Source organism: Gymnoscopelus microlampas, assembly GCF_963454915.1.
Source record: "Gymnoscopelus microlampas genome assembly, chromosome: 6".
Lineage (NCBI taxonomy): Eukaryota > Metazoa > Chordata > Actinopteri > Myctophiformes > Myctophidae > Gymnoscopelus > Gymnoscopelus microlampas.
The window spans coordinates 49,022,915-49,147,890 of NC_139943.1; the positions used below are offsets into that span (position 1 = coordinate 49,022,915).

Genomic DNA, 124,976 nt, shown 5'->3' on the forward strand with positions numbered 1-124,976 from the left:
TGGCTGCGCTGTGGAGCCAGCCAGCTGCTATTTCCCCATCTGCATCAGACAAGACGAGTCTCTACTTTAACCCATTAAGACCGGGAAGGCATACCGTGTCATTTTCCATTTTTAGCTGTAACAACTTTAGCTATTCAAAAATAGCAGATCTACAAGCTCGTAGCGTGGCACCGAGTGCCGCGCTACGAGCTTGTAGATCTGCTATTTTTATTTTTTTAATCTTGAACATTTTCAACTCAAATCTTTGCTTCTGGAGGTCCCTGGAACAAAACATTTTACAAATGTTCGCTTTGAAAAATATATATATTCAAAGATTTGCACACATTTACACGATTTTTCAAAAATAGCAGATCTACAAGCTCATAGCGCGGCACTCGGTGCAGCGCTATGAGCTTGTTTTTGTATATCCAAAGACATGAGCCATGAGGTTGTATTTTTGAATAGCCAAAGACATCTAAAATGACCCAGATACTTTCCCGGTCTATAGGGGTTAATTAAGCTCTCATCAAGAGAAATCAATCCGCTGCCAGAAGGCCCTCAGTGTGTGTGTGTGTGTGTGTGTGTGTGTGTGTGTGTGTGTGTGTGTGTGTGTGTGTGTGTGTGTGTGTGTGTGTGTGTGTGGGGGGGCCTCTAATGGAAGCAGGCTCTTTCATATTGATAATAATGGGATTCTCTAATTAGTGCTTTAGTCTTGTCTTCTAGGGACGAGGAGAGAAAGACCTCTGTTTAATTCCAATACAAGAATTCTCGCCCCAAAACACGCTCACCCCGGTTCAACATTCCGGCGACATCGGGACAGTCGCCACCAGGTATTCAGAAACGTAACCTCAGTAAAACTATGCATAAACCTGACCTTATTCCTAAACGTAACCTCAGTAAAACTATGCATAAACCTGACCATATTCCTAAACATAATCTCAGTAAAACTATGCATAAACCTGACCATATTCCTAAACGTAATCTCAGTAAAACTATGCATAAACCTGACCTTATTCCTAAACGTAATCTCAGTAAAACTATGCATAAACCTGACCTTATTCCTAAACATAATCTCAGTAAAACTATGCATAAACCTGACCTTATTCCTAAACGTAACCTCAGAAAAACACAGGGGACAGGGTTGTCACAATCATGAAATTTTAGTTGACGATTTAATTGAACATTGGGACATGGGAAATATGAATAAAAAATGTAAGAAAAAAAAATAATTGGAGAAGGAGTTCTCCAACTCCTTCTAACGCTATGGACCAGAGCTAATGGACCCCAAAGATGCATCGGCTAATTTCAAATAGCCGCTGGTCATATAAGTCACATAGTCGCTTTGCAGAGACCTGTTTTCATAGACCTGGTTACTTATTTCTCTCACAAAAGCTGGCAACACTGATCATACACTTCAGGGTCTACATCAGCCTGTGCTGTTTAACTGAATGGCTGCGGCAGGAATGTAGCCTGTTAAGTCACCTGAGGACACACCAGCGTTCCACACTGGAGGAAAACCTTTCCACTGTAAACTATGTGACAAGAGTTTCAGTGTGTTATATAATCTTAGGGCGCGCTCCCACCGCACTTGTATTTTTCACCTGTCGCGCAGACCTTGTGTTTATCCGCTCTATACGACTTGTCCATTTGAAGCATATAGCTGCTGGAGGCAGGAGCTGCTTTTCCCCCTCTGTCCAAACGGGTGAGACGAAGGCAGACCGTCCCAAGACTCAGGAAGCAACATGGTGCTCAAGGCAGAAGTCGGTGCGGGCTACGGGGAGGGTCCTGAAAGTGAGTGACAGGGGGGTCACTTCCGTTTTTTAGAATCCGCTGGCTGCAAAAAAACTGTGGCCGCGAACAACCTGCGCTTAACAGCAGCCAACCATGTTTTATTATAATGGGGTTATAATAAATGGTCTAAAGGTGAACGTTTTTTAGACTTGATTAGCTGTTTTTTAAGTGTCTATAGCCCGAAAAATGCTCAGTGGGCACTCAGTCGATTCATCAGAGAATAACCAGCACTCCTGGTACTTTTTAATAAATAAGCACGGGCATACACGACACGATTTGGCGTTCCTCAGCGTGTATCAGAAAAAGAAAGCGGTTAGTGGTGTTGTTTGTACCAGGGTGGTACTGATAGACAGACATGAAGAAGACAAGGACTTTAGCTGCTGTTCATGGTTGTAAATAGCCACCGTGACTCAGCAACACTGTCAATCTCAAAGACACCTGACTTAATTTATTGTTATTATTTCTTTCATACATTTTTATCCCACAATTTTTGTAACCCATTTTTTCACCTAGTGCTACTGCCTAAGATATAATCCTGGGTCATAATCACCCGTCGCTGAGATTCGAGAGACGTTTGTACCGTATCGTGTTGTACCGCCAACTTAACTTAAACTGACATTTACTTAAAGCTATACTAGGTAACTTTTACAAAAAAGATAAAGTTAAATTGTATATCTTTTGTGAGTGGCATATGTTTCACAACACCCACTCCATGAATTTCACCCCCGAAAGCCTTTTATGAACATATTTTCTATTGAAACGGTGGTGGGGCTCCCTTCCCGCGAAAATGACGTCATCCGGCAGGAAAGGGAAATGCACCGGTTTCCTGTTTGGCCAGGAACTAGCACGCTATTAACAAAAAGGAATCTCATGCTGTTTTTATGGTATTATAGGATTTGAAGATGGATAAACAGCAGCAAAAGAAAGCAAAGCTCACAGTAACTAAAGCTCCACTGGCTAAGAGAAACAAATGGAATTCTGGGTAATGCAAGACTCAGCAATGGACCTGCAATGACGGTAGTGACCAGCAGAGGCTACTAAAAATCATTTTTTTTGGACCTGCCTCGTACTGCTTTAACTAATTAGTAAATGGTAAACACATGAAAATGAAAAAGACATGGCGTGGCTTCCATGTGGATCTCTGCCGTCATGGTGAGGTTATATTGATGACATCACTCTTTCCCAAATATGGAGGGGGCGGCAGCCTGCACACATTGGTGTTGCTAGGCGTGCATGGCAACCAATTATGTTGTGAGTGAGGTCAGACCAAAGCTCTGCTCAGCATATATGACGTGTGAAGTTTCTTTAGACTTCCACTTAATTCCGATGAGACCAGAAGATAGTTTGTCCACAAACAGTGTTGTGAGGGAAAGGGATGCTGAACTTTGGTAGACAAAGAATACAGGGATATAGAAGAGAGAAGACACATTTTCCAGCCTCAACAGAACCTACGACTCCGTCCCCTGCTGCCATGTATAAGACCAGCTTTGAACATAAACCGCCACTCCTGGAAGGAGTGTGGTCCCTCCAATCCTCCCAGACTAAGCTCTCCTGTTCTGAGTGTACCTTCACGTCTCATCCGAGCCACGACGACGTCAACTGCCAAACTCTGAGGAATGGAAAAATCTGCTCAGAGGCCTGTCAGCAATTAGTCAGCTCTGTAACCAGCCGGAGACAAGCAGACACAGACCCACCAAAAGCTCAAAGTCATCAACGGCTTACCAAGATTTTAACTCAACCGGGACATGTAAAGAAAAATCTGATGAATTACACTGGAAAGAAAACTCACATCTGTAAACGGTGTGCCAAAAGTTTCAGTAAGTTAATTCACCTGAAGACACATGAGCGTATCCACAGTGGAGAAGAGCCTTTCCAATGTAAACAGTGTGACAAGACTTTCAATGCGTCAGGTAATCTGAACAAACACCAGCGTGTCCACACCGGAGAAAAGCCTTTCCACTGTCAACAATGTGACAAGAGTTTCAGTCAGATAAGTACCCTGAATACACACCAGCGTATCCACACCGGAGAAAAACCTTTCCAATGTAAACAGTGTGACAAGAGTTTCAGTCATAGAAGTACCCTGAATACACACCAGCGTATCCACACCGGAGAGAAACCTTTCCAATGTAAACAGTGTGATAAGACTTTCAGTGTGTCAGCTAGTCTGAACAAACACCAGCGTATCCACACTGGGGAAAAACCTTTCCGTTGTACATGGTGTGACAAGAGTTTCAGTGTCTTAGATAGTCTTAAGAAACACCTGCGTATCCACACTGGAGAAAAACCTTTCTACTGTAAACAGTGTGACAAGAGTTTCAGTATCTTAGATAGTCTTAAGAAACACCAGCGTATTCACACTGGGGAAAAACCTTTCCTTTGTAAATGGTGTGACAAGAGCTTCAATGACTCAAGTAATCTGAAGACACACCAGCGTGTCCACACTGGAGAAAAACCTTTCCACTGTCAACATTGTGCCAAGAGTTTCAGTCAGTTAACTAATCTGAGGACACACCAGTGTATCCACACTGGGGAAAAACCTTTCCAATGTAAATGGTGTGACAACACTTTCAGTGAGTCAGGTAGTCTAAACAAACACCAGCGTATCCACACTGGGGAAAAACCTTTCCACTGTAAACAGTGTGACAAGAGTTTCAGTCATTTAACTAATCTGAAGAGACACCAGCGTTTCCACACTGGAGAAAAACCTTCTACGTTTAACAGTGTGACAAGAGTTTCAGTAGGTTAGATAGTCTTACTCATTCACTGCCAGACTTATTGCTGGCCGCGTTTGCCCACTGCCAGAGATTTTTCATTGAAAAAAAAAAAGTACTCAGGAGCTGAGATATAGATTTTTTAAGCTTTAAGTTAACAAGGAAGTGGATGGGAGTCTTTTCCTTCGAAAAATCATATCTCCTTGGTCTTTGGGTCAAAAAAAAAAAAAGGAAAAAAAAAATATATATATATATATATATATATATTTTTTTTTAAATGTAATAATTACGTTTTTTACGTCTGTGGCAGGGTTGGTAAACGGGAATAATTACGTTTATTACGTCAGTGGCAGTGAATGAGTTAAGACACACCAGCATTTGTGAAACGTGTATGATCCATAATGATCTCGCAGAGCTTTCCAAACCACGCTGTAGGCTACTATCACCAAATCAGGCTGCTACTGCATGCTTACAGGGAGTGAGGAGCAATGATCCGGTGGGAGGTAACCATAATGCTTCATTTTATGCACGTGCCACATGCTGAAAACAGATATACAAGCCCACAACACTTGTGGATGCAATGCATTCTGAGCTTGTAGAGAACTTGTAGATCTATTTCCGGTACCACCATACACTGAAGTATATACATGGAGCTCAATGGTACTGATCGGACTCTCGGTTTGATCGATTCTCTGATTTTCCTATCAGACCCTCAGCCTGATCTGGCAGGTTGCCATAGCAACCAGATACAGGAAGTCTGACCTCATTATCACATAAACGAGGGTGGGAGGTTGGGAGGATGTGACTAGAGGTTAGGGTCGCAAAGCAAAGCGGGGAGCCGAGGGGAGACGGTCTTCGCATGACGTGTATGCAGAGCTATAATTAGCCGCAAAGCGGCCCTGACATCTACTTATTATTATTTCTATCATACAGTTTCATCCCAAAATGTTTGTAACCCATTTTTTCACCCAGTGCCAACTGCCTAAGCTGTAATCCTGGGTCATAATCACCCGTCACTGCGCTTCGAGAGACGTTTGTACTGCATCGTGTTGTACCACCAAGTTAACTTAAACTGACATTTACTTAAATAATAAGTAAATGATAAACACATGAAAATGAAAAAGACATGGGGTGGCTTCCATGTGGATCACTGCCGTCATGGTGATGATGTCATTTCGATGACGTCACTCTTGCCCAAATATGGAGGGGGCCTGCGTACATCGGTGTTGCTAGGCGTGCATGGCAACCGATTGTGTTGTGAGTGAGGTCAGACCAAAGCTCTGCTCAGCATATATGAGGTGTGAAGTTACTTTAGACTTCCACTGAGACCGCAAGGTAGTGTGTACAAAAATCGAGTTGTGAGAAAAAGGGATATAGAACTTTGGTCGACGAAGAATACAGGGAAATAGAAAGAAGACACATTTTCCAGCCTCAACTGAACCTACGGCTCCCTCCCCATCACAGTCCATGTACAGCAGCGGCTCCGACCATGAACTCCTGGGAGGAGTGTGGTCCCTCCAATCCTCCCAGACTAAGCTCTCCTGTTCTGAGTGTACCTTCAAGTCTCATCCGAGCCACGACGACCTCAACTGCCAAACGCTGAGGAATGGACAAATCTGCTCAGAGGCCTGTCAGCAATTAGTCAGCTCTGTAACCAGCCAGAAACAAGCAGACACAGACCCACCAAAAGCTCAAAGTCATCAACGGTTTACCAAGATTTTAACTCAACCAGGAGATGTAAAGAAAAATCTGACGATTTACACAGGAAAGAAAACTTACATCTGTAAACGGTGTGACAAACATTTTGGTAAGTTAAGTCACCTGAAGACACATGAGCGTGTCCACACTGGAGAAAAGCCTTTCCACTGTAAACAGTGTAACAAGACTTTCAGTGAGTCAGGTAATCTGAACAAACACCAGCGTATCCACACCGGAGAAAAGCCTTTCCAATGTAAATGGTGTGACAAGACTTTCAATGAGTCAGGTAGTCTGGACATACACCAGCGTATCCACACTGGGGAAAAACCTTTCCAATGTAAATGGTGTGACAAGACTTTCAGTGAGTCAGGTAGTCTGAACAAACACCAGCGTATCCACACTGGGGAAAAGCCTTTCCACTGTCAACATTGTAACAAGACTTTCAGTGAGTCAGGTAATCTGAACAAACACCAGCGTATCCACACTGGGGAAAAACCTTTCCAATGTAAATGGTGTGACAAGACCTTCAATGAGTCAGGTAGTCTGAACAAACACCAGCGTATCCACACTGGGGAAAAACCTTTCCAATGTAAATGGTGTGACAAGACTTTCAGTGAGACAGGTAGTCTGAACAAACACCAGCGTATCCACACTGGGGAAAAACCTTTCCATTGTAAATGGTGTGACAAGAGTTTCAACGACTTAAGTCATCTTAAGACACACCAGCGTATCCACACTGGAGAAAAACCGTTCTACTGTAAACAGTGTAACAAGAGTTTCAGTCAGTTAACTAATCTGAAGAGACACCAGCGTGTCCACACTGGAGAGAAACCTTCCACTTTTAACAGTGTGACAAGAGTTTCAGTAGGTTAGATAGTTTTAAGACACACCATTATCTGTGAAACTTGTATGATCCATAATGATCTCGCAGAGCTTTCCAATCCACGCTGTAGGCTACTATCACCAAATCAGGCTGCTACTGCATGCTTACAGGGAGTGAGGAGCAATGATCCGGTGGGAGGTAACCATAATTCTTCATTTTATGCACGTGCCGCATGATGAAAACAGATATACAAGCCCACAACACTCGTGGATGCAATGCACTGTGAGCTTGTAGAGAGCTTGTAGATCTATTTTCGGTACCACCATACACTGAAGTATATACATGGAGCTCAATGGTACTGTAGGTGTGGCAGTCAATATACATCAATGGGAACGCCTGAGAGTTTTTTTTATTAATTAATGACAGAATTTATCCAAAATAATCTCGCGGACCACACTGACTTCATTCGCCAGAAAAAGAAAGCCGTAAAAACAAAAACGAGAACACTCAGTCCATTCATCAGAGAATAGCCAGCACTCCGAAGTCCTTCTGGTACTTTTTCATTAATAAGGCACGGCCATTAACAGACACGTTTTGGCCTCAGCGTGTATCAGAAACAGAAAGCGGTCGCCGGTCAGTGGTGTTGTTTGTACCAGGGGGGTACTGTAAGACAGACAGACATGAAGAAGACAAGGACTTCGGCTGCTGTTCATGGTTGTAAATAGCCACCGTGACTTGCAATACTGTCAATCTCAAAGATATCAGACTTAATGTATTATTATTATAATTTCTTTCATACATTTTTATTCCACAATTTTTGTCACCCATTTTTTCACCCAGTGCCAATTGCCTAAGCTGTAATCCTGGGTCATAATCACCCATCGTTGAGCTTCAAGAGACGTTTGTACCGCATCGTGTTGTACCACAAACTTAACTTAAACTGACATTTACTTAATAACTAATAAGTCAACTAGAACCAGGAGACCTGGTACTGCCAGAGCCCTAGTGGTTGAAATCTGAATGGCCGGACTTCGCATGACGTGTGTGCAGAGGAAAAGAGGGACAGAAAAGAGGGACAGAGGGACAGACAAAGCCTCATGTAGGCCGACACCCTGGGTCTGGCAATGATAAACACATGAAAATGAAAAAGACATGGCGTGGCTTCCATGTGGATCTCTGCCGTCATGGTGATGATGTTATATCAATGACATCACTCTTGCCCAAATATGGAGGGGGCGGAAGCCTGCCCACATCGGTGTTGCTAGGCGTGCATGGCAACCGATTGTGTTGTGAGTGAGGTCAGACAATAGCTCTGCTCAGCATATATGAGGTGTGAAGTTACTTTAGACTTCCACTTCATTCAACTGAGATCAGAAGATAGTGTGTCCATAAATAGTGTTGTGAGAGGAAGGGATACAGAACTTTGGTAGACAAAGAATACAGGGATATAGAGAGAAGACACGTTTTCCAGCCTCAACAGAACCTACGACTCCATCCCCTGCTGCCATGTATAAGACCAGCTTTGAACATGAACCGCCACTCCTGGAAGGAGCGTGGTCCCTCCAATTCTCCCAGACTAAGCTCTCCTGTTCTGAGTGTACCTTCACGTCTCATCCGAGCCACGACGACGTCAACTGCCAAACGCTGAGGAATGGACAAATCTGCTCAGAGGCCTGTCAGCAATTAGTCAGCTCTGTAACCAGCCAAAAACAAGCAGACACAGACCCACCAAAAGCTCAAAGTCATCAACGGTTTACCAAGATTTTAACTCAACCAGGAGATGTAAAGAAACATCTGACAATTTACACAGGAAAGAAAACTTACATCTGTAAACGGTGTGACAAACATTTTGGTAAGTTAAGTCACCTGAAGACACATGAGCGTATCCACACTGGAGAAAAGCCTTTCCACTGTAAACAGTGTAACAAGACATTCAGTGAGTCAGGTAATCTGAACAAACACCAGCGTATCCACACCGGAGAAAAGCCTTTCCACTGTCAACATTGTGACAAGAGTTTCACTACATTAGATCAACTGAATACACATCAGCGTGTCCAGACTGGAAAAAAACCTTTCCACTGTCAACATTGTGACAAGAGTTTCAGTCAGTTAACTACTCTGAACAAGCACCAGCGTATCCACACCGGAGAAAAACCTTTCCACTGTAAACAGTGTGACAAGAGTTTCAGTCAGTTAACTAATCTGAGGACACACCAGCGTATCCACACTGGGGAAAAACCTTTCCAATGTAAATGGTGTGACAAAACTTTCTATGAGTCAGGTAGTCTGAACAAACACCAGTGTATCCACACTGGGGAAAAACCATTCCACTGTAAACAGTGTGACAAGACTTTCACTCAGATAAGTTCCCTAAATACACACCAGCGTGTCCACACTGGAGAAAAGCCTTTCCACTGTCAACATTGTGCCAAGGGTTTCAGTCAATTAACTCATCTGAGGACCCACCAGCGTATCCACACTGGGGAAAAACCTTTCCAATGTAAATGGTGTGACAAGACTTTCAATGAGTCAGGTAGTCTGAACAAACACCAGCGTATACACACTGGGGAAAAACCTTTCCAATGTAAATGGTGTGACAAGACTTTCAGTGAGTCAGGTAGTCTGAACAAACACCAGCGTATCCACACTGGGGAAAAACCATTCCACTGTAAACAGTGTGACAAGACTTTCACTCAGATAAGTTCCCTGAAGACACACCAGCGTATCCACACTGGAGAAAAGCCTTTCCACTGTCAACATTGTGCCAAGGGTTTCAGTCAATTAACTAATCTGAGGACCCACCAGCGTATCCACACTGGGGAAAAACCTTTCCAATGTAAATGGTGTGACAAGAGTTTCAATGACTTAAGTCAACTTAAGACACACCAGCGTATCCACACAGGAGAAAAACCGTTCTACTGTAAACAGTGTGGCAAGAGTTTCAGTCAGTTAACTAATCTGAAGAGACACCAGCGTGTCCACACTGGAGAGAAACCTTCTACTTTTAACAGTGTGACAAGAGTTTCAGTAGGTTAGATAGTCTTAAGACACACCAGCATTTGTGAAACGTGTATGATCCATAATGATGTCGCAGAGCTTTCCAAACCACGCTGTAGGCTACTATCACCAAATCAGGCTGCTACTGCATGCTTACAGGGAGTGAGGAGCAATGATCCGGTGGGTGGTAACCATAATGCTTCATTTATGCACGTGCCACATGCTGAAAACAGATATACAAGCCCACAACACTTGTGGATGCAATGCATTCTGAGCTTGTAAAGAACTTGTAGATCTATTTTCGGTACCACCATACACTGAAGTATACATGGAGCTCAATGGTACTGTAGGTGTGGCAGTCAATAAACATCAATGGGAACGCCTGAGAGTTTTTTTTTATTAATTAATAATAATGACATAATTTATCCAAAATAATCTCGCGGGCGACTGGTTGGGCAGTGGTCATCATAGATTTATAAGGAGATAGAGATAGGCGCAGAATCTGACCCACACTGACTTCATTCGCCAGAAAAAGAAAGCCGTAAAAACAAAAACGAGAACACTCAGTCCATTCATCAGAGAATAGCCAGCACTCCGAAGTCCTTCTGGTACTTTTTCATTAAGGCACGGCCATACACAGACACGTTTTGGCCTCAGCGTGTATCAGAAACAGAAAGCGGTCGCCGGTCAGTGGTGTTGTTTGTACCAGGGGGGTACTGAAAGACAGACAGACATGAAGAAGACAAGGACTTCGGCTGCTGTTCATGGTTGTAAATAGCCACCGTGACTTGCAATACTGTCAATCTCAAAGATATCAGACTTAATGTATTATTGTCTCCGCCAGGAGACTTCGTTTTCACTTTCCGTCCCCCCCCCTCGGCCAAGCTAACATTGGTCAAGCCTCACGTGACACGTGACAATACGGTGAAATAGTGTGATCTGATTGGCTAGTGACGTATAACGGCCTATAAATACATGTGTCACTTTGAAAGAGTCTTAGTCTCTTTCAAAGTGAGGTAAGACAGGAATAATCACGAAATGGCTGAGAAATGGCGGAGCAATACATTATGTAGACACACTGGTGTCATCACAATATGTAATATAAATAGCTTAGACAGGATTAATCAAGAACAGTACATTCCAGTACAAACTGAGATCACAGTTAATGACACAGTGTAACTAACTCTTATTATGCAAACTGAAGAAGCTATAAGAATTAGAACATTCCCAACACAAGTCTGCTGGTGGAGACTTGTGCTCCGAGGAGCACTTTTTCTAGTTATTATTATTATTTCTTTCATACATTTTTATTCCACAATTTTTGTAACACATTTTTTCACCCAGTGCCAATTGCTTAAGCTGTAATACTGGGTCATAATCACCCGTCGCTGAGCTTCAAGAGACGTTTGTACCACATCGTGTTGTTAATTAATAAGTCAACTAGAACCAGGAGACCTGGTACTGCCAAACCCCTAGTGGTTGAAATCTGAATGGCCGGACTTCGCATGACGTGTGTGCAGAGGAAAAGAGGGACAGAAAAGAGGGAAAGAGGGACAGACAAAGCCTCATGTAGGCCGACCCCCTGGGTCTGGCAATGATAAACACATGAAAATGAAAAAGACATGGCGTGGCTTCCATGTGGATCTCTGCCGTCATGGTGATGATGTTATATCAATGACATCACTCTTGCCCAAATATGGAGGGGGCGGAAGCCTGCGCTGGCTGTGCACATCGGTGTTGCAACTTGCATGGCAACCGATTGTGTTGAGAGTGAGGTCATACCAAAGCTCTGCTCAGCATATATGAGGTGTGAAGTGACTTTAGACTTCCAATTCGTTCAACTGAGGGTCCACAAATAGTGTTGTGAGAGAAAGGGATACAGAACTTTGGTAGACATAGAATACAGGGAAATAGAGAGAAGACACGTTTTCCAGCCTCAACAGAACCTACGACTCCGTCCCCTGCTGCCATGTATAAGACCAGCTTTGAACATGAACAGCCACTCCTGGAAGGAGAGTGGTCCTCCAATCCTCCCAGACTAAGCTCTCCTGTTCTGAGTGTACCGTCACGTCTCATCCGAGCCACGACGACCTCAACTGCCAAACGCTGAGGAATGGACGAATCTGCTCAGAGGCCTCTCAGCAATTAGTCAGCTCTGTAACCAGCCGGAAACAAGCAGACACAGAACCACCAAAATCTCAAAGTCATCAACAGTTTACAGAGACTTTAACTCAACCAGGAGATGTAAAGAAAAATCAGACGATTTACACAGGAAAGAAAACTCACATCTGTAAACGGTGTGACAAACATTTTGGTAAGTTAAGTCACCTGAAGACACATGAGCGTATCCACACTGGAGAAAAGCCTTTCCACTGTAAACAGTGTAACAAGACTTTCAGTGAGTCAGGTAATCTGAACAAACACCAGCGTATCCACACCGGAGAAAAGCCTTTTCACTGTCAACATTGTGACAAGAGTTTCACTACATTAGATCAACTGAATACACATCAGCGTGTCCACACTGGAGAAAAACCTTTCCACTGTCAACATTGTGACAAGAGTTTCAGTAAGTTAACTAATCTGAGGACACACCAGCGTATCCACACTGGGGAAAAACCTTTCCACTGTAAACAGTGTGGAAAGAGTTTCAATCAGATAAGTTCCCTAAATACACATCAGCGCGTCCACACTGGGGAAAAACCTTTCCACTGTCAACATTGTGCCAAGAGTTTCAGTGAGTTAACTAATCTGAGGACACACCAGCGTATCCACACTGGGGAAAAACCTTACCAATGTAAATGGTATGAAAAGACTTTCAGTGAGTCAGGTAGTCTGATCAAACACCAGCGTATCCACACAGGGGAAAAACCTTAACAATGTAAATGGTGTGACAAGACTTTCAGTGAGTCAGGTAGTCTGATCAAACACCAGCGTATCCACACTGGGGAAAAACCTTTCCAATGTAAATGGTGTGACAAGAGTTTCAATGACTTAAGTCATCTTAAGACACACCAGCGTATCCACACTGGAGAAAAAAATGTTCTACTGTAAACAGTGTGACAAGAGTTTCAGTCAGTCACTACTCTGAAGAGACACCAGCGTGTCCACACTGGAGAAAAACCTTCTACTTTTAACAGTGTGACAAGAGTTTCAGTAGGTTAGATAGTCTTAAGACACACCAGCATTTGTGAAACGTGTATGATCCATAATGATCTCGCAGAGCTTTCCAAACCACGCTGTAGGCCACTATCACCAAATCAGGCTGCTACTGCATGCTTACAGGGAGTGAGGAGCAATGATCCGATGGGAGGTAACCATAATGCTTCATTTATGCACGTGTCACATGCTGAAAACAGATATACAAGCCCACAACACTTGTGGATGCAATGCACTGTGAGCTTGTAGAGAACTTGTAGATCTATTTTCAGTACCACCATACACTGAAGTATACATGGAGCTCAATGGTACTGTAGGTGTGGCAGTCAATAACCATCAATGGGAATGCCTCAAATTAATGAAATAATGTATCCGAAATAATCTCGCGGTCCACTGGCAATCAGCCCGCGGGCGACTGGTTGGGCTGTGGTCATCATAGATTTATAAGGAGATAATGCTAGGCGCAGAATCTGACCCAAACAGACTTCATTTGGGAGAAAAGGAAAGAAGAAGAAACAAAAACGAGCACACTCAGTCCATTCATCAGAGAATAGCCAGCACTCCAAAGTCCTTCTGGTACTTTTTAATAGATAAGGCACGGGCATACACGGACGCGTTTTGGCGTCAAGCCTTCCTCAGCGTATATCAGAAAAAGAAAGCGGTCAGTGGTGTTGTTTGTACCAGGGTGGTACTGAGAGACAGACAGACATGAAGAAGACAAGGACTTCAGCTTCTGTTCATGGTTGTAAATAGCCACCGTGACTTGCAATACTGTCAATCTCAAACATCGGTGTTGCTAGGCTTGCATGGCAACCGATTGTGTTGAGAGTGAGGTCAGACCAAAGCTCTGCTCAGCATATATGAGGTGTGAAGTGACTTTAGACTTCCACTTCGTTCAACTGAGACCAGATGATGGTGGGTCCACAAATAGTGTTGTGAGAGAAAGGGATACAAAACTTTGGTAGACAAAGAATACAGGGAAATAGAGAGAAGACACGTTTTCCAGCCTCAACAGAACCTACGACTCCGTCCCCTGCTGCCATGTATAAGACCAGCTTTGAACATGAACCTCCACTCCTGGAAGGAGTGTGGTCCCTCCAATCCTCCCAGACTAAGCTCTCCTGTTCTGAGTGTACCTTCACGTCTCATCCGAGCCACGACGACCTCAACTGCCAACCGCTGAGGAATGGACGAATCTGCTCAGAGGCCTGTCAGCAATTAGTCAGCTCCGTAACCAGCCAAAAACAAGCAGACACAGACCCACCAAAATCTCAAAGTCATCAACGGTTTACAGAGACTTTAACTCAACCAGGAGATGTAAAGAAAAATCAGACGATTTACACCGGAAAGAAAACTTACATCTGTAAATGGTGTGACAAACATTTTGGTAAGTTAGGTCACCTGAAGACACATGAGCGTGTCCACACCGGAGAAAAACCTTTCCACTGTCAACATTGTGACAAGAGTTTCAGTCAGTTAACTAATCTGAACAAACACCAGCGTATCCACACTGGCGAAAAACCTTTCCACTGTAAACAGTGTTGCAAGAGTTTCAATCAGATAAATTCCCTGAATACACACCAGCGTATCCACACTGGGGAAAAACCTTTCCTTTGTAAATGGTGTGACAAGAGTTTCAATGACTCAGGTAACCTGAAGAGACATCTGCGTATCCACACAAGAGAAAAAGCTTTCTACTGTAAATAGTGTGACAAGACTTTCACTCCACGGTTCTCAAAGTGGAGTCCGCGAAATAATTCACAGATTATCTTTTTTTTTTAATATATTTTTTATTGGGGGGCTAGTGAAAGTTACAGGAGTTCTTACTGTATGGTGTGTGTGATATGAAATGTGAGTTTACCATAATCACAGTAATCCTTAATCATCGATATATAAGGGATTTTTATTTTAGGGACATTTTCGTTAATTTTCCTTATTATGGGATCAATACTTGACGAATGTCCTCGGCCAGTGGTTACAATGGTGGGGCCAGTGATCTTGAAAAGCCGGAGGGCCAGTGGCAAATTTCCCTTAATGTCTACCCCTGCACAGATGCGTTCCCGTATTGAATAGGTTAATTGTAACTTCCAAGATTATTATTTTTTACAAAAAAGCGTTAAAAAAATAAGCGTACATAGCCAATCTACAAGCTAGATATTGAATTGATACGTAAAGTCCAAAACTGTTACTTTTCAGGATTCAAATTCAAAAGTGCCAAAAGTAGCATATCTTAGAGAAGTTAAAATATGGAGATAAGAGGTTTTCCGCCTGACAGCAACGATATAACACAGCTTGTAGAAGATATAGTCGCTGTACATTGACATTTTGGTGGTACATGCTAGATAACATACAGCACTACGGGTTGTAATATTGATGACATACAGTAAAGGCCAAGACCTACGTGTCATCCACTGAACTCACAAAAGGTCAGACATGCCATAATGCATAGAGAAGAGCATGAACTATATGTATTCTCAAAGGGCAGCCCGCCCTCCCTTGCTCATCCCCTCTGCTGGAATACACAGCCAGTGGTGGAAAAACTACTCCCATATTTCTGCAATTGCTACAAATTACTACAAAAACCTGTGGATAGCCAGTCATTATGGGCATAAACAAGGAGTTGAAGGATACGTTTTAGGTCTGATAATGATGTATCATCGTTGCTCTCAGGGCAGAAACCTCTTATCTCTTTTTTTTGTGTTTTTTCGTAGATTAACAATTTATTACTTGATCATACTACAGTGTCACACAAAAGCATCAAAAGTAGCAGATCTAGAAGCTTGAAACGCGGCGCAAAGCGACGCGTTTCGAGCTTGTAGATCTGCTACTTTTGCTACATTTGAATTTGAACCCTGAAATGTAACGGTTTTGGACATATGAGGTTTCCACCCGACAGAGACGTCATGCATGTTCTAACCATGAATACATCACATTATTAAAACAGCCAATTTAACATTGAGGTGCCCCACAATGTTTCTATCTATTATTTCACTTTCAAATAATACAAAGCAATTAAATAAAGCCTTCGTGATGAGACCATCAACCACAATGGGGCTCCTTGAAATAAATAAATAAAAGTTTGAGAACCACGTCTCCTGCATATACTCTTAGAAAAACAACACTTGCCCACGGTCATGACATTATGACTGGATTACAGTTATAGCCCTAGAATGGCTGTGATATGACATACATTTAATGTATTCCATATACACGGCCATAGATCACTCCTCCTGGGTAGCCGTGGCAGCATTCAAAGTATAGTGCTCTAATAGTACTCACCCTAAAAGGCTATAAAGTACAGAAGTCCTGACGTCACTCGTTCATCCCCTGGGTTGTGGAAGTAATTTCTCTATGGAGAATAACATTGGGTCATCTTAGAATCGTCTCATATAAGAATTGTGGTACAAAAATAAACAAACTGTCTTGCCGATATTGTCAGGGAGGAGGTTCTGTATCGTTTATGATAGTCAGTCACTCATATTTGATGCAGTCTGTTTCTGGCGAAAATTTAACTAATTCGGCGTAGGTAACATTATCGTTTTCTCACCGTCAGTTGATGCTTCATATCCATAAGAGTCAAACCGCCGGGGTCAATTGTTTATTTTTGTTACAAAGTTCTTATTTGACGCGATATTAAATAATTCAGAATTCAGAATGGGGGGGGGGAAACGCGACCCAGGTAGGATGCGTAAATTACGCCAGACTTCGGTGCTCTATTGCCATCTAGTTTTATATCCATATGAAAGTTACCGTATGTTAGAAAACGTGTTTAGCAGACCTGTCACAATGATTACACAATAGCAATTATTTGAGATAATCGCAATTATTTAGCATAAGCGTCATAATCGTTTGCACGTTGAAAAAATGTCACACATTTTCAAACATTTTCCAAAAATAGCAGAAATAGCAGATCTACAAGCTTACAACACATCACTGCTATTTATAGTACAAAATTGAAAGTATAAAATGATTAAATACAGTATATCAGTCATTTCTTTATATTTAAGTTATTTGTTATATCATTTTTGATTAAGACAAAGCCTAAAAGGCAAACAGGAGATACATTTCCATTATGTTCCGATGTTCAATGCCAAAAAACACAATTTTGCAATCGTGACACAGCCCTATTGTTTTAGTGAAATAGCTCCACTTTCCCATGAGTGTCACACAGACCACACTGCTCCAGTGAACAGATATGTTATGGAGCAGTGGAGACTGGAAAGTGGCAATAGGCTCTATTCACAGCAGCCATATTATGAAGACATTCACAGGTGTTACCAATGATACTAATGAAGGCTCTGTTCCATTCTGGACAAACACAGTCAGGGTGCTGATATTGAGCATGTTGGCTCACTGGAAACACTCTGTTACACCAGTGGGTCTACAGTTGGGGTCCAGGGACCCTCATGGGCTTCCAAATGGCCCCTTACAGGTGTGTAACTCTGAGAGTGTACAAATGGAACCAAATGGACCCGTAAGGGTCCATTTGGTTCCATTTGTACACTCTCAGAGTTATGGGGGTCGTGGAAACCACTGTGCTAGACTAAATGGAACAGAGCCTTCATTAGTACCATTGGTAACACCTGTGAAGGAAGTGATAATATGGCTGCTGTGCATAGAGCCTATACCACAATATAAAAATACTCTGTTACAAGTAAAAGGCCTGTGTTCAAAATGTTATTTGAGTAAAAGTACAAAAGTATTGGCATCAAAATATACTTTAAGTACTAAAATGAAAATAGCAGAACGCGTTGTGAGCTTGTAGATCTGCTATTTTCAAATAGCCTATGTATAGAATAGGGCTGAGGTGGTTAATGTATGTTTTATAATATAATAAATAATTGACATCTGCAAAGTAGCTAGTAAGTAACTAAAGTTTTCAAATAATTGTAGTGGAGTAAAAAGGATAATATTTGCCTCTGAGATGTAGTGGAGTAGAAGTAAAAGTACTGAGTATTGGAAATACTCCAGTAAAGTAAAAGATACCTCAAAATTGTACTTAAGTACAGTACTTGAGTAAATGTACTTAGTTACTCTCAACCAATGGGTGTTGTAACAGTAACAGTACAGTATGTGACCCAACACAAGCTAACCTTAGCCACTGAGGCTAACCCAGCCAGTTATAACTTAACATTTACCACGCACAGTCAATGCTTCTCACACACACCAAGGCAACGGTAACAACAATAAGAGCGTTTATTGTCGGTGTGTGTGAGTGTGTGCGTGTGTGTGTGAGTGAACACTCTGTCGTTAAAACAACATACACATGTGTGTGTAGTAGTAGTAGTGTACGTTCACCTACCACAATGTCACTTCCTTCTTCCTCGCCGGGTGCTGCTTGGTGATGCCAGATTCTGCGAGAGAAACAAGCACCCATGACAGGTCTATGAAAACAAGCTCAAAAGAAGCAACTTAAGGGCACTAGGCCGTTATGAGCACTTTGCTGTATACATTGAAAATAGCAGATCTACAAGCTCACTTGTAGATCTGCTATTTTCAAAAAAAAGTCTTGAAATAAAATGTGTAATATTTGGAAGATTTTTGAAACATTAATACAAATCTGGTTGTGGGGCTCCCTGGCACAAAATATTTTCAGATGGGGGTTAGGGACAAAAACATATTAATTTGGGGGTGGGACATGAAAATATTTGAGAACCACATGTTAAAATAATTTTAAAAAATTGTGAAACAAGCCCAATCAAGCAACTACACGTAAGGGGATAGTTCACCCCAAAAAAAAACAGTTTTCTTCTATCATTAGTCACCCCATGGAGACTAGAATTCATGGATATTTTGTGTTTGTCGCATTCCTAAGCCAATCATTTGATTACCGGCAGTCTCTCCAGTAGGAGACACAAAGAGTCTAAGTTGTCTCCTGTCTCCTACCGGACACATAAGGATCTTTATTACTATAATCAAATTATTGGCGTAGGAATGCGACAAAAACAAAAAGAATCTTCATTAATTCAATGCTCCATGGGGTGTGTAATTGATAGGAAATACGTATTTTTTGGGGTGAACTACTCCTTTAAGAAACAAGCCCAAAAAAACGCAACCCTCAACTACCAACATTTACAAGCAACTTCACAGAAAAATAAGCCCAAAGTCACTTATAATAAAAGGACATGGCAACGCTACCCCTGTCACTCTCTGCACAGTCTGCATCCCTCCCCCCCGGGTCCTAAAGAGCAACAGGTTTGTGGCGATGAATTGTGTTTCTGTCGCTGTCCATGGTGCTGGATGGATGTTGTCAATGTAAGGTCCGGGGACCCCCAGGGGTCCGTGGGGTGGTTCCAGCTAGGCCAGGGGGTCCTCAGGAAAATTAGTTAATATAGCATAAAAATCTGTTTTGACCACTTGAACCCTATTCTATACTTTGGCTATTTAAAAATAGCAGATTTACAAGCTCACAACTTTCAACCTCGTCTCCCTATTTTGGGCATGTTTTTAAAAAAAGATGTTATTTTCTTATTTTACATAAAAATAAATTAAAAAATAGCAAAAAAATGGCACAGCTGCAGGCTCACAATCCACCTCATTGCAATGCATTAACTTGTGAGCTTGTTCTTCTGCTATTTTAGCTATTTGTTGTACACGGTAAGAATATCATTGCTGTCGATCTCCATAACCTTTTTCATAAATGAATGTCTTACTTGATCATACTACAGCGTCACACAAAAGCATAAAAAATTGCAGATCTACAAGCTCGAAACATGGCGCGAAGTGACACGTTTCGAGTTTGTAGATCTGCTACCTTTGATATTTTGGAATTTGAACTCTGAAAAGTAAGACAATATAGGGCTTAAGTGGATAAAGAAAACACAGCATATCCAGAACATAATCTGTAAACACATCTAATCTACTCTCACTGCACTTGATTTGAAAGTGAAATGAATGAGCAGGTTTTGCTATATACAAACAGTTAGAAAATTAGGTTGTTTTGTTCTGTGTTTGTGTGGATTTTACTGTTCCCTGTTAGCCTGGTAAACCTAGCCTGGTATCGTAAACCACCCCGGTTGCATGAATTCATTATCATGTGTCTCCTGCAGACCGGTCTGGCCCCAAGCGCTGGGTGGGCGTTTTGCTGGAACCAAAAAGTGGAAGAGACTATCAGCGTCTGCACTCAGGGCCCCAAGGAATGGTTTACCAGGCTAGTTCCCTGTTGGCTTGAATTTAAATACAGTCTATGATCATGAAATCAGTCAGAAAGGGTCAACGCTCAGCGGTGGCCTAAACTTAAGGTTAGAGGAGTGCACTTCTTGCCGGAAGGTTCCCGGTTCGATTCCTCCTCCAACACCGCTGAAGTACCCTTGAGCAAGGCAATGAACCCCTAACTGCTCCACTTGAACCCCCAACTCCCAACACTCCCAGTGTGTGTGTGTGTGTGTGTGTGTGTGTGTGTGTGTGTGTGTGTGTGTGTGTGTGTGTGTGTGTGTGTGTGTGTGTGTGTGTGTGTGTGTGTGTGTGTGTGTGTGCGTGCGTGCGTGCGTGCGTGCGTGCGTGCGTGCGTGCGTGCGTGCGTGCGTGCGTGCGTGCGTGCGTGCGTGCGTGCGTGCGTGCAGAGCGTTGCTGAAAATTAGCACTTGTGCTCAGCCACTATACCTTAAAGGACGACTTCACCACTTTTCAACATATCTTCATATAATAGGTCCTCGCTAATGCTCATGATAAAATGATACCATTTTTTTTCTACTTGGTCTGTGTCTCATAGGAGGGCTGTGGACAGTCCAGAAACTCGTCTACCAGTGACCTCATCGTTAGGCAGGATTTTTTTTTCCAAAAAGATTACAATTTTTTTATTCAGATTTTTATTAAGGCGAGAACAATGGGATCTATTATTGCATTGCAACTTTCCAGGAATACAAAGCCTGCAGTTTCTATTAGCTTGGATTCCCCATCGATGATGTCACTGGTAGACGGGTTTCTGAACTGTCTACAGCCCTCCTCTGAGACACAGACTGATTAGAAAAAAATTGTACCATTTTATCATGAGCATTAGTGAGGACCTATTATATGAAGATATGTTGAAAAGTGGTGAAGTCGTCCTTTAAAGAATACAAATATTAAATGCTTGAATTTAAAGCAATTACACATGAGGGTTTAATATAACAGATTGTGCAAAACAGACCCCTGATACCTTTGCATATCTCATATTCCAACCAGTTTTATTTTATTCCAGTTCACAGTCTTATGAATACTTATGAGCCATAAAGACACTTTTACTCAAGTAAAAGAAATAAGAAATGGGAGTGCTAATTCCACCATATCTCCTCATTCAGTTGCTCAAAAGGCCAACATATGACTCACAGAGCACTCTCACTGTGATGCCACTAACATTAAGAAGAGGAATGGAGCCTCAAAGCCAGGGTATAGGAGACCCCTGTCAAAGAAGTGAGTGGAAATGGCCATTAAATGAGGCAAATGCCAAATAATAAATGTGTAAATTAATGGCTGGAGCAGGTAACCGTTCTCTTGCCCATGGACCAGTTATGTATCATGCAAAGTGTAAGAAATCAGTGAAGCATGGTTTACAATGTTCTAGAGATTGAAGGGGCTATATAGCGGCAAAGGGGGTCAGAAATATATTGTGGTGCCAATCCATTAAGAGATTTTAGGCAGGAGAAGAATTATTCAAGATATTATTCCACAATAGGTATGTAGGCAGTGTTGCCAAGTCTGCTTATTATAATTTCCCCCAAGATTGTATTTGAAAATAGCAGATCTACAAGCTCACAACGCGTCGCATCGCGACGCGTTGTGAGCTTGTAGGTCTGCTATTTTCACATTTGGGCTTGTTTTTTGGGCTTGTTTTCCTAGACCTGGTACCGTATGTAGGGAGTCCTCAGCCCTGACAGGGAATAACCCATACAGTACAGTTATGCCCCGTTGCGAGTGGCAGTCCAGCCCTGCACGGCACCTTTTGGCCTCGCAAAGCCTTGCATGGCCCAGCACCGACAATATCTCCGATTGCCATATCACAAAAGTATACCCCCTCTCAAATCCACAGGTATGCAGCGTAGCAGACTACGGTTATTGAGATCATTGCTTCTTTTCCTAACAATGTAATGTAGACAAGTGGCCAATAGTCCTACGTACACTAGTCTGGGAGACTTCGGCTCAGAGCCTGGACAGCAGGGGCGCGGCCACTGCGTTCTGATTCAAATCAATAGCCAATGAAGAGAAGGGGGCGGGATCCACATGCAGTGGGTGTTGCATGTAAATAGGAGCGACGGGAAGCCATTTCTCCTTGAGAAATGGCGGCCGCCATTGTTGTGTACTGCTGTTTGCCTCTCGTCGGACTGTTTAGACGAGTTGCACAGCTCTCAGACCGGTAAGAGGCGTGTCCGCTCAGATTCTGAGCGTAAGTTACATCCCGCCCACAAATACAGGGGTTTTGGCCCAGAAGTTCCTCGCCACTTTTTGAAATTATACGTACAAATGCAAATCACATGTGCAGGAGTACTCCAGCTATCGGTAAGAACCACTTGTACAGGTCAGTGAACTCAGAGTGTAAAAATGGAACAGTTGTTGTTAATAAAAACTATTTATAAACAACAAATGTAAACAAATCACAGCAAAACCTGTGCAAATCACAACTAATTTTGTGCAAATCCAGTGCAAAATATATATATTGATTTTTTTTTTGCTACCAGTACATGTTCTGAAGTCCTGGGGGAGAGCAAATACAATGCTCAGTTTAGTCTACCGAAACATCATGACCACAGCCAATCAGTGGCAAGCAGCATTACACATCACCCGTTTGGCCCCATTTGGCCTGCCTCAGACCACTCTGAAGTGGGGCCAAAATTGGCACCCTTTCCGGCCCTCTTCTGCCCCACTTTGACCCAGGTCCTTGTACAATGGAAAGTAGATGTGATGTGGTGCAGTGCGGGGACTTGCCAGTGGAAACCCAGCATATACTATAACAAGACTAAATACTAGACTGGCAACTACAGTACAGCAAGCTGGAGCTAGTTTGAAACTGGCTAAGTGTCACCGATAGTTTTCCCATTAGGCCCACTGCTACAAATGGACTGTAACTAAGCATCACATTCTAGATAGATGCTCAAGCAGTAACAAGCATATAGGGGAGCAAGATATATACTCTGTGTGTGCGTGTGCGTGTGCGTGTGCCTGTGCGTGCGTGTGCGTGTGCGTGTGTGTGTGGTGTTCGAGAGGGGGAGATAAAGGGAAAGGGAGAGATGACAGACAGACAGACAGACAGACAGACAGACAGACAGACAGACAGACATATATATATAGACTGACTGACTAATAGATTCTTTCAAACTTTTCTCGCGTCGTGAATAGAATAGATTCAGTATCATTTTGGAAAGCTGCAGCAATGTGTTTCTAAAGGAATAGATTATGCTGTCTGGAAAGACAAAGGGTGAGAGCAACATGAGGGTTGGGACTACTACCCCTCCTCTCCCCAAACACATTACATTAAAATGAACAATGGAAATTTACTGATGATCGACAGGAGAAATCGATCAAAAAGATTAATAAAAGATGTTTTTTTTGGTCTTTGAATATAAAAGGAGCTATACGGTGGGAGATGAGATGAAAGGGGCCACGGGGAGGCGAGCACATCGCACACTCAGGTCCATTGATGATAAAGAGGCGGGATTCTCCTGCAGGGCTTAATTAAAACTGGAATATAGAAGCCATTATCAGGCGACAAGCCTATAGCCCTTAAAGACACCATTTCCACCCTGTCTGTCTATCTGCAGCTATTGCAGCTACAGTAGCTATTATGCTATTTGCTGAGTAACCTACATGCCAGCACTGAATGGCTCTGATAGATCAGCACTCTACACCAGTGGTTCTCAAACTTCGTCATTTCAAGGACCCCCAAATTGATATGTATTTGGCCGCGGACCCCCGTCTGAAAAGGTTTTGTGCCAGGGACTACCAGAAGAGACGATTTGTGTAAAAAATAAACTTTATTTAAAATGTTCAGAAATAAGCTCGGCACAAATCTTTGAATAGGCAACATATAAAATATGGATAAAGTGGTTAAAATGATTGTGATGCTGTAGTAATACATTTAACTGAGGACCCCCTGGAACCCACTCAAGGACCCCTGGGGGACCCCACTTTGAGAACCACTGCTGTGCACCAGAGTGATTTGATTATTGATTCCTGCTGCATGTGAAAGACTGCCTCAGTACTTTACACACAAATCCTGTGTTTATTATTGATGTCAGTATAATCACCATTAAAAAGAGCTCAACACCTCTCTGGAGTGTAATTTGTGTTCCACAGCTTCAGTCTAAATAACAGTGGGGGAAAGTGGACCTGCTTTTTACACCAAATCTCTCAGCTTGTAGATCTGCATTTGTTTTTTTAAATATTAAATTTTGAAAACTGCATAATGAGTTATTTAACTTTTCAAGGTTCATTTATTTGTCATTTACATGCTTGCACATGAAACGAAAATCATACTCAGGACCAGCAGTGTACAATAAAATGTATCAAAGCAAGATTGATTGATTGATTGATGCACTTTATTTAGTAAGACATGAGAACAACAGTACATGGAAGTACAAGTCACAATACAAGGTCTACTAAACTGGAAGACTCATTAAGCACTGAGCTTGTTTAAAATGAGATCCCCATGCACACAAATCATGATGACATATAAGAGACAGACAGATATACACATTACTATACAGAACGTCATATAATCAGTTTACAGGTTACTGGTATGAAGAGTGAAAAATATGTACAAGAGAAGAAAATAATGGGGAGGGGGGTAGGTTAAGACTTAGACAGGGGCCATTTTCAAATTGCAATTTCAAATTGAAGGTGTATCTTTAGGGCAGTTTTGAAAGTGAGTAGGGGTTTACACTCCTTTACTCCTTTTGGTAGGGCATTCCACATTTTTGTTGAATAGCATGAGAACGAGTTCATTCCCTTTGTTGAGCCAAATCTGGGTTGAACATGATTTGTGGAGCTGCCTCTGGTGTTATGATCGTGGACTTCATTAACGTTTTGGAAGTATTTTGACAAATACAGGTGGATAACATGGCAGCATGACATAACAGCACAGCAAGGCAGAACAGTGAACAGTGCATTTATTGGGGTGTAGAGGTTCAAGGTTCAAGGGTGTACTTCATAAGAGTAAAACTAATTTTGGTGTGGCTTCCTTATGCTGCTGCTACAGATGGCTGCTGCTGATATGCTGGTGCAGACAATGCACCAGCATATCAGTAGCAGCCATCAGTCTAACAGCCCCTTGGTAGAAGCTACATTTAAGCCTAACAGTTTTTGGTACTCTAAGAATATTTTGATGGCAATACTTTTGTACTTTTACTCATGTGACATTTTGAATAGAGGAATTGTTATAGCAAAGTACTGTATTTCTATAACGTGGTATTGGTAGGCCTAGTTTTACTGAAGTAAAACCGAAGTAAAACAATTCAATACTTCTTCCACCTCTTCTGAATAATCCAACACCTGTGCAAAGACACCCCACACACACACGCGCGCACACACACACACACACACACACACACACACACACACACACACACACACACACACACACACACACACACACACACACACACACACACACACACACACACACACACACACACACACACACACACACACACACACACACACACACACACACAGATAACTGCAAAGCGATGGAGGAGGGATTGATGGATGGAGGAGAGAGGGTTTTCTATAGGATTGCACAGTGGTTTCCACGAGCCCCATAACTCTGAGAGTGTACAAATGGATTTGGTTCCATTTGTACACTCTCAGAGTTGTACACCTGTAAGGGGCCATTTGGAAGCCCATGAGGGTCCCTGGACCCCAACTGTAGACCCACTGGTGTAACAGTGTTTCCAGTGAGCCAACATGCACAATATCAGCACCCTGACTCTGTTTGACCAAAATGTGAATGGGGGGTCCGCGGGCTATTAAGTGTCAATTTGGGGGTCCTTGACATGAAAAAGTTTGAGAACCACTGGAATGCCATATACACAGTGTTTTTTTTACCTAAGTAACAGTATCAATACTGCAATAAAGACATACTCTTAAGTACAAGTCCGGAATTCTAAATGTACATGTATTGGCATCAAAATGTACTTGAAGTACCAGAAGTAGAAAGTGCTCATTATGCAGAATGTCCCATTTCACACGTTTTCAAATGTATAAAATGTATGCAAAATATTTTGAAAATATTGCCAAAGTTTAAATAGGGTTAATGTATGTTTTGTAATGATAATCCAAATCTACAAAGTAACTAGTCATCTACTTGTAAACTAGTCCAAACCATCTCAACCTTGCCTCTTATTTTTTATCCCCAACCTTCTAACATGGGTTGGTAATACTCAAGTAGAGTAGAATTAGTGCCTGAATATTTACTGTCAGTACAGTACTAAACTAAATATACTCAGTTACTTTCCCCCACCGCATAAGTGCACCTACAAAATGACGACAAAGGTAAAAGAGTGTAGTGTTATAGCATCATCTAGTGGACATTACCTGTAATGTGATGAGGTTCATTTATGTGGGGAGCCTCTGATTGGTCAATGGTCACTGGTCAGCTGTTTGGCAGTGTTGCCATGTCCGCTGAAAATAGAAATAACAGTCAGTCAATTTTCCGCCCACGTTGAGACTGTTGATTGGTTAGAGCGCAGTTTCGCGATATTTGAAAAGATTCCAAATCAAGAGTAAACTAAACAACGTTAAGTTGTTCTCAAACATTTTCATGTGAAGGACCCCCAAATAAATATGTATTTTTCCGCAGACCCCCCCATCTGAAAATATGTTGTGCCAGGGACCCCCATACAAGATTTGTGTTGTTAAAATATTATTTTTTTCCTGAAAATAACAGATCTACAAGCTCTGAGCTTGTAGATCTGCTATTTTCAATTTCAACTAGCCGTAACCTATTCACTTCTTTTGGGCTTGTCTTCGTAGACCTGGTTGCTTATTTCTCTCGCAGAATCTGCCAACACTGCTGTTTTGACCACGTGACTTTAAATGGCTGCCTGCATGGCCAGTAGAAGTGGTATGTGGCATATGTTGTCTTTTAATACTTATTTATTTACTAAGGTTACTAACTTCACCTTTGTGTTATTAATGCACGGTTGCGCTCAGGGTGTTTTGTTTTCGTATAAAACGCTATGGTAGTCAGTGTCGTTGCCAACGGCAACCTGAGCTGCTCAGCTGCCTGATAAAAACCTCTTCATCCCTGTTAGCTCCATGCTAGCACTTAGCTATGGCTGTGAGACAGACATACACTGTATTCCATATATCATTGGTTCTCAAAGTGGGGTCCGGGGACCCCCAGGGGTCCTTGAGGGGGTTCCAGGGGGTCCCCAGCTAAATGATAGATTAGGCACCAAATGGACCCCTTATGGGTCTAACTCTGAGAGTGTACAAATGGAACCAAATGCACCATAACGGGTCCATTTGGTTCCATTTGTACACTCTCAGAGTTACATTGACATAGATGTTACAATATAAATAGGCTCTATGCACAGCAGCCATATTATCACTTCCTTCCCAGGTGTTACCAATGATACTAATGAAGGCTGTTCCATTTAGTGTAGCACAGTGGTTTCCACTAACCTGACGCTCCCAGATCCAAGAAGCTTGCTCCACACATTGTTTCTTTGTCTTGAGGAACCTGGTTATTCATACCGCCCCCATCTGGCAGGGTCAGGTTAGGTTTCCACGAGTACACACTCAGAGTTACACACCCGTAAGGGGCCATTTGGAAGCCCATGAGGGTCCCTGGACCCCAACTGTAGACCCACTGGTGTAACAGTGTTTCCAGTGAGCCAACATGCACAATATCAGCACCCTGACTCTGTTAGACCGAAATCGAACAGAGCCTTCATTAGTATCATTGGTGACACCTGTGAATGTCTTCATAATATGGCTGCTGTGAATAGAAATGCCATTAAATGGGGGTCTGTAGCCCTAATGCATGTCCAACTGGGGGTCCTTGAAATTAAAATGGTTGAGAATCACTGCTAGAGCCGTCAAAAAAAATCTTCTCTTATGGGGGTCCCTGGCATATCTTTTGAAATGGGGGTCCGTGGGCTATTAAGTGTCAATTTGGGGGTCCTTGACATGAAAAAGTTTGAGAACCACTGCCATATACACAGTGTTTAGGTTTTTTTTACCTAAGTAATAGTATCAATACTGCAATAAAGACATACTCTTAAGTACAAGTCTGGAATTCTAAATGTACATGTATTGGCATCAAAATGTACTTGAAGTACTAGAAGTAGAAAGTGCTCATTATGCAGAATGTCCCATTTCACACGTTTTCAAATGTATAAAATGTATGCAAAATATTTCGAAAATATTGCCAAAGTTTAAATAGGGTTAATGTATGTTTTGTAATGATAATCCAAATCTACAAAGTAACTAGTCATCTACTTGTAAACTAGTCCAAACCATCTCAACCTTGCCTCTTATTTTTATCCCCAACCTTCTAACATGGGCTGATCCTCTAATGCAGGGGTCTTCAACGTTTTTCAGGCCAAGGACCCCTTGGCTGAGAGAGACAGATGTCGCCTAAGGACCCCCCACTACATATTGTATAAAATTGTGTTGCAGATGAAACACTTCATAGATTTCACAGATAGCTTCATAGACTTGTTTGACAGCACTGTCATTGTGTAGCGTTGTGTTGGATTCATGTTAATGTGTATTTTCAGACAGTTAATCACTTAAACCAGCAATACTTAGAAAACTTGTACTTAGTCTATTCAAAAATAGCAGATATACAAGCTCACAGCGTGGCACCGAGTGCTGTGCTACGAGCTTGTATATCTGCTATTTTTGAAAAATCTTGAGAACGTGTGCAAATCTTTAAATCTAAAAGGCGAACCTTTTTAACACAAATCTTTGCTTCTGGGGGTCCCTGGCACAACATATATTCAGGTGGTGGTCCATGGCCAAATACATACATCAATTTGGGGGTCCTTGGCACAAAAACGTTTGAGAACCACTGCTCTAATGTAGTCATTTCTGATCTAAGGGTTCAAGTGGTTAATGATGAATAACTAGTACAGTGACTGTGTTGCTGTCTCCACAGATGGACAGGACAGCATTCTGGAGCCCCTGTGTTTCCCAGATGAAACAGCCATCAGTAGCAGCAGCAGCTGCAGCGGTCTGGAGGAAGTGGTGGTGTGTGTCCTCTGCCCTGAATCTGCTCCGCTGTCCGACAAGGACCGCCTCCTCAAACATCTGGTCCTGGAGCACAAGCTGGTCATCTCTGACGTCAAGCTCATAGCCGACTTCCCAAAGTAAACACACGTGGCTGTCCTCTCCGTCTCTCCGTCACACACACATTATGTTCGATGTAGACGTGGTTCTCATGTCAACCCCCCATATTGATTATGCATCTGGCCGCAGAGCCCCATCTGAGAATATTTTGTGCTAGGGAGGGACCCCCATAAGACAAGATTTGTGTTCTGGAAATGATTCCAAAGGCCAAAATAGCCAAAGTATAAAATAGTCGTTAAAAATTATGCTATATTAACTAATTTTGCTGTGGACCCCCCGGGCAGGCCTGTCACAATTATTACATAATCTTCTAATCGCAATTCTTTTGAGATAATCGCAATTATTTTTGCATAATCGTCATAATCGTTTCCATGTTATTAAAAATAACAGAAATACCTGATCTGTTGTAAGCTTGTAGATCAGCTATTTCTGCATTATGTATAACGTTATTAAATGTTTTTAAGTTATTTGTCATATCTGCTCTTTGCAATTTCTTTTTTTTTCCCCTTTATTTTTTATATGTTCCAATGTTCAATGCCAAACACACAATTAAATCGTTAATCGCAAGTATTTGTGTGACAATTAATCGTCAACTTAAATTTGTAATCGTGACAGCTCTACCCCTGGGAACCTCCTGAAGGGGTAGGACCCCACTTTGAGAACAACTGGTGTAGAAGACTGATCTTTGTAGACAGTTATTTTACAGAAATGTTCAGATATTTGTCATATTCAGTATATTTTAGTGCACTTATATACATTTTTTCTGCTCAATCAGGTACATGCTTTACTGGAAGGGCAGATTCTTAGAACAACCCTTAACAGATTTCTGCAGCGTGATAAAGACCAACTCTGAAGGCCCTGTTGGTGAGTAAGGCTCATGGATTCAAGTTCTCCGTCGCCACGACTGATTTCAGTTATTAGGGAGCGCACCGAAAGTAGCCGATCTACAAGCTCACAACACGTCGCTCTGCAACGTCTTGTGAGCTTGTAGATCTGCTATTTTCCGTTATTTCATTATTTTAAGATGAAAGACGTGAAGTGGTCAAACTAACAATAGAATACGTGTTCAGAAACATCTTCCATAAAACCAAATGGTCTCGAATATTTCATAGAAGCAAAGGTTAAAGCCTCAATCTGTGATTTCTTCAACTGGTTGGCTGTTATGTATGATAATACCTAATAATACCTAAACATAATGTTTACATGTTCACAAATCACAGATTAGGACGTGGCCTGACAAAATGTTTCAGTCAAGAGACTTTATTTTGCTTTATATTCCATGAATGCTTCATTAATGTATGCTCCGTCACACACTGGCGCACGAACACCAGAAATGGCTGATCTACAATGTGACGATTGTAGATCTTCTATTTTCGGCACGTGAAAAGTGTATGTGTGGGTGTACCAACCAGTGATTGGTTGTCTTTGCAGACAAACAGGAACATTACTTCCTGCTCTGCGACGTGCTGCCTGAAGACAGAGGCCTGAGAGAGCAGCTCCAACAGAAGAGACTGGTGAGCATTGTTATTATTATTCATGGATTAAAAGTTCTCTCATTTGGATTCCATAGAAGCCATCATGACCTCTATGGAAGCATGTCGTTCACCGGAAATAGCCGTTCTACAAGCTCACAACACGTCGCAGCGCGACGTGTTGTGAGCTTGTAGATCGGCTATTTTCCCTTATTAGTTATTTTAAGATCAAAGCGTATTTGAAGTGGTCGAACTAGCAATAGACATCTTCCATGAACATGAATGGTCTCGGATATAAAAAAAAAAAAGAACATTTCAGTCCTAAGATCTCATTTTTGCTTTATTTCATGCATTACTATCATGGTCTAATATATAAAGCAATAAGCCACAAGAGGCTGTGGTTCACCATGTCTCTCTCACTCTGTGCCCACAGGTGGAGGTTCTAGAGCAACAGCAGAGAGAGAGAGATGACGCCACGTTTCAGCGCGTCTGCATGTTCTGCAGCGAGGAGTTCAGTGGAAACAGGTCTGGTGGGACAGATGGTCTACAAGCAGATCTACAAGCTCACAACACGTAGTATTGCTACGTGTTGCGAGCCTATAGATCTGCTATTTAAAGGACATCTTGAAATGTTTGGAATCATTTTTTCTCTTATGGAGGTCCTTGGCAGAATTGTTTTTCAGATGGGGGGGGGGTCCGCGGCCGAATACAAATACATTTTGGGCTGTATTTACAAACTTTACTGAGGCACTACACTGTCTCTCTGCATTTGATGTATGCGTTTACCTTGCTTATTGTAAGTCACTCTGGTAAAAAGTGTCTGCTAAATGCCTAAATAGTAAATTTAGGCAAGTCGTTGACTTGAAAATGTTTGAAAAACACAGGCTTACTGTGTGTGTGTGTGTGTGTGTGTGTGTGTGTGTGTGTGTGTGTGTGTGTGTGTGTGTGTGTGTGTGTGTGTGTGTGTGTGTGTGTGTGTGTGTGTGTGTGTGTGTGTGTGTGTGTGTGTGTGTGTGTGTTCACTTTGACTCGTTGCAGATCCACATTGCTCAACCACATGGCCAGGGAGCACTCCTTCAGCATCGGGCTGCCAGACAACATCGTGTACTGCACAGAGTTCCTGAACACTCTACAGAGCAAACTAGACAAGTAAGAATAATCAGGGGTTTGCAATACTGCAATCAAAGTGGGGTCTGGTGGAAAATGTAACAACACAAATCTTGTAGTGGTGCCTGGCACAACATGGGTCTGCGGCCAAATACACATTATTTCCTTGACATGAAAAAAGCTTAATTTTTTTGCCCTAGGAGACTGAAATATGTGTGCATGTGAGGGTGTGCGTGTTCATGCTAATTGCCTAAAAGCAAGGCGTTACGTAAATGTTTCAAGGTGGGGAGCGAGGAGATTGATGGAACAAAATAATACAACGGAAATGGACACCGGCTACTTTTTCCCCACATGATGCCAATATGGAACATTAGCAGTGGATTAATGGCTTTAAGTGCGAGCTGGAAAGGTGCTTAACATAAATGAGTCTGATTTAATGGCTTCTTGGTTACTGCTCATGCACACAGGCTGGGTGCGTGCACACTGCATCGGGTGTCATGTTGTGGAGTCAACCACGGTATTGTTCATTCCTAGAGTGATACATTTGAATAGCTCCAAATGGAGCTATTGAAGCACAAAGCTGCAAATCACTCCCCATATCACTCAATTTCCTCGCCTCTTCAGATTATTATTACACCTAACTAGGGCTGCCTGTCACGATTACAAATGTTTTTGGTTTTCTGTTTGGTTTGCAGGTTTCATAATCACAAATTGCACAGGGCAGATATGACAAATAACTGAAATGTACAAAGAAATTACTGACACTAGATAATTGTATCCTTATTTTTTCTTTTGAAACAGCAGAAATAGCTGATAGCTGAGATTAGCTATTTTTGGAAAATGTTTGAAAATGTATGAACATTTTTCAACATGGAAACGCTTCTGACGAGTATGCAAAATCATTTCGATTATCTCAATGTCATTTAGATAGCATGTTGTTTAGACACATGCCTAGGTTCATTATTGACCTGGTATCCTATATAGTTTATTTGACGTACTACATTGTATCTCTACACTCTACTTATATGTGGTTATTGACCTTATTGTTTACTGGGTAAAACTGACTGAGACTTTGTTGTCCTCATTGTGTATGTGGTTCTCAGTCTACAGTGCCTGTACTGTGAGAAGACATTCAGAGACAAAACCACTCTGAAGGATCACATGAGGAAGAAAGCACATCGCCGCATCAACGCCAACAACCCCCAGTACGACCGCTTCTATGTCATCAACTACCTGGTAGGCCTGCCTGGCACTATTATTAGAGGCAATTATTGGAGATAATCGCAATAACTGTTAAATAATCTTTAGCATTTTTTAGACCCTCCAGAAAAATGCGTTTATGCGATCGCAGAATTTACTGCATAATCAGCAAAATGGCGCATAATTATGCGGGGGTAACGTTTTTTCAAAAAGGCCGTATCGCATAATATGCGATTCGCATAGAATATTTCTGCATATTTCGCAACTTTTCGCATACCGCATATTTCACAACTTTCCGCATATTTCGCAACTTCCCGCAATTTCACCGCATAAAATTGCAAAAAAAACGCATTTCGTCGCATAATCAAGGATTTTTGCCCACGTTTTTCTGGAGGGTCTAATTTTTCCCATTCATCTGTATAAAAATAGCTGGATTTATGCGGTGCGCCGCACTGTGAGCTTGTAGATATATGGCCTGAGTTCTAGTGTTCAATGCCAAAAACACATTAAATCACTAATCATCATTTGAGAGTACCCGTTTATCAGCTGCAATTTTATAGTGTTCCAGTTCCAAATGTATCTGCTCACTTCTTTGTGTCATCACTTCCAATTTCACTTTTTTATCCTGTATCATGTATGAGTTCTCTCTCCTGATTGGATAAAATGAGTGTTCCGACCTGAAAAGTATTGAGACCCCTGTCACTGAACAAACACTGTATACTGTAGCAATGGTTACTATCACAATATAGTAGCCGTTTACACTTATTTTAACAAACAAATAAACCTTACACCACTTCCAATGGACTCCCATCATTTCCATGTTTCTATCAGGAACTTGGAAAGACATGGGAGGAAGTCCAGTCTGAGGACGACCGTGAGATGGCTGATGACGAAGACGAGTAAGTTCTAGAACTGTTAAGGACCACCAGAGTCGACATGCATTCACAGCAGTCACTTCTGTACTACATTATAAATGTCTTTGATCTCCTCAGTGATTGGTCAGATTGGCAGGCTCATCCAGTGTGTGCAGTGTGTTTGTTCTGTGAACAACAGTCTGAAACCATGGACAAGATCTACGCACACATGCAGGTACAACACACAATACAACACTCCACGGTACTGTATGTAGTGTGCTTTAAGAGCAAAATGGCCGCTGTGTGAATATGATCAATAATAGTTTTCTTCCTTGTCTTTTTAGAAGGTTCATGGTTTCGACCTCCACGGGTTGAGAACAGAGCTCAGTGAGTAATGCTCTGTTATTTCATTAGTAGTTACTATTAGGCATGTTCAAGATTGCTCTAACATTGTTCTAACTTACAGTTTGCTGTACCTTCTCAGAAAATACAGCCAGCTATGCTTTATTGAGCTGTTTAATGTTTATGACAACCCTTGTGCTAACCAGGGAACTAGTTGCCATTCTTTTTGCTTCTTTATAGGGGTGCAACAGTTAACTCATTCACTGCCTGAATTATTTCTGGCCGCGTTTGCCCACTGCCAAGATTTTTCATTGAAAAAAAGAAAGTACTCAGGAGCCGAGATACAGAATTTTTAAGTTTTAAGTTAACAAGGAAGTGGATGGGAGTCTAGATCTTCGAAAAATCATATCTCCTTGGTCTTTGGGTCAAAAATGTTTTTAAATGTAAAAGTCGTTCTAGGCAGTGAATGAGTTAATCAAAAGAATCGATAATTTAATTTACGAAAAAAACACAACATTTTTGAATATGGAGATAAGAGGTCTCTGCCCGACAGCAACGATATACAGTACATGCTCTTCAAGAATAATAATATGCGGTCATTCATTTCCTGTGTTCAACCTCTAGATCTCAAGTTCTACCAGCAAGTCAAACTGGTGAACTACATCCGACGGGAGATCCACCAGTGTCGCTGCTATGGCTGCCAGGAGAGGTTTGTCTCCAAAGCCGAGGCCCTGCGTCACATCATGGACTCTGGTCATGTCATGAAGCTGCCACAGATATCTGCATGGGACCAGCCTCAGTAAGTCCAGTACATCTTATTAACCCATTAAGACCCGAGGCGATTCTTTAAAATGTTTTCTAAATCCAAACAGTTTAAAAAAAAAAAAAAAATCAAAAAATATTTTTTTCAAGATTTTTCAAAAATAGCAGATATACAAGCTCATAGCGCGGCACTCGGTGCCGCGCTATGAGCTTGTATATCTGCTATTTTTGAATAGCCAAAGAAATATAAAGTGACACAGATGCGTTCCAGGTCTTAATGGGTTCAAATAAACCTTTAGACTGTAGATGGAGCAAGGGTCTTCAACTGGGGGTCCGGGACCCCTAGGGGGTCCTCAGAGTTACTACAGGGAGGCCTCAAAATCTTTGTGTGATTAGAACTTTTTTTATTTACATTAACCACATGAACCCTAGAATCCCTATTATGAGGGGAACATTCGCCAAAAATTGCAGATCTACAAGCACACAACGCCTCACCTGCGAGGTGTTGTGAGCTTGTAGATCTGCTATTTTCGACAAAGAGGTTTGGTGTAGAGGGAAAAGGAAGGAGCACGGTAAATTCCATGGCAATCCTGCCTATAGTTTTCAAGATATCACTGTTGTCGGGCAGAAACCTCTCACTTCTTTGTGTTTTTTCGTAAATTAATGCCCTACTTGATCATACTACAGCGTCACGAAAGCATCAAAAGTAGCTGATCTACAAGCTGGAAACGCTGCGCTTTTGAATCGTGAAAAGTAACAAAGGTTTTGGACATATGAGGTTTCCACCCGACAAAGACGATATGTTGTTAGGGACCAAAGTGGTGGACAGACAGACAGACAGAGCCGTCCTTAGAGCCCTACCCCTAGCTGGACTACATAAACGACTGCTGAAATGTTTGCTGCTGCTTTTAACCAAACTTTTCTCACTCCGTAGCACTTTTACACACTGATCATGGGATTAATCCATCAGCATTGATCTCACGGCGTGGACTTGCTTGTTCAGGCTGTATTTAGTAGTGCTCCAGTATTGATTCTTCAGCTTTGCTCTGACCTACGCGCCAAACTCTTAACTGCACTCCTTTAGGCTCAGTGTCCCATTGCTACTGCTACTGTTTCACTGCTCAATATGTTTTCTGCTGCATCAACACAAGTCTAATTCCTGCTCTTGTCTAATAGACTGTTTCTGAACGTCACGTGTTGTGAGCTTGTAGCTTGGCTTTTCTTTTTGTTTATAGGGCTTGCAGTGTGTGGTTAAAGTAGTAGTTCACTCAAAAAATTACTTATTTTCTATCAATTACACACACACCACGAAGCCATGGAGATACAGTATATGGCCTGTTGTCGCATTCCTGGGCCAATAATTTGATGACCAGGTGGCCGGAGACTCTGCCGGTCATCAAATTATTGGCTCAGAAATGCGAGGGGAAAAAAAAATCTTCATGAATTCAAGGCTTCATGGGGTGTGTAATTACATGAGATAGCTAGAAAATAAGATAGTTTTAGGGTGAACTACTCATTTAAATAAAAGGAAGTTCAGTTCATGTTCTTTTCGTATATTGACGTTTTCTTAATTAAAAAACATTTATTTGATCGCTTATAAGTTAAATGTATCGTTCAAAACATGGGTAATCGATGGTCTAGGATGGTCTAATCAGGATTGGACCCAAAAATCTGGCAGCGGTCAGACTCTAATCTAAACATCCTCTGTCCTCAGATACTATTACTAAGTATAAAATAGAGCTGAAGTGGTTAATGTATGATTTGTAATAATATAAATCTACAAAGTAAGAATAAAGTAAAAAGTGCAACCTTTTCCTCTGAGATGTACTGTGGTGCAGTAGAAGTGTAAAGTACGGGAAAATTGTCATAAACAAGTAAAGTAAACGCACCTCAAAATTGTACCTAAGTACAGTGCTTGAGTAAATATACTTTGTTATTTTTCCACCACTGGTAGTAAATGTGTAAAACCTCCTCTCTCCGTCTCTCCTCAGATACTTCTTCCCCACCTATGAGAACGATGCATTGCTGTGTGGCCTGTCGGACAGTGACAGTGACAGTGAGGGCACAGCGCCCCGCGGTGGGGACGTGCCTGTCATTGCAGAGGACATGGCCAACCTGAGGGTGCTAAAGCAGACCAGCGTTCTCAACCAACTCCTAAAGAACAGAGGCCCATACAACTAGACCCATTGGTTCCCCAACCTTTTTCCCTTGGAGCCCCCCCCCTCCCTTCCTTCCTACATCTGACAAACGCACACATGCAGACACTTCATTTCTACATAGTTCTCGTACAATGAATAGCGGAAATAGCCGATCTATCGTTGTGAGCTTGTAGATCGGTTGTTTTCACTATTTTTGAAAGCTTTTGAAAAAAAGCTTGCGTTATGGACTACTTCCGAACTGACAAGGCCTCGCCAAATCATGAATTTACAAAACTGTTGCACAACTGGCCTAAATAAAATAAAAAGAAACTTTGTATTTTGGGCATGTCATTATGTATCTTTTTTTGCGCGACAAAGTATAAAAACATGAAATCTGCCCGACAGGTCCATTTGGTTCCATTTGTAGACTCTCGGAGTTATGGGGTCCGTGGCCTAATACATAGCAAACAGTTGTCCTTGAAATGTAAAAAAATATGATAACCACTGCTGTAGTGAACATGTTCCTTTTGCTTGCCAGTTGCCACTACTGGTTTAGCTTGCAAACAGTAAACAACTCAAACGTGAGTTAGATCACTTTTTCAAGGCAAGGACCCTCAAATTGATATTTATTTGGCAGCAGACCCCATCTGAAAATGTTTTGTGCCAGGGACCCTGGCACAAAACATACATGTATATATATTTTTTTAAATAGCAGATGTACAAGCTCGCAGTGCGGCACGAAGTGACACGCTGTGAGCTTGTAGATCTGCCATTTTTGAATAGACAAAATAAAAATGGATAAAGTGGTTAAAATGATTGTGATGCTATGTAACTACTTTTGATGAGGACCCCCTGGAACCCCAGTTTGAGAACCAATGAGTTAGAGTGCATTTCATTTGGTTGCAACTGCAAAAATATGATTTTGCTTGTTTCTCAGTATTCACAAGTTTACAAATTGGAACGTATATAATAATGTATGTAAGTGTATCAAAACATTATGAAATGTGAAATATGCAGAACATTGTCAAATATATATTTTAATAAATGCTTGTTGATCATATCCATTAATATGTCCTACTGTAGTTGTTGGTACGGTGTACACATTAACTAATGTCCCAGATACATTTATTTTTTACCTTTCCCAGCTATTTTTCTGTCTTTGTGCTCTTTGCTTGCGTCACACTGTCGGTTTTTGTGCTCTTTACTGGAGTCACATTGTCAGTCTTTGTGCTCTTTGCCGGCGTCACATTGTCAGTCTTTGTGCTCTTGGCTGGGGTTACGTTTTGGGAGGCCTTCCCCAGGACCACCTGTCTGATGGTGGAACCAAACTGCAGCGTGCTCAGAGTCTCTGCCACGTTGTTCTCATCTGGACTGACGTTCACAAACACACAGCACTGCAGAGAGTAAAACCACATCATACAACATTAAGGCTGGGCAATTAATTGAAACTATATTGAAACCGATATTTAGAACTAATAACCAACGTAATATTGCTCATGTAGGTTTATATCGAGAAGCAGGTTTTAATAAATAGTATTGCAGTACCACCACAGCCCAAGAAAGACACCATCACGCCGGAGTGAAATGTTTGGAGCGGGGGAGTCTGGTGCAAAGCTCAGGTCCTGGACCTGGTGAGACGAAGGAGGAGCCCGGACAGGAGGCCATCCACAGAGCCTAGTCCCTCCAAGTGCCAGAGCCTCCCCCAGTCCCGGCAGAGTAGTTCCGGAAAAGCGGACTGAGGGGCCCTGTCTTTCCCTAAGAGGACTGACCGTGGGTACGTAACTACTGGGACGTAAGTCGGGGTTGATCAACCCCGACCGGGTCACCTTGGCGAGGGTGTATGTTGCGAGACACCCGTTGACCCCAGGCTACAACACTGATGATACGTCCCAGGTGCGTTTCCATTTCAAATCTGCTGCTGAGTCAATTAATGAAGCTGTAACAGTGAGTATGCCACCTTCTGTAAACCTGAGACTACAGTCATGCACAGAGCCAATTGGCAGTGATTGAGTGGTACTACTCTACCTTTGCGTCTCCGCTGAGGCATGGCTGCAGCAGGTGTGTGAGTTTGGAGTTCCTGAAGGGAATATGGAGGGCATTACACCTCAGAGCACTGAACACCTGGGGAAGAAAGACATTATTAGAGTCCCTTTTCTGGGTATGTCAGGCCAACATTTGATGGAAATAGCATCTCTTTCAGATGAGGCCGATTCTACAAAATACTTCCTGAATCGGTAGTTCTCAAATGTTGTCATGCCAAGGACCCCCAAAATGATATGTATTTGGCCGCGGACCCCCCATATGAAGATGTTTTGTGCCAGGGACCCCAAGAAGTGAAGATTTGTGTTAAAAATTGTTTTCGAACAGTTTCAAGATTGTTGAAAAATAGCAGATGTACAAGCTTGCATGCCGCTGTGAAACTATTTTTGAGAACAACTGTTCTAAACCAATCCTAAGAGTTTTCAGAAAAACGTATGTTGCTATATAAATATAGCTAAAATCTAAAATGACAGAATCTTTCCCGGTTTTAATGGGTTAAAAAAAGTCCTTACAGAAAGTACATTACTTGTGTAAATGTACCTCGTTCATGGATCATGGTGGACGGTAAACGTCTTATAGATAAGAAATCCAGCCATAAAGGGCTATACTGTACCTGTCCCAGCGCTGTGAGGGACTTGTTGATAGCAGCAGCCTCCACCAGTCTCTGGCCCTGGGCCTCGGTCTTGGAGATGCGTTCAGAGCCTGCCAGGTCACACAGCGTCAGGGTCCCACGTGACGTCACTCCTGACACACCGTCCACCCCCTCCACCATCAGCGTGACGACCAGGTGAGAGCGAGAACTGAGGAGGAACATTAAGAAAGACGTTTGAGAGCACAATGACACTCTAGTGCAGGAGGGGTCTTCACCCCTAGGGGTCCTCAAGAGTTGCTACAGGGGGGGGGCTGCCAAATCTTTGTGCGACAGGAATTGTTTTTTAGATTTTCTTTACATTTGCCAAAAATCTGCTATTTTCCGCAAAAAGATTTGGTGTAGAGGGAAAAAATAGACCAAGTACAGAGCCAAGTATTGAGGGTTTAAGTGGTTAAATGTCTAAAAATACACATTAACATGAAGAATCCAACTTATTAACAGAGAAAATAGTGTGTAAATAAACAAACAAAAAACATGAATTCACACAACACTGATGATAGTGCTGTCAAACAAGTCTATGAAGCTATGTATGAAATCTATGAAAAACTTTCATCTGCATCACAATTTTATACAACGTGTAGTGGAGGTCCCTGCTTCATCTCTCTCTCAGCTAACTTGAGGCAAGGTGCCTGAAAAACATTGAAGACCCCTGGTCTAGTGGTAGAGGTTTGGGTCGTATAGTTACATTAGTAACTACACAAACTAGTCCTAGATGGAACTAGTCCAACTGGTGAGATATCTTGCTCCCTTGCGTCCATGATTAGAAATTAACAATCAAAGTCATAATTCCATGGTACCTCTCTATATTCATCTTGGTTGATGCAATCTTCCTGTTCTTCTGTCCCATCTCCATAACGTTCAGTATATCCGGCTCGGTTTTGACTTCCACCTGCGTCAGGCCGGGTACAGAGATGGATTTGCCCTGAGCGCGGATGTCTAACGTACCGCTGGGGGATTTGGTCAGAAGGTCATTCAGGCCGTCGTTATAGATCTCCAACATGGATATCTGAAAAAGAAAGGTGTTGTGTATTTGTATCACTGTTGTTTGGAGTGTTACAATTAACCGCTTTCAACCTGGCGTCCCTATTTTGGTCATGTCATTATTTTGTAGGCAACATGTTTCAAGAATGTATTTACTTCCCCCCAAAATAGTGATAATATCAGATCCACAAGCTTACAATGTGCCATGATGCGACACGTTGTGAACTTATAGATTGGCTATTTTTGGAAATAGGGCTTAAAGGGGGTGTAAGTGATATTATTTTGTCAAAATAATTGCTACATGTCTATTATAATAGTAATCATTGCTATAGAGTGTTGAAAAATTATGTTGTTGATAAATTATCTTTGTGGTGTTTTCTCTCCTTATTGGATCAAATTGGTATCCCAACCAGAACATTTATTTTCTGTTTACCCATTCATTCTACAATGGTCCTCTAAATCAGTTTTTTTCTAAAGTATGTCAGTGGTTCTCAAAACTTTTTCATGTCAAGGACAGCAAAATGATATGTATTTGGCCACGGACCCCCATCTCAAAATATTTTGTTCCAGGGACCCCCCAGAAGCAAATATTTGAGTTACAAATGTTCGCTTTAAAACAACATATATTCTTAGATTTGCATACACTTTCACAATTTCTCAAAAATAGCCCAAAGTGTAAAATACGGTAATGCTTTTTTAGCTCAAATCAAGAAGTGACACAGATGCGTTCCAGGTCTTCTTAATGGGTTATAACTAAAGAACTGGAGAGAAAGGGGGGACCCCCTGTTACTGAACAAAGACTCTATAGCAATGATTACTATCAAAAACGTTTTCTTTCAACAACAACATATCATTTACACCACCTTCAAGTGGTTCAAATGGACTGATGGTACAAATCACCTTCCAATGGTGTTGTTCATGTGAGAGTATACCTTAAGAGTATACGTGATCTTCTCTTTTTCTGCACAAATGCGCAGAAGTTCTCGGACAGACCTGAGGAAGCCACACACACACACGTGCATGCAGACACGCACACACGCGCGCAGGCACACGCACACACACACACACACACACACACACACACACACACACACACACACACACACACACACACACACACATGCGCACGCACACACACAGGCCAACATGTAACACCTATCTGTACGGCGGCAAACACAGGTAACCCTAAACGACATAAAGAGGCTCATGTTGCATATCTGGTTGTGGAGGCTTAAAGGGATAGTTCACCCCCAAAACCATTTTTTCTATCAATTACACACCCCATGGAGGGGATTTTTTAGTTTTTGTCACATTCCTAAGCCAATAATTTGATGACCGGTGGGAGACTCAAAGTGTCAACTTTGTGCCTCCTATCGGAGACATTAGCATCTTTCCACCGGTCATCAAATTATTGGCTTAGGAATGCGACAAAAACAAAAAATTCAAGGCTTCATTGGGTGTGTAATTGATAGAAAATAAGTCCTTTTTTGGGTGAACTATTCCTTCAAGCTGAACATACAGCCGACCTACAAGCCCGCAACGCTTCACAGATGCGACACGTTGCGGGCTTGTAGATCAGCTATATGTTTGGTGCTGTACGCCACAGCATCGTCTCACGACGAAGCATGAAGTGAGATCATGGTCTTTCACAAGCTTAAGAGATGAAACCTTAGCTCTTTCTCTGTGTAAGCCGAGTCCGTTCCTCCGTACACAGCCACTGATAACATATTGATGCCCTGTCGTCAGACAATTAGTGTCGCTTGTCCCGTACTTGATAATTGTCACACGTCTACTATTCTTCTCCTTGTTCTCAGGGGTCATCAGTCTGTCTGTACACAGACACATGAGTCCTTGGCAGGACTTGTCCATGTCTGTGGCAAATCTTTGATTATTATTTCTGTGTAATTATTTTAAGAGGAACTGTACATCAGGGGTCTTCAACGTTTTTCATGCCAAGGACCCCATAGCTGAGAGAGAGAGATGAAGCAGGGACCCCCCACTACATATTGTATACAATTGTGTTGCAGATTAAACTTGTTCATAGATTTCACATAGATAGCTTCATGGACTTGTTTGACAGCGCTATCGTCAGCACATGTTGATTCATGTTAATGTGTATTTTCAGACATTTAACCACTTAAACCCTCAATAGGCCTACTTAGTAAACTTGACCTTTCACTCTGTACTTTGTCTGCTCTTTTTTCCCCACTCTACACCAAACCTCTATGCAGAAAATAGCCAATCTATAAGCTCACAAGATTGTAGATCTGCTATTTTTGGTTAAAGTTCTCCTCAGAATAGGGATGCTAGGGCTCAAGAGGTTAATGTAAAAAAAAATCCTATCACAGATTTGGCGGCCCCCGTGTAAGAACTCTCCCGGACCCCCTATCCGGGAGATTTTGTTGAAAGCATTGACTGTACTGGTAAAGACCAAATTATTGAAATCCCAGACATGGAATAGACTTGGACTATGTTACCTGCACAACCAGCAGTATACAGTGGCTGACTTGCCAGTCTCCAGGTTTTCTTCTGAATAGGTAGGACACTGAATTCAATTAATGCAGAAATAATATTGTTTTAAAATGTGTAGCACATTGGAAATGGACACTATTAGGAGTCCGCAAGTACCTGCACATGAAGGGCTAGGTCTATGCGTTTCTGGTGATATGAAGCTTTTGTATGTCTGTGACAAAAAAAAAGTTCGACAAAAATGTCAGCCACCATCATCAGCGGTCAATAATTATTACCACAATCACCAAGCCCTAAATGTATGGCTACAAGTGGACCCCTAATGTGTCAAAGTTTAACGATAGTATTTGTGCATTCATTAAATTAGTGTCTTACCTACTCTGACGAAAACCAGGACACTTGCAAGTTAGCCACTGTATACTGGCTGTACGCAGGCATCAATGCAGCATGGTCCAAGTCTATTCACTGTATACTGGCTGTATAAAGCATTGGTTCATTGGTTCTCTGAGAGTGTACAAATGGAACCAAATGGACCCTAACGGGTCCATTTGGTTCCATTTGTACACTCTCAGAGTTAAATTGACATAGATTTTACAATATAAATTGCGGTCCAAGTGATAGAAATGCCATAAATGGGGGACTGTAGCCTTAATGCATGTTAAAGTGGGGATCTTCTCTTATGGTATAAAGGCATCAATGCAGTATGGTCCAAGTCTATTCCATGTTTAGGATTTCAAATATTAGCCCTTATCAGTACAGTCAGGGCTTTCTTTTCACATCACATGAACAACATTAGAGTATTATAATGAAAACAAAAAAACGTTTTACACATTTTGTCCATGTTAACAGACACATTGTTGACCTTACTGCCGTGCTGCTATGACAGCTGAATTTCCCCCGGGATGGATAAAGGTCTGTCTGGTGTCCATGGTCTGAGTTGAGAGACACTACAGAGGGACTATATTTTGGTTCAAATGTTGTAGGCTATCATTCAGGGGACATGCTGTCAGTGGTAGCCTTAAAGGTAGTGTAGAGTAATCATTGCTATAGATCGAGAGTAATCATTGCTATAGATCGTTTATACTCATTAGTAATAAGTAAATACATTTTATAGTGCTGCGGTTCCAATTTTGTCTGCTCATTTGTTTTGTTCATCACTTCCAATGTCACTTGTTTATCATAACCTCTATGAGTTTTCTCTCCTGGGTGGATGAGATTGGTATCCCAAAATGAAAATGTATTTTCTGTTTACTAAAGAGCTGGAGAGACAGGGAGACCCCTGTTACTGAACAAACAAACACTCCATAGCAATGATTACTGTCAGAATATATTGCTATTTAACATTCATTCTAACAAAAATATCACTTACTGCATTAAAGCGTTCTTAATATTGCCTGCATCACCTAAGTCCAAAGCACTCCTATCTCTTTCTGCAGAAGCACTGTGTGGTTCTCACCTGATGTTGACGCCAGGGTTATCGCTGCTACCCATCATGGTGTAGGTCTTTCCGGAGCCCGTTTGACCGTAAGCCAGTATGCAGACGTTATATCCATCCACACAGGAGGTGATAATCGGCAAGGTCCCTTCAAACACCTCTTCCTGCACACGAGAAAACAGTTTGCGTCGCCGCGTTTCGAGCTTGTAGATCTGCTACTTTTGATGCTTTTGTGTGACGCTGTAGCGTGATCAAGTAGGGCATTCATTTACGAGAAAAACACAATACAGTTTTAAGAAAAAAAGTTTAAGTCCATTATCACAGTAACTGTATGGCAGATGTAAGGTAAATCCCTACTGGAAAATATCGGTATCAGTCGATTTGACACTGGACCCCACCAGAATAACGACTACTTCTCGGCCTTAAGCCCATGACCCACCTAATTCTAACACACTTTGCTAGTTTAGCTCAGGGTAGAAGACAGGGTTAAGCAAATATCAACGGGATTGGTATTGAAGATAGTCAATACCCTCATACCTGACTAACTAATTCTCCAAAGTGAGTGACATCCACAGCCACAACACTAGAGAGAGCGACCATGATCTGGTACAACAAATATGGGAACATTCTCATTCCACTGCTCTGCCACCACTATGTGGAATGCCCTGACACCATCCATTAAAAGGATGTGTACTGTATCACTCACTGGTCTCTTTCAAAATTGGCCTGAATAAACATCTATCAGGAGACCACAAGGGGAGGTAAATGTAAATTCCCATCAAAAGGAGGAGTCATTCACTGCCACCGTTTTTCCTTATTCTCCTTTGAGTGTAGTGTTTGTATTTGTTGATGACATGTATAATTGTGTAAATGTTCTATGCTGATTAATTGAATACACACATACTACATAGAACCACAATGGAAACAAGTCCCCAAGACTTTTTTTGTGTTATCCTTTAGCCCTAATGTCTTACTGTACCGCGTGCCGTCTACATTTCTGACTAATAAAGGATTCAATCAAAACTGATCTAAACCACATCTTACCTGTGAGGTGCTGGGAGGGTAAACCTTGTCGAACTCGAACTTTTTCTTCCCTCCTTTGTGGTCGACCGCCATTTCCTGTTCCGAGGTGGTCTCCAGACACCCGCTGGAGGCGGCCTTCCCGCCACGACAGCGGCAGAACACCCTGATGTTGCCCTGCAGCTCCAGCAGCTTGTTGTACAGGCTCTTCCTCTCCAGCGCCTCCTTCCTGTAGAGGGAGCGCAGTTCTGCCGCCTCCCCCGCGGCCTTCTCCTCCACCTGGCCCACTTCTGCCACCGCCCCCTTCAGCTGCTCCAGGTGGTTCTGCATGTCTTTGATTGTCTGTCGCACCTGGGGGTTGGTTGTCGCCATCATTCAATAATTAGTGACAATTAAAGGTACTGTAAGTCAGTGGTAAATCAAAGACCCCCAAAATGATGAATATGTATTTGGCTGCGGACCTCCATCTCAAAAATGTTTTGAGCCAGGGATTACCACTAGCAAAGATTTAAGTTAAAGGAGTGGTTCACCCAAAAAAAATCTTATTTTCTATCAATTACACACCCCACAAAGCCTTGAATTCATGTAGATTTTTTTTTTTTTGTCGCATTCCTAAGCCAATCATTTGATTACCGTCTCCTACCGGCTAATGTATCCATGTGTGTATTTTCCTACCGGAAATACACACATTATTCATCAAATTATTGGCTTAGGAATGCGACGAAAACAAAAAAATGTCCACAAATTCAAGGCTTCGTGGGGTGTGTAATTGATAGATTATAAGTAATTTCTTGGATGAGCTATTCCTTTAAAATGTTCGCTTTTAAGAAATATATACATTTAAAGAATTTCAAAAATGTTCAAAAATAGCAGATCTACAAGCTCATAGTGTGGCACGAAGTGACACTGATAAACGCATCGCGCCGCGTTTCGAGCTTGTAGATCTGCTACTTTTGATACTTTTATGTGACGCTGTAGTATGATCAAGTAGGGCGTTAATTTACGAAAAAAAACACAAAGTAAAAATGATGGCGATGAGAGGTGGTCGCACCGTGGATCGCAGCTGCTTGGTGGACACGTTGAGGCCGCGGGTCAGCTGGCTGATCTGCCGCAGCTTGTCCGGGCTGGCGGTGGGGCTGGGCTGGTCGGGCTTGGTGGGGGGAGGCGGTACGGACGGCGTGCGGCGGTTCAGCAGGGCTCGGATCTTCTCCTTGGCCTCCTGCTGGTCGGCCTCCAGCTCGGCCACCCTCTGGTTGAGGTGCTGGATGACGTCGGACATGTAGTGGGCCTCGCGGGCCAGGTAGCTGTTCCTCTGGAACAGGTTCTCCGCCTCCTTCTCCTTGGCCACCAGCCTCTGGCTGAGCTCCTCTATGATCCGGTCCTTCTCCAGGTGGGCCCTATGGTATAGGGCAGGGGTCTTCAACAGGGGGTCCGGGACCCCTAGGGGGCCCTCAGAGTTACTACAGGGGGTCCGCCAAATCTTTGTGTGATATGATTTTTCTTTAACCTTAAGCACTTTAACCCTAGCATCCCTTTTCTGAGGAGAACATTAGCCAAAAAATAGCAGATCGGCTATTTTTTGGCAAAGAGGTGTTTGGTGTACAGGGAAAAAAAGAGCAAGTAAACAAAAACAGTTAAATCTGAAACACTATTGTTATACAATATAGAGGGGGTCCCCGCTTCATCTCTCTCTCAGCTAGGGGGTCCTTGGCCTGAAAACGTTGAAGACCCCTGGTATAGGGTGTAAAAATCACATTTCTGTTTGGCTTTTAGGCTCTGTAAACAAAATAAAAACAACATGATTATGCAAAAATAATAAGAAATTAATGATATTATTCAATAATTTTTTACACGATTATGCAATAAAATAATTGCATAAATTAACTTTTTTTTATTGCGATTAGGCGATTATGTAATAATTGTGACAGGCCTAGTTGTCTATATTTATACATTTTTATTGGTAGGTTACCACCAGTGTGAGTGTGTCTCTCAATGTATTCCAATGGTAAAATAAAGGTCTGAATGAATGAATGTGAAATATTGTTTAAAAATAATTATATAAAAAAAACATCTATTCCAAACCTGAAGGAGTTTAGATCTTTGTAGCTGTGATCTCCAGTGGAGGAGGACCTCTGGAGCAGGATGTCTCCAAATATGGTCAGGTAGACGGAGATGACCTCATCAGGGTCGTAGTTACACTGTCTGAGTGCCGCTGTGATCTCCTTCTGATCCACCAACCCAGGGAGATAATCCTACACCAGGGTTAGTATAGTTAACTAAAATCAATCATATAACCAAAACTAGAATTGAAAGAAAAACAACCCAACATTTTTTTTTGTTGACTGAAATAAAAACAAAAGCAAGGCTTTACAAAAAACGAGAACTAACTGAAACTTTATTGTGTGTTTATGTGTGTGTATTATAGTAACTTTTCCCCAAAAGTAATTAGTTAAAATGTTCTCGCGGCTTGGTGAAACTGTGAGTCGAGACGTAGCGTGTTACAGTAACGTGATTTGCGTGTGTTGGAAGGATTAACGGTACAGTTTGTGTTTCACACCCAGACCACAAAGATTCAAAACATAGGCTACGCTGCGTCATAGCCGGTAATTTGCAAACACACATACATGCATGCTCCATTTCTGTATAGGATCAGCAACCTCCAAATCAACATGATCCCAGTCTAAGATAGTATAGATAGTATTATTTTAACATTTAACCAAAGTAATGGAAAGCTTTGGTAACTAACAAGTTACTTTTGGCAGTGCGTAATAATATGACTTTTGGAAAGACTAATGAGTAATATATCATTTTTTTAAGTAGCAAGCCCGAAACCGGTGATTACAAAACTAATTAAAATCACACAGAAAATGTCCTTAGTTTTAGTCTTTGTCAGTATACGATATTTATCTTAAAAAAATTTAAGAATTTGAAAATGTATAAACAGCAGTGTTTGTTTACCGTGACTTGCTTGACCCTGGCTTTGACAAACTCTATATTCATCTCCCACTGCAGTGGCAGCAGCAGCCACAGGCCCGACTGAGCGTCGAAATACCTGCAGATGTTGGCTTTCTCCTGCATGGGGGATGACAGCAAAACAAGATGGGGTCAGACTCATTCCTGTGTAAAACGTGCTTTACTTTTTTCACTTTTACAAAATCAAGTTGACTCATAACATGAGTAGGCCACAATTATTACATAATTGTCTAATCACAATTATTTGAGATAGTCGCTATTATTTATTATTATATAATCGTTCATACATTTTCAAATACAGAAAATCAGAAATAGCAGATCTACTGATTAGCTATTTACGCTATTAATATATTTAAGTAAGTATAGTATAGTATAAGTATACAAGTATAGAATTATTAAATCATTTGTATATTTAAGATATATGTCATATCTTCCCTGTGCAATTTTTGATTACGAAGCCTAAAAGGCTATTTTTTTTAATAACATGTTCCAATGTTCGATGCCAAAAACACAATTAAATCGTTGATCGCAATTATTTGTGTGACAATGAATCATCAACTTAAATGTTGTAACCGTGACACAGCCCTAAACACGAGTCTGCTGTGTTAAAAGTTGTACCGGCCATCTGGCCACTATAGCCACCTCAAACATGTATGTCATGACGTTCCCTTTGCCATGGATGTAGACCCCGCTGGACCGGTCATCCTCACTGACCACCTGCTGACTGCTGGCAGTGGCCTGCGTCTGAATGGACACCTGGGGATCATCACAATCACAACTTTATTGTCACATAACATGTTTACAGGTGGAAAAAAAGTGGAGGAAATTCCTTTTTTTGTGCAAGCTCCATCGTTTTGTTATTTTCAGAATGAGAAAAAGAAAAGCAGAGAGGGTGATGTGCAGGGATAGCAAGGAGAAAAAGAAATCAAACAGTAAAGAGAAACATGTCAAGGAGAGGCAAACATCTAAGATATCTACATACAGTATATCATTGCTGTCTGACAATCTGGCATCATGACATGTATTGTATGTGAAACGCTGTCCTTCCTGCCTTTCTCCATTATACTGTCCATTAAGCACCACTTGTACAATATATACTCTGTTGAGAGGGGTCCCCCAGGGCTCTATCTTGCATACCTAAAGCTTTTTGGCATTTTTTACTATTTAAAAAAAAAAATCGGCTATTTGAACTGTTTTAAAATATTTATCAAAACAGTGAGGCTGCAAGATAAGGCCTTATGTCTCCTTACTTTTTGAAATAAATCTTAACCACACTAACACTGGTGTCAACTATTTGGGGTCATATTACAGGTGAAAATGTTCAAACATTCTCTTTGAAAAATGTGGAAATAAGGCTTAAAAAGAGGTTAAAAAGTTGTTTGCAATAACATTACCTCATTGGTGCCAGTGAGGAATCGACCCTGAGAATACCACTCATTTGGAAAGGGTTGCAGGTTCTTGTAAAGACAGGAAGAATTAAAGGGGTATTTAATGTCATAGTCAAATAATGTCAAGTTATAAATGTCATAAATAAATATGTATTGATAATATTGAGTATCAAATAAAGTAAACATCGTCTCTGTCGGGTGGAAACCTCATATGTCCAAAACTGTTACTTTTCAGGATTCAAAAGTAGCAGATCGACAAGCTCAAAATGCGTTGCTTGTAGATCTGCTACTTTATTCAGTAGGGTGTGAATTTACGAAAAAACACAAAAAGTTAAAATATGGAGATAAGCGGTTTCTGCCCGACGGCAACGAAATACACAATCTTACCTGAGACTCATCCACGTACACTCTGTTACCATGCTGGCTAAAGCAGCTGTACAGAGTCCCATTGTTGTGCAGGAAGCTCTCGAAAGCCAAAGGCGCCTCTTCACTTTCGATAATGGGCTCCTGACATAAAGGAAGACAGTTTTATGATTATACTGTGTACATGTGTATTAAATGCCCACTGTGTACCCATAGAAGATACTCATAGATTCATTTCAAATGAGGTAGTCTCTTGACACACTCGGTTGGCTCCATAAATATTCAAACGCTTCCACCTCACAGTCATCGTAACATCGGAAGCGGTGAAAATGTGTAGAAAATAAAGCGGATGTCCCACCCTCCCCGGTTTGCCTTTGCATCGGTCTAAACAACATGCTATCTAAATCAAATTCTGTACATTTGAAACTATAGTATATAAGGTAAACAATGAACCTGTCTAAACAACATGCTCTGAATCAAATCTAAGAAACAAAAACATCAGAACAAGTGGCCAAGACATGTCTGCATAGTAGCCATAACTCCAATCGCAGGAAAAGGCGACAAGAAGGAGTACAGGGAGAGTGCTAGGGGGTGAGGTGGATTCTGACAAGGTGAGTGCTAGGGGGGTGAGGTGGAGTCTTATGAAGTGATTGCTAGGGGGTGAAAAGCAGTCTGAAAAGAGTCTGAAAAGCAGGCACATTTTGGCTGGTTGAAGACCAGGCATGCTGTGACATTCTGGACCAGATGACAGCTTCCTCTCGCAATGTTTGCCAGGGCGGAATTACAGACTCTCTGTAGCATTCCAAGTCGAATGGCTTGAGAGACAATAGAAATATATAATTTTTATTATAAAGTGAATTAAAAAAACAAAAAACGTACTCACGAGCACTGTGGGATCGAGAAGTTCTAGGAGTTCTTGAGCCTCGTCCTTCTCTAAGATGCTGCTGCTGCTTTCAACTGATTGGATGTCAACTGTAAGAGTGTCAGGCTTGGACTCGGCCGATTGGATGGCAGCTGTGCGGGTTTCAGGCTTGGGCTCAGCCGATTGGATGGCAGCTGTGCGGGTGTCAGGCTTGGGCTCAGGTGATTGGACGCCGGCTGCGCGGGTGTCAGACTTGGGCTCAGCCGATTGGACGGCGGCTGCGCAGGTGTCAGGCTCAGGCTCTTGGAACTGTGCCTTTGTAACCTTCACACACAGTGAAGCATAAAATGGATAACAGCCACTTTCTTCTATTTAATACAACATTAACCACGACATCCGTATTCCCCCCCCCCCCCCCCCCGCTAAAATAGCGAAAATATCCAATCTATAAGGTCTCACACAACGCGTATATCGTGATGTGTAGTGAACTTGTAGATCTATTCTATTGCTATTCCCAGGCATCCTTGAGGGGGTTCCCCAGCTAAATGAGTTAATGTATCATCAAAATCAGTCTATTTAAAACCAGCAAGCACAGTACTTGAGTAACTAACTATACTTGCATCACTTTCCACCAACTGCCATTATTATGTTACGTAAAACAAGCAGCGCTCACCTCCGGTGTTTCAGAGCTGGCTCTTGCAGGCTTAGCAACGGGCTGTGTGTCGTCAAAGTCTGCCTCTTCTGGCTCTGCTCGTCTCTCTGCTCCTCGGTCTCTGGTTGCCTGTGGCGGCTGGCTGATGTTTGTGTGACTTTGCACCTCATTCACCGAGGCGCCACTACCCATGCTGAGTGCGGCGACGTGCCTTCTGTCACCACACACACACACACACACACACACACCGACAGTCACAGGGAGGATGGCCCCGAGGACAGACAGGTGAAACCCTTTGTGAAACCTTAGAACACCAGACACCTCATTTAAACTGAGTGACAGCTGCTTCAGAAAGACTAGGGCTGGGCAGTCAACCGAAAATATCGTCACCGTCGGGAAGAAACCTCTCATCTCCATATTCTTTGTGTTTTTTCCGCGAATTAGCGGCCTAATTGATCATACTACAGCGTCACACAAAAGCATCTAAAAGTAGCAGATTCACAAGCTCGAAAAGTGGTGCAAAGCGACACGTTTTGAGCAATTAACTCACTGCATCATTTGACTTGCCTGATGGAAATTGAAATTAGAAAATGAAAGCCAAAAAAAAATGTATTTGCGTTTTAAATGTACAACCGAAAACCAGGACCAAGAACCTGTGGGGGAAAAATAAAGTACAGTAAGACACAAATACACCATATTCATCAGTAATAATCATTATCAGTATACTTTGCACCATTACTATACTTGTTACCTGCCTTATGTTCTGTGGTTAATTGTTATTAATTGCTAATTTGAATATTTTTGAACTGCATATTTTATTAATAATTTTAAAGTACATCAGTACTTCACAAAGAGAGAAAATGTATGTTTCATGCCACCAGATGGTAGTAAGGTGTCGTGTTAAGAATTGCGCCAGGTGCCCATTCAATTAAGTTCTATAATTTTATTGCATAGTTCAGTTCATTTTTTTTTTACAATAAACGTTTTCAAATATAAACAGTTCATTAGCATAAGCTTGCATACCTAAATCATCTTTTAATCAAATATTTGAAAGTAAATACAAAACAAATAGCTGTCACAACTCTGCCTGTAGTGCAATGAGCTTTACAGTAGAAAATGCCTTCCAAGCTCTCTGAAATTGTTAGCATAGAATAGCGTTGCTGTCGGACAGAAACCTTGCATCTCAATTTTTAAAATGTGTTTCCCCCCCTAAATTAACGCCCTACTTTGTCGTACAAGTACGACGGTGTCAGACAAAAGTAAAGAAAATAGCTGATCTACAAGCTCAGCGCGGCGCATCGTGTAGCTCTGCGTGGGTTTTACAAATATGGAAGCGATAAAAAGTAGCAACAAGGTTTCCACCCGACAGCAATGACACATTTCAAATGCCCCGAATGTAGAGCTGGGCAATATATTGATAATGAGGCTAGACAACGACTGGGATTTTTGGGATCGTATCCACCTCCACCATATCCATATCACATCACATAAGTGTTTGTTTCAATCACTTAGTCCCCGTTTTAAACCCAACTTTAAAAACCCAACATCTATCTTATCGTCACAATATCAATATAGAGTTCTTTGGTCAAAAATATCATATTAGATGTTTTCCATTGGCCCAGCCCTACCCAAAGGTATTAGAAAACACCCATACAAAAAGATGCATAGCAGTGCAGTGCAATTAATCATACATACATACATACATAGTAACTTGATCTAGTGTAAAAAAAAAACAACAACAAACAACATTGTATAAGCAGAGGGGTATAAGAAAAAACGTGAAATAAATAAGTCACAGAATATTAATCAAACCATTCTTCTAGGACAGTGGCTCCCAACCTGTGGTTGTGGCTGGTGGGCAGTTAGGGTTAGTTCCATTGATTGATCCAAGCCGGAACACAATGGATTGATTGATCATAAAAAATAAAAAACACCTGATGGGTGGGCTGCAAACGCTTTGGAGATTTTTCAAGTGGGCCCTGGTCCACAAAATGGTTGGGAACCACTGGTCTAGGAAACAAGATGACATAAACCTGACCATCTGCCTGAGATGTCTCTGCTTCAGTGTACCGTGTGGTCATTTGGGTTTTTAGCAAAGTGAGATCTAGCCCTAGAATGTCTGTGATCTTACATACATACATGCGCGGCCATAAAAGTGCTCTAAACTCCGTCTGTACTACTCACCCAATAATTAATTCCTAAGACTTGGAGTCATATTTTGTCCTCTAGTTTCATATCCATTTGAAAGTTCTGCCAGAAAACGTGTTTTTAGTCAAATATCTCCGCTTTTCCACGAGCTGCACACGGACGACTTTCTGTACGGGCGAGGGGCCCGGGAATGAGTGCAGGACTGAATATATGTAAACTTCCTTTAGGACGCACAAATGTTTGGGACACACAATTGGCAGATGGAGTGATTCATTACCCCGCACCAATCACAAGCACCTGTCAATTGTGTTCCCCATTCGTTTGTGCTTCCCTGTGTCAATTTGTTATGACGTTTTAAATTTGGTCCTTCACTCAAATCCGTGCCCCTCGCCCGTACAGAAATTCGTCCGTGTGCAGCTCGTGGAAAAGTGGAGATATTTGACTAAACACACGTTTTCTGGCAGAACTTTCAAATGGATATGAAACTAGAGGACAAAATATGACTCCAAGTCTTAGGAATTAATTATTGGGTGAGTACAGACCGAGTTTAGAGCACTTTTTTGGCCGCGCAGATCGTCACTACACAGCGCGTCGACGAGGGTGATCTATGACTGTGTATTTTGGAATACATGAAATGTATGTAAGATCACAGACATTCTAGGGCTAAGTGAGATCAACCTTCCATCACATGTCCTTTGGTGTTCCTACAAGGCACAATGCTAATTATCAACTGAAAAGGTGGTGTTAAGTGATTATTATTTTTGGTTTAAACTAAACGTTTTCAGTTAAAAGGTTAAAGCTCTATATTGTGATAGTAATCACTATCGAGTGTTTGTTTAGTAACAGGGGTCCAGGTGGTGGGTTGCCAATTTGACCCAGTCAGGAGAGAGAACCCATTTATCTTAAATGTTATAGTGTTCCAGTTCCAATTGTGTCTACTTATTTATTTGTTTTATTCAATTTTACTTGTTTAGCCTGTATGAGTTCTCTCTCCTGATTGGCTAAAATTGTTATCCCGACCTGGACATGCATTTTCTGTGTTTACTAAAAAACTGGAGAGACAGTAGACTGAAGAAACACTCGATATCAATGATTACGATCAGAATATAGAGGTTATTTAACGGAAATATATCACTTACGGCACCTTTACAATTGGAATAAGATCCGAGTCCTGAATGCAATGCAAAGATTGTGTGCAAAATACAGACAGTAGCATAACTGTCAAGACACCAGTTTGGGGAGACAGAATTAAAGGAACACCGCCATTGGGCTCAAGTTATTTTGTGTGCATTTACGCATACGTTTAAAATGCATCCAAAACACTCAGAATACAGCGTTGCATTAATGTCACAGTGTATAAATAATATGCAATTAAACAAATCAAAATACACCCAAGTATCTCGCTATAACAAGATACTAACTGGATGTTTTTTTATTATTTTTATTTTTTATCCATAGTGGCATTTATGCAGTAGTTCTCAAAGTGGGGTCCAGGGAACCTCAGGGTCCCGTGAGGGGGTTCCAAACAGACCCTTACAGGTCTGTAACTCATGGAGTACAGATTGAACCAAATGGACCCGTAAAAAGTTTGAGAACCTGAATGCAATTAATGCATTGCCATATTCAGAACAATAAGAACATAACATAAACAGAACATAAAAACAATATTTCAAAATGCACCAGTCAGTAACTAAGTTAATAATACACACACTGTGTATTGGTTAGTAATTGGTTTACAATCCTATAGCTGCCTGTCCTGAGTAGGGGTGGAAAGTAACCAAGTACATTTACTCAACTGTACTTAAGTACAACTTTGAGGTACATTTACTTTGCTTAAGTATTTCCGTTTTTTTGATACTTTAAACTTCTACTCCATTATATCTCAGAGGCACACATGGTACTTACAATTAATTTGAAAGGTTAAGTTACTTTTCTTGTGGGGTTATAAATATGGGGGTTAGAAGTCCTGTACTTTAAGTATATGTTTATGCCAATACTTTTGTTTTGTACTTTTACTCAATTCAAAATTAATATAGGCCTTTTACAGGTGAAAAATGTAAGGTAAAGCCTGAGTAACTTATGTAACGGCCCTAGGGCCCTCTGCCAGGCCTGGTGTGTGTGTGTTTTGTCTTTGGCTGTGTCCCAATTCAGTCATTCATTATCTCCTCCCTAAAGACAGTAGGGAGTCAGATGTAGAGCACTGTAAAGTGAATATAGACTATATAGTCATCGGCAAAATAAAAGCTAGATTTTAGACACTATTCAGGTCACCGTCAATTACGCCATCGCCTTCACATTCAAATGTCCGACATCACTGTTGGCTGTCAATAAACGCCCAATGGATGTCTTGATAAAAGAACATTCCGATATGCACCGTTGTGATAAATAGTTATCATTAAATATTATATCATTATATATTAATATATAATTAGCCTATATATTATTATTGTACGACAGGTTCTCTCTCCCTCGCGACAGGTGACACCATTGTTTACGTTTTTCCATTTCAGCGGAAACAGCACATTGCATTGTGGGATTGGCAAGTGACCATAGCCTGTACCCTACATTTCACAGTGGGATAAAACTATTGTCATTGCAGGGCGCCAATGGCCTAGAGTTTAAGGCGCATACCACATATGGGCTCTAATGCAGTCCGACAACGAGTCGCAGTGATGACCCCGTTTCCTGTCATTCTTCACTGTAATACATCATTTATTTATTAAAAAGGCAGAAAGGACCCCCAAATATCTACAAAACAATTGGCATTGGGACTTGCCAATTGTGAACGGTCCATTGCTATAAAGATCCACCCTGCACCCTCTCTTCCACCTGGGCCACACCCGAGCATTTTATTTTCTGTTTTGCCTTTGCATGTGGCAGTGTAGTTTCCCTGGCAGTTTTGTTTTGGAGACTGGATAGTGTCATTTCTAATTAATTCTTTTTTTTCAAATAAAACCCATTCCTTTTGCCTTTATCCCTCGCATGTTTCCCTTCATTTATCATGGATCACCTCCCTCAGCAATTAAGATTCTACCAGATTCACTGCGTAGAGAAACATAACGGAAGCAGAAACCAGGCAGACATGTACTGTATATGTTTGTGCCGCCACTTGAACGCACAGTCGCAGAGTCAACTAGTTCAAACCCTGATCCCCTCTCCACCCTGGGCCCCCAAAAAGGCTTAGAAAGGATGATGTCAGAAAGCCAACAACTCAGCCTCTTCTCAGTGAGTTAGCCAAGGGGATTGGAGACTACAAGAACATTCTCAACCAGACTCCAACCAGAGCAGGCACCAAAAATATCTGTCGTTTCATTGGGTGAAAATAAACACCACAAAAAGACTCTCTGGTGTTGAAACACCTGACCTAGAGGACCAGGAATTCCACTACGACTACTCCTTCGATGACGGCGCCATGGCAGAGGCACGTGGTGAGCTCTGGAGGGGGGGGGGTTCAGCACAGCGGACATGTCTCTGACTGACAAGTGATGACACCTACGTTCTGGGGTTATGCAAACAGACGCCGACCTCCTCACAGTCAAGAGGGTCACTTTACTCAGAGTGCCCTGTGCTGCTGCGCTGATTTTATCCGCCAGATTGGGACGTTCACGGCATATTTTGCACCATTAAGGTGCGTTCATCATCGGTGACGAGTGCCTCTAACCACCAACAGCCGCTGCTGGCTGCGTGCACGCAGCGAGGCAATGCGAGGCGACGCGAGTCATATCTCTACCCCTGTGCCTAATGGCTGTACATGGGGCCGACGGGTGCTTTAGAGTGATTGTGTGAGTGTGGCTTCAGGAAGTAAATTCCTAGCCTGGATCTCCAGGCTTTTATTTTTTAGTTTTGCTAAAAAATAAAAGCTTGGAAATTCCTGTCCCAGCTGTTGGTGTGCAAAAGCGCCTCGCGTCGCCTGATGTGGTGCGCATTTGCGCATGCGCACCTGCGCACCAGTTATGTGCACCCCTGACCATGAATACATTTACGCTATGGAGACAGGGTGAAGGAGCTGAACGGACCCAAAACCGACCAAAGACTGCATGATTGCGCCGTTGTCTCCAGACATGGCACTACACCATGAATACACTACAGCTACGCTATGCAGCTCAGCGGCCTAGTGGTAGAGTGTCTGACGTAAGACTGGTGGGGTTTGATCCCCGGCCGGGTCATATCAAAGACTCTATGGGACCCAATTCCTCCCTACTTGACACTTAGCATCAAGGAAGTGGCTGGATTGGGGGCAAGTCCCTGCAACATACTGTACTAACGTCATGTCTCGGGGACGTACTCGCACATTAAGCTGCCTCACGCTACAGAAACAGGACATAGGCTCCTGCCCCCTATGTGCAGCATGGCTCTGCAAGGCTTACTTACTTACGCTATGCAGACAGGCTGCTATAGCTAAGGCGCCTGTAGTGTAGTAGACAGGACTCAATCCAGTCACCATGGTGGCAGTGTTAAAGACGTGGTGAAATGGCTCTTTCGGTCATTTTATTTTAAAGTTTTAGTCTGAAACAGCGTCTCAACCAAATCAGAAGGTCCCATCCCTTCAGGCTATGGAATGCTGGTATCTCACTCACATCAGCTAGGCTAGAGGTCTAGTGTTTGTGTCACGCTGCCTATGAGAGAGAGACGGCCAGTGTGAAGCATGTTTGTTACTACGATGCTTACGTCTACCCTCAAATGTTTTCAGATACATATTTTAGTGCGCCGATTAAGTTTAAAATGAGCAATACACCGTCTGGATGTCATCTTTAATGAGATTCAAAACAGAGGAGCTCTAATTAAAATCAGGTGTGTTTGGAGGAACGTGAGCTATGGGAATCAAACAGGTGAATGAAATTAAGATTTGTTTATATTCATAAGAGTATCTATGTCATCACGCAGTACGTTATCATTATTTGACAGGAAGTAATTAAGATTGGCCTTTTAGGGACTTTTGATATAAGAATGGACGAAAAGGACATTGTATATATAGATTCTATACTTTGACTCGAGTACTGGGTCGAGTACATAACTTTTGTCCTGTTCTGCAAAGCGACTGATGACATTATGCCATTTAAATCAAATCACTGGTGCACTCAAGACAGAATAGTCTAATAAATATAGTCCAATACAGTTTTTAAATTCAGTTTAGAGTTGTTCCGATACCAGTATCGGCTGCACTTCCTAAAATGCTGGTATCGGCTAGTATGCCAGTCTATGCCAATCCGATACCATGTCATTTATCACATGATGTCATTTAAAGTAATATTTTGAATGATTCAGTTGCTGTTGCACTACAGTTTTTATACTCTTAATTTTACATTATTTTACTAACTTGTAGTTGCACTTTAACAATTATTAATGGAATTTGTATTTATTCCAAGATATTCCAGTGGTTCTCAAACTTTTATTTCAAGGACCACCTTAACTCTGAGAGCGTACAAATGGACCCATAGGGTCCATTTTATGTTGTACACATTTTGCTACAGACCTGTTAAGGGGGGCACACGCTACCATTTTCGGTGATCACCCTCTCACCGCGGTGGTTTGAAAGCTACAACATGACGTCACTGAGCCGCGGTGATAAGCGACTCACCGCTCACCTCAACACATGTTTTTACTAACCAAAATCACCGGACTATGAGCGCCTAGCATCCAAACCACCATTTCGGTGGTCACAAAATGATAGGGTGACCACCTCATTTGGGGCGCGTTCGAAAATACAGCACTGAGCGCACTGGCCAATACAAACTAATAGGCGAGTGTGCTCCAGTGCGTAATTTCCGAACGCACCCATAGTAGCATGCAGGGGCCTTAAGGTTCCATTTGGAACCCCCTCAAGGAACCCTGAGAGTCTGATGCATTTGAATTTCTCCCATATTGCTTTAACAGCCCATGCTTCAAATAAGTTAGGCTAATAGTTGGAACTTGAAACCAAATTCTCATCTACAATTAAATATGATCGATATAATAGATAATATAGTATTTCTATAAGAAAGTATTTCTTTTTTTACACACAATCAACAGGTCATGGATTTGAGAAGTATATTGTGAGAGAAATACATACGCTGCACCACCGGTAAAGGACACATCGCCCTTGCTTAGGCAGAGCAAGTCGAAATTTAGATGGGGCAGGTACTGTAGATTGGAGAAGTACTTGGCCTGCCGGGCCAGTAAAAAAAAAAAGGTAACATCGGACCCTGAGAGACTTACAATCTATGACAGTGGTTCCCAACCTTTTTTCGTTACAGCCCCCCTTCTTACCGGACGGCAGGCTGGGAACCACTGGTCTATGCCAAGGCACATTTGTGACACTGTTCTGGCAGCTCGTGGTGGCTAAACATCTCACTAAGACACCGTATGTTGGTTCTTCCAATAATTTGCCACATGTCTGTACATCAATATTAAAAAACAGACTTTTACAAAATATTCGTGAGTTGTGGAAAAATATTCATTTCATTACATAAAGCAAAAGAACCTTGTGTGCAAATCTCCTTCTTCTTCAGGACTTGACGAGCTTGAAGCCCTGGCCGGTGTCTAGTATACCCGGCGGGAACCAGTTGAGTTTGATCCTCCGGAGACACCGCAGGCAGACGCCGCAGGCCCAGAGCAGGTTGAGGCCGTCGCACCACAGCGCCAGCTGCACCACCGGGTAGGTCACCCGGGGGAAGTACCTCCGCCAGTGTTTGGCGACGTCGCTCCCCGTGGGCAGGTGCAGCGTGTAGTCGCTCCAGTGCCTGGAGACGCCGTAGGCGGCCCGGACCGCCCGGCCCCTCTCCGACCACTGGATGTCGCTGGCCGCGTTGCAGTTGAACTCCACCCACTGCGCGGTGAAGTCGCCGAGCTGCGGCGCGTCCTCCAGCTCCACGTCCCGAGGCCGGGCCAGCTCCGCGCCTTGCACCGCCGCGTAGAGGCCCTCCGCCTTGCGGACGTCGCGGACCCACTGCACCGAGTGGTCGCAGTCCAGCACGAGGATGAGGCGCGAGCACGAGGCGCCGTTCTTCTCCCTCCACCAGGTCAAGATCTGGTCCAGGCGGAGTGTGTCTCCTCCTAATGGCAAAACACACACAAGGACCAGCAAAGATCCACAAAATCATGGTCTGGAGTCTCAGCTATGCCTGCAAACTACAGTTACGATTACTATTTACTGCCATTACCGACTGCACACATTGGCCCTCATTTTATCACTCATCTCTCATCTCATCTCAACGCAACTGTCGGCATCCATCAATCCGTCGTCAATTTGACGTGAGCGTAGGCAAAGCTCCAATCTCACGTCAGGTCTGCACGCCATTGGTTTTCACCTTCGACTTAAAGTTATACAGTGCAGGTCCACAAACAACGATTTTTAGCAGCCTCTGCTGGTCATTACCGTCACTGCAGGCCGTTCCTTTATCCTCTGTTACCCAGAATTCCATTTGTTTTCACCGGAAGACGGTGAAGCGTTTCGAAAAGCGTTCTTTTAATTGTTTTATACTATCTGTGGATCGTTTCTCTTAGCCAGTGGAGCTTTAGTTACCGTGAGCTGTGTTTTAATTTCTTTTTCTGTTGTTTTTCGATCTTCAAATCATACAATCTCTTAAAATCAGCATGAGTTTCCATTTTGTTATTAGCGCGGTAGTTCCTGGCCAAACAGGAAATCGGTGCATTTCCGCCTCCGTTTTCCGGCCAGATGACGTCATTTTCGCGGGAAAGTCCCCCCCCGAGAAAATATATAAATAAAAGGCTTTCGGGGTGAAATTAATGGAGTGGGTGTTGTGAAACTTTTGCCACTCACAAAAGATATGCAATTTAACTTTAGTTTTGTTGAAAAGGTTACCTAGTATTACTTTAAGGTGCAGCATAGTTTGACAAGCTGACAGGCATCTAAACATATGCACCAGCCACTATTCACTTAAAGTGATGTAACCTAACATGTAATATCTAACATAACCCTAACATGAAGAGGTTGAAATTACAGGGTTAACAGGTGACATATTTACAAGCACTTAAAACCGAGGAATTAAAAAACAGGCTTCTCAATTATAATATGAAAAGTAATCCATAGAATATTTGTTCAGAAAATAAACGATAGTGGTAACCGTACAGAAATGTAATAAATTCTCACCTGCCAAGGCCCACTCCCCGGAACGGTGGGTGTGGCCGCTGTAGAAGACCACGTAGGTGTCATGGCGGGGTCCGTCGGCCGTGCGGAGCTCCAGGAAGGCTTTGAGCTTGGTCTGCAGGGCCTCCAGGGCCACGCCGCTGGTGGAGTAGTCGCAGCCGAACGTCTCGATAAGGTGGTGCGAGAAGAAGCGCTGCACGTTGTTCAGCATGCCCGTAGAGCGCTGGTTCAACTGCTGCACCTGCTCCGGAGGCAGCAGCGTGGGCTGGCCGTCAGGACTGCCACACCACACAGAGAGAAGTTACAATTACAAATCTCCAGGTTTGTGTGGTTAATGTGTTTTCTGGTAAGCTAAACCATGACAACACTAGCGTTTTTTTTCACTCTGCATACCTCTAAAGCATTAATATGGATTTTACAACTAAAATATGGCTTTCAGCATTCCACTTCCTGAAAACTAGTCCAATTTACTAAGTCTAGTCCAGCTGTCTTCAACTTTATTCAGGCCAAGGACCTCTTAGCTGAGAGAGAGACAAAGCAGGGACTCCACTATATAGACCATATTCACACGACGGCCATATTGGAATTTAACATTGAAAGTGCCGCCACCCGGGGTGGCTACTTTCATTGACTTCATAGAAACATGGCCGCCGTGTGAATATGGTCTATAGAGTGTGTGAAATTATGTTGCATAACACATTTATTTATTATCTTTTTTTTAAAGCCTTCCCTGAAACTCAAAGTTACTGTAGCTCACCATATTTGGATTATTGTCATCCTTTTTTCTTTCTTTAATTAGCGGCATTTTTATTTCAGACATTTAATTTAAATGTTTTGGGGGTAATCATTTTATCCTACCACACAAAGATTTGGCAGCTCTCCTGTAATAACCCTGAGGACCCCAAAGGGGAGTCAGGGACCCCGTGTTGAAGAGAGAGGGTTTAAGAGGTTAATGAGGTCTTACCTGCAGTAGTTGGTGGGTATGACGACTGCATAGCCCACGCAGGTTCCTCCCAGACAGTTGCCCAGCTCATAGAAGAGCCCGTGGAACAGAGACTCCAGGGGCAGGACCAGCAGGAACACACTGACAAACAAGCTGTTGGAGGACTGCAAGAGCAACACCATGTTTACATGGGTCAGTCAAACCACTGGTTCAATCAGTTATGTTCAGCAAAATGCAGCAACCAAGAGTAAGACATACGCAAGCATACCAAACTGATATATGCATAAAAATAAATGTTTCAGGCCTGGGCCGCAGCATGGCGGTCCGGGTTGGTGTCATATCATGATATGACATCATATGATATACGAGCCATTCACACATTTTACAGATACATCTTGATCACGTGACCACAGATATATCATCATCATAACCTTTATTTCAACTCGGAGTACAGTTGAGGGCAGTTTTTCCTACTGTCTTATATATAAAGGCATAAAAGCCCCCAAAAAATAAAAAAAATAATGTTTCAATTTAAAGCTTATATTAGTTTTTTAGCTTGTGATAGGAATCATATCATGATATGACATCATATGATATACGAGCCATTCACACATTTTACAGATACATCTTGATCACGTGACCACAGATATATCATCATCATAACCTTTATTTCAACTCGGAGTACAGTTGAGGGCAAGCCCTCATTTTCAATGTAGCCGAGATACAACATAATCAACAGGAATACATTTACATACATCGAATAATTAAAATCAGAGAATAGAAATACTCAGTTTTTCAAAGAAAGAACAGGAAAATTAAATGAAATAAAACAGTTACAGTCTGGTACAAAGGTGCTGGAAACCATTGCTCTATATTGACCCAATGAGGGCAGTAAACAGATTTTTAGAGACTTCTGAAGCTCATTCCAGGCAGATGGAGCACTGACAGAGAATGCTGCCTTGCCTAGCTCTGAATTCGCAAATGGAACCTTGAGCGTCAGGAAGTCACTCGAACGGGTCTGGTGGGTACTAGGCTTCCGATCCAACATGTTACAAATATATGGGGGGAGCATTCCTGAGATAGCTTTAAAAATAAATAGATACCAGTGCTTATCACGCCTCACAGAGAGTGAGGATAAACCTGCGTTCTCATAAAGAGTACAGTGATGTGTACCATAACTGTCACCAGTTACCCACCTTAAGACAGAGTGGTATACTGTGTCGAGGTGCTTTAAAGTCGACGGGGCAGCAATCCTATAAATAATGTCCCCATAATCTAACACAGAAAGAAAAGTGGCTTCAATAATAGTTTTTTTGCAGGAGGCAGGAAAGCACGCTTTATTCCTATAGAGAAAACCAATTTTCTGTCTTAGTTTTGTGACAAGGTTTTCAACGTGATATTTAAAAGATAATTTTTCATCCAGCCAGATGCCAAGGTATTTATATTCTGAGACCCTCTCAATTATAGAGCCACTTGAAGAGCTTATAGTTAAATTGTCACGGTTGGTGGTTTTAGTTTTAGCCTTGGAGAATACCATGAACTTGGTCTTGCTTGCATTGAGTACAAGCCTAAGCTCAACCAGGGCATCCTGGAGTGCATTAAATGCGAGCTGCAGCTTCATATTGGCACGCTGGGCTGAGTCAGCAACACAATAAATAATCGTGTCGTCCGCATAAAGATGTGCATGACAATCATTTAGAGTTGAGATAATATTATTTATATAAAGTGTAAAAAGGACGGGACCTAAAATTGAGCCTTGGGGGACACCCATGGAGACTGGCTGGAACTCCGACTGAGTGCTCCCGGACTTCACCGATTGGTATCTATCATATAAATAATTGTGAAACCAATCGGAGGCTCCTCTGCTAAAACCAATATTGTGCAATTTATGAAGTAATATGTTGTGATGTACTGTGTCAAATGCTTTAGATAAGTCTACAAAAAGGGCGGTGCAGTGTTGTTTTTTGTCCAGAGCAGTTAAAATATTGTTAGTAACTAGGGTGACAGCTGTTATTGTGCTATAGTGAGCTCTGAAACCTGATTGATTTATATTTAAAATTGAGAAATCTGAGAGAAAAGATTTGAGCTGAGAATTTACAAGTGACTCCAGGATTTTGGCAAGACAGGGTAATTTAGAGATAGGTCTGTAATTATTTAAATTTTGTTTATCTCCACCTTTATGAAGTGGAAGGATATGGGCTAATTTCCAGATATGTGGGAAACGACTTGTTGTGATTGAAAGATTAAAGATGTGTGTTATGTGTGTTACAATAAGAGGTGCTGCTGTCAATAAAAAGAAGGGGTCCAGATTATCCTCTCCAGTTGATGTCTTGTAATTGATATTAAGTAGGGCTTCCAAAACAACAGTGGTAGAGAGGGGTTGAATGGAAAACTGATCCGTTGTGCTATTTCTAAAATCGCTGAGATTGCTGAGATCAGTGGAGAGTGGGGGTCCATTGTAGGTGTTGGTAAACAAGTGCCCAGCTTCTGCAAAATGTGAATTAAAGGCGGAACAAACATTCAAGGGGTCTGAGATTAACCCGTTAATGCTGTTAATTTGAGGAGGTAGAGCAGAGGAGGCGTTGTTATTGAGGGAATTCACTGCTTTCCAAAATTTTACCGGATTACCCAGAGAGCACGTAATTAAATTTAAATAATAGCTGGATTTAGCCTTTCTAAGAGCAGAGGTGCATCTGTTTCTAATTTTTCGAAAACAGGCCCAGTGAGCTGGGTCTCCAGAGCGCCTTGCACAAGACCATAATCTGTTCCTTTCATTAAATAAAGCAGTTAAGGCAGGTGAGAACCAAGGGGAGACCTTATCCTTAATTCTCAACGTTTTAAAAGGAGCGTGTGCATCCACAATAGAAATAAAAGTGTTTATAAAAAACTCAAGTGCCAAGTCAACCTCTGTAAAAGTGGAAGTTAAAAACAAATCACTATTGTAGCAAGTTGTGTGAGTTTGACAAAATCTGGAGGGAGTAGTAGCAAAAAATAAAGAAAACACAAAATGGCCTGGCGTGGCCTGTATGTGGAGTTGCGATTCAAAGAATCCAGGAATATTGACTGTACGGCCTGCGGTTCAAGAGTTATAGTGCCAGAACGTGAAGGGCCCTGTTATAGTGACACCATGAGGCCGATTTGAAACATTTGGGGTGGAGGTTCTTTCTTGGCCTACTGGGAGTGTGCCTGCAAAAGGTTCACGCCGATCGGTGTCACCGGTGCCGAAGACTGGTGCTCACAGACACAAGGACGGGCAGATAAGAGCGAAAACATAAGTCTGCGGCTGTCCGGCCTTAATCCATTTAGAACGGGAACGCATCTGTGTAACCACTTAAACCATTATTTCATACTTTGGCTATTCAAAAATAGCAGATATACAAGCTCATAGCGCGGCACCGAGTGCCGCGCTATGAGCTTGTATATCTGCCATTTTTGAAAAATCGTAAAAAGTTGTGCAAATCTTTGAATATGCATACATTTTTGCTTCTGGGGGGGTCCCTGGAACAATATATTTTGAGATGGGGGTCCACGGCCAAATACATATTATTTTGGGTGGTCCTTGACAAGAAAAAGTTGGAGAAACACTGATTTTATAGCAAGATAGGTTTTTTCAAAAAAACGTTAGGATTTAGAAGACATTTGTAGAAAGTAAAAAGATCTGAGTTAAAAATACATATTCAAAGATTTGCACACATTTTCATGATTTTTAAAAAAATAGTAGATCTACAAGCTCGTAGCGCTAGATCTGCTATTTTTGAATAGCCAAAGAAATCTAAAAATGACACGTGATGCGTTCCCGGTCTTAACTCTCTCAGTGCCAGACCCCGAGTTATCCCGAGTTTTTACTGAATACCCTCCCTGCCAGAACGAAAAATCCCGAGTTTTTTTTTTTTTTTTAAGTGTTCAGAACCCAATATATCATTATCTGAAGATTTGCAGCTCCATCCACTCCTTGTTTAACTTATAACTGAAAAAGGCTGTATCTCGCTTCCTAAGCACTTTTTTTTACTTAAAAAAAAAAAAAAGAAAAATGTTGGCACAGTTCGCAATCATTTTTTTATTTCATTGGCACTGAGAGAGTTAATGGGTTAATGCGGAGACAACAAAACAAAACCTACCTGCCATGAGAGAGCAGCGAGGATGCCGGTAGCCACCAGAGTGAAGAGCAGCAGGCGTTCAGAGATGAGGCAGAAGTGTCTCATGCCCTTAGACGCCATGACTTTATCCAGGCCGCTGACCCCCGACCTCTGGTTGGAGCACAGCCTCTGGCACTCGCTGAGTTTGGTGTGGAAGCCCCACACCGTGATGACAAACACCGTGTGGCAGATCAACCAGAACAGCCCACACAGCACGAAGCCCGGGATCATCACGTACCACTGCTCCAGGTCTGTGAGCTGCAAAGGGGAAAAAGTGGCAATAAGTGTGTTTTCGGTTCAAACTAAAAGTTTTGTTAAGAAGTTTAAGCTCTATAATATAGAATAGTCTATATTTTGATAGTACTATAGTGTGTTTGTTCAGTAACAGGGGACTCGCTGTGACCGCCTCTCCAGCTCTTCACTAAACGGAACATACAAATATTTGCAGGTGGGTTGCCAGTTTCAGCCAATCAGGAGAGAGTGCCCATTTATAAGCTTCAGTTTTATAGTGTTCCAGGCAGTTTAAAATGTGTCTGCTCACTTATTTGAGTCATCACTTCCTTTCCACTCGTTTATCCTGTATGAGTTCTCTCTCCTGATTGGATACAATTGGTATAAATGCCTGTTCTGTTTGATAAAGAGCTGTTTCTGTAACAGGGAAACCCCCGTTACAGAAACAAACACTCAATGATTACCATCAGAATAGAGATATTTAACATGTTTTTTGCCCTCTACACCAAATCTCTTTGACAAAAATAGCCGATTAACAAGCTCACAATGTGAACTTGTAGATCTGCTATTTTTGCTTGTGTTTTCCTCAGAATAGGGATGCTTGGGATCAAGTGGTAAATAGATCTAAATTCTATAGTGACAGTAAGTATTGCTATATAGTGTTTGTTCAGTGACAGGGGTCTCCACCGTCTCTCCAGCTCTTAAGCAAACTCCAAAATGCATTTCTTGGTTCTCCGACAATGTCACTAAAAACTAAGCTTTAGACCTCCCAAAACAAACTGATATGACTACAGTAGGCATACTTCCTTGGCATTTAAGATAGACAAAGGGACAATGCCACCAACACCCTCATACCTGTCTAACTACTTCTCCAAAGTGAGTGACACCCACAACACAAGAGGAAACAACCACGATCTGGTACCACCCAAATGTGCCACAAAAATGTGGAATGCCCTGACACCATCCATTAAAGGATGTGTATCACTGGTCTATTTCAAAATTGGCCAGAAAAAAAAAACACCTATCAGGAGGTAAGGAGGTAAGGGGAGGTACCAAGGCAAGTCTTAGATATTTACGATGAGGCCGACAAAATGGCCAGAGTGGCGCTGTTTTACCCTGCGCCGACCTGCGGTGTCAGAAAGAATTAATTTTAACGCAAGTGAATGGGTTTTTTGACAAACTTTAGACTAGATTTTCTTACTGTAATAAAAAATGTCATACATTCTATATGCTTCCAGTCGCTAGTTTAAAGTCTCCTTTCAATCATCAGGATATGCGTTTTGCTAAATTATGGTCCTATTTATTATAAAATTGACGATAAAGTAGGCTATTCTCTAGGAGGGGCAGGATGATTTGATTGACAAGCTACACAACCAATAGCATTCATTCCCCCCCCCCCCGCTCTTGATTGACAAGCTACCCAACCAATAATGGTCTGGTCTCATTCTGACGCGTATTGAAAGATGGCGGACCTACAGTCTTGGAACAATCGGCTTCATTTTCGGTCTGTAGAAAGCAGCGGAGTGGGTTTGTCCATCTCATTTATACAGTCTATGGGAGGTACATGTAAATTCCCAGCGAAAGGAGGCGTCATTAACTTTTTTCCTTTTCCCCCTTTTTGTACATATAGTGTTTGTATGTGTTGATGATGTTAATTCTTTATGCCATGTCATGTTGATGAATTGAATACATAGGACCACAATGGAAACAAGGCCCAAGGACTGTTTTGTGTTATCCCTTTAGCTTTAATGTCTTAGCATCACAATATAAAAACTAGCTCTCAACACGTTGAGGTTGTAAAACGGCTATTTTCGTTATTTTTTGAAACCTTTTGAAGACATTTTAATAAACCAACATGCCTGATTTTGTTTTAACTACTCTAAACAGACAATGCTTCACACCCACCCTGTGATGTTTGACCCTCCCCCTTCAAACATTTTTTAAATAACAATAAAGTAGTTTTAATCATAGAATACTACCTTTGAGCTGGCCAGGATGAGGAAAGTCAGCTCCACCACCAGTAGAGGCAGCAGAGAGAGCCTACGCCACAAGCCTCGCCACACCTAGGGTTGTCGCCATCATCACATATTAAACCACCATTCAGTCACACAGATAATTGCGATTAATGATTAAATTGTGTATTATTTGGCTTTGAACATGGGAACATATAATTACAAATACAATTTCTGTTTGCCCTTTAGGCTTTGTAAACAAAACCTTGCACAGGGTAGATATGACAAATGACTAATGAACAGCACCAACCGATATTATATAACAGTACGGTTAAGGCCAGACCGCACCAATGCAACTGTCATTGGGGATAATGGTTGCAAGTAGTTGCAAGGAGTTGCATTGGAGTGGATCAGGGGCGGACTGGCCATTTGGCGTACCGGGCAAATGCCCGGTGGGCCGCTGGGCCAGTGGGCCACTGGGCCCCCCAAAAAAAAAAAAAAAAAAAAAAAAAAACTTTTTTTTTTTTTTGGGGGAAAAAATATTTTCGCTCCTGTTTTAGGATTATTACGGTAATTTCCGGGTCGCGCGGCCCAATTATTAGTTACGTTTATGTTTGGTCCGGGATGCTTTCCAGCAGGGGCCTCAGAGCGGCTGCAGAGTTCATGTGCAGGGCTGGGCTGAAGCAGTGAAACCCCCCCCCCCCCGTTGACAAAACGGCCCGGGGGGGGGGGGGGGGCGGTCTGGACCAAAATGCCAGGGCTGAATTTTGGTCCCAGTCCGGCCCTGAGTGGAATGTTATGTTTAATGATAAAACATTGACAGACTTTGTGTGTACCTGTTCATCTGTAGTGTTGACTAGCACAACTGTTACTGAATAGAAAGTAAATACTTATTTGCCATTATGCCGTTTCATTTTGAACATCAGCACTGTGACTTTTGATGTCAATATTTTCTAAGCAAAATTTTGTCACGTACAGGGGGTGTTTGGATTCAGAAAACGGATAAAGGGGGCGCAGAAGAACAGCTTGAGAACCACTGCTCTAATACAGTGGTTCCCAAACGTTTTAGTTGGAGACCCAAAAGAGAAATTTCATATCTCCCCGGGACCCAAACTAGTGAAAATAGCAGATCTACAAGCTCACACCACGCTGCAACGCGTTGTGAGCTTGTAGATCGACATTTTTATTTATTTTATTTATGAAATGTTGAAATTTGTTTTAAAAAAAAAACTGTCAATATTCTTTATTAAAAAAAAGAAACAAAAAAAGGGGGACATTTACTTGCGAACCCACAAAAATCGGTCCACAACCCACAAATGGGTCCAGACCCACTGTTTGGGGAGCAGTGCTCTAATACAGTGTTTATCAACCCTGGCAAAGGGCCCAATTTTGGGCCGCGAGTACTGCTGAGGTGTGCCGCGACGTTTGAAGAAAGTGTGAACCCAGCCCCTCGAGAACAATAGCGGTGATTGTCCGTCAATCGATACGGCCATTCAGTGTAGCGACCATCACCCATAGGAATGCAAATATGTTGTCCTACCTGGTACTGTATAAAAGGGGCACAGGGTACATGCTTTGGCACTCAGTATTATTACTACAAGATGATGAGAGCTCCACCAGCAAAGAAGAGATGCACCCAGGGCCAGCCGCTAAATTCTAGGTGTGCCCTGGGATATTTTGGCTATGCCAGGTGTGCCTTGGCACCAAAAAGGTTGATAAACACTGCTCTAATACACACCAGGAACGGCTGCCAGCGCTCAGTCACCGACAAGCCACTGAAGTACACGTCCAGCAGGGGGTCACAGAGGAGCTGGCTGAAGAAGCAGGCCAGGGCGAAGGGGTTGATGGCCACGGCCAGAGACTTGAAGAACAGCACCCCGGTGACCACGCCGAAGCACGCCAGGCCGGGCAGCGCCAGCAGGGCCTTCGTCCGGAGAGAAACCATCACGGTGGCGAGCGCCACCACCAACACCACCACGCTCACCGACTTGTGGGAGAGCAGCAGCGCCGTGCTGGCCACGGCGAAGCCCGCCAGCTCCAGGATCTCTGCCGAGGTGAGGAAGGCGGGCCGGTGCCTGGTGCACCCGCACATCCGCTCCAGCAGGGCCCAGAGCGTCCTTATGAAAAGAGAACGTCAAGTTGCAATTTTCAAAAAAATATTGGGGGGAAAAAGTAAAACATTTTAAATATTTTTGAAACGTTTTAACACAAATCTTGTATGGGGGTCTAGTGCCTGGTTCCAGAACCTTTTCCAGAAAGTGGTATAAATATTTCCTGTTGCTGGTCATAGTTTCATTTGATTGGCTCAGCATCCGATTTGAACTGGAGGAAACACATATGAAGGTATTATTGCGTTGTGTTTTTCCAGCTCAAATCTGCTGTGCGGAGACAATCATTCAAACAAAGCTATGGGAACCTACCACGGAACAGGAAATATTTATGCCACCTTCTGGAAAAGGGAACTGCTATAATTTCATGAGTCTTATTTCAAAGTTTTTCCTCGATTGCGATTAATTAATGATTAAAAAAACATTTGAATAGCAGATCTACAAGCTCACAACGCATCGGCTACTTTCGAATAGCCTCAGTGTTTAATGATCAATAATTCTAGTCCAATTAGACGCACATGATTCTAAAATTATCATTCTGCATAATGAGTACTTTCACTTCAGCTACTTCATGCATATCAAGCAGAGTTTATTGACAAAAAGATACTCATAACATGAGTGGTGGATTTTTATTAGACAAAGTCTTGACAGAGACAAAGAAGATAATCCAAGCTGTCCGTAGATGTGCAGTATTGGTGAGTTCATCATCGTTTAATGCAATCAGATAGGACTTTTCTGTTTCATGACTGGGCTGTCAATGGAGCTTGTTGCAGCAGCAAGATAATTCTATAGCAGCCCATGTGGAACTACTTCAAAAGAGTGAATAATGCCTACAGGCACAACACCAGAGGGAGCTCTACTGATCTCATTCCCCCTGGATTCTGCACAAACATAGGGATGAATTCATTCTACTATTGTCACCAAAATGTGGAATGCTCTACCATCAGCCATCAAAAGGTGCGACTCCCTAACCTCCTTCAAAACCGCCATAAAAGAGCACCCGTACATTGCAAATGGACCTAGACAAGTCTTCTAGCTTGCCAAAGGAAATGACCCCCCCCCCTCTTTTTCTGTAAATATTAACCTCGCGTCATCAGTCTTTCCACCTCGGAGGAAAGCCTGGTATGCGTTACTAAAGACCCATATGAACCGGTCTAGGCCACGCCTACTGAAAAAAAAGAAGAAAAAAAAAGAATCCTCTTTCCGGATTGTCGCGATCCGGTTTTGCGGTGGCGCTTTGTTTTGGTTCCCCAATCCCTATATAAATGGAATAGAATTTCCCCGTGGGATACTACGGATAATACAGACGCTAAATAGTCTCCGGAAAGTACGCTCACATTTATATTAAAAAAATAAGCTAAACTACGCCGCATCAAGGATTTTATAGGACGGACCTATTTTGGGGTGAGACGTCTTTCTGATTTGTCGCGATCCGGTCCGCTCCCGACCGGATCATATACCCGAAAAGGAACGCTGCCCAGGCTAGTAAATATACTTATGTTGCGCCTAGAATTGATGATTTGCATTGAATACACAGGACCACAATGGAAACAAGCCCTCAGGGCTTTTTGTGTTATCCTTTTAACATTATTGTATAACTGTACATCTGTACTTTTTTGCAAGCTGTTAATAAAGTATTCAATCAATCCACCGTACCTCAGCAGCAGGCTGGCCAGCAGCAGGTAGCAGGTGGCCTGCTCCTTCACGTCGCTCTGGAGCTCCGGGGTGTTGAGGAAGCACAGCAGACCCAGCAGGAAGCCGAACCACAGGTGCAGCAGACCCCTGCCCACCCGCTCCATGCTGAAGCAAAGCATTAAGGCAAGGCAGTTTTATTTGTATAGCACATTATAACGTCAAGGCAATTCAATGTGCTTTACACAAAATATCAAGCAAAGGAAACACAGTTATAAAATTATAACATGACATACTTTTACTTCTACTCCACTACATCTCAGAGGCAAATATTTTACTTCACTACAATTATTTGTAAAATGTGGTTACTAGTTACTTTGTAAAACATACATTAACCACTTCAGCCATGGCTATTTGAAAATAGCAGATCTACAAGCTTGTGACGCATTGTGAGCTTGTAGATCTGCTATTTTCAAAGGATTTGGATGATGGCATTTGTTCCTCAACGTAGTGCGAATGTGCGAGCAAAATTTCACAGACATTGCAGACATTATAAACCAGCCAGAACACCACTGCGCCCACAGTATGAAAAAATGCTTACGGCTCCAGGAAACCCCAAAAAAGTTAGAACAGGAGGCAGAGCATTTAAGTTTCAGGCACCTCAGCTGTGGAACCTTCTCCCAGTCTCAGTCCGTGAAGCAGACACACTCTGTATATTTAAGACTAGACTAAAAACCTTTCTCTATGATAAAGCCTATAGCCGAAGTGTATAGACTCAGTCACCCTATAGTTATCCTCTCTCCCATCCCCTGCCCACCCCCACGCCCCCCCTTCTCCTCTCGTCCTCCCTTTGGTTGTGTGGGTTTGTGTCCCAATGGTACAATCGTAATTAACCCTGTACGGATTCACGCTCTAGTAAGGCCTGCCACTAATTCTACAACCGGGGACCCGCTCCCCGGAGTTTCTTTTATTTCCCACGTCGCAGGTCCATGGACTGTCACTACGGACCGCCAGCTGCAGCTCAAGACTGTGACTGCGGACCGGGCCTCTCCATGGAGCACGACCGTGGATTTCTACTACACTGCACTATACCACTATACTATATATTATCTTAACATTCTTATATTATACCATTATATACTACATACACATTATTGCTGTACTATATTATACTATCATATATATCTTACACTATTATATGTGCTACTATTGTTACTGTTACTACCTGCACTGTATCTCTTTCTGTCTCTCCTCTGCCTCTCTTTCTGTCTCTCCCCCTCTCTCCTCTTTCCCCCGACACGGTCGAGGCAGAAGGCCGCCACCCTAGAACCTAGGGTCTGCCTGACGTTTCTTCCAGTTAAGAGGGAGTTTTTCGTTGCCACTGTAGCAAAAATTGCTTGTTCAGGGTGGGATTGTCGGGTCTCTTCTCTACATGTAAAGTGTCTTGAGACAACTTGTTGTGATTTGACACTTTAATAAAATTGAATTGAATTGCCCGCTGTGTTCATGATTTGAGGCATTTTGTTCAAAACAGAGCACTCCTGCAAAGTTTGAAAGCCAATCTTAGCCAATCAGGATGGAATATGAAAAACCTGTTTAGTTTAATGACTATAGAGATACTGTGTACCGATTTGCGTGATATCTGGATAAAATCTGTAGGAGACAGTACTGTGAAAAGAAATGTTTTGCAAAAAGCGGCTTCCTGGTGGCACTATAACAGGCCCATGTGATACATTTGGGGGCAGGGGTTCTGCTCTGGCATCCAGGGAGTGTGTGTGCACAGTTTGGCTGCCATCAAGCCAACGGTGCCGGAGATTAGCTGATCACAGACAGAGATAGATGGACACACGGACGGACGGACGGACGGACGGAGCAAAACAGTCTCGGCCATGCCTTTCGGCCTGGCGGAGACAATAAAGAGTGGCAGCAGACCTGCAGTAGTAGTACAATGCCTAGCTCTGATACGTGACTGTCATATAATGTCATGACAGCACGGTCTTGTGATCCATGGGCCATACAATAGGCTCTATGCAAAGCAGCCATATTATCCCTTCCTTCACAGGTATTACCAATGATACTAATGAAGGCTCTCTGTTCCATTTAGTCTAGCACAGTGGTTTCCACGACCCCCATAACTCTGAGAGTGTACAAATGGAACCAAGGGGCCATTTGGAAGCCCATGAGGGTCCCTGGACCCCAACTGTAGACCCACTGGTGTTTCCAGTGGGCCAACATGCACAATATCAGCACCCTGACTCTGTTTGACCAGAATGGAACAGAGCCTTCATTAATATCATTGGTAACACCTGTGAATGTCTTCATCGTATGGCTGCTGTGAATAGAGCCTATACATACTTGACTCTGTTTGACCAGAATGGAACAGAGCCTTCATTAGTATGGTAACACCTGTGAATGTCGTCATAATATGGCTGCTGTGTGAATAGAGCCTATAATACACATACCTGAAGTAGTAGTACAAGATGCTGGCGATGCCCAGGACGAACAGAGCCAGGACGGCGATGACCAGGATGGTGGTCTCCTCCTCCCGGTCGTGGGTCTTCTCCCAGCGCACGTAGAGCCCCAGGCACAGCGCCACCAGCAGGTTGAAGCCGGACAGCCAGCCCAGCAGGCGGACGGACGACCACATGTTCACCTCTCCGTTCACCTCGTCTAACCTGCTCATGGCTGCCTGTAAACAGTGGCTGACACAGTACCGCAGAGAGCGGCACATTCTCTTCCTTTTTCACCCCTATATATATATATATATATATATATATATATATATTCACCCCTATAATAGATGTATACTACCCCGTCTCTAAACGCCTTAAAAAACAACAAAAAACACTAAACAAATTGTATATAATAAAACATAAATTAAGACTGTACTGGAGGGAGGAAAGAGGAGAATGAAAACAAAAAAAATCTGTCTCTATGCTGTGCTTCTTCTACAATACGGAGGTGGTGCTTGAAAACTTACAAAATAAAAAAACATACGCCTCAAAACGACATTAAATGACGTTGTGATTGAGTGGCTGAATCCTCAACACACAACTTATAAACTGTGTCCATCATCGCTAGCTATAACTCCATGGTCTCTTCCTCTCCTATAGCCGGGTTGTTGATGATGGTGGTTGGTTGGCATTTTAGATCGCCGTTTTTTAGCGAATAAATACGGTTTGTTTTGCCATCTGATGTCCGGTTAAGTTTGAGACGTTGCCAGGTGAGCGGTCATCTCAGATGAAGAGGCAGGGGGATGGACGTCCGCGCCATGTCAGCCCGAAAAGTTTGTCACTCTTCGGGGAAAGTTTGAGATGACAGGCGCCATCATTGTTATAGTAAACTTGATCAGCTACGGCGAGCCTGCGGGGACAAAGCGCTTTGACACGGTCACGCGGATCAACTGATTCTCAACAGAACAGCAACAGCTGCTCTGCAATAATAAAACTGCTTTCTGTTCTCGATAAACTATGGTGGAAAGTAACTAAATTACGCTATGTACTGTACCATTTCCTTGATATGCTATATCTCTACCACAACGCTGAGGCAAATATTGTACTTTTACTAGTCTGTAGATAAGTAATATTGAATCAAATTATTAATCCAAAATCTTCTAATCTACTTTTCGAAAATAGCAGGTCTACAAGCTCACAACTTGTTACAAACTTTATTTTTGTTAAATATATCAACAATGTTTAAACATTTTAAATCGATCAAATGTAAGACTTTTTTAACTAATGTAATTAGGCATCGTGTGGGGGGAAAAGCTTGAAATTAAATATTGATATACTATTAATCTGACATTAAGAGAATACATGTTAAATTTAATATTAATAAATTAATGAATACAAAATAATTATAGTATAGAAATGTTGTTGTGGTGAGGTGGGGTTAGGGTAGGGTGGTCCTTGATGATTGGTTGATATGCTAGTGGTCCACGGGGTCCCCTGCATAATTAAAAAAAAAAATAAACACTATTTTATTTTCCAGTTATTAAAACATTTAATTTGCTTGGACCTTTGCAAGGTCTGGGTCTATAGTGTAGATACCAAAACGATGAGCGCAACTCATGTGTGTGCAAATGTTGAAAATGTTCAAAAATATATATACATCTTTTTCAAAAATAGCAGATCTACAAGTTTGCGAGCTTGAGATCAACAATTTTCCCTTTGTGACACCGTCATATGACCATATAGAATAGGTTAATGAGTACCACAGCCCATTCACATCATTAACATCCTGTAACATACAGAATGTTTAAAATAACATTTTATTCATTAAGTTCCGAGTTGCTTTAAAACAATAATAATAATACCAATAATTATTATAATTATAATAGTGACCACAATAATATAGACTGCAATAAGCTCACTTCCAATTTCCACTTGATTTATTGTTGCAACTGTTATTCTCTTGTTTACAAAAAGTGCTCTAAAAATACATCCCAGTTAAAACTCCAAGTACTGAACCCATTGTAAACACCAGATGCTTTACAAATAATTCACAGTGTAAAATGTATATTTGTAGACAAAGAAGACCGGTGCAGAAATCACTGCAAGACATATGGCTGCAGATGTATTTTTCCTGATCTCCTTTAAGGAGGCATACAACCTATCTTCAGCTTTTAAATATAAAACTTGAGCCAGTCTCAGTGGTGGAAAGTAACTAAGTACATTTACTCAAGTACTGTACAATTTTGTGATATTTTATACTTCTACTCCACTACATACTGTATCAGAGGCAAATACTGTACTTTTTACTCCACTAAAATGATTTGAAAACTTTAGTTAATAGTTACTTTGCTGTTTTAGGTTATTTTTACAAAACATACATTAACGGCTATTTGAAAATAGACTATCTACAAGTTTTGCTCTACAAGCTTGTAGATAGTCTAGTTTTGTAAAAATGAGTGACAAGTTTTGAAATACAATGTTAAATGGGCCATTCATAATGAGTAATTTTATTTTGGTACAGTAAGTATATTTTGATGCCAATACTTTTGTACTTTTACGCAAGTAAACTTTTGAATACAAGCCTTTTACTTGTAACAGAGTATTGTTTCATTGTGGTATTGCTCAAGTAAAACATTCCGAGTACCTTTTTCACCACTGGCAACTTGGCAACCCACCTGAAAATGTATGTTCTGTTTATCAAAGAGCTGGAGAGACGGGGGAGACCCCTGTTATTTAACGAACACTCTATAGTAATGATTACCATCAGAATATAGAGCTTTAACATTTTAACCTTAAACTTTTTGTCTTAACCAAAAAGACCACATACACCATATACTACCTGTACACTTGTATTCAGGTGAAACCAAAAAGGTTTATACAGTATGAACAGTGATGAGCAGACTTCATAAGCTCTGTTATGAGAAGCTGATGTTTGGCAGTTGGAAACATAACAGCAAATATAAGCCTAATTTATACTTGTCAAGTGAAAAGATCTGTTATTTTGGGAGCTACATTGTGGAACAATAAATTAGACTTTAGCCTGCCAACATTCAAAACTACTGGCTAGGACTATATCTTTCACCCTTTACATTGATACTATTACAGTATTTAATATATAGTATCATTATATTCAAAACTGTGTTTTAGAGGGAGGGTTCTGGGATGCCAAAATGAATTATTCTGGAAGTTTATGACCTTTAACTCATTCAGTGCTAGACTTATTTCTGGCTGTGTTGTCCCAGTGCCAGAGCCAAAACTTAATTGTAAAAAAAAGTGCTCAGGAGCCGAGATACAGCCTTTTTCAGTAAGAAGTTAAACAAGAAGTGAATGGAGCAGCAAATCTTCAAATCATGATATCTTGGGTTCTGAATTTTTTTTTCAAAAAATAAATATAATAAAAAATGTTTTTTAATTTTTATTTGTATTTATTTTTTGTGACGTCTTAGACGTCACGTGGCGCTCAGGGCTTATGATAAAAAACGGACGTCTTAAGACGTAATGTGGCACTGAATGAGTTAATTCAAGTACATTATGGTGTCCACATAACCACCCCAGAAACCTGGCTTGGTTGTTGGGGAAAGGGGGAGTTTGAGGTGTGACCCAAACAAACTCCCCTTTTTCCACAACAACCAAGTTTTCAAGGTTTCTAAGTTGCTTACGGTAACTTAAATAGTAGGCTATTACAGAATCCTATTAATCATGAAATGTTTAAACTGGCTAACTCTGGGATTATGTCTTCTGGTCAGCCCTCTGCAGTGGCAGGAAGGTATATATACGTACATCCATATATGTATATTTTATGATTTCATTTTTAAGTTAAAGTGACAACATTAGTGCTGTTATCAAACAATATATTAGAATCTTAATTTGGAAAAAGGAAATGAGTGCCACAAGCATAATATACAACTGTCTTTTACGAGCTACAAAGACAATAGGTTAGCAGTGTCACAAGTAAGTAGGAAGGTAAAGAGGTAATGAGGGACGTAGTGAAGATATTGTGAGGTACTGTAAGGTAAACCTATGAAGCCTGATTTATACAAAGCTGCATGTCTAGGGCTGGGATCCTTTAGGATTTAACAATTCCGGTTCCTTAACGACTCCTTAATACAATAGGCTCTATGCACAGCAGCCATATTGGAAAGAAATTGGGCCTCTGCCTTACTTCCTTCACAGGTTTTACTAATGATACTAATGAAGGCTCTGTTCCATTTCATGTAGCACGGTGGTTCTCAAACTCAAACCTTTTAATTTCAAGGGCCCCCATAACTCTGAGAGTGTACAAATGGAACCAAATGGAACCGTACACTCCTTTTTAAGGGGACAAATGGGTTCCATTTGTACACTTAGTTATGGTGGTCCTTGAAATTAAAACGTTTATAATTGTAGTCCAGAAACGGTTCCAAATGTGATGGAACCGATTCCAGTTCCTCAATATTGGATCTGATTCCTCCGGTTACGGATCCCAACCCTATGCATGACCTAGTTGCAAGCCATATTTGCAAGCTGACGCAAAACTGCATAAATCAGGCTTATAACAAACTTGCTAAAGCTGATTAATGAGCTGGAATTTGCCCTTGGCCCGAGTAAAAGACTGACTGCACTTTGTGCAAAATATGGCCCGTGCAACCTGTTCTGGCAATCTTTGTTTAACCACTTTTGACCTGCCTCCCCCTATTTGGGACATGACATTATAGGCTAAAATGTTCAAACATTTTCGAAACATTATTTCCCCCCAAAAATAGCAACAACAGCCGAGCTCCGAGCTTGTACATCGGCTGTCTTCGCTCTTCGCAGTACTACAAAGTGTATAGGGCTTAAGTGGTTAAAAAAGAGAGGAAGTAGGTCACACTGTTGATGGCAAAACAAACAAACAAACAAACAAACAAACACAAAACAACACAGACAATGGAAGACCACAATGCTTCTTAAACATACATGAAATACACAAAGCAAAGGGCGTTCCAAAAATATATTATAACTAATACATTGAATCTGTTAATAAAGTATACATTTAAAGTACATTTTCCCTGTAAGGCACAATAAAACACCAACAAAAATTCAAATGACTTTTCTTTCAGCCAGGCGTTACAGAGGAATGAGTAAAACCATAGAGTACAGAAGTCCTGATGTCAGACCTACGCTCCCTGGGGTCACAGAAGTGTTTTTTTATATAAGAACTGTGTTCCAAAAATAAAACACGAATCCAACAATTCTGTCAGGGAGGTGGCTCTGTGACGTTTAGGACTGTGGTTCTCAAACTTTTTCATGTCAAGGACCCCCAAATTGACCCTTATTAGCCTGCGGACCCCCATAAGAGAAGATTTTTACTGCTCTAGCATTTATTTTCTAATTTCAAACCCCCAGCTTGACATGCATTAGGGATTAGGCTACGGACTCGCATTTAATGGCATTTCTATCTCTGGGACCCCAATTTATATTGTAAAATCAATGTTAATTTAACTCTGAGAGTGTACATGGAACCAAATGGACCCGTTAGGGTCCATTTGGTTCCATTTGTACTCTCTGAGTTACAGACCCATAAGGGTCAATTTGGTTCTGGATGGATGGATCTATCCATCCATCTGGAACTCCCTCAAGGACCCATGGGGGTCCACGGACCCCACTTTGAGAACCAACGGTTTAGGATATTTAGTTATATTTGATACCGTGTTGGGAGAAAATTTTATGAATTCTGCGGCGGTACCCGGATGTAAGGTTGGAAAACTACATTACGAAATCACATCACGCTCCGTCAAAAACATCCCTGAGATTACTTAAATTTTTGTGATATTTTTTATCAGTTTGTTTGATTAAACAACTGAGAACTGACAACACTTCTCTTCAACAGAAAGGAGGAAAAAAAAATCCAATGCAACACAACGTGCACCCAGCGGTACCACATGTGTAATGGGAGTTACAGTCATTAGGATTAGGTCATTTTTAAGCCTGAGAATAGGCTCTATGCACAGCAGCCATATTGGAAAGAAATTGGAAAGAAATTGGGCCTCTTCCTTACCTCCTTCACAGGTTTTACCAATGATATTAATGAAGGCTCTGTTCCATTTCATGTAGCATAGTGGTTCTCAAACCTTTTAATTTCAAGGACCCCCATAACTCTGAGAGTGTACAAATGGACCCGTAAGGGTCCATTTGGTTACACACCTTTTTAAGGGGACATTTAGACCCCCCCCCCCCCACACACACACACACAAGAAACCATGAGGGTCCTGGACCCCACTTTGAGACCCACTGGTGTAGCAGAGTGTTTCCAGTGAGCCAACATGCTCAATATCAGCACCCTAGTTTGACCAGCCTTCATTAGTATGATTGGTAACACCTGTGAAGGAAGTAAAGAAGGGGCCCAATTTCTTTCCAAAATGGCTGCTGTGCATAGAGTCTATTGTAGTCAATGCATAGGTGGCACTTTATTTTCTTACTCTTAGGATAAATGTGTACATTTTCAACGTTAGTTGATGCTTCATAATCATATGAGTAAAATTGCCTGACTAGTTTTGTTATTTTTGGAACATACAGTTGTTCTGACATGATGTGATGGTGAAAAGGTCTACGCTACGGGATTTAGAATAGGGGAAACAATTCCGTGACCCAGGGGGACAGTTTTTTTTACATTGTCAGGCTTCGGTACTCTACTGTAAAAAGGGAGAAGTGAAGTCCATAAAAACAAAATACAAAATGATGCTGTTGGCATTAGGTTTGTTGTACTGGACCACTTACTAGGAAAGAAAGAGAGGAACAAAAAGTGCAGGTGGCTCCTTCCGTGACAAAAACACACAGCTGTGAAAGATTGTTGGCCCAGGTCCCAATAAAAGGAACCGCGTGTCTGTAATAACATAATACAGTGACGGAATACAAGAAAGAAAAACAAAAACATTAGGAGTTGGCTGACATACTGCCCCTGCCTGAAGATTTGTCAGTCCATTCTGAGGGAGGGTTCATCTCTATGGGGTCGACCTGGGGAAACACCACGAAGCACAGACGCTGGCCCAGGTACGTCGCCCACTCTGTGAGGAAAAGACATCATTATGTTGGTAAAACACATGAACGTTATACAGTATACTTTAGAATGGACAGTTGGTATATTTTCCAGTGTCATAGACTTGCAAGATTAGTAATTGGGCCATTTTGACAAACAACATTGCCCCAATCTACACTGGAGCTGCTGCAACTAAAGTAATACAACTAGCTATATGGGGGGAGTTTTTAAGCCATTATTATTGTGTAATAGTGAAGAAAGACAGGATATGTGTAGAGAGAGAGAGAGAGAGAGAGAGAGAGAGTAGGGGAATTGGTGGGGGGGGGGGGTGCCTATATCAAAGGTCAATCAAAAAGAAAAATGTCAAGCCAGAATATCCACTTTTATAGATAGAAGCGCACTTGATATATTGGTAGGGGCACTTGTTCAATGCCATTTTGATTACGCCTGCACATCCTGGTACACCTTAAAAAGAAGCTACAGACCTTGCAATATAAATTAGTTATTTGATCCTGAAACTCCATCCCAGAACACATGTCCTCCATGCTCATTGTATTAGCCTCATGTGACTCAGAGTGGAGGAGAGAGTATCACATAAAAATGGGTATGGGTCAAAGGTCGGAAACTAAGGGGACACCCAAATGAATTAAAAGTTCATAACTTTTCTAAGGTTAGTGAAGTACACAGTTATTCCACCAGAGGGAGCGTCACAGACTTTGTCCCCAGCAGATTCAAGAGCTGCATTGGATAGGACTTGTTTGTTTATGTTTTATACTCTGCAGCAGAATGTATGTGGAACGGGTTACCTGGAAGCCTTAAAGGAGCACTTCACCCATTTTCAACCGTATCTTCTTTATAATTGGTGAGGTCCTTACTAACGCTCATTATACTGAAAGATGTGTTCATACACCTGCCTATACCAATGACATCATCAATGGGGATTCCGAGCTAATAAGAGCCTTTCTCTTTCTGGAAGGCTAGCATGCTAAATAGAAGCCACAATTGTTTTGCATTAATAGAAAATAAATGGAAAGGTATCGATCTATCACTCTATCAATCAATACATCAATCAATAGAGCACACTCAGCACAGCATCAGAGAGGGAAGGAAGGAGGAGTCCTGGGACACTCACCAATGAAGTCATAGATACACTTTGGCTTTTTTTTCCAGTGCACTCCCAGGAAGTAGACGGGCACGCCGGTGAGCATGATGACCAGGCCGACGCCGCACACCAGTGGTTCAGAGTGCAGGCTGAACGCCAGCATCAGAGCCCAGAACAGCAGGTAGCACACTGGAACCAGTAGGTTCACCTTGGGGACCAGGAGGAAGGCATTTTTTTGAAGATTGCACCTTTACTGATCACCCAAGGAACATTTAGCCGTCAAAGGCATGCACAGCAGCTTAACCCATTAAGACCTGAAGCCGATTCTACATGTCTCCTAAATCCCAACAGTTTTCTGAAAAAAAATCTCAATCTTTTTCATGTCAAGGACCCCCAAAATTAAATGTATTTGGCTGCGGACCCCCATCAAAATATTTTGTTCCAGGGACCCCCCAGAAGCAAAGATTTGAGTTAAAAATGTTCGCTTTAAAAAATATATATATTCAAAGATTTGCACACATTTTCACGATTTTTCAAAAATAGCAGATCTACAAGCTCATAGCGCGGCACTCTGTGCCGCGCTATGAGCTTGTAGATCTGCTATTTTTGAATAGCCCAAAGTGTAAAATAATGCTTTTTAGCTCAAATCTAAAAATGACACAGTTCCAGGTCTTAATGGGTTAAAAGACGACTTCACCCATTTTCAACTTCATCTTCATATCATTTGTCCTCACTAATTATAATATGGAACCATTTTTGTCTATTCTTACTGTAAATCGCTCTGGAATGGATGCCTAAATTGTAAATTGTATTCGGTCTGTGTCTCAGAGGAGGGCTGTGGACAGTTCAGAAACCGGCCTACCAGTGACATCATGGGGAAATCCACGTTAATAGAAACGGCAGGCTTTCTATTGATGGAAAGTTAGCGTGCTATAATGGAAGCCATTGTTCTCATGTTAATAAAGAATACAAAATATATCTTTTAATCTTGGTAGGTGTGCATCGGCCTCTCTGTCGAGTGGAAACCTCATATGTCCAAATTAACTGTTACTTTTCAGGATTCAAATTAAAAAATAGCAGATCGACAAGCTCAAAACGCGTCACTTCACGCCGCGTTTCAAACTTGTAGATCTACTATTTTTTATGCTTTTGTGTGACGCTGTAGTATGATCAAGTAGGGTATTCATTTACAAAAAAAGTTAAAATATGGAGATAAGAAGTTTCTACCCGACAGCAACGATTTAACCCAGTAAGACCTGGAACTGTGTCATTTTTAGATTTGTGCTAAAAAGCATTATTTTACACTTTGGGCTATTCAAAAATAGCAGATCTACAAGCTCGTAGCGCGGCACCGCGCTACGATATCTTTGAATATATATATTTTTTAAGCAAACATTTTTAACTCAAATCTTTGCTTCAGGGGGTCCCTGGAACAAAATATTTTGATGGGGGTCCGCGGCCAAATACATATTATTTTGCGGGTCCTTGACATGAAAAAGTTTGAGCACCACTGATATAGAAACATACGTTTTTCAGAAAACTGTTGAGATTTAGGAGACATGTAGAATCGGCTTCAGGTCTCAATGGGTTAATGTAAAGAGAACAGTATGGGGCATTGAGTACCTTAATAGGCCTGTAGAGGTTGGGTTTCTTCCAGCGGTAGTACAGCAGGCCAGCGATGGTCACTCCATAGGACAGGTAGTTGATGAAGGACACGTAGTTGATCAGGTTGTGTGTTTCTCCAATGCACAGGATAAACACCGTGGCGGTGCACTGAATGAAAACCACACACACAACACATTTCACTATTACAATAATAAGAAGGATTTTTTTATTGTCGTGGCTTGACTGAAAAAAAGCGAATAGAAAATAACAATAAAAGAAAGGAACGTACACAGACTAGAAGGGCAGGGATGGGGGTGCAGTTCTTGAAGTGAATCATGGCCAGCAGGCTTGGTAGATGTCCCTCTCTAGCTCCAGAAAAACATAATCTGTGCACGCACACACACACACACACACACACACACACACACACACACCATATTGGTAATTCATGCAAAATTTATATCGTTGCTGTCGGGCAGAAACCTCTTAGCGCAGGGGTCTTCAACCTTTTCAGGCCAAGGACCCCCTAGCTGAGAGAGAGATGAAGCAGGGACCCCCTCTAGATTGTATACAATTGTGTTTCAGATTATACATTTTTTGTTTACTTGGTCTGCTCTTTTTTCCCTCTACACCTATACCCCTTTGTCAAAAAATAGCCGATCTACAAGCTCACAACGCCTCGCAGCGCGAGGCGTTGTGAGCTTGTAGGCTAAAGTTATCCTCAGAAAAGGGATGCTAGGGTTCAAGTGGTTAAGGTAAAAAAAAAAAGTCATAATCACACAAAGATTTGGCGGACCCCCTGTAGTAACTCTGAGGACCCCCTAGGGGTCCCGGACCCCCTGTTGAAGACCCCTGTCTTAGCGCCATATTTTAACGTTTTTTTTGTAAATTAATGCCCTACTTGATCATACTACAGCGTCACACCAAAGCATCAAAAGTAGCAGATCCTCAAGCTCGAAACGTGGCGCAAAGCAACGTGTTTTGAGCTTGTAGATCTGCTACTTTTGCTGTTTTTGAATTTGAATCCTGAGAAGTAGCAGTTAAGGACGATATGGTCTCTGTCTTTGTCTGGTGGAAACCTTGTCCACAACCATCATTTTTCAGGAAATGGAAAACTAAATAAACAAATAACCCTGTGTTTCAATGTAGTTATTATTTAAGCTCTTAATCTTTTTCATTAGTTGGATATTTATAAAACCCACAGACAGACTTAACCACTTTCACTTATGGAAAGTTTCAGAAATAGTGCAAATAGCAGATCTATAAAGCTCTTGTAGACCGCCTATTTTCGCTACTTTTGCGTGACATTCCTGTACAACCACGTAGGACTACATTCTAATCCATGTAAAAATGAATATAGTTTATGCTTTAATTATAATCCATGTGGACATGGGGGCAGCAGACAGGAACAACCTGACCTTGAGGATGTGAACAGATATCCGTTGATCCCTCCAAACGTTGACAAGGCCACAGAGATGGGCATGATCACAGAGAACACGCCCAGGAGCTTCTCTCCAAACGTCTAAGGACAATAAAATGTTTTTACTTTCTTCAAATGTACCCCCCCCACACACACACACACACACACACACACACACACACACGCGCACACACACACACACACACACACGCACTTGTGTTTTTCAGGCATGTTAATCACTTAAGATCTATTTACGTCTCTATGACAAAATAGTGAAGATAACCGATCTACAAGCTCGCATACGTATAAGGTAAATAATCACATACATAGAGTGCAGATAACAATGTAGTGCCTCAAGGAAACTAGGATATCAGCTAGGGGTGTGCCGATATATCGTCGCGCGATATATCGCGATACGTTTTCGTGACGATATGTATCGTTTTGGGGGGGAAAAAATCTTTTTGAAAAAAAAAAAAAAAAATCTTTTTTTTTTTTTACAATCATTATAATCAGGCATGCAAACAGCCCCGAGGTGAAAAGGGTGACAACATGTTGTTTTTTTTTCGGGTCAGGTGTCACACTATTGCCCTATTTGGATTCAAAACGGCTATTGTAGCTGAAAAGCTACAAGTTTGCATGTCTGAATAATGCAAAAACAGAATTATTTGTTTGCATTTGCTTTTTTTCTCCCCTATATATTTTCATAATTTAAAAAAGTGCGTATCGTATCGTATCGAAATCGTATCGAAGTTGTGAGCCAAATATCGTATCGTAAAATTAGTGTATCGGCACACCCCTACGAGGTAAACAAAGAACTAGCATCTGTCTAAATTACACACGCACGCGCGCACACACACACACACACACACACTGAATACACACTGAATACACACTGAATACACACTGAATACACACTGACTCAATGAATAGTTTTGTCTCTGTGCAGAGGTGATTAACTCACAACAGCCACAGCATTGGACGAGAGGAGCTCTTCGGGAGACATTGAGGAGAAGTATGCGATGTTGGTGAGCGTGTACACAAAGGTCACCAGTGGGATGGAGATGTAGATGGCACGTGGAAGGTTCCTGATCAGGACAAAATTACACCGTCAAACTCACCCTAAAAAAACATGCTTTGATTCCTGTGTGTGTGTGTGTGTGTGTGTGTGTATATGTGTGTGTGTATGTGTGTGTGTGTGTGTGTGTGTGTGTGTGTGTGTGTGTGTGTGTGTGTGTGTGTGTGTGTGTGTGTGTGTGTGTATATGTGTGTGTGTATGTGTGTGTGTGTGTGTGTGTGTGTGTGTGTGTGTGTGTGTGTGTGGGGGGGGGCAATCACAGCTGTGCAGCTCTGTGTCTCAAACAGACTTGTTTATATCCAAATCAGTGCAGAGTTATTTTAATACCTAGATATTGTTCTGATGCGTTGTGGGACATTTGTCACAAAGGTATCGAGGTCACTGGGTTAAAAATCGCGACCCATCGGCAGCATAATTGCCTGTACCTGTAACAGTCAACTTTTATATAATGACCCCCACCCTACTTCTTCTCTTTTTCTCTTCCTGAAAACAATAAAAACTATGGAGCTTGCACAAAAAAAGAATTTCACCCACTTTCTTTTCACCTTTAAACCTGTGATTTGACAATAAAGTTGATTCTGATTCTAATGGCCGATATAGCGACCAAATGGTGATATGGGTTGATAGATCTGTTTTCTATTTTCCTTTAGGAAATCAGGCTTGCCCTTTTTACCCATGTATCACATAGACACATTAAGTTAGCAGTGTGTATGACGCACCATCATCCATTATCCGATTGCTATCTGATGTACTGTTCATCTTGTACCAAATGACCTTACGTCCACGGTGACATTATTATTGCTTTTGAAACCTTTAGATATGACGGCAAATCCTGATGACATTACCGATTGTTTTGTGAAACAGTAAGATACGTGTACCCACCTGTGACGTCTGACCCGATGACGCTATGGAGTGTTCTCCCAGATAACAATATTTGTATAAATATGCCTGCATTTTCTGTGTGACTTTAGAATATTCTCATGGAATAAAGTCAACATTTTTACAACCGTGTTTTCTCCTCTCATTTGACTCCGGCGAACTTCATTATTTACTACAGAAAGTTGGGTTTAGCCTGTCATAATTTTAACCCATTCAATCCGGGAACGCATCCCTGTCATTTTAGATTTCTTTGGCTATTCAAAAATAGCAGATATACAACGCACTAGATCTGCTATTTTTGAAAAATCGTGAACATTTTTCAAAAGATTTGAGTTACAAACGTTCGCTTTAAAAATATATATATATTTAAAGATTTGCACACAAAAAAATAGCAGATCTACAAGCTCATAGCGGGGCATGAGCTTGTATATCTGCTATTTTTGAATAGCCAAAGAAATCTAAAACGACAGAGATGCGTTGAATGGGTTAAAGCTATCATGGGTGCATGTAGCTCTGAAGCAGACACTCACCGTCGGGGATCTACCACTTCTTCTGTCACATAGTTGAGGAAGTTCCAGCCGCTGAAGGCGAAGGAGGCCTGCAGGAACGCCAGAGCGATCTGACCCACCGACGGAGTCGTGCTGAACTTGAACGCCACCTGAGGCGTAAGCCCTTCATAGTGTCCTGTAGGTACATCACACGATAATCCTTTTTTTGTAAATTAACGCCCTACTTCATCATACTACAGCGTCACTCAAAAGCATCAGAAGTAGCAGACCGACAAACTTGTAGATCTGCTGCTTTTGCCGTTTTTTGAATCCTGAAAAGTAACAGTTTAATGGACATATGAGGTTTCCACCCGACAGAGACTAAATGATCAGTGGTGGAAGGAGTACTCCCATTTCAAGCAGTGCCAGCATACGTGGCTGGCATCAGAATGAAGCCTTGGGCTGCATGCGGAAACAAAACTAAATAAATCACACCTGTCCAACTTGCTTGGGACAGTCAGACCATCTAGGGGTGCAAGAACGTCTAAGGAAGGTTTGTAGACCGACCGCCCCCATCTGAAGTTCTGAATGAGGTCATTTTGTAGTTATCGCCTACCCTGTGATGTTCTGATGGAGCATGCAACCCCCTTCAATTGGCATAATGACTTGCCAGACAGTGAGGAGCCCCCACCGGGAGGATGTGGAGCCTCCGTTCGACTCCCTGCCCTGGCTTCCCTCCCCTGAACGAACACGGCCAATTGTGTTCATAATATAGATGCTCAGCAAGCTGGATGCACTGCGGTGGATTCAGACTCCTAGACTCTGCGGTGGAGGGCAGGTAATAGGCTCTATGCACAGCACCCATATTGGACAGAAATTGGGCCCCTTCCTTGCTTCCTTCACAGGTGTTACCAATGACACTAATGAAGGCTCTGTTCCAGTTAGTGTAGCACAGGGGTTCTCAAACCTTTTAATTTCAAGGACCCCCATAACTCTGAGCGTGTACAAATGGAACCAAATGGACCCGGGAGGGTCCATTTGGTTCCATTTGTACACTCTCAGAGTTACACCCTCTCAAGGAACCATGAGGGTCCCTGGACCACACTTTGATACCCACTAGTGTTTCTAGTGAGCCAACATGCACGATATCAGCACCCTGACTCTGTTTGACCAGAATGGAACAGAGCCTTCATTAGTATCATTGGTAACACCTGTGAAGGAAGTAAGAAGAGGCCCATTTTTTCTCCAAAATGGCTGCTGTGCATAGAGCCTATTTACCCCTGCCCCACCGAGCGCCTACATAAGCCAGTTTCAGTGTAACAGGTATGTAAATGATGTGTGTAGCATGTCTCACCATTGGAGATCTGGATCAAACCCACGACTATGATGAGGCACAGGGCCAGCAGCTTTCCCACTGTGAAGATATCCTGGATCCTGGTGGCTAATCGCACACTGGAACAGTTCACCCAGGTCAAGAATACTGCGGAGGAAAAGACACTTTCAGTCAGTGAAAACTACAGAAATATGAAATAATGAATTATACCACAGAACAATATAAATGAATTATATGTACTAGACCATACCCGGTCGACGCATCCGTGGGGGGATATGCGCACATGATCTGGCAACCCGGGAGGCGACATTGTTTGACACATAAATGCTAATAAGAAGCTGAGATTTGATGAAATTGAAAAACGGGCTTCACAGTTAAGTTCAGATGGTAATGGTCAATGGCTGTGTGCAAAATCAGAGCAATTGCTCCAGCCACTGAGGAGAACCGGGTAGCTTCACCACTACACACACGACAGACAAACACACGACAGACAAACGGACAGAGGTTACTCAAATTATAGGAGGATTTGGCCGCCGACCCCCATCTCAAAATATGTTGTTCAGTGCCGCGCTAGGAGCTTGTATATCTGCTATTTTTGAATAGCCAAAGTGCAAAATAATGCTTTTTAGCTCAAATCTAAAAATGACAGACATGCGTCCCCGGATTGAATGGGTTAATAATGACCATAAGAAGACCACGTAGAACCTTGTTCAGCCCAAAAAGTAGCCTATAGTGAGTTTGGTTTGTGTTTTTAGCGTGTGATCCCTCGCTTTCTAAGATGCCATCATTTACACTTTGTTTTTAGGAGCCCGGAGACGACTTCAACCATGTGAAGAAACGTGAGCTTTGTCTCGGGCCTCTTCAGGGACCTGCCTGCCTGTCTTCGGCCTGTGTTGTTCCCCCGCTCGGATCGGAAACGGTTTGTTTGAGCCGGCTGACAGCTCCGCTTTTGTTGTAGGAGAAAAGCCAGGCCACCATGAGAGTCAGAGGCAAGCCAGTGACACTGATGGATGACCAGTTTGCCCTCCCCTCATTCTGCCCCGTTTGCCACATTCCTGCGTGCCATGGAAACTTGCCCCGGTGCTGCCGCCCCATGGGCAGCGGCAGCGGCAGCGGCAGCTTATACCGGGGCAGCACGAGAGCCCTGGAGACCCACGTGGGCCGGCCATGTGTCCTAATTGACTCTCACTGTGTTATGCTGCAGTTCACACTGGCAGCTAGTAGAGACACCAAGCTACAAAGCGACGCAGTAAATCTGTCAACGCTTCTTCCTACCTCAAGGAATTAACCCATTACAATCCGGGAACGCATTTGGCTATTTTTTTTTTTAATCTTGAAAATGTGTGCAAATATTTGAATATATATATATTTTTAAAGGGAACATTTTTTACTCAAATCTTTGCTTCTGGGGGTCCCTATTACAAAGTATTTTGAGATGGGGGTCCGCGGCCACATACAGTACCGTACATATAATTTTGGGGGTCCTTGGCATGAAAAAGTTTGAGCACCACTGATATAGAAACATAGGTTTTTAAACTGTAGGATTTAGAAGACATTTGTAGAATCCACAGAAGCAAATATTTGATTTACAAATGTTTGCTTTAAAAATAAATAAATGTATATATTCAAAGATTTGCAAAAAACTTTCACGATTAATAAAAAAATAGCAGATCTGCAAGCTCATAGCGCGGCACTCGGTGCCGCGCTATGAGCTTGTAGATCTGCTATTTTTGAATAGCCAAAGAAATCTAAAAATGACACAGATCCTTTCCCCGGTCTAAATGGGTTAAGTCTCCCCACAACCCTCGGCTCGCCAACCTCTGCCCTACAAACACTATGACAAAACCCCCATGACCAAGCTACGTACCATGGGGGCGACCGGGCCTTCTGCTCGGCTGCCTCCCCCCGACCAGTGTTGGGGGTAACGCCATTACTGTAATCGGATTACTTTTTTGGGGTAACGGAGTAACCCAACGCCTTAGTTTTGCAATTAGAGTACTCTGTAACTTAGTTACTTTTTCAGAAATAATGGCGTTACTTAGTTACATGTAAGGCCTATACTTCCCTATTCTTTCTGTTGCCACAAAGGAAAAGACGACCTGAATTGGTAGTAGGCCTGTCACAATTATTGCAGAATCGCCTAATCGTAAATATTTGAGATGATCGCAGTTATCTTTTGCTTCTGGGGGTACCCTGGAACAACATATTTTGAGATGGGGGTCGGTGGCCAAATACAGATCATTTTGGGGGTCCTTGACATGAAAAAGTTTGAGAACCACTGATTATAGCAACATAAGTTTAAAAACAAAAACTGTTAGGATTTATAGGATTTATTTGTAGAATCCCCAGAAGCACAGATTTGAGTTACAAATGTTCGCTTTAAAAATATATATATTCAAAAATTTGCACAAATTCTCAAGATTTTAAAAGAAATTTCAGATCTACAAGCTCATAGCGCCAGTGCCGCGCTATGAGCTTTTAGATCTGCTATTTTTTAATAGCCATAGAAATCTAAAGTGCCAGAGATACGTTCCCGGATTGGGTTAACCCATTAAGACCTGGAACTGTGTCAATTTTTGATTTGAGCTAAAAAGCATTATTTTACACTTTGGGCTATTCAAAAATAGCAGATCTATAAGCTCTTAGCGCGGCACCGAGTCAAAGATTGTTAATATAGAAGATACGCATTCTCCATTGGAGCCACTAGAGGCGAAGTGGTACACAAATCCTACAAATGGTCTCCTAAGTAGGCATGGTTGTTCTCCCGCGACCACCCCACCACCCTCCCCCTCCCCTCTCCCTGGCTGACAACGTCATATGGATGTGTGTTTGTGTATTTTCTTCATTAAAGAAAATAAATGCTTTACATGTTTGAAAGCAAACTGTTATTGGCAAATATGCTTTTAAGAAACCTATGAAATTCCCACTACAAACACACATTATTCAGTCTTATGCTAGATGTGCTCCTGTTTCTGCTCAATGTTATAATTATACATATATATATATATATATATATATACCTTATAAATAAAAGGCCCTTATTTATAAGGTATATATTTTACCACTATAGACCATATGTTTAGAAAATTAGCATGAATGTTATGTTTAGCAAAATGTTATGATTCCCAAATCATACCCCATCAACCAAGACAGTTAATAATGGAACATTATATTATTGAGCCTTGGAACACACTTTTTATTTATTTTTTAATACGTCCATAATTATCTCACATACTATATTCAGAATCTCAATTTAGAGCATCTTATGGGGACAGAGCATAAAGTTCAAATCTAATATAACATATAAGGGCTCTGTCCCTTATATTATAAGAGACAGAGCCCTCTATGTCTCGTCCGTCAGACTGCAGCTGGACCGAGATCACCCTTCAGATATTTTCCCAAATCTCGCGAGAGTGGGTTGCTGCGATAGAGAAACGTCGATAACAAAGTAGATTTTCTCCTAATTTGTGTCACACAAAAAAAAGCCATTTTAGTATGAAAATCGTTCATATTGTGTGTCTTGTGACGATTGGGTCCAATATTTAGTTCAGTAACCATGGAGCTAAGGAATGGTTCAGAAGCTGTGTTCACGTTGACTCTTCCATTGGAATCAATAGACTCCAACTTGCTTCCTGTCTCCTAAAGAGGTGTGCACCTACGTCACGCAGAAACGGGAAGTAAACCGGAGATTGCGTATCTTTAAATTAAAAATCTTTGACCGAGTGCCGCGCTACGAGCTTGTAGATCTGCTATTTTTGAAAAATCGTGAAAATGTGTGCAAATCTTCTGAATATATATATTTTTCAAGCGAACATTTTTAACTCAAATCTTTGCTTCTGGGGGTCCCTGGAACAAAATATTTTGATGGGGTTCCACGGCCAAATGCATATAATTCTGGGGGTCCTTGACATGAAAAAGATTTAGCACCACTGATATACAAACATATGTTTTTTAGAAAACTGTTGGGATTTAGGAGACATCAGGTCTTAATGGGTTAATCGTAATTCTTGGTACGACAAATTAATCGCCAACTAAAATGTCATGATCGTGACGAGACCTAATTTAGATTTTGGTCCAAACATACTCACACAGGCAGGTAGTGGACAGCATGCGCGTGGCCATGTAGGGAGGTACACAGTTGGGAAAGACGGGCTGCAGGACGTAGTTGGAGAAGGTGAGAGCGATGACAGCCAGTGTGGTCGGGTACATGATGAGAACTGCACTCCACAGCAACAGGAACCTATAGAGGGGACACACAGTCACATCCATGTTATCTTTGCTGTTGTTGGGCAGAAACCTCTTATCTCTATATTTTGTACTTTTTGTGTTTTTTTTTTCGTAAATTAACCCCCTACTTGATCATACTACAGCGCCAGAAAAAAGCATCAAAAGTAGCAGATCCGCACGATCGAAACGTCCATCTGCTACTTTTTTTAATTTGAATCGTGAAAAGTAACAGTTTTGGACACGTGAGGTTTCCACCCGACAGAGACGATATGTAATGTAATGTTAATCGATGTTAAAAAAAGAATTGATCATAGATAATGTAATAAAATTATATTTTAAAGGTGCACTCCAACAGGAATATAAAATATTTGTTCGAGCGGCGCGATTACATACAAAGTCGACACAAATGGGAACAAAATTATAAGTTAAATATTTCAAAAACTATAAAACATTTGTGAAATTAGTGGAGGTACTTCTGTGGCCTAGCTACTTGGCGCTGATCGGTCCGATGGTTTGCGAGATTAGCTCCACACACACACACACACACACACACACACACACACACACACACACACACACACACACACACACACACACACACACACACACACACACGGTGATTTGGCAGGTTCTTGCTGTTCTTCACACTACCTTCTCTTACATTCTTGGAGTTGGACCTCCAAGTTCAAAATGAGGAGGTGAAGAAGAAAGATACACAGCTGGAATGAGACCAGTTACCAAAAAGAATGGGATATTCAGAGATCCACATGGGATAGGAAGGTTCATAACAGGACAAGTGGGGGAAATCAGATCAATAACAGTAACAAGGAGTGGGACGGTAATCATAGAAGGTAGGTCAAAGCTACTACTTTCAGAATATTTCATGGAGGAACCATCCCACTAAAGCTCAGATTTATGGTGGCATCCCTTCCATCTCAGTTGTTGTGGCACAAAGAAGACTGTTGTGGACATTGCCACAGAGCGAAATGACCTGGTCTTTTGCTCTGTGGCAATGTCCAGCCAAGCGGATCATAGACTGGCCACAGTCTATGATCGACAGTGGCACGCCACGGACGATAGGCTCTATGCACAGCAGCCATATTATCACTTCCTTCACAGGTGTTACCAGTGATACTAATGAAGGCTCTGTTCCATTTAGTGTAGCACAGTGGTTCTCAGATTTTTGAATTTCAGATTTCCACGACCCCCATAACTCTGAGAGTGTACAAATGGAACCAAATGGACCCGTAAGGGTCCATTTGGTTCCATTTGTACACTCTCAGAGTTACACACCCGTAAAGGGCCATTTGGGAGTGTTTCCAGTGAGCGAACATGCACAATATCAGCACCCTGACTCCGTCTGACCAGAATGGAACAGAGCCTTCATTAGTATCATCGATAACACCTGTGAATGTCTTACAATACGGCTGCTGTGCATAGGGCCTATTAGCATGGACATGATTCTTGATACTGTGTAGATGAAGTATCCGAGGCCACACACGAATGACAAGATTCAGAGAAGCGAAGAAGGAGCTTCGCAAATCAATATGTAGAACATTTGAAGAGGATCTACCAGAAAGAATGTGCATTGATTATGTGTGCTACAGAGTCAGGCCCAGAGGATGCACCACTCAGGTGCAACTTCTGCTGCAAGTGGTAGGGGCATGTGTGCTGCGGTGTGCAGAGGAGGCCGTATAAGTGTAGGAGATGTGGGGAGAAAGAATGTAAGAGAAGGCAGTGTGAAGAACAGCAAGAACCTGCCAAATTGCAGTAATTGTCAAGGAAACCATCGTGCAGGAGCAGCGCAATGTCCTAAAAGAGTAATGGAAGATGACGTGAAAAGGATCAGGAAAGAAAAGAGAATGTCATATGCGGAAGCAGTGAGGAGACTGGAGGGGAATGAAACCCAAGTGGCTGTGCAAAAAAAAACAGAGGAAAAAGGGACCGCTACTGGCCAAAATGTATGCCTTGACAAGAGGCGATTCCTGGCTTTCATAGGCATGGTTATAAACTGTGCGGTAGAAATTCAGAGTAAGTCAGAAAGGATAAAGATGATGGCTGGCTAGATGCAGCCACAAGGTTCCAGGATGTCGTGGCTGTTAGTGGAGAAGACCTGCATGCAGGGTTGCCAGATCTGCTTATCATTATTTCCCCGCAAGATTTTATTTGAAAATAGCCGATCTACAAGCTCACAACGCGTCGCTTCGTGACGCGTTGTGACGCGTTGTGAGCTTGAAGATCTGCTGTTTTCAAATACCTGACGTATATGTTAAAATGCACATGCGGCCCATATAGTCGCTTCTTTTGGGCTGGTTTTCCTAGACCTGGTTGCTTGTTTCTCTCACAGAATCTGGCAACACTGCCTGCATGACATTCTGAGAGAGGGTTTTGCACCAACTCAGGCATTAAGTGTCTTGAGTTATATAACAGACTATGCGATGAAAGAGATATTTTGGGTGGGAGAGTGCTCTTGAATGTCCCTCATCGCAAGCAGAGGTTTCTCGACACTTCCGAAGCACCCTGGGCAAGACCTGGGATGTTGGTTGTCTAGGAAGTTGACAACCGGAAATGGTTGAATTTGGCGGAAGTGCCGCCCAAGGAAATGACGTTGATGCTTTACAAATCTGTTAACATTCTCTGTGAATGAAACGAGTGTTGTGATTGGTCAAAAAATATCGTTTCCGGGGGAAACGGAAATCCTGTCCACTCAGGACTTCCTAGACACTCGCTGCTTTAGGTCGTGACCATGCTCTTCTTTTCGCAGATGAGTGAGGCTGGGACCGAGGAGGTTACTTCCGAAGTGTTGTGAATGCTCGGCTTACGGTCGGGCGCGTTCAAGAACAACAAGTTGCATAGCGTTCTCTCACTGTAAACATCAGATTTTTCTCGCGAAAAAACATTTAAAAAAAGCTATTAACAGCATTGCCCTGGAAGAGGCCGGACAAACCAAGCATTGCACAGTGGTTCAGGGAACTGTCTTTATGTTTAGCTCTGGAGAAAATCACATATATCCTTAGGGACGAACAAGAGTTGTTTCAGGAGGTGTGGGGTCGTTTTATACAGTACATGGAAAACAATAATCTGTCACATTTAATGGAAGAATCTGGAGAGGAGTAGTGCTGATGTCATTGTGTGTTATCCCTTTGCTATTTTGCGATTGTCTTGTAATGTTTAAAAATGTACTTGTCCAATTTGTTTTCTGTTATGTATGTAATGTAATGTTGTAATATTTTGTGGAAAAAATCAATAAACATATTGTTGGGGGGAAAAAAAGCTATTAAAATATGCGATTTAAAGCATTAACCATAGGCGCGTGTTTTTAATTGTGGAGGAGTTATGGAATTTCTGTTCTGTACCACTTGTCCTGGGATATCATAACGTCATAATAAAGGTAAGAATAACGTGGGGCGAAATACCCCTTCAGGGTGATAAAGACTCACTAATCTGTCAGGGTTCATTTCTCTAGTGGACACAAACTGTCCATGCATAAAGATATCAAGGACAAAATAATAGCTTATCACAGCCTACTTTCTAAGTTGATATTTCTAAGCTTGGAAATCTCTTATTTCCTGCCACGAGGTATAAATTATAGGCTTTATCCCTTTGAAGTCTACCTCTGCCCTCCTTACTTACCCCACCAGACCACCAAATATCTGTGTGACGTAGGAGTAGTCCCCTCCAGATTTGGGGATGGTGACCCCCAGCTCAGCGTAGCAGAGGGAGCCCAGGGCAGCTATGCAGCCGCCCAGCACCCACACTATCAGTGCTATCCCCACGGAGCCAGAGTGCTCCAACACACCCTTGGGAGAGATGAAGATCCCTGAACCAATGATGTTCCCTGGAAGCAATCAAAAGAAGACAAGGTCTTTGTGTAAATATATTGCAACACAAACAACATGAATTTATAGCAGGCAAAGTTTAAAGGCTGCTGTAGGTGATATTTCTTTGGTTAACCCATTAAGACCTGAGGCCAATTCTACAAATGTCTTCTAAATCCAGTTTTTTGAAATGTACGTTGCTATATCAGTGGTTCTCAAACTTTTTCATGTCAAGGACCCCCAAAAAGGACCCCCATCTCAAAATATCTTGTCCCAGGGACCCCCAGAAGCAAAGATTTGAGTTACAAATGTTCACTTTAAAAAGATATGTTCAAGGATTTGCACACATTTTCACACTTTTTCAAAAATAGCAGATATACAAACTCATAGCGCGGCACTTTGAATAGCCAAATAAATCTTAAAATGACACGTGTTCCCGGTCTTAATGGGTTAAAAGGAAAACGTTTATTATTCAAAAGTTAAACCTCTATATTCAGATTTTTTCAGTATACAGGCCAATTTCCAGGTCACTCCACTACATTTCAAAGATAAATATTGTACTTTTGACTCCACTGCATTTCTAGGAAGGTAAAACGTATATTATGAATGAACCACTTAAGCACTATTTCAAATATTCAATATATTATATCTGCTATTTTCACTATTATTCATATTTTTCTAAGATTTCTGGAAATTCTTTGAGTACAAATACAAATAGAAATTTGAAAGAGCAACTTTTACTTGTAGTTGAGTAATATTTGGCCATTAGTACAGTATCTACACTTAAGCCTACACGGCAATGGTTCTGCTTGAGGGGGTTTCCAGGGGGTCCCCAGCAGAATTCATAATATAGCATCAAAATCCTTTTAACCACTTTAACCCCATGTACATTACATTGGCTATTTGAAAAAAGCTGATCTACAAGCTCACAACATATTGCGGTGAGATGCATTGTGAGCTTGTAGATCCGCTATTTTCAAAAAAAAGTGAAAAATGTGGGACATTCGTTTGGGGGTCCTTGACATGAAAAAGGTTTGAGAACCACTGCCATAAGGTTAGAGCAGTGGTTCAGTGGTCCTTGAGGGGGTTCCAGGGGGTCCCCATCAAAAAATAGTTCAATAGTATAATTTTAACCATTTTATCCATTTATACGCTGGCTATTCAAAAATGGCAGATCTACAAGCTCACAGCGCGTCACGTCGTGTCGTGCTGCAAGCTTGAACATCTGCTATTTTTTAACATTTTAGAAAAATGTCAAAAATGTTTGGAAACTTTTAACCCATTAATACCTGGAACGCATCTGTGTCACTTTAGATTTCTTTGGCTATTTTTGAAAAATTAGGGAAAAAAATAGGATTTAGAAAACATTTTTAAGAACCGCCTCAGGTCTTAATGGGTGAAATCATTTAGAATTTTCTTAACATAAATCTTCTGCGGCGAGTACTTGGCCTGAAAAAGTTTGAGAACAAGTGGGCTAGGGTCTCAGTTTGGTGACAGTCACCGTAAGGCCAGGGCAGGGTGTTAGCCTACATGGCAGCCCCAGGGTAGCAGCAGTTCTCAACACATTCAGGGTACAGCGCTCCGAGTAGCACAGCAGAAGGCAGCCAAGTGGCACAGACCTTGATTACATAACAGGACATCAATTATTTACTCTGAGCTCTCCTGGGATAGGAGGCTGGGGGGGGCCGCGAGAATTCAACTGCATATAGCGTAAGACTCCCCCCCTTCTGCGTTATTTCTACAAGCTTTCTCTCTGCTACACTGGTGTTCTAAACGTGACACGAAACGGTTTGATGATAATCTGATTGTTAGGTCTTGTGTGGATATCAGTTGGGTTATCAAATCACTTCTCTTCTAATCCCAACAGTATTCTGAAAAAAACTTATGTTTCTATATCAGTGGTGCTCAAACTTTTTCATGTCAAGGACCCCCAAAATGATATGTATTTGACCGCGAACCCCCATCTCAAAATATGTTGTTCCAGGGACCCCCAGAAGCAAAGATTTGAGTTACAAATGTTCGCTTTCAAACAATATATATTCAAAGATTTGCACACATTTTCACGATTCTTTAAAAATAGCAGATCTACAAGCTCATAGCACGGCACTCGGTGCCGCGCTATGAGCTTGTACTGTATATCTGCTATTTTTGAATAGCCCAAAGTGTAAAATAATGCTTTTTTAGCTCAAATCTAAAAATGACACAGTTCCAGGTCTTAATGGGTTAACAGTGGTGGACGACAAAGTACTCAACTCCAGTACTTGAGTAGATAGAAGTATAGGAGTATAAAGAAAGATACTCCAGATCAAATATTACTCAACTACAAGTGAAAAGTTGATCCGGCAAATTCGTACTTGAGCTGCTATTTTCATAAAGTTGTAATTGAGCTGCTATTTTCCCTATTTTTGGAGAAAAGAAAATGTAATTGTTTGAAATGTTTTGAAATTCTTTGACACTTTTCGGCGGTGACATGCTCAAATTAGGGATAATTATTATAGCCTATATTATAATTATCATCATTATTTTATTAAATGATCGATTCTTTTTTCCAATCGATTTGAGTTGACCTGCACCCATACTTCAGTGACATGATGCAGATGAACTGGGTATATGGACTGGTGTGACATAACATTCAACTGCTGCTCTAAAAACAGTGGTGTAAAGTAACTAATGTACATTTAACTCAGTGGTGGAAAAAGTACTCATATTTTTTTACTTAAGTAAAAGTATCAATACCCTATTATACTCTGTTACAAGTAGAAGTCTGGTATTCAACATTTACTTAAGTAAAAGTACAAAAGTATTGGTATCAAAATATACTTTATGCAGAATGTCCCATTTCATAGGATTTCAAATGTATAAAAATCTTTTGAAAATAGCAGATCTACAAGCTCACAATGCGTCGCATCGCGACGCATTGTGAGCTTGTAGATCGGCTATTTTCAATAGGCCGAAATGTATATAGGGCTGTGGGTAATGTATGTTTTGTAATAATAATCCAAATCCACAAAGTAACTAGAAACTAAAGTTTTCAAATAATTGTAGTGGAGTAAAAGTACAATATTTGCCTCTGAGATGCAGTGGAGTAGAAGTAAAAGTACTGAAAATTAGAAATACTCCAGTAAAGTAAAAAAGACCTCAACATTGTACTTAAGTACAGCACTTGAGTAAATGTACTTAGTTACTTTACACCCCTGCATTTACTCAAGTACTGCACTTAAGTACACCTGAGGGGCCCCGAACCGCAGCTTGAGAACCACTGCATCACCGTGTTACTGCCATCCAGGTCCATTCTGCCTCAGCAAACAATCAGCTTCTGCTTGACGAGCTAATGTGCTTCTTGACAAGATATTTTGGCCACGTAAGCAGTGAAGAGACTGTCTCTGCGACCCTCAATTTGTCCAATTTATCCTCCATGTAATCCTGCCAAATTTAGAGGGTATTCCCCAGGTTTTCAAATCATTTTAAAATGTGTTATTGTCTATTAGTATTATTCTGTTAAAATTGACAACAGGTTACCAAACAAGAGAGAGAAGAAATAAGGTATAATAGCCTACAACTTTAACTAACAGGTGCAAAATATAAGAGCAGGCCTGTCTTCAGATACACTGAAAAGGTGGCTTTGCATACGTTTAGTACAATAACCAAACAGTGAGGGTTTGAAAGCACTTGCATCTTTGGCCAAATTATTTCTAAATGTGTTATTATAGGCCATTATTATTATCCTGTTCAAATCCACAACAGGGTACAAGAGAGAGAGAAAAAAAGAAAACCGATGTAGGCTATTACACAACTTTTGACAAATAACAGGTGTAAAATAAGAGCATAATAGCCTACTGAAAATGGGTTTTGCATAATTTCAGCACACACACAAAATAAATAAATTATAGGAATGACATTTAAAGCAAAAACCAAACAGTTATTCCAAAGATGCAACACCCCCCCTCATCTTACCTATGATAATTGTGCAAGCACTTAGAAGTCCAATTTCTTTCTTCAAAGTTACTCTCTCCGGGACGTCCGGATGCCTGGCGGCGTTATTATTAGGGGTCCCATCTTCTTTGGGGGCCTTCTGAGCGGCCGGCGAGGGGTCCGATCGCCGCGAGCAAACGCTGGCGTTCGTTTTGTGATTCTTCCGCTTTCCTCCATCCATGTCCGCCACCATGTCATCAAAGCTGCTTCTCTCTGTCCCCTCCTGCCTGCCCAGGGTCTCTTCTCTTCAACTCCACACACACGGCATTGATGACAAAGTGAATAGGCAGCGCATGCGCAACAATCTGTCGCTGTCCAGGGTAGAATGCTAACGACCTGCACCCCCCACCCCCCTCCCCCCTCCCTGCACCTAGGGCTCCGCGGTACCGCGGTGTCGCGTGCCAAAAAAAAAAAGAAAAGAGCACGCATATGTTTATCTAGAGAGAGCACTGTGGACCAAGCGGACCCCTTACAGGTCTGTAAACCCATGGCTTATACTGTAGGCCCTAATGCAAACAAAACTGGGGGTCCTTGAATTGAAACGGGTCACTCAAGTAGTGGTTCTCAAACTTTTTTGATTCCAAGGACCTCCATAACTCTGAGTGCACGAATGGAACCAAACACACACACACACACACACACACACACACACACACGCTATGCATTAAGGCCATGGCCGTGTTTTATTTTAACAAACACCTATCACTCACATCACATTTAATTAATCTCAATCCGTGCAAGTGACAAAAGTCAGGCGTAATTCCATTCAAGCATCTTCATGCCAAGTAAAAAGACTAGAAAAGACCGGAGAGACTAGGACTGGGCCCTTGAAATCAATTTCACCATTATTTAAAGCTTTTGCCTTGATTACGGGTAATGAACGAAATATAGAAAATAGCTCACAAGATTGGCTATTTTCATTAATATGGTGATTACTGTATCCGTCTGTCCCTTTTACGCCCATATGTGGAGTTTCGTGTCAGGCACGGCCAAAATCAAAGAGTCTAGGCTAGTCTATGTTGTCATATTGATTACATCAGCGTACTTCATATATATGGGATGTGCCCATATATGGGCATAGCGGTGGGATCGGCAGTTTTGGACAACCGGATCTCCGAATATGCCTACATATGGGCATAGCGGTCGGATCGACAGTTCTGGACAAAACCGCCTATCCCGACCAACTCCCGGCCCTTGGGTCACCTACGGCACGCCCGCCGAGTTTGACAAACGGCAAACGGTCCTCAAGACAAGACTACGTGAACTACAGATCTAACAGACGACGCATACAGAGATTTCACGCATTTATTGTAAAGTCAGACGATGACGCCTCTGGGAGGACATCCTGGACAGACACTGATCGGGGGCAGTGTTGCCAGATTCTGTGAGAGAAACAAGCAACCAGGTCTAGGAAAACCAGCCCAAAAGAAGCGACTATGGGCCACATTAGCACTTTAACATGTACATCAGCTATTGAAAATAGACGATCTACAAGCTCCCAACGCGTCGCGATGCGACGCGTTGTGAGCTTGCAGATCGGCTATTTTCAAATAAAATCTTGCAGGGGAACTTATAACCAGCAGATCTGGCAACCCCGGGCAGGACCCTGGGGAGACACTGTGGAGAGGGACATCACACTGGAGTGCTATGCACATGCATCCCAAAAAAAAGGGCCTTGTTCATGCTTCCCTGCCCTCTAAAGAACCGCTGTGCAGAATTGAAGAAGTCAAGTTGAGCAGACGCATGGGGGCTTTTTTCTCCTTCTCTCTCACTAACTACACAGACTTTGGATGATAAAAGGGGTCTGGACTATTGCCTGGATTCAGCCTGAACCCGGGTCAGGAGGCCAATAAAAACTGGCGAGTTTCCTTTGTGCCCCGGCAGGAAAAGGCACAACACTGCCAGCAGTGTGCAAAGACTAAAAAGGGGAAACCGAGCAGAAAACCAATATATTAGGAGGCACTGAGAGTAAGGTGGACAGAAGAAGGCAACTTCATCAAATTAGTTCCCACTGCGATTATATTATCTCAGATGGCTCAGATTAGCAACTCACAGACACAGAAGGACGGAAGGACACTCGCGGACGGACAGGAGCGGAAACATCAGTCTCCGGCCTTCGGGCTGCCCCACCTAGCAGAAACCATGAACAACAACACCACAGCCATCTAGGATATTCACATAATGAGTACTATTCCTAGGTTAATAAGTGTAAAAGTTATGTTTTTTGGTTAAAACAAAACGTTTTTTTTTGTTGTTGTCAAAAAGTTAGAGCTCTGTATTCTGATACTAATCAGTGCTATAAAGATGGGGAGTCAGCCCCGTAATGAACAAACACGATAGCAGAGATTACTGTGGGAATATAGAACTATTCAACAATTATTTTGGCCAAAAAAAGTGATGGTGTTCAAGTCCAAGTCAAATTCAATAAGTGAAAATTGCCAATCTACAAGCTCACGTATCACAAAACTATGCTTTTCTAAATGTGTAGATCGGCTATTTTCGTCAATTGACCCCAAAAATACACAAACACACAAACAATTCTACAGTAGCTGCTACAGCCGGGGGGGGGGCCTGGAGGGGCCATGTCTGTTTGGAGGTAGTCCAAAGTTGTTACATGGCACAAAATATTTTAAGATGGGGGTTGGCGGCCAAATTGCATATCAATTTGGGACCCCCAACATTAATGACATGACAATGACGTGAGTTTGTGAAGCACACAGCATCAGACCACAGGGTTATGGAAGAAGTTGTGTACATGCAGGGCTGCAGCTTGGCCCACTATCGCCTCCAGCTGGTGTGTTGAAGCGTTGCACAGCTGGTGGACGCTGGAGAAGTGCCGGAGTAGGGCAATGGCTTTGACCTTCCCGACCCCGGGGATGTGTTGCACCAAGGCCAGCACCGTAGGGTCGAACAGTCCAGACACACTCTTCCTCCGAAAGGGGTTCTCTTTACCCTCTCCATGCACCTGTGGATATTATCACGACAATGTAACCCGGATATTTGAACGCTAAATACAATGTTAAAATCTGTGGTGTAAAGCAACTAAGTACATTTACTCAAGTACTGTGCTTAAGTATAATTTTGAGGTATTTTTACTTTACTGGAGTATTTCCAATTGTCTATACTTGTACTTCTACTCCACTACATCTCAGAGGCAAATATTGTACTTTTAACTCCACTACAATTATTTGAAAACTTTAGTTATTAGTTACTTTGCAGATATAAATTATAACATTATAAAACATACATTAACCACTTTAGCCCTATTTTATACCAATGCTATTTGAAATCGCGACGCGTTGTGAGCTTGTAGATCGGCTATTTTCAAACATTTTAGTACTTTTACTTTTGGTACTTTAACTCATTGAGTGCCATTAACGTGTTTCACGTGTTTTTACCGCTATAGCGCAACATACCAATGACGTGTTTGACGTGTTTTTGAAAAAATAGTAAAAATAAATAAAAATAATATGATTTCTTTTTTTTTTCTAAGTTGGAACTGAAAAACGGGAGGGATTGTACCGCTAGTGACGTCACTTTCGGGGCCAAATCAGTTTGGCCTGTTTTGAGACCAATTTACATAAAACCCCAGATATGCTGTGAAAGCCTGAGTGCTCAAACTGGGGTATTTTTGGGGATAGAAGAGAGGTAGGGGAGACCAAAAACACACAAAAAAGAAGCAAAAGTTTAAATTCATGGTGTAGTCCATTTAAAACCACATTAATTTCACAGGCCAGAAGAAATGGATCCTTGCTTAACAACACAGGAATGTTCTGTAAAATAAATTGTGAGCATTGTGAGCTTGTAGATCTGCTATTTTCAAAAGCTTTTATAAAATGTATACATTTGAAAACTTGTGAAATGGTACATTTTGCATAATGAGCACTTTCTACCTTTGGTACTTTAAGTACATTTTGATACCAATTTTTAATTCCAGACTTTAACTTGTAACAGAGTATATCTACATTGCAGTATTGATACTTTTACTCAAGCAAAAAATGTGAATACTTTTTCCACCACTGAACGAGACAACAAGTTATCTAATCTTTTTGTTTTCAGTCCAGTGTTTTTTTTTTTTTACCATTTGGGTGATGAGCTGAGAGGCCTCTGACTGGGTGGCGACAGGCAGCAGGGTCATGCCAAGGTCAAACACCACAAACTTCTGCAGGGCCGAGAAGTACTGATCACTGAGCCTGGTCCTCTCCACCAGCACTACCTGCTGGAAGCTGCCGTTTGCCTGCGCAAAGAACAGTGGGGGATCAATGAAGGGGATTCCAGGGGGTCCACCAGCAAAACCGGTTAATATAGCATAAAAATCGGTTTGAGCACTTTAACATCAACACGTGATGTGAGCTTGTAGATCTGATGTTTTCTAAAAAGTTTGAAAAACTCGTGAAAAACTGGGAACATTTTGGAATCATTTTGAAAATTGTTAACACTAATTTTCTATTATTATTTATCCCTATTACAAAATCTTTTCAGGCGGCCATTTAACATTCAATTAAATACATTAATGAACAATTAATCATCATCTAAAATGTCATGATCGGGACAACACAATAGTTGTACGTTGGAAAACTAAATGTACAGCGATTATTGGATTATCATGCTTTACACAGATTCATCAACTCACATTTCTAATCTATAGCCACAAATTTTGATATTCCAATATAAAATAAACATTAAACAAATTGCATTCCAATATTTCATCATATTTATTACTATAAAATAAACATTCTCTGAAAATGCACGTGCATTAATTGCACAAATGCATATATTGGATTTAATATTGAACGAGCGAATGCTTTTGATATTTTCAAGTGGGTCCTGATCCAGAAAAAGGTGGGGAAACGCTGGTCTATACTCACATTTCTACAGCGAACAAGCTTTCTTCTGTAGTCGTTCCCCGCCACCATGTCAGCTTCAGACACATACAGGATACACACTTTATTAGGCAGGTGGAAATCCACCACGCCCAGCTCATTCTCAAAGAGCATTTTCACCCCACCTGCAACGAAATCAATCCAAGATGTAGGCTTTGATTTAACCCATTAAGACTGGGATCGCATCTGTGTCATTTTAATATTTCTTTGGCTATTTTAGAAAAAACGTGGATTTTTTTTGCAAATCTTAATCTTTGGGGAAAAAAAAAATATATATATATATATATATATATATATATATATATATATCAAACATTTTTTACTTCGATTTGTGCTTCTGGGGGTCCCTGGAATAACATATTTTGAGATGGGGGTCCGCGGCCAAATACATATTCTTTTAGGGGTCCTTGACATGGAAAAGTTGGAGCGCCACTGACATAGCAACATAATGTTAGGATTTAGAAAACGATTTTTAGATTATGTATTTGGCCTGCGAACCCCCCATCTAAAAATGTGTTGTTCCAGGGACCCCCATGAAGCAAAGATTTGACTTACAAATGTTCGCTTTAAAAAAAACATATCTATTTAAAGATTTGCACACATTTTCACGATTTTTCAAAAAATAGCAGATCAAAAATGCCAAAGAAATCTGAAAATGTTCCCAGTCTTACTGGGATAAAGTTAGTGAAAGCGATATTACACAAAAAAAAAACAGAACCTCTGTATTCTGATAATTGCTATATATAGAGTGTTACAGTAACGGGTGTCTCTCCAGCTCTAAACAGAAAATACATTTTCAGGTGGGTTACAAATTCCATCCAATGAGGATACAGGACCCCAAAAAAGGTCATTTATCAGCTTGTGTTCTAGTTGTCAGCTGGTTTCTTTGTGTCATCCCTTCCAATTACACTTCATCTTCTTTCCTGTTGCCTGTTCTCTGTCCTGATTGGATTAAATTGGTATCCCAACCTGAACAATGCATTTCATGTTTACTAAAGAGCTGATTACTATCATAATTCAGAATAATAGCGCTTAACTGTAAGTGATACTTATTTTAACACAATATCAACGCACAATTAACAAGAGGACGTGAGGAAAATTATGATACTAATTCAAAATAGCAACTTGACACATTTTCACTCTGCATGGCTTCTCGCCCAAAATCAATAGATTTATTGTATCAATCATATAAATCCATCTCTGACAGTCTCTGTTCCAAGAGGTTGACCTAGAATGACTGTGATCTACATTTATGTATGTATGTATGTATGTATGTATGTATGTAAGTAAGATCACAGTCATTCTAGGGCTATATATGTCCAATTAGGTAGCCTTGATTCAACATGCAGTAGTGCATGGTCAGTACATTTACTCAAGAACTGTACTTAAGTACAGTACCATTTTGATGTATTTTTTACTTTGCTGGAGTATTTCCAATTTTCAGTACTTTTACTTCTACTCCACTATCTCAGAGGCAAAAACTTTTACTCCACTACAATTATTTGAAAACTTAATTGCTAGTTTAAGTTACTTTATAGATATATGGATTATTAAGACATACATTAACCACTTCAGCCCTATTTAAACTTTGGCTATAAAACAACATTTTATACATTTTGAACTTGTGAAATGGGACATTCTGCATAATGAGTACTTTTACTTTTGGCAAGTACATTGATGCCAATACTTTTGTACTTTTACTTGAGTACATTTTGAATTCCGGACTTACAATGCAGTATATTGGTAGGCCTATGCAGTATATTGGTACTTTTACTTAAGTAAAACGTTTTGAGTACTTTTACCACCACGGCAACTACAAAAAGATGTACCTTTCAAACTGCTAACAAGTGCCGAGCCTCTCCACTTCTCATTGGCGATAACATGTCCATAAGGAGGAGCTGCATTCAACAACACGACCCCTTTACTCTCCATATATACGGGGTTATATTATATTAGGTTGTAAAGTGGTTATATTTGGGCTTTAAATGACAGAAGACCTGCTGTTGTTGTTTTGGTTGCTCGACTTGCTTGAACTTCCCCCGAAAGCAGTGTTGCCAGGTTTAGAGTGAGACATAAGCAACCATCAGGTCTCTGAAAACAAACCCAAAAGAAGCGACCACATGAGAACTTTAAACTTTCTATGCTTTTAACATATGCATTGGCCATTTGAAAATGGCCGATCTACAAGCTCACAACGCGCCGCAATGTGACGCGTTGTGAGCTTGTAGATTGGCTATTTTCAACAACAACAACAACAAATCTTGTTAACAATTTGACATTTTAACAACACAAATCTCGTATGGGGGGGTCCCTTGCATAAAATGTTTTCAGATGTGGGGGGTCTGGGTCTGCACAGACAGATACACATATTAATATGGGGTCCTTGACTTGAAAATGTTTGAAAACCACTGGTTTAACAACATAAGGTCAGGAAACAAGACCAAATAAGCTGCTACACTTTAAAAACAAGCCCACTACCTCTGTATTGACAAGCAACTTTACAGAAAAAGAAGCCCAAAGTCGCTTATAATAAAAGGCCATGGCAACCCTGCCCGAAAGTTCCGAACGTTGAGGTCATGAGTCAGTTAACATATTGAAAGCATACCGCCCTCTGGTGGAGTGGAGGGATCATCTCACAAATTCGGTTCTTAAGTCTGACGTAATTTTGTAGTCCGACGTCCCGTCCGGGTCCAAAAGGCACCAGCGCCGTCCACTCTTCATTGTAAACAACATGTTGGAACCCGTAAATCTTTTTACAATAACCTCCTTTTTCAGAAATGAAACATTGAGGGTTAATAAGGGTCTTAATGCTAATATCATAGAAGTACTAAGTATTTATTTATTATTATGATTTAACATTATTATTATTAACATTAAAACACTTGGACCCGGAAGTTATTCTAGCGGGGCGCAACGTCACGTCTGAACAATCGATTCAGACAAACACACGCACACACGCACGCACGCACGCACGCACGCACGCACACACACACACACACACACACACACACACACACACACACACACACACACACACACACACACACACACACACACACACTATATTGTAGATCAGTTATTTTCAAAAGATTTTTATACATTTTAGACATTTGAAAACATTCTGCATAATGAGTACTTTCTACTTTTGGTACTTTTACTCAAGTACATTTGTTATTCCGGACTTTTACTTGTGAGTACTTTTTTCCATCATTGCACACAGGATGGAAATATATTGTTTTAGTTCAATAATTAATATGTTCTCCTCTAAACGTATATGTGTCACATAATGACCAGAAATAGTCTTTTCTTATTCGAAATCAAAAAAGAACAATTGCATTTCAAAAATAAACACACGTACGTTTGTTACGTTACGCGATGACGTTATCATCACGAGTTCGCTCGTGTTTGAAATTGTTTACCGACAGCTGACCAATCAGCGACGCGCGAGAGGCGGGCTCATGCGGGATCACGGGATGCTGCAGGTATAAAATCGTTAAGCAGGGCGAGCAGCGTCAGATGTGTTTGAGACTTTCATAGATTCACTCACATCTACCCAGAGCTTAACAGCCACTTGACCTGCTTTATCAGCCACTAACTGACGGAACCATCAACCAGAAGAACCTCTACAGATTCTACTTTTCTACTTGTTCTACTTTTTCTACTTTTCTACTTTTTCTACTTTTTTCTTGCAGCAGCGCTAATTTGTTGCTTTTCAACCAACTTTTTCCTCTACAACTGGTGAGTTTGATTTATTTTCATGATGCTCGGGCCGGGGGTTAGGGGGGAACTGTCATTTTAATCAATTTTATTGATTATGTTTGATTGTAGCGTGATCTTTCAAAAGTTTAGAGGCTACAATTGTTAGTGGATGACTTTTCTGCTTACTGTTTACCGTTGACGATCGTGCTGCTGTCGTTGAAATGGCAGATCTACAAGCTCACAACGTGTCGCGCGACACGTCAACGGCCGTTGCTGCCATGTTAATTTACACGACGCTAGACGCATCGCGATGCATTGTGAGCTTGTATATCTGCTATTTCAACGGTCGATGCTGTCATGTTAACTTACACGACAGGTGCATCGTGATGCGTTGTGAGCTTGTAGATCACAACGCTTACTGTTTACCGTTAACAGTCGTGCTGTCGTTGAAATGGCAGATCTACAAGCTCGCGACGCGCCAACGGCCGTTGCTGTCATGTTAACGACACCATCAACCGTTGAAATAGCAGATCTACAAGCTCACAATGACGCCAGATGCATCGTGATGCGTTGTGAGCTTGTAGATCTGCTTACTGTTTACCGTTAACGGTCGTGCTGTCATCTTTGCACGATCGTTTTCGAAATGACAGCTAGCTTGTTTATAGCTGTGTAACGTCTGCTGTCTCTTATGTATGTTGTGTTGTTGATTTTCAAAAAACGTTTCAAAACGCTCTTGGGATTAAGGTGGAAATGTCATTTGAATTGGTTGTACTGGGTTGAAATGAGTTTCATACATTCAAAACGTCTCATTGTAGCTTGTTTATAATTGAAAACAAACAATTGGCGCTGTCGTTCAAAAGACGTTAAGCTAACAACCTGAATCGATTTGTGGGGCCATTGTAGCTCTGGTCCATAGCGTTAGAAGGAGTTCAGAGCTAGGGCTGTGTTTAGCTTGTAGATCTGTCTGTTCTACTTTGGCAAACGATACTGTCATACTGTGTCGTCAATGTAAGAAGCCTGCATGGGACTGATTGATTAAATACTGTATTAACGGTTTGCAAAAAAAAAGGTACAGCTTCATACAAAAGGATGCTAAAAGGATAAACCCAAGAAAGCCAATGGCTTCCATTGGGGTCCTGTGTACAGTGGTGTAAAGTACTCTTACTCAAGTAGTGTACTTAAGTACAGTTTTGAGCTATTTTTTACTTTACTGGAGTATTTCCAATGTTCTGTACTTTTATTTCTACTCCACTACACCTCAGAGGCAAATATTGTATTTTTTACTCCACTACAGTTATTTGAAAACTGTAGTTACTTTGTAGATGTATTATTACAAAACGTACAGTAACCACTTCAGCCCTATTGAAAATAGCCAATCTACAAGCTCACAATGCGTTTTTTTTACATAAGTACAATTTGATGCCAACACTTTTGTACGTTTACTCAAGTACATTTTGAATTCCGGACTTTTACTTGTAACAGATTCTGTTTGCAGTATTGATACTTTTACAGATTCTGTTTGCAGTATTGATACTTTTAAGTCAACATTTGAGTACTTTTTCCACCACTGCCTGTGTATTCAATTCACAGGAGGAGAGCAGTTATAGGCTCCCTCCACACAATGATATTTAATTCAATGGTGGTAGAAGCAAGCCTACTCGGATTACTTCCATATTACTATAGTAGCCAACCTCAAACTTAATTAGGCTGCAGTCAGTTTGTATCTGTGTAAATGTTTAGTTACTTTCCACCACTAACATAACAAACTGACATATCTTTCTGTTTCTCTCTCCCTTTCACAGCTGTCTCAGCTCTCTCTTTCTCAGCTCTCAACTCTCTCTCCTTCTCAGTGCTCAGCCTCTCTCTCTCTCGCTCGCTCGCTCGCTCCCTCTCTCTATTTCTCTCTCTCCCCCCCTCTCTCTCTCCACAGAGCAGGATGGAGCTGTATCACATCCAGTTGATCAACAAGTCGGCTTCCTATTTTTCTAGCCTCGCGTGGCCAGACAATATCACACGACACACTGCGTGGATATTAGTCTGGTCCCTATCAATGATAGATTTTTTTCCAAGGGGCGGTTACAAAAAGATCCCAATAAGGTGATAAGCCCGCCCACATTTGGATACTGGGCCCTGATTGGTCCCTCACGACTTCGGAGGGAGAGAAATGAAATCTCTATTGAGGGGGGCCAGACCTAATCTGCCGAGGGCTAAAGTGCGATGCAATTTTGCAAAGGCAGATTCGTCTGGAACCAGGCTACTATTTTTCTACAAGAACGTTGGTCCCTGGGCCTTCCTCTGGATTTGCAAGTAAGTTACTCTAATTTAACCAATGATTAATTACTGTGATCAATTTCTGCTGTTTGATATTTAACCGTTCACCTCACTAGATCCACATTCTTTTTTTGATGCAATTTGATTTGGAATTTAAGGAATCTTTCAGTTAAGAATAACAATAGTAAACTAATGTTGTGTTTTCCATTGCAGAGCGTTCCAGAAGGGCAAACAGGTTGATCAACGTTCACGTGGACAACCTTAGGAACCGTCCCCTGTCCGATGACGACATGGAGGTCATCACGGCGTGCATCCCTGAGCTGTACACTCGCATCGACCAGACGAGGGACCTTTCCTCGCTCACACTGGTCGACAAGGAGCTGCTCAGGCCTCCAAAGGACTTCACGGTGCCGCCTCGTAAGCCAGAGCCCCTGTGGGATGGTAAGGTAAGTACATGGTATTACTGTCTTTTCAGCCACACCTGGAAGCAGAACACCGTGAAGCCACCAGGGGTGATGCCCACTGCCGATACAGCTCTCTACCAGGTCTTCTCCGGGTCCCTGGTGACTCCGCCCCACCCCAACACCCTAACATCAGCCTTCAATGGGTGGAGGCACGCCCGCAACCAGTACGACCTCGTGGAGGTCTCTGGTCAGCAGCTGCCCAGAGTCATCTCCTGTGTGGAGACGACATGGGAGAAGGGGGGACGGGTGCTCCATCGCCAGTTCAGGGTGTCCGTGTACAGGACAGACGGACAGATGATGCTGTCTGTGTTCTGTAGCTTCCCCGGCGATAAGGTACGGAGGCGTTTTGTCTTCAGCAACGGGGCGCCTTCCCCTTCTACGCAGGGGAAGAGGGAGGCTGATGTCGATGAGACCATCGTCAGAAGCCCCCCTCGAAGCAAGCCACGTCTAAGACTGTAACGCAGACAGACGTGGGATTGTTGAAACACCCATTCAAAGCTGGAGGGAAAACCACTTAGAAGTGGAGGCGCATGGGGCACCTGGAACCCCTGAAAGGGGCTGCTAGCACCACCTGGAGGGACAGGAGGCGCCGGGACTGGAGTAGATGCTGGTGGAAACCCTGTCGGGGAGGCACCACTTGAAGGAAAGGTCGCAGTTTGTGAGTAGGTGAGTATGCCTGTCACAATTATTACATAATCGCCTAATCGCAATTATTTGAGATAATCGCAGTTGTTTTTTGCATAATCATCATAATCGTAATAATCATTTCCATCAATTCCATGTTAAAAATGTTTTAGCTTGTACATCAGCTATTTCCACTATTAATGTTTTATTTCATGTGTTATGTCATATCTGCCCTGTGCAACTTTTGTTTACGGAGGCTAAAAGCCAACCAAAAATATAATTGTTATTCATAGTGTTCCAACAATGATGTCAGTGCGTTGTGATAGGATCAGGTTGGCTGAGGCCAGGGTGTGTCTTTGCCTCTGGGGCACACTGTTGCTCCGATTGTATGTTGTTTGTTATAATGTTGTGATATTGATATGTCGTTTAATGTTAAGTTGAGGTTAAATTAAGGGGTGGTTGTTGACTTTTTATTCTGTTGGCTGATGACTTGATAGGGTTCTGACTTTTAATATCAAGTGGTAATAGTCGTATTAGAAATGCCTGTTGTTGTTCAGGAAATCCCCCCCCCCACCCCCCAAAAAAAAAAAAAAAAAAAAAAAAAACATTTGTCTGTCTATCTATGTGATGGTCTCTAGCCCTGGCGTCCTGAGCCTTTAGCGTCTGTCTGTGTGTCTGTCTGTCTGTCTGTCTGTCTGTCTGTCTGTCTATGGGGCGTCTGGGTGTGGTAGAGGTAAACACACTCTCCCACCACCGCAGCAGAAAGCTGGGTTCAACACCCAGCCGTAACGGCGGTGCCTCCAACTTGGCCCGGGCGCTCCATCAAACACAATTGGCCGTGTTTACGGGTGGGAACTTAATCTGGCGATAGATCAAGTGACCGTCCTTTTTGCTGCACAGCGGAAGTTACTGGCAAGTGTGTAAGGGAGGATGCACACAGTAGCTTATACCTCTCTCCAGCTGTGGAGGTGGTTGTGGTGCCAGCAACAGGGACCTAAGGACACTTGGGGAAAATTGGGAATTGGCGATGACTAAATTGGGATCTCCTCCTAGGATTGTCACCTTGTCGTTGGTGGAGGAGCTTGCGTTATCCCAGTGACCCAGAGAGCTAAGCTCCTGGCAGGTGCCACCATGCCGAGCAGCTCAAAGGGTAAGGGATCAGACTAAGGACAATCCATAGTTAAAACAAACATGTTACAGAAACCAAAGCATTCCAGGCAGGAGATACCAGCCACGACAACACCTACGCGAGGTAGACGCCCCTCCTGGGTTAGGTAGGTTTGAGCATGAAATGGAATCTCCTGGACCCAAAAGAAACCACCAGTGATGGAGCCTGGTACAGTATGTAAGAACTATTATATAAACTGTTGTCTGACTCATTATGCCAATATTCCTTTAGTATTGTTTAGTATGTGTTCAGAACAGAGCTCTGCTGTGAAGGAAACTGGGGTAACACTTTACTTAAAGGCTGGGTCTATAATGCATTCTTAATGCACTTATAAGGCTTCATAACACTCGTTATAAATATTTATAACTATGCATAACAACTTATAACATTCATTTCAAGGACCCCCAAATTGATATATTTGGCAACAGACCCCCCATCTGAAAAGCTATTGTGCCAAGGACCCCCATACAAGATTTATGTTTAAAAATTCTGATCGGGCAGAGAGCTTGTAGATCGGTTATTTTCAAATGGCCAATGTTTGTGATGCTATATTAACTCATTTAGCTGGTATATTAACTAATTTAGCTTTTCTGTTCACACTGCAGGCTAGAGGAGACAAAAAAGAAACATCTCACCGAGGAGCAGTTTGTCTGCTCTGAGCTGACCTCCACCCAGGAGAAGCTGTAGCCTACAGCACCGCTGACCAGGTGAGGAGTGGTGCAGCCGCCCGTCGCTTTTAATACCGTAGATTTAACTGACGGGGTCGCAGAGGAGACAGGGGCAGTCAACCAGTGTAAAATGATCCTTAAGATTAGTAGGAGTTGCAGTATGTTATGAACACTACAGCAATTCTCTCTCTGTCCTCTGGGCCTAAAAAGCTTGGTCTTGGAATGGAACAGCAGGCCTATTACAGGTAATTTCTGTCTACAAACATGGAGTTGTCCCTTGATGACGACCATCGATTATAGCAGTGGTTCTCAAACTGTGTATTTGCATTTCTAAAGTGATAATTTAGGGACTTTTAAGACCTTTTTTAATACCAAATTGTCAAATATTATGTAAGAAAGAGGCAAGCATTGTGAAAATAGCCGATTTGCTATTTTCACAATATTTATCTGCGGCACAGAGTCAAACTAACTTACTATAATTACTAGTGCTTGTCAAGGTGGGGGTCCCCTGTTCAAATATGATTATTTTGGGGGGTCACGGCCTGAAAAGTTTGGGAACCCTTGGATTAAAGAATGGTTAATTTCACCTTTTTTACTTGGTTTATAGTTAGACAGACAATGGTTTAACCAATTTAGACCTGGGGCCATTCTAAAACGCCTTCTAACTAAAGTTTTCTGATAAAAAATAAAAAAAAGAGTGATAATGTTGCTATATACTGTATATATGGCAACAACTAACGTGACACAGATGCTGTTCCGGATTGAAAGGTATAACAATGTATAGGTTTAACAGGTCTATTGCTTGGCTCAGTCTAAAAACTACAAAGAGCTGGCCATTGAACCATCTCATGGTTATGTGATCTCATTACATTTTCAAGCATGTAGAAAAAGCATGCTGGAAAACTACCATCCTCCATGTGATGGTTTGTTCACGTATAGCCTGCCCTACACTATTTTCTTTTGTGTAGGGCAATTTTTTTACTACTGCGACATGTTGTGTTGCTATAAGCATTGAGACAAAAAAGTTAAAGCGTGCAGTTATGTTTCTGACTATGCGCCTTGACACAGCATCAACGAGAAAGATAATCCCAGTCTGACTTTACCAGGAGCGACACTTTTCTCATCAGACCATACAGGAGCGGGTGTGCAATCAATCACTTTGAAAGTAGATTTATTAGAAATCACTCACTGTAGTAATTATTCTGCTGTAAATGATGCATCCTGCCCTGTGAGGAAGCTGAACTAGTCACATCACCCCAGTCCTCCACTCCACCACCTTAATGCGATGTTGTGTGTTTGTCCCCTCCAGCTGCTGAATACATCCCATGTCAATACCAGTGATGTGTCAGGTCTCCACGCTAAGCTGGACAGGAAGAAAGAGGTGATACTCAATTTCTTTGTTTTCAGATGGATTTCTTCATATTTTTGTTTCTGTGGATTGAACAGAGAGAGCGCATTCTAGCTGCTTTTATTTAGGTTGCAGTAAGACAATCCAGTAATCCATTTTCATTTTTTTTTAACTCCAGGTGGATCACCAGAATAGTCAGGTCCATCAGTGTCCATTCCTCAGTCATCTCAAAACTTGACTACTGTAACTCCCTCCTTACTGACCTCCCGGCATGCATCACATAAGCCCCTCCAAATGATCCAGAATGCAGCAGCACGTCCGGTCTTCAACCAACCTGCTCCCAGTTGCTGCCCACACAGATGACAAAACACTGATGTTGGCCTACAAGGAAATATGGCACCCTCTAACTTCAAAGCCTGATCCAACCCTACAACCCCTCCTGCTCACTCAGATCAGCCAAGGCATGAAAGGTGAACATTCCCTAGCACACCTCGGGACAACGCTCCACACTCCGACCTCACCCCCTAGCACTTCACTCTCCCTGTACCCCTTCCTGCCACCTTCTGCCTCCATTGATCCTAGCGATTGACCAAGATATTGGTCATTCGTTCTCATGTTTTTGTTGTAATATTGAAGTGATTTATCTGCTCATGCACTTTTAAAGAGAAATCATTCCAATCCGTATACAACCCACATAAGTGGGCTTGAGTCCTGTGGGGTGCACCTGAGTGAGGTATGTTGAAAAAACAAGACGTGCTTGGACCCTTAATAATTCAGGTTCGGCCTAGAGTTAAATGAAGAAATGGAATGTCGTCATTGTGCAACTGATTGTGCCAGATTATATTTGAAGTTGAAAGCAGTGTGATATTTCCGTAGTTAAAATAAGTGTTAAATACTCTGTATTTTGTTATAGGTTGTCTGTTAAATAACAGGGGTCTCCCCCCATATCTCCAGTTCTTTAGAAAATGTAAAATGCATTTTGAGAGATACCAATTGTTTTCCAATCAGGAGAGAGAACACAAATGATGATGACACTGTTGGGCCAAAGTTCCAGTTGTCCAGAATATATCTCTAAATTCAATGTGTGGAATGCAGGATGAACCCTACTGATTTATAGTGACCCCATGGCCTTTCCTCTAGCACAGTGGTTCTCTAACTTCAACATTTCAAGGACCCCATAACTCTGTGTGTAAATGGAACCTTTAATATTTAGTTCGATTTGTACACTCTCAGAGTTACAGTCCTGTAAGGGTCCGTTTGGACCCCCTCAAGGAACCCTGAGGCTTTTAGAACCACTGCTCTAGCGCCTCCTTCGAATACATAAGGTAAGCCCCCTTGTAGTGTGACTGTATATACCAATCCTGTGAGGAAATACTGGTTTTAAATATATATATTCCATTTGGAACAAAGACGTCTTTTAGCTTGGTTTATACTGTAGATGTTACTATATTATGATGATTCATTTCTGAATTGCAAAATAATGTTTTCAAATGCAGGTATATTTCTGAATGGGGAAAAAAGGAGATTTCAGGGGCAATTTATGTATGTTTTGAAATGTGAAAGATGGCTACATGATAATGACAATAAACTCAGCCTTGTGGAAAATGTACTGTGATGGACTTAAAGTGGTGGACTTAAAGTTTACAAAGCATGACGACGTAATGCATATGTGGATAGAACTCTTCTCCATTCCTTCAATTGTTAAAACATCATAACATTATAGAGGCTGTGGGAGATTTTCATGGTAGGAGTCACAAAGACATACATTTTCTACAATAGATGATCAATTCTCAGCAGCATTTATTATATTATCTGAGGCTTAACACATGTTTCATGCTGCTATATATGTATAGAAACTGTCAAATGTTTCTATGCTACCATAAGTGTAGGCTAAGCTAATATACAGCAATTTTGATGTTGGGCAGATCAGATGTCTCCTCAGAATTTCATTTCATTGTCAGAATTGACAATGAAAGGCTTTTATTCCTGAGGTGGGAAAACATGTTTTCTTGGAAGTTTTAAGAGGTAATATTATTTAAAACAGAAATTACATATTGCATCCATTTCATGGAATGACATGATTAAATAGTTAATAGGCTCTATGCACAGCAGCCATATTGGAAAGAAATTGGGCCTCTCCTTACTTCCTTCACAGGTGTTACCAATGATACTAATGAAGGCTCTGTTCCATTCTGGTCAGGGTGCTGATATCGTGCATGTTTGCTCACTAGAAACACTCGGCCCCTCACTAGAACAATGGCCCCTTATGGTGGGTGTGTAACTCTGAGAGTGTACAAATGGAACCAAATGGACCCTTACGGGTCCATTTGGTTCCATTTGTACACTCTCAGAGTTATGGGGGTCCTTGAAAATAAGACAACCACTATGCCACACTAAATGGAACAGAGCCTTAATTAGTATTATTGGTAACACCTGTTAAGGAAGGGGCCCAATTCATTCCCAATATGGCTGCTGTGCATAGAGCCTATTAAGTATTCAACTCCAGTTCAGTGGCTTGGGAATCCAAACTTATTCCTAAGGCGTAGTGTGTACGACACCGCCACCTCCTGTCCATAATATTGAACTACACTAATTAACTACCTGACTCTTGTACACGAATTTCCAACATTAAAACAGTAGCTGTTTGCCTATTATTACTTTAATTAGATTGGTGCAGCCTGGATTAAATCCCGACACTAGGCTTCTGCGTTTTACACACTTTATTATTAGGGTTTTATTATTGAATTCTATTGCTAGAGAGAGTGTGATCTGGGTGCAGCTGTGCTCACATAGTTATATTATGGGGGTGCTCCTCGGGGAACGTGCCAACGTATCGCGAGACTATCCACCATTGCCGGTCTGACAACCAATTATCGCGATACTACAGCGCCTGAAACGATACCTGCCCCCGTTTAGATGCCTCAATAAAATGATGTACTATGCACATCGAAAAACCAGTGATCACAAAACTGCCTGTGATATGTCTCCTTTTATATTCCTGAACCGATTGTATGACAAAGGTCGCAATCGTTCCGAAATAGTCTTTGTTCATAAGCTGGCTCTCATTCACTCCCAATCGAATCCATCAATGAGCAGCGTTGCCATGTCCGCTTTTTATAAGCGACTTTGGGCTTGTTTTTCTCTAAAGTTGATTATAAATATTGGTACAGTAGTTGTAGGTTATTTGGGGCTTGCTTCTAACTTTAGAAGCAAGTATAAGTATAGTGTGTCTCACAGTGTCTGTATGTCCCCCCCCCCTCGAACTGATAACTGTACATATTTTTTGTTTTTCTTATTCTTAAACTGTTTATATGATGTTCTGCATAGTAGTGTATATCTGTCTGTCATTTAATGTCACTAGAAATTAAGTACAAAGGACCCCAATTGAAACAAGCCTATGGCTTTCTTGGGTGTTTTATCCTATTAGCTGACCTTGTTTTGAACTGTACTTTTCATGTGCTTGTTGTTCTGCAAACTTCTAATGAAGTATTCAATCAATCAAAGTGTATTTGGGCTTGCTTCAGTTTAACCACTTAACCCCTATATAAATCAGCTATTTGAAAACAGACGATCTACAAGCTCACAACACGCCTGCGTTGTGAGCTTGTAGATCTGCTATTTTCAAAAACAAAAGTAAAACATCTGGAACATTTTAAATCTATATTAAATAAATACATATTTAATTTTAGGGTCCTTTACATGACATGTTTGAGAACCAGACTGATCTATGTCTGGTTCTCAAATCACTCCTCACACTTTCCCCCCATACGTTCCACTCTGCCTGCACACTCTTCTTCACCTCTCGTCCACACTCTCCATTACTTTGGATAGTTGACCCTATAGGTCACCTTCTCCACCTCTACCCCTTGCATCCTCAGTTCCACGGTCTGTCCTCTCTCTCTCGTTCAGACACATTCTGTCTTACTCTTGCTGACTTTCATTCCTCTTCTCTCTAGTACATGCCTCCATCTTCCCAGACTCTATTCAACCAGCATTGTGAACTAGTAGATCTGCCATGTTCCCTATATTTGAAATAGGGCTTAAGTGGTTAATTCATAATGAACTTTTCCCCTTACTGGAAATGTAGTGGAGTCAAAAGTACAATATTTGAAATGTACTCCAGACACTCTTGATGAAGAGGGACCGAAACGTCATGTCAATTTGAATAAAACTGATGCTGATGAGCAAGAGCAGAGTGTGGGATTTATTTTCATTAATGTTTGTTCAGGATTGCTTCAAATGTATTGGAGTGAAAGTATCCAAAAATACAAATACTCAACTACAGATACTAAAAAGATCTACTTTGAGTACAGAACTCAAAGAATGTACTTTGTTACTGTCCACGACTGGAAAAGAGACCATAAATGGATTATTGAATTTAACATCTTTATTAGACATCATTTCAAGTACAAAAAAAATGCCTGCCAACGTACATTCAATGCCAAGGTTCAAACTGTACAATTGTTACCAAACATTAGCATGAAGTGGTAAACCTTTTTTTACTGGATGACTTTGAAACATAGGTGAACTTAAGGTGGTGTTTAAATAAGTGTTAAATATCTCTATATTCAGATAGTAATCATTGTAATCATTGGTATGGATCTCCTGATTGGATCAAATTGGTATCCGAACCTGAAAAATACTCTTCAGTTTAGTAAAGGACGAGACCACCTGTTGATGTGCAAATGCTCTACAGCAATGATGATTACCATCGGAATATAGTGATACTTAACCTTTAAAAAAAATACTTGTTTTAAAACATAAAATTATCACTTACACCACCTTATTTGGGAATAGAGGGAATATTTACAGGTATTTGTTCAATATTATCCTCATAACCCAGTCCCCAAACAACAGATCACATAACAACACAGAAATGCACAACATTGGCTTGAAAACTACCAGAGCATAGATTTGACCTGATCTGACATCATTAACACAATGTTGTAATCTGTACAACAATGACAGGATTCTCCAGAATGATTTATACTTAACAGTGTCCTTTGCCGAAAACATCCCATCACTAGCTCAGTTAGCACCTTCATGGTCACTAAAGCACTTGTCACTGAAGGATGAAGGTGTCACAGGGAGGTTTGGGCCCCTTGAAGATCTTTCCGTCACCTTCCCCTCGGCTCACACAGTAGGTACAGCATCAGCTGTGGCATATCTGTTGGCCATGTTTGCATCCGTCCTCAGCTTGAAAGACACACATCTGAGAATAGAGTACTTGGTGGGCATCCCCCCCACGATTTCCCAAGTGTCTGTCTCTTCGCAGTACCGCTCAATGGTACGGAGTTCCCTACATGAAGAGAGAGCAATATTATCCATGAGAGCAATGTCTTTTTTTTATTAATCTAAATTTTTATCCCACGATTTTGTAACCCTATTTTTTCATGAGAGCAATGTCTGATGTTGACACTTTTTCGGGCTTTCATGGAGCAACAGTCCCTTACCTGCGCTCAGAGTACCCTCCCAGTACGTATATCTTTCCATCCAGGACAGCCACACCAGGAGACAAGCGTTGAAAGTTCATGTGGGCACGCGTTGTCCACTGGTCGGTCTCGGGGTTGTAGCATGTCACCGCATCCGTTTCTCTTTGACTTTCCATAAGATAACCACCTATATATACAGTATATAATAAAGCAATAAGCCACTAGAAGTTGAAGGTTACAGAGTATTTTATAATGGCTGAGGGGCGTAGTGAGGCACGAGGCCGAGTGCTTCCGACCCTCTCAGCCATTATAAAATAGAGGTAAACTGAGACCTTGCATGGCTTATTGCTTTTCTAAAACGGTTACAAATATGACTGACAAGATGAAAATCATAGACACGTCCCTATTAAAACAGTTCTTAATAGTTCATTGCCTGTTTACTCAGCCAGTCCATTGAGATGGATGTGTGCTAGACGTCAACCTTTCCCAAACACATAGAAAAACAAACTTAACCGTTAGCGCAATCTCAATGTAAGATATTCAATAGAAATTCATAATTATTTAAAGCCAGATTTAGCTACTACGTCTGTGAACTACCCGTGTTAACTGCTAGCCAAGTTATGTTTCCATTCAGGGTGAACAGTTTATTCAGAGATGATCAACACAGCAGGACCAAGCATCCTGCTGTGACAGGACTGCCAAGTCCTCTCTCTCCCCAAGCCCTAGCAAGGCAAAAGCCTCCTGCGGTGCTATCTCAGAGGCGGGCTTTCGAATTCACACCGCACTTTATCCGAAGTGCCTCTTAGATCGCCTTTTAAAACACCATGCTGTTTGCTGCTGCTTTTAACAGTTATTATCCCCCCCGAAACAAGCCATAGTTCTATATACAATACTATGCAAATAAACGAATCGGGAAATCGGGAAAATGTACAGTTACAGTAAACAGTGATTCCCGGTTTTGCAAAGACACCCGTCGAGTGCCATAACCGGGAATTCCCTTTTTTTTTCCCCACAAGGGGCGGGCTAGTGACTTTGGAATCACCCACGGTGCCTCTTAAATGGAAGGGACAGATGGATCACTGTGCCAAAAAAACTCCCTTTCGTCCGCTCCCATTCTATCTCCTTGATAAAAACCTCCGGATCTCCTTAACTTTTTACAGTGGAGAAAAAGGAGCCCTTTTCGATGCGCGATCACTCCGCAATGGCGACTTGCGTGAGAGATGTTATCGTTCCAGGCGTTAGCCTGGACCATCCACCGTCATACACGCAGCCATTGTTTATCGGGGTGCTCGTCGTCGATTCTACAGCTCTAAACAGCACAGCGTAAACGCTAGGAATGCCAGCACTAGATGAACCCTGTTTTAATAAACCTCAGGCACCAAATGAGTTAAACTTCCATTCATAGGAAAATCATTCAGAAGAGAAACGGGGGAAATAACTGTTAAAAGCAGCAGCAAACAGAATGGTGTTTTAAAAGGCGATCTAAAATAACTAACTAATATTATGAAATATAATAATTGCGTTGTAATCGCTATAAATATATAGCCTGCAGCAAACAGAATGGTGTTAAGGATAATAAGGATAATTCCTTTTAACAAGTCGTTCATGAAAGTCCTTGCGGTCTTGTTTCCAATGAGAACCTGTGAGCAATTAGGGGTTAAGAGTCTTGCTCAGGGACAA

General features: G+C 41.8%; 6 protein-coding genes across 6 annotated transcripts in view; 1 reads left to right on the top strand and 5 right to left on the bottom strand.

Moving 5' to 3' along the window:
• Window positions 1–18,478, bottom strand: part of immp2l (inner mitochondrial membrane peptidase subunit 2) — a 200,963-nt gene extending 182,485 nt beyond the window's left edge. The window contains exons 1-2 of the mRNA XM_084059820.1: window positions 18,461–18,478; window positions 16,438–16,507 (exon numbers count right to left, since the gene is read on the bottom strand). The gene's annotated coding sequence lies outside the window, so the exon portion shown is untranslated. The remainder of the gene's footprint in view (window positions 1–16,437; window positions 16,508–18,460) is intronic.
• An 8,677-nt stretch (window positions 18,479–27,155) lies between these two features.
• Window positions 27,156–38,362, top strand: znf277 (zinc finger protein 277). Its single transcript, XM_084060271.1, has 12 exons — window positions 27,156–27,193; window positions 29,237–29,447; window positions 30,203–30,291; window positions 30,859–30,941; window positions 31,333–31,424; window positions 31,938–32,048; window positions 33,110–33,242; window positions 34,038–34,105; window positions 34,199–34,295; window positions 34,405–34,447; window positions 35,027–35,201; window positions 37,156–38,362. Exons 1-12 carry the CDS (start codon window positions 27,166–27,168, stop codon window positions 37,343–37,345), a joined length of 1,320 nt encoding a protein of 439 aa, XP_083916397.1. The 5' UTR covers window positions 27,156–27,165; the 3' UTR covers window positions 37,346–38,362.
• Window positions 38,363–60,755: 22,393 nt separating this feature from the next.
• On the bottom strand, window positions 60,756–76,698 carry tmem168b (transmembrane protein 168b). The gene is made up of 8 exons (XM_084059318.1): window positions 75,836–76,698; window positions 73,398–73,541; window positions 71,372–71,750; window positions 69,661–69,744; window positions 67,433–67,708; window positions 63,336–63,478; window positions 62,375–62,649; window positions 60,756–61,317 (listed from the first exon to the last, which is right to left on the bottom strand). Exons 1-8 carry the CDS (start codon window positions 76,102–76,104, stop codon window positions 60,770–60,772), a joined length of 2,118 nt encoding a protein of 705 aa, XP_083915444.1. The 5' UTR covers window positions 76,105–76,698; the 3' UTR covers window positions 60,756–60,769.
• Window positions 76,699–81,975: 5,277 nt separating this feature from the next.
• On the bottom strand, window positions 81,976–103,035 carry slc7a10b (solute carrier family 7 member 10b). The gene is made up of 11 exons (XM_084060405.1): window positions 102,722–103,035; window positions 98,583–98,787; window positions 94,811–94,962; window positions 90,744–90,869; window positions 89,432–89,585; window positions 87,909–88,032; window positions 86,946–87,049; window positions 85,817–85,913; window positions 85,546–85,695; window positions 83,953–84,130; window positions 81,976–82,848 (listed from the first exon to the last, which is right to left on the bottom strand). The coding sequence occupies exons 1-11, from the start codon at window positions 102,930–102,932 to the stop codon at window positions 82,718–82,720; spliced, it is 1,632 nt and encodes a 543-aa protein (XP_083916531.1). The 5' UTR covers window positions 102,933–103,035; the 3' UTR covers window positions 81,976–82,717.
• A 134-nt stretch (window positions 103,036–103,169) lies between these two features.
• On the bottom strand, window positions 103,170–109,631 carry faap24 (FA core complex associated protein 24). Its single transcript, XM_084061077.1, has 5 exons — window positions 109,452–109,631; window positions 107,608–107,747; window positions 106,821–106,976; window positions 104,082–105,704; window positions 103,170–103,863 (listed from the first exon to the last, which is right to left on the bottom strand). Exons 1-4 carry the CDS (start codon window positions 109,552–109,554, stop codon window positions 105,462–105,464), a joined length of 642 nt encoding a protein of 213 aa, XP_083917203.1. The 5' UTR covers window positions 109,555–109,631; the 3' UTR covers window positions 103,170–103,863; window positions 104,082–105,461.
• A 13,366-nt stretch (window positions 109,632–122,997) lies between these two features.
• The window catches only part of LOC311047031 (kelch-like protein 24), a gene marked incomplete at both ends in the record, with an annotated part of 9,277 nt that continues 7,298 nt past the window's right edge, over window positions 122,998–124,976 (bottom strand). Inside the window, one exon of the mRNA XM_084059614.1 lies at window positions 122,998–123,163. Within this exon, the coding sequence (XP_083915740.1) occupies window positions 122,998–123,163 (166 nt within the window). The remainder of the gene's footprint in view (window positions 123,164–124,976) is intronic.

What these genes read in the sequence shown, in the direction of transcription:
- znf277 (XM_084060271.1), top strand. Translation starts at nt 27,166, where the DNA reads ATGGCTGCCTGCATGGCCAGTAGAAGTG. An exon ending in CAACTCTGAAGGCCCTGTTG is followed by an intron (nt 30,292 to 30,858) that starts GTGAGTAAGGCT and finishes TTGTCTTTGCAG; the next exon opens with ACAAACAGGAACATTACTTC. An exon ending in AGATCTACGCACACATGCAG is followed by an intron (nt 34,296 to 34,404) that starts GTACAACACACA and finishes TTGTCTTTTTAG; the next exon opens with AAGGTTCATGGTTTCGACCT.
- tmem168b (XM_084059318.1), bottom strand. Translation starts at nt 76,104, where the DNA reads ATGTGCCGCTCTCTGCGGTACTGTGTCAGCCACTGTTTACAGGCAGCC. An exon ending in ATCTTGTACTACTACTTCAG is followed by an intron (nt 73,542 to 75,835) that starts GTATGTGTATTA and finishes GCTTTGCTTCAG; the next exon opens with CATGGAGCGGGTGGGCAGGG. An exon ending in CTGGCCAGCCTGCTGCTGAG is followed by an intron (nt 71,751 to 73,397) that starts GTACGGTGGATT and finishes TCTTTTCATAAG; the next exon opens with GACGCTCTGGGCCCTGCTGG.
- slc7a10b (XM_084060405.1), bottom strand. Translation starts at nt 102,932, where the DNA reads ATGGTGGCGGACATGGATGGAGGAAAGCGGAAGAATCACAAAACGAAC. An exon ending in GAAGTGGTAGATCCCCGACG is followed by an intron (nt 88,033 to 89,431) that starts GTGAGTGTCTGC and finishes TGTCCTGATCAG; the next exon opens with GAACCTTCCACGTGCCATCT. An exon ending in CGTCCAATGCTGTGGCTGTT is followed by an intron (nt 87,050 to 87,908) that starts GTGAGTTAATCA and finishes TATTGTCCTTAG; the next exon opens with ACGTTTGGAGAGAAGCTCCT.
- faap24 (XM_084061077.1), bottom strand. Translation starts at nt 109,554, where the DNA reads ATGGAGAGTAAAGGGGTCGTGTTGTTGAATGCAGCTCCTCCTTATGGA. An exon ending in ACTTGTTAGCAGTTTGAAAG is followed by an intron (nt 107,748 to 109,451) that starts GTACATCTTTTT and finishes ATTTCGTTGCAG; the next exon opens with GTGGGGTGAAAATGCTCTTT. An exon ending in CTCAGCTCATCACCCAAATG is followed by an intron (nt 105,705 to 106,820) that starts GTAAAAAAAAAA and finishes TAATATCCACAG; the next exon opens with GTGCATGGAGAGGGTAAAGA.